The sequence below is a fragment of the Anser cygnoides genome, chromosome 2 (genome assembly GCF_040182565.1).
Source record: "Anser cygnoides isolate HZ-2024a breed goose chromosome 2, Taihu_goose_T2T_genome, whole genome shotgun sequence".
Classification (NCBI taxonomy): domain Eukaryota; kingdom Metazoa; phylum Chordata; class Aves; order Anseriformes; family Anatidae; genus Anser; species Anser cygnoides.
The window spans coordinates 50,906,792-51,050,970 of record NC_089874.1 but is presented as its reverse complement, the minus strand read 5'-3'; the positions used below and the strand labels follow the sequence as shown (position 1 = coordinate 51,050,970).

General features: G+C 39.2%; 2 long non-coding RNA genes across 2 annotated transcripts; both read right to left on the bottom strand.

Annotated features, from left to right (window-relative positions):
- Positions 1-25,471: 25,471 nt before the first annotated feature.
- LOC136790064 (uncharacterized) lies at positions 25,472-71,578 on the bottom strand. The gene is made up of 3 exons (XR_010829273.1): positions 71,342-71,578; positions 53,578-53,670; positions 25,472-25,908 (listed from the first exon to the last, which is right to left on the bottom strand). It is a non-coding gene; the product is annotated as an uncharacterized lncRNA (long non-coding RNA).
- Positions 71,579-73,881: 2,303 nt separating this feature from the next.
- On the bottom strand, positions 73,882-85,162 carry LOC125184242 (uncharacterized). Its single transcript, XR_007167927.2, has 5 exons — positions 83,077-85,162; positions 79,135-79,210; positions 77,995-78,154; positions 75,966-76,103; positions 73,882-75,281 (listed from the first exon to the last, which is right to left on the bottom strand). It is a non-coding gene; the product is annotated as an uncharacterized lncRNA (long non-coding RNA).
- Between the last annotated feature and the right edge of the window lie 59,017 nt (positions 85,163-144,179).

Genomic DNA, 144,179 nt, shown 5'->3' with positions numbered 1-144,179 from the left:
GAAGGAAGGAAGGAAGGAAGGAAGGAAGGAAGGAAGGAAGAAAAAAAATTTGCCATTTTTCAAGACATTGCAGAAGAAAACCAGCCTCTGCATTTTACTTCCACAGTGGGACAAATCTTCTATTCCCTTTTTGCTTCAGTGGGTGTTTAGTCTTTTATCATGCCTCTTGCTGCTTCTCTGTATTAAGACCAGTATTTCCAAGCATTTCATTTCACAGCATGAATGTGAGTGTGGGAGTGAGTGGGAAGAAGTACTCTCCAAAGTTGAGCTATTTCTCTATTTTGACATGAGACATGTATTTGATGACTGCATTATCTTTGTCATAATGGCCCTTATCACTCCACTGAAACATCTCTAACTTATGTCTCCTCTTTTTCTAATAAGATATAATTTAGACAATCAGTCTTTATTTAAGTTAGAGGAGATGAACAGTGCTGAGATCAAAACTGAGAAGTTTAAGTCAAAGAAATGTCATGTCTCAGACTAGAAAAGCTTGTATATCCAATAACCTAGAATTATGTTATGACGATATTAAAGAACAATTACTCATTTTCTCTTTTCATCACTTTCATGTTTGTTACTGTTTTTCCTTGCACACATTCTTAATTTGTTTTTATTTATTTAACCCAAAAGGTACTTCTTGTGTATAACATCAAGTGGGATAATGTAAGTGGCCACCAGGATTTTTCATAACTAATAAAGGCTACTAAAACAGTGTGATCTAGAATTCTTAATGAAACTCATCTTTAACCAGAGAGTCATCTAGCCAGCACTCATGTAGCACTGTGGTGTGCCCACTTGATACCAGTGTACATCATTCAAAGAGAGTGCAAAGCTGGTCTTGCTTTGGATGAGAGGCATTGAACCACCAAACCTCTGGTCCTCTTCCTAGTAGTTCTAAATGATGCTCTTAAGTGGATGACAGCTAAAAAGTATAAAGCAATGATAAAGGCTTGCCTTTTTCATGAATTCTCTTCAGGTAATTATAAAGTCAGCACAACTTAGGACTCCATGAGAGTTAAAACAAAAGAAAACATTTACTGGATGGAAAGTATTAATGTAAAGAACACAACACACATTTCGTTAAATGGTTAGTTTGCTGACGTAGTCAAGCTACTATGTCACATACTATCTGATGGAGAAAATCAAGAGGGATGGGAATTTTTCCTTCTCTACAGCTAGTTGAGTTTCCCTGCCTAACACGACTAGTTTCCTAGGAATGTGCCCCTCACTTCTAATAGCAAGGGATAGTTTAAGTGCAATGAATAGACAAGACAACTTACTGGTTGTTTTCTTTGACAACAGATAAATTGTCTTTTAAAGTCTTAATGTATATTCCCAGCAGATCAGGTTATTTTGCACCTCCTTTATTACATTTCCTGTGTATTCTGAAGTTTTGTTCTAAAACTACTTAAGGTCTGTCACAACTTAAGTGACAGTTTATAGTGTAAGAGCCACAAATACAAAATAAAACCACTAGCTAAAGAAAGGAGAGAAAGTCTTCCTCCGAAAATAAAGGGGAATAAAAGCAGTCAGTGCAACTATCACATAGACCATTTCCTACATACATTTATTTGCAATCCATTTACGAACAATTCATTTGTTATTCAAAGTCATTCATCTACACTTTCCTTTGAAATTGTTGCTGAGATTTGGACTCTTCTGACAGGTCAAAAAGGTCATAAGGTATGACTGACCCACCATAGTTAAGGATTCTTGCCAAGTAGCTCTCATCCTACAAGTATTCTGAAACACTATTTCACAGCTAGTGGTTTTATCAAACATTTCTGCTAGATTTTTTTTTTTTTCATAAATTGCAGGGGAAAAAAGTAATAAAAGCTTACAGACACTGCTAAATCCATTTTTCTTTTTTTAACACTGCATAGCTGGTTTAAAAAAAAAAAAAAAGAGAGAGAGAGGCTTGCAATATTAATCCAGCCCTACATGGGACACAAACTTCCCCAGCCTACAAAGGACAACGTTTACATCTTTTCCTGTTTCTAGAATCTGCAACTCTGAGAGAGAGAGAGAGATCCCAAGGATTTATGGCCTATTGTAGCTAGACCTACAGCAGTCATAGCATGGTATAATCAAACTGTTTTTTGGTAATGCTTCTCTGAAATGAATGTCACACAAGAGTAATGTAGTGGTCTGTTATGCAAATCAATGGAATGTGGCATATGAGAATGTGGCTGGTGTTGGCAAAGGGAACCACCATTAGAAGTAATGAAAATCAATGACTGATATGAGTATTTCATGCTCCTCTGAAATACTTATTTCATATTCCTCCATTCCCTTAAATCAAGCCCTTTGATAGGGTAATTGTAAGTGTTAAGAGCTGAGTACAGTTATTGACCTCATTTTTTTCTTTTAATTTGGCAATAATTTTCTTTTAATTTCTTACTCATAAACTTGCATGCTAAAAGCATTCTACCAAACACAGTTAAACAGGACAGTGATGCTCAGCTGCTATGTTATATGCAAGGTGAGAAAAAGAGAGCAAAAGAGATTGTGAAAGCAGGTTGCCAAGGAGATGGCTTACCTCAAAACAGCCTGGAAAGCAGCACATGTCAGAGCCTGGGACCCAGCAGCTGGGTGAAGTCAGTCTTCATAGCCCCAGGCTTTATTTATTGGTATTTACAAAAGATTTAGCGGTTGTTGCTGTACAGGTTCATGGAAAGTACAGTATACCAAGTTCATGCTTGACTCTAATGCCTAAGTTTGCTCTGTTCTCTGAATTTCAGTAGCATTTTAAACAAATCTCAGACTTGCTGCTGGATAAAAGGGAGTCATTTGGAAGCATATTGCATTTGACTGGCCCCAAGAAATCTACCACAAGATATGAGACACTGGGAGTACTTGCTATAGGATCTTGCTATGATTTATATTTAAAACAAGGAATGTTTCAGCAAGTATATATCAACTTGTTTGATTAAAGAAGTTCAAGGTTCCCTCTGACTTCAGCTTATTCCCTCTTCATTTTTGCAGTGGAATATTAATCAATGGAATTGATTCTGAACATGATTTTTTTTTTTCCCCCCCTTAGGTCCATTTGTCTCTTTTCCTCTTATTCATCTTGAAACCTATGACATCAAGGTTTTATGTTGGAAAATATCAGAACAAAACTCAGACTTCATTAAGTTTGTTAATGATAAATATTTTTCCTACATGAATTTTCAGCACAGTATCCAAAAGTAGGTAAATATTAGCAGTGTAACATAAGATCAACAATAACAGGAGTAAGTACACCAACATATATACAAGAGTATGATGCAAACTCAATATATGCAAATAGAGAAACCCAAAGGCATGGCAGTATCTTTTTTAAAAAAAAAAAAATATATGCATTTTTCAACAGTCTGGAGTGCTAAGCAATTTCAACTCTCCTGTGAATGTGGCTTTGAGAGGAGGTGGGTTGAATATAAAATTTGTTAAATGGAGTTTTGATGAAGACAGCAAATCTTACTTAAAAATGTGTCAATTCTGGGATAACAAGAGAAAGGTAACATCTATTAAGCTGTTACATTTCTCTTCGACATTTTAAGCAAAATATTTTGTGCCAAAAACACGACGTATTTGTAGAAACCTTGATTTTTCATTTTAAAATGATAATTCATTTTAAGAAATATGATTAAGCAAAAGGTTACTAAAACCTGAAAGAAACATTTTGTTTCAACCGAAGAAGCATTTAAATTGACCTAAAGTTATATTTTTCATTTCACTCAAAGCCATTCAAAAATTCCTTTTTTGTTTGACCTAAACCATTTTTTTTCTGCAACTATTACTTATCCACCTGTGTATGTAAGGATTTAGATTTATGTATTTTAACTGCATACTATATGCCTATTAGACTGATGGACTTTTCACCTATATTGTCTGGTCTAATAAATAATATTTATTATTTATCTAATATTTTATATCTTTTAATAATCCCAACTGCAATAAGATCACTACCACAAATTATCATACATGATAAGGCTTCAGAAAACTAGATGACTTGGGGTTTGAGAACTAGAGTTCTGAGGTATCTTTTTTCTAATGATTTGCATTTATATTTGCTTTGCCCTCTATATACTTATCCCCCTTGCACTGATACCCTGGGAAGCTGCATTAATAGATCAAAAATCTATTAAATCCCCCCCCCCCCCCCCTTTTTTTTTTCTTTATGTCTGGAGACTTTAGGATCCCAGGGATTTATTATTTCCTGCCCATAGCTCTTGTGGGATGGGGTTATTATTCATATGGTTATTCTCATAATATTTTTTACATGTTAAGGAAGCAATACTAATTCCATTTTACAGATGGGAAACTGAGGTCCAAAGATATCTCATGATCTGGGGTATGGGACACATCTGTGGCAGTGTAAGAAACCAAACAGAGCTGAGAACTTTCTGATTTCATCACACAGTCTTAAGTCCCCCTAAACTATTTGTAGGCTGAAGATGATTTAGCTGCTCCTTCCATCCAATTCCTTTGCATTTGTATATGATTTTTGTAGGTGTTAAATATTTTAATACATTTTGCAGAAACATTGTGAAATTCTGCAATACTGCCATCTTCAAAAGGATGGTTTATCACTCTTAAAAAAAAATCATACTATTAAGAATAACAAAATAATAATATTTTATTACAAGATGCACTGTTTGCATCTACTTGACCTTTAATTAGTTCCGCTGACATTGTCAAGTGCTTGAGATTTGGAGGATGGGTATTAATGTCTCAGCCACCAAACCTTCTAGGCTTCCATTAAATGGAGCTATTGTTCCAAGACTGGTAGGTGGAGCCTTTGGGGAGAAATCTTACTTTACTTCCATGTTAGGAAAAAAAAAAAAAAAAAAAAAAGGAGGCAGGGCATGTTTGCAAGAATTTCTCCATTGGCAGAAGACAGTTGGTGAGAATGGTTGGTGGTGTCTGGAGCCTCTGGAGAAAAAAGAAAGAAAAGGCAAGATGAAAACTATTCCATCTCTTTTACTGTGGAAGATGTTCTGGGCCACATGCAAAGGGTTATTTTAAAATAAAAAATGTCACATCACATAAACTCCAAGAGTATGTTTGTTACTTCATATGCCAGTAACACATTCTTGAGGAGAACCATTTTATCATTTAAAAACAATTGTTTTCCAAGAGGATTTCATATCCTCTTGCACTGTCATCACATGTCTATTCTACTGGGACTAATATCCTACTTCCAAAGGTAGTCACAGTATCACAGTATCACAGATTTCTAGGTTGGAAGAGACCTCAAGATCATCGAGTCCAACCTCCGACCTAACACTAAGTACTCCACTAAACCATATCGCTAAGCTCTACATCTAAACGTCTTTTAAAGACCTCCAGGGATGGTGACTCCACCACCCCCCTGGGCAGCCCGTTCCAATGCTTAATAACCCTTTCGGTAAAGAAGTACTTCCTAACATCCAACCTAAAACTCCCCTGTCGCAACTTTAGCCCATTCCCCCTCGTCCTGTCACCAGGCACGTGGGAGAACAGACCAACCCCCACCTCTCTACAGCCTCCTTTAAGGTAACTGTAGAGAGTGATAAGGTCGCCCCTGAGCCTCCTCTTCTCCAGGCTGAACAAGCCCAGCTCCCTCAGCCGCTCCTCGTAAGACTTGTTCTCCAGACCCCTCACCAGCTTGGTCGCCCTTCTCTGGACTTGCTCGAGCACGTCCATGTCCTTCCTGTAGCGAGGGGCCCAAGTCAGCAGCAGTTAGGAAACTAAAAAAAAAAAACAACAAACGAACAAACAAAAAAAAACAACCATGGAACTACCATGAAACTAATTGCAAGTGTTGAAGTAGTAGTATTCACTAATGGAGACACAAACATACCATGTTCTGCATGTCTGAGGAGACTGGGTGCCTCAAATTAGAAAACAGGTCAGACCTTTGGGTGCCAGCTAGTTCTTCATAGACAGAAGACATCACTGGCAATCATTCTGCACTAATGACAGTCCATGGGGCTACTACTCTGCCAGGCAGGAAGGCAAAGCCTGCTGTCACATCTTTACTCCTTTCTGAGCAAAAGCTCCCTCTGAGCTCCTTCCCTCAGGACCTTCGCTTCATCTTGTGTGCTCAACTCCCATAGCACATAAATATGAGGGAGAAATGTTTCATTTGATCATTCACACAAAGTGTTTGTACTTTTACAGGCTTCCATTACGAGGAGAAATGCTATAAACACCATATTGATTTTGGAGGTGATAAGTAAGAAGATGGGGGGAATATTCTTTAGTGCATTTCTTGTTGTTGTGTTTTTAAATGGTGTGGCATAGGGCCTGTTTTTGTAAAGAAAATGTACCAAATTCTACCTTTTTCTGATTGAAACATGAATCAGTTTAAAAACATTATTAAAGATTCTTTTAAATGTAGCTTATGTTCTCTTACTTTCTCTCCACAGCGGGCAAAAACGTTTTTTGCTGTCCTCTCTGCCACCATCTCTGTTTCTGGTCACATCTTTGTTCATACACAGGTAATTCCAAAACCAAGAAAAAACTCTTTGCTTGCATCAAACCTTTTATGAAACAATGTTATCAACATTACTCAGCATCCAACTGAGCTTGTGTTTTAGATGGTGCTTCCTATTGTTTCAGGTATCTTACTCCAAAAAGGGACTTAATTGCTTCTTCTATCTATTTGAACAAGAAGTAGCATCCCATCTGCATACCAGATGCAACAGGATTGAACCCAACTTTTCAACAATGTTTTAAACAATCTGCTCATTTGCTGGTAGCTGACAATCTGTAGTACCTAATTCAAACTTTAGAAAGATAAATGAAATAACTCAATTGCCTCCCAATACACCCTGCAAAAGCACACACGAAAGAGAGAATTAGCTGGATCCATCCTTAAACTGAATACATCTAATTAAGTGCAGAAGTTTCCTGGTGTGATATTTCCTTCATGTTCTTATCTTGATTCCATGCAAAACAAGATTTTTAAAGAGTCATTGCAACCATGGAGGTTTGCTTCCCCAATAAATCAATTCCAAATAATTATTCTTATGAAAGCTGCCTTTCGTTCCTTCTATATTTGAGTAGATTTCATCATTTTTCAGATTGGCCAGTAAATATTGTCTTTTGAGAGAAAATCTGGTCTGAGTAAAAAATGGCTCCCTCCTGCAACTTGATCATAAAAAGTATGTCATTTCTGTTTAAATGTATATTCAAAGTTTTTCAGCGTTTCTATCATATACACCAGAGAGATATGGCTAGTCACCTTGGTGAACAAGGCTTTTCCTTGTGAAGAATTCAAGTCTGACAGACATAGCCTGGAAATAGTATATCTCTTTTAGTCTTAGCCACCTGAGCTGAAAGCTACAAAAGGACACTATTGTAGTAAGTTACTCTGATATAACAACTAAAAAAAAATATAGCCTTCCAAATAAAAATTTTAACCAAAACCAGTGGATTGCAATGAATTTCTCAACTGTGGACAGCCATTTTCTAAGGAAAATATCATAACCACTTATTCCGTTTGGGGTTTTGTGTCTCTTATTACTTAAACAACAAAAAAGTAAGTTATCTCCTATGAAACTAAGTTTACAGCATATTATCAGATATGTATTTTTTTTTCCAATGAAAGTAAATCATACTGATGTCTATAAATAAGAGCATTAGGAGAGATGACCTGTTCCTCCTAAGCAAGAAATCAAACAAACAAACAAAACAAAGCAAAACAAAACAAAAAACATGCATGAGTCCCATTTAGAATCCTATTTCAGGACATAATTACAACAAATAACATTAGTAAAGGCTTTTTTAAGCAATTTCTGTTTTAATAATCTAACCAGACCAGTGTCTTCTAAGAGGCATGGAAAAGTGTTTTGTTGTTGTCTGTTTGTTTTTAGTAGTTCAGGGCACTAAATGGAAACATACTGAGAAATCCTTTATGCTTTGTCAACAACAACAACAAAAAAAGAACTTGAAAGAAAAGGAAATACAAATAATGCATCTTAAACAGTCATGACAAATACAGTAAGACAAAATCATCTTAGTCCTGCCATGTGGTTAAGTCTACGCTGGGCCTCTGTTAGGACTAACTAGACTTTGCAGGGTTTGTACCTGCTTTCCTAAACACAACTCATGCTACTCAGGTGAAAAGAGTGCCATTAACCAAATGTAACTCTCTAATTAGAAAGTGGGAAGGGAACAAACCTTTGTAGAAGAGTTCTGTTCCAATTAGGAACAATTTACAGACATCTCTACTTTCTGTAAGATGCTACCTTATTTATGTTTCTAACATTTGTTTACAGTCCCCTTGCCAATATGACTTATTGAAACCAAGAAAGTCTGGAGTACTGTAGACAGAAGCTGTACAGAGAATAGAGTCTATTTTAATCCATGACTTCTGATTAAAATCTATTGCCTAAATATGCTGTTTAACTCCTTTAATGCTCGGTCAGTTAGCCTTAGGGATTAACACAGTATGTTTCCTCAGTTTGGCATGAAAAGCTGCTGCTGGAGATGCTTGCAATCTGAGACGGATTTCCTTTACTGGGAAATATCTGTTCATTAAAAAGGAACATTGATTGGGGTATGAAAAGAAAGAAAAGAAGGTGCCATTTACATTAAACTTTCTATTTTCTTACAGAAAGAACAAGACAGATGAAAGCATAAATGAAAATGAGTACAACTGAGTTTGGGGGCATAAATTGTTCCCAAGTTCCTAGCTCCTTTCCCCTTTATAATCACAGGAAAGTCACAGTCCTAAATTGCTTATTCCAGAAACCACCTTCCCCAAGACACAGTTACTTAAACTCATATTATATACCTGCAGTTCAAGGCTGCAAATATCCACAGCATAGTGCCTGGAGTCACAGCCAAAAAATAGACCCTGCTCTCCATGCTAAACAGTAAACACCATAACCATTTGGTACAATAATAGGAGAGGGAAAAAAAAAAAAAAAAAACACAAGAGAGAGAGAGAATGATGTGCAGAAGTTTTTCATCCTCATGAGAAGTCAATTTCCTGACTAGAATTTACTTACACCTTTGTACAATTCAGTAAGCTTTCCAGCTTCTAGGTAGATGCTTTTCAGTAAGAGATGCAATGCAGACACAAGACATTTCTGTTGCTTGACATATTAAGGACTCTGAAACTGGTTTCAGGGCCAGTATCTTTGTCATCTGTGTGTGGCAAGTATGATATCTAATAGTAAGAATATGGATTATTCTTATTGCCACAGCACATGTAAGAGTTTTGGTTTTAATTGAAACAAATTCCTTCCATTACTGTCCTGGAGGATAATAAAAGAACAAAGAAAGTAGGATATTCAGGCTAGCACTGACTTTGCGTCACCAAAGCCAGACATATGCTCACTTTAGGAAGTGCTCATAATGATGGGAAAAGGCCTTGAGAGAAGGAGCTAATCACTAATTCCAGGTGCAATGCTCTTCCTCCTCTTTCCATTCAAATGGAGACCAAGTTTAGATTTTCATTCCTCCCTTCATTTTAAAATGTGAACATTTCCATATCACCAAAGGTGAAAAGCACTTAGAAAAGGATGCAAATGGGCATTAGAATTTTTACCTTGCAAAACGAAGCAATTGGGTGATTTATTTAATTATTTATTTTTACTTTTTGCTGTCTAATAACACTAGATCCATCCATACAGGCACAGAACCTCTCTCATTGTCATGATCAGATTGCACTGCAGTTGGACCTGAGCTAGAAAGAGAGTTGGTAATTAGATTAAAGAGAACACAGAGTCAGAGTACGTGATGTGCTCATTCATCACCTGATGCATGGAAAAATGTGCTCCAAGCTGTTATAAAACATGTTGCAGAAAAGTGACTAATTCCCATGTCAGAACCTTGATGCCTGATGATGGGCTAGCAGCAATCACCTGCTGGAACTTCACATCCTTTCGTGAATCTTCCTCAGAAGACCTACTAAAAATTAATTTCTCAAATACAGCATACTTCTTATTTATTTTACAAACTGTAAATCCAGGAGCAGCAGTGTAGGTATGTGCTTTGCTCGCTTGCAGTGTTCAGCGGGGCTCTGCAAGCTTCATTAATTTTTTTGTATTGTTATATTTTGACGTATGATTGCATATTCTGAATACATAATGGATGCAAAGTAGTTTTTCACTGTAATGCTAGATTTGTCAAGATCTCAATCATCAGCCAGATTGGATGTGTTCTGCACATAAAGAAGAGAACGTGGATTCGCAATTTTATTCAAGAATTGTTAACATAGAAACTATAATAATAATAATAAAGAGCAAGGACAACAACCCCTAAACTAGAAGTAATTAGTCAGCAAGCAGATACCAGGGTCATTGAAGATATTGCATTCCCATATGACTTTATCACTTTGTAAATCTCATTTTGTAGTGCCAGGACAGAGGAAGCTTGTGGCTCGCTTCTGTACGACAGCTCCAATGCTTCCTTGTTAAGGCTCCATCATTCTGAATACAATTATAGTAGAAGAGAAACAGATCCAGCAGCACCACTAATTCTTCTCCCCCTTCTGGGTGCTCCCCCTTCTGGGTGCTTCTGGGTGCAGTACAAAATGCTGTATTTTAATAAAATATTAGTATTTTAATTGTAAGTAACTGAGGGACACAATCAAAAACAAACAAACAAAAAGGCTTATGGCTTAACCAGCAAGTCAGTTCCGAGAATAGCTCCAATCCACATTCCCATATTTGATTTACTAACAGGGCTTCCCTAAACATATATACATGCCAAAGATTAAATAAACTTCTGCATGTAGATATTTAAACTTTCAGCTTATGTCTTTACGTTTCATTTTTGCAGCCCAGAATAATTATACCAATCTGTAGAAGAACTTTAAAATCCAAATGAATAAACATATGTGTAGTGCACTGTTAGAGCATACTCCATCACATAATAGCATAATGCAGTTTTTGAAATGAATCTGTAGAAAGGATTCATTAAGATAAAGTCCCAGCATCCCACCTGAGGCCAATAAAAATTCTGTTCAAACCTCTTCAAATTAAATTTTCTTCTTGAGCATATCCTGTCTAATTATGTTTAGTATTATCCTCCTTATGGAATTCTGATTCATCAGTGCTATTAAGAGAGGGAAAAGGAAAACCAGATGCTGTGGACCGGATACCCAGCTGGTAAGAAATCAGTATAGCTCCACAGAAGCCAAAAGAGCTACAGTGATTTATATACAGTGATATATCAGCTAAGGGTTTGGTATATATATAGGAACACACATGTGGACAGATGTACAGAGAATTATATAAATATCTGAAGTTATACCAGCAGAAATGTAAGTCCATGTAGCTACACCACCTGAGAGTTTGACCCAAAAGCTCTAATAAGCTGAAGTTTATAAAAGAGCCACAGCTGTGCTGAGATTTCTTGCCTTTCACTCTCTAGAACTGAAAATAAATGTAAGAAACAGAAGTGCTCTAATTAGACATTTGGCTTTGAAAATCAGGAAGATAGCCAGCTAATGTCTAAGCACTTTTTTGTTCTTGGGAATTAGACTAACAAAGATATCATAACTACATTCATACTATATGCAGATGAAGTGCACAACATATACTAATAAAACAAGTTGAGGGATTGAACTCAGTTCCAGCTAAGTTGTTTCAGTTTCAGTCTTTAATGAATACCCTTTTTTTCTTTATTGTAATCCATACAGTAAGTACAAATTTAGATTGAAATTTCCAAATGCATCCAACCAAGCTTCATGCTGAACATGAAATATCTGGGCAGGGCCCACATCCTTCTGTTCCTCTGAAATTGATACATTACCACCCATTCACATCCTCTCAGCTGCTTACAACACAGATTGAAAAGGTACCACTTGGGACACTGTAGCTCTGTGCACTTGCCCACTGTCCAATTGCCCACTTGTCCAAATGCCAGTTATCCTACACCTCCAGCTCTCCTCACACCGCTAGGAACTCAAACTCCTCTGCACTCCACCTTGCCTCTTCAGGGATTCCCTTAATGTGTCTCTTTGCACTTGGGTACCATTGCCTGAGTCCTGCTCTCTTAGATGGAGTATACCTTAAAAGAAAACCAAAGTGGATTGCTTTCCTCTTTCAGGGGAAAACCCAGGTATCATTTCCTGTCCACAGAGGGAAAGCAACCACACCTCCCACTGCTGGCAGCCACATGTGGCTTCTGTGCTGCTGAAGATGCCACACAGAGCATTTCAAGGTTCTCTAGTGCAGAGAGACACAGTGCCAGAGAAAGCACAACTGCCTTGCTTGGAGGGAGATACACGCACTTCAGTTCCTCTGCCCAGAAGCTGGTTTCCTTACAGGAATCAATCTTTGAGTGAAAGAGTTCATTAAGCCTTGGATCTTTTAGTAATCTGAGTAGGAACTCAGAAAGCCTCAAAGCTTTTGTGCACAGGAGAACATAATGGCAGGGGCAAAAAGTCCCTCCATTTCAGTGAACTGTTGGTCCCAATAATTAGGCCATTTCTTATGCGAGACAGATTTGAACCCCTGTTCTGTCAGTACCAACTCTCCAGATTCTACATCCTGGACACATGCACTGATCTACCAGATAGAGATGGCAGCAATACCAATTTCTCCAGATCAGTGTTTGAAAACAAGACCAACACCATCTTGGCATCTTACATCTTATCTGCTGCAATAACAAGCATATGGAAAATGCCGTTACACTGAGCTCCTCACACCAAACAGCCCATTTTATGTACTCCTGCAGGCCTCAGCCCTGAGTAATGTTTATGCCCATCAAGAGCAACCAACTTCAAAGGTTAATCAGAAGATGAATTTAATGTTCCTCAAACCTTTGTTGACACAATCTGCCTCCTGATTTAGGTAATTAGGGATTCTGCTGGCAGCTGAGAAACTTTGAGGCTTCACCTTCAGGTGCTTAACCCCTGATGGACTCCAGCTACTTTCTGATTTTTGCTTACATCCTGTTATTTTGGAGATAGAAAATAGAAATTTCAAACAAACAAAAAAAATAAACAAAACAGTATATTCAGATCCGAATTTTCAAGACCTTTCAAGAGCTCCTAACTGCTCTGAAGAAAGCTTTTAATCTCTAATGTTCTTAAAATTACTATTATTATTAAAGTACAACTAACTTGAAAAGAAGGGCCCAGAGTAAATGGTACCGGTTTTGTACAAGGCATAACTTTACTTGGAGGTAGGAATTAGAATGATAAAAAATAATTCATTTCCAGTAGAGATAAAAGATAATTCTTTTCCTTGGCTCTGGGGATAATCCTGTAGGTACTACTAAAGCTTTATTTACAAGTCACAGTAGACATCCCTATATGTCTTACAGAAGTTATTCTTGAAGGATAATTTAGGTTCCCTCTCTCACTGGGAAAGCATTTTATGTCACGGTCAGATATGTTATAAAGTGTTTGAGTTCTCTATGCAAATATTCAAGAAATATGCATGTCCAAATACAGATTTAATAATATTCCAGTAATGCCTACAGGGGAGGTACATTAACAATTTGTTCCATGCCATACCACCGATTCTATTGATCAGCTACATTTCACACAGAATCACAGAATCACAGAATATTGGGGATTGGAAGGGACCTTGAAAGATCATCTAGTCCAATCCCCCTGCCGGAGCAGGAACACATAGATCGTGTCACACAGGAAGGAGTCCAGGCAGGTTTTGAAAGTCTCTGGAGAAGGAGACTGCACAACCACCCTGGGCAGCCTGTTCCGGTGCTCTGTCACCCTCACCATAAAAATAAGATAAAATTGTCCCATATTTAAGCAGAACCTCCTATGTTCCAGCTTGCACTCATTGCCCCTTGTCCTATCATTAGATGTCACTGAGAAGAGCCTGGCTCCGTCCTCCTGACACTCACCATTTACATACTTATAAATATTAATAAGGTCACCCCTCAGTCTCCTCTTCTCTAAGCCGAGAATGCTTCTCTAAGCCGAGAATCCTCTTCTCTAAGCCGAGAAATGCTCTCTCCTCTTGCCGAGGCGACCGGCTCCGGGGCAGACGCGTGCTGCAGCGGAGCGCGGGATCGGGACAGGCAGGGCTATTTTTCGGGCATCGAGCCTACGTGAGGGAGCCGCCAGGCACCGGCAGCCCTCGTGAGGGAGGCTGACGAGGCGTAGGCGGGGCCAGCAGCGTCAGCGTCAGCTCCTCCCCCCGGCCGTTCAAAGGCAGCCCTTAGGGAGCGCGGCGAACAGGGCCGGCAAACAGGGAGTGACGCGGTGGGAGTGACGCGGCAGTTAGCGAGGCAGTTGGCGAGGCAGTTGGCGCGGGCAGGGTGGGCAGGCAGGGCGGAGCGCTCACACCCGCCCATAGGGACAACTCCTCTAACGACACTCTCCCGTCAGCTGGGCTGCGATGGTCTCCACCAGGCACGGTGCTTTCTCTAGGAAGTCAGTGCACACCCAGACCGACTGCCCGTCCAAACATGCGGCAGTTCAGGTCTCCGGATGCGGGGAGTGTCTGAGCCTCTTGCTGCCATCGGCGGGAGGCAGGGAGACTGCTTGCGTGAGGTGCGAGCAGGTGGACGACCTGGTCCGCATGGTGGCAGAGCTCAAGGAGGAGGTGCAGAGGCTGAGGGATATCAGGGAGTGCGAGCGGGAGATAGACTGGTGGAGCGACTCCCTGCAGGACCGGAGGGAGAGGGACCAGGGTGAGACGCCCCAAAAGGGGGTGGACCCCCTGCCCTGTTGCCATCGGGCAGAGGGAGGGGACCTGCGAGTTGAGGAGGAATGGAGGCAGGTCCCTGCTCGACCTCGCAGGAGATGCCCTCCCCTTCCGGCGCCGCCTTCCCAGGTGCCCTTGAACAATAGGTTTGAGGCCCTGGAGCTGGAGAGACCGGTGGGTGAGGATGAGGTAGGAAGCCTACCCGGGAGGATGCCTGAGGTGAGGAAGTTGACTCCACGCCTCAGGACTGCCTCCACCAAGAAAGAAAGAAGGGTGATTGTTGTGGGCGACTCCCTCCTCAGGGGAACGGAGGGCCCTATTTGTCGGCCTGACCCCACACATAGGGAAGTCTGCTGCCTCCCTGGGGCCAGGGTCAGAGACGTTACCAGGAAGCTTCCAAACCTGGTTCGCCCCTCTGACTATTACCCGCTTTTGATAGTCCAGGCTGGCAGCGATGATGTTGAAAAGAGAAGCCTCAGGGCCATCAAACAGGACTATAGGGGGCTGGGACGATTGGTGGAGGGAGCGGGAGTGCAGGTGGTGTTCTCGTCCATCCCTACGGGGGAAGGGAGAGGCACGGAGAGGACATGGAAAGCTCATGTGGTTAATAGGTGGCTCAGAGGCTGGTGCCAGCATAGAAATTTTGGGTTTTTTCACCATGGGGAGCTTTACTCGGCACCCGGCCTGATGGCCCCAGATGGGTCTCTATCTCCAAGGGGAAAACGGATCCTAGGCCAGGAGCTGGCGGGGCTCATAGAGAGAGCTTTAAACTAGGTAAGAAGGGGGACGGGGCTCAAACAAGGCTTGTCGGAGCTGTGCCGGGGGAAACAATGGCTAGGCCGGGGAAGAAGGCGATGGCCCAGCTGAAGTGCATCTACACTAATGCACGCAGCATGGGTAACAAACAGGAGGAGCTGGAAGCCATTGTGCAGCAGGCAGGCTACGACTTGGTTGCCATCACAGAGACGTGGTGGGACCGCTCCCACGACTGGAGTGCTGCAATGCCTGGCTATCGGCTCTTCAGGAGGGACAGGCAGCACAGAAGGGGAGGTGGCGTGGCTCTCTACATTAGAGAATCTTTCGATGTTGTAGAACTCCAGGCTGGGAATGATAAGGTTGAATCCCTGTGGGTTAGGATCCGCGGGAAGGCCGGCAAGGCTAGCATCCTGGTGGGGGTCTGTTATAGACCGCCGAACCAGGATGAGGAGACGGATGAGGAGTTTTATAGGCAACTGACAGAAGTTGCAAAATCGTCGGCGCTTGTCCTCGTGGGGGACTTCAACTTCCCGGACATATCCTGGAAACACAACACGGCACAGAGAAAGCAGTCTAGGAGGTTTCTGGAGAGCGTGGGAGATAGCTTCCTGACGCAGCTGGTCAGTGAACCTACCAGGGGTGGTGCCCCGCTAGACCTTCTCTTCACAAACAGAGAAGGACTGGTGGGAGATGTGGTGGTCGGAAGCTGTCTGGGGCAGAGTGACCACGAAATGGTAGAGTTCTCTATTCTTGGCGAGGCCAGGAAGGGGACCAGTAAAACTGCTGTCTTGGACTTCCGGAGGGCTGACTTTGAGCTGCTCAGGACGCTGGTTGGCCGAGTCCCTTGGGAGGCGGTTCTGAAGGGCAGAGGAGTCCAGGAAGGCTGGGCGCTCCTCAAGAAGGAAATCGTGATGGCACAGGAGCGGTCCGTCCCCACGTGCCCAAAGATGAGCCGGCGTGGAAGAAGACCGACCTGGCTCAACAGAGAGTTGCGGCTGGAGCTTAGCAGAAAAAAGAGGGTTTATAATCTTTGGAAAAAAGGGCGGGCCACTGAGGAGGACTACAAGGATGTAGCGAGGCTGTGCAGGGAGAAAATTAGAAAGGCCAAAGCTCATCTGGAGCTCAATCTGGCTACTGCCGTTAAAGACAACAAAAAATCCTTTTACAAATACATCAACGCGAAACGGAGGACTAGGGAGAATCTCCATCCTTTACTGGATGCGAGGGGAAACCTAGTTACTAAGGATGAGGAAAAGGCTGAGGTGCTTAATGCCGCCTTTGCCTCAGTCTTTAGCGGCAATACCGGTTGTTCTCCGGACACCCAGTGCCCTGAGCTGGTGGAAGGGGATGGGGAGCTGGATGTGGCCTTCGCTATCCATGAGGAAATGGTTGGCGACCTGCTACGGAGCTTGGATGTGCGCAAGTCGATGGGGCCGGATGGGATCCACCCGAGGGTACTGAGAGAACTGGCGGAGGAGCTGGCCGAGCCGCTTTCCATCATTTATCGGCAGTCCTGGCTATCGGGGGAGGTCCCGGTTGACTGGCGGCTAGCCAATGTGACGCCTATCTATAAGAAGGGCCGCAGGGCAGACCCGGGGAACTATAGGCCTGTCAGTTTGACCTCAGTGCCGGGGAAGCTCATGGAGCAGATTATCTTGAGGGTCATCACGCGGCACTTGCAGGGCAAGCAGGCGATCAGGCCCAGTCAGCATGGGTTTATGAAAGGCAGGTCCTGCTTGACGAACCTGATCTCCTTCTATGACCAAGTGACGCGCTTGGTGGATGAGGGAAAGGCTGTGGACGTGGTCTACCTTGACCTCAGTAAGGCTTTTGACACCGTTCCCCACAACATTCTCCTCGAGAAACTGGCTGCTCGGGGCTTGGACTGGCGTACGCTTCGCTGGGTTAGAAACTGGCTGGATGGCCGGGCCCAGAGAGTTGTGGTGAATGGAGTCAAATCTGGCTGGAGGCCGGTCACTAGTGGAGTCCCCCAGGGCTCGGTACTGGGGCCGGTCCTCTTTAATATCTTTATTGATGATCTGGATGAGGGCGTCCAGTGCACCCTCAGTAAGTTTGCAGACGACACCAAGCTAAGTGCGTGTGTCGATCTGCTCGAGGGCAGGAAGGCTCTGCAGGAGGATCTGCATAGGCTGGAGCGATGGGCTGAGGTCAACTGCATGAAGTTCAACAAGGCCAAGTGCCGGGTCCTGCACCTGGGCTGCAACAACCCCAAGCAGAGCTACAGGCTGGGAGATGAGTGGCTGGAAAGCTGCCTGGCCGAGAAGGACCTGGGAGTATTGGTGGATAGTCGGCTGAATATGAGCCAGCAGTGTGCCCAGGTGGCCAGGAAGGCCAACGGCATCCTGGCCTGTATAAGAAGCAGTGTGGCCAGCAGGTCGAGGGAAGTGATTGTGCCCCTGTACTCGGCTCTGGTGAGGCCGCACCTCGAGTACTGTGTTCAGTTCTGGGCCCCTCGCTACAGGAAGGACATGGACGTGCTCGAGCGAGTCCAGAGAAGGGCGACCAAGCTGGTGAGGGGTCTGGAGAACAAGCCTTACGAGGAGCGGCTGAGGGAGCTGGGCTTGTTCAGCCTGGAGAAGAGGAGGCTCAGGGGCGACCTCATCGCTCTCTACAGTTACCTGAAAGGAGGCTGTAGAGAGGTGGGGGTTGGTCTATTCTCCCACGTGCCTGGTGACAGGACGAGGGGGAATGGGCTAAAGTTGCGACAGGGGAGTTTTAGGTTGGATGTTAGGAAGTACTTCTTTACCGAAAGGGTTATTAAGCATTGGAACGGGCTGCCCAGGGAGGTGGTGGAGTCACCATCCCTGGAGGTCTTTAAAAGACGTTTAGATGTAGAGCTTGGGGATATGGTTTAGTGGAGTACTTAGTGTTAGGTCGGAGGTTGGACTCGATGATCTTGAGGTCTCTTCCAACCTAGAAAAATCTGTGAATCTGTGAATCTGTGTGTAAGCGAAAGGGACCCAGCTCCTTCAGCCTTTCCTCGAAAGGGAGATGCCCCACTTCCTTATCATCCTCGTGGCTCTGCACTGGACTCTCTCAAGAAGTTCCCTGTCCTTCTTGAACTGAGGGGCCCAGAACTGGATGCAATATTCCAGATGTGGTCTCACCAGGGCAGAGTAGAGGGGGAGGAGAACCTCTCTCGACCTACGAACCATTCCCCTCCTGTTACACCCCAGGATGACATTGGCCTTCTTGGCCACAAGGCACAGTGCTGGCTCATGGTCATCTGGCTGTCCAACAGGACCCCCAGGTCCCTCTCCCCTTCACTGCTCTCCAGCTGGCCAATCCCCAACTTATACTGGTGTCTGGGGTTATTCTTGCCCAGATGCAGGACTCTACACTCTCCATCATTATATTTCATTACGTTTCTCGCCGCTGAACTCTCCAGACTGTCTAGGTTCCACTGGATGGCAGCATAGCCTTCTGGCATGTTAGTCACTCCTCCCAGTTTAGTGTCATCAGCAAACTTGCTGACAGTGCACTCTATCCCCTCATCCAAGTCATCAAAGAAAATACTGAACAACACTGGTCCCAGGACCGACACTTGAGGGACCCCACTAGATACAGGACTCCAACTCGACTCCATCCTATTAACCACAATCCTCTGGGTTCTTCCCTTCAGCCAGTTCACAGTCCATCTCACTACCCAATCATCCAGACCACACTTCCTCAGTTTAGCTGCAAGCATGCTGTGGGAGATGGTGTCAAAGGCTTTACTGAAATCAAGATACACCACATCCACTGCCTTTCCATCATCTATCCACCTGATTATACCCTCATAAAAGTCTATCAGGTTGGTCAAGCATGACTTCCCCTTGGTGAAGCCATGTTGACTGCCCTTAATGACCCTTTTATCCTTAATATGCCTAGACACAATGCCAAGGACAAGTTGTTCCATCACCTTACCAGGGATGGAGGTGAGGCTGACCGGTCTATAGTTACCCGGGTCCTCCTTCTTGCCCTTTTTGAAGACTGGAGTGACATTTGTTGAGGTATTTACTGATGTGAACAAAAAAATTAGATCTCTTTCAGTTGCTCAGTCATCCTTAGAAAAGACACCTAGCTATAACCATGCCCTGAGATCATGCTGATAACACAGCATATCTCCAAAAGACAATAGCAGCCGTCTTAATGGACTTTAAAGTGGAGTTTTTTCTAGGGCATTTTGGAAGATGATATTGCTACGCCTTCAAAGGGAAGGCATATTGTGGCAACTTTGCATAATCAGATGCAAATATTTGATCAAAAAAAATGATCCTATTTCTTAGTTTTCCTTCAGCCTTAAATGTTTTCTCACCAGACTAGTAAACTGTCTCCAAGTGGAGCAGCTCTCTTCTCCTACAACACTTTGCAGGGACTGACTTTGAGCAATTAAAGGCTTTTGGACCAGATGTTTCCCCTGCCTCCCTCGTCCACTGCCCCCATAGCCATGGGGCTCCTGAAACAGGACACCCACAGCAGCACCCATGCAATAGTTGCCTCACATCCCCCTGACAGAGAAGATTTCATTTCAGATTTTTCTCCAGAACAGCTTGTACAACAAATAGCTTTTAGCATATACAATTTGCAAAGTTGCCAGTTTATCATGAATAGAGCTATTTGTAGTCTAGTCATATCATAAAATCTTGTTAAAAAAAAAAAAAAAAAAACAAAAACACAAAGAGACTGCTCACTTTTCAGTTATGGTGCTTTTGAATTAATTTGAATCCAGACTGCCTCATGAGTATTGTTTGTTCCAATATGAAACAGTTCATGGTGATAAACTGCAGCAGCATCACTTGAGAGCTCCCTGGTACAGTATACCGCATCAGAAGTTGAGTCAGCTTTCACACAGAGTATATACTGTAGCTAAAGCGCACCCAGATTCTGTGGTTTGGAAGGCAGTTACTGAGAAAGTCAAAGAAACCAGGGTATTTTATGGTATGTGCAGGTGTTGGGTAATGCCAAGGTGGAACTAACCAAAGCAAGTAATGTGAAAATCTCATAATCTGCATCCTGACTGAGCTCTCCTGTTATCCTCAGCCAGGTATTTACTTCTCTACAGAAACTGACACAGGGTCACTCTATCCATACTTTCAGTCCTGAACAATTTAAGGTGTATAAATTCTTTGTCTAGCTCTAAATTTACTGTTACAGCAGATGTTAGAGTCAAATCTCATTAGTGCAATTTCATTAATCTACAGAATAATGACAAAACATTTTGGCACCCTCTCAGTCATAACTGTAATTAAGGCTAAGCAGAGTATGTTGCATGACATATTACCCCATGCACATACACTCTTCTGTGAATAGTAAAGGGCCTGATTCAGAGAGGGAGAGCAAGCATTTGTCATTCCCACTGAAATCATCAGGAGTTTAAGTCCTGATCCCTTTGTTGGACTGGGTCCTTACCACGGTACGGTTCAGCAGTTTTCAAGAGTTTCTGTAGTCACTGAGTGGGAATGGTAGTGATTTTCTTTAACTCAGCCAACATACTGGTGTGTACAGCCTTATGATATGTATTTAAGGACTTACCCTGTGCTTCTAGACCTTGCTTTAGGGCAAAAGGGTCACAGCTGGAACCTCACACTTAAAGTTCTTTTGCATTTAATGAAATTAATGAATTTGATGAGGCACTAGGCCAGATTAATCTCTAGTGCCCTTCCATCTAATGAAACTGAGTTAAGCAAAGATTGAGGCCCATGCAATTACCTCTTAATTAACTCTGAAGGGTTGGTATTAACCCTGTTGCTCAGGGTTAAAGATGAGCATGTTTGTCATGGGAACTCCCATACCATCGACACCAAAGTTAATGCTGACCAAAATGTCTGTGCCAAAACACATGTGAGCAAGTGAAGCAGATTGCTCTTGCCCCTCCTTGACCCCAGAATTTTTCAGGGTTCTGTGGGTTGCTTTTATTAGGAGAAATCAGCGGTGCAATCAGGAATGCCTTTCCTGCTGTCTCATCTGTTAACGTAAAGCCCTGAATACATGCAGAACAGGAAAGCAGACAGCAGGAAATAGCCCATTTGCTTCCACTTCCAATCATCTTTCCAGCCACTACCCCACCCAAAATCTTGCTGTGTGCTTTTTTAAAAGTTGTGGTATTATTTGTGGCAAGGTTGTGTTTTATTTCTGTACTTGGTTTCCTAGATACATTCACTGTTTTTACAGTGTACATTGTAGTCCAGGGTATTGAGGAGAGATGCTTGAATTCGCAAGGATAACAGCTGCACTTCAGCTTCAACAACAGCATTCAGCAGACTCTTTCCTACATCTCTACCTGCCAGCAGCAATTACTACTTGCTAAGATCAAAACTGATGTAACTGCTGCCATGCAACTTAGTCTTAGGCATTGACAGACACACTCTCTCCCCTCCCTTCACCCTCCCCTTATTGCTCCTCTCACACATGCTGACTGCTCCTTTCTCCTCCCACGTACAAAGGGATAATGAAATCATTCTTTCTTCCACTTGGTTTGTATTCAGGGCCTCAAGAAACAGCCTTCAGCCTTAAAAGGCTGATCTTCGGGTAGCATTTGTCTTTCTCTCAGGCCACTGATAATGAAACTGGAAGGCATTCAATTGCCCATCTTTTCATCTGAATGAAAGTAGCTGTCATAGCAAAAAGTTTCTATAAAGCAGCACTGTTGGCAGTCTTCAGCGTAATCCCTTTCACAGATTGCCACAGGAAGGTGTATTTATCATTCTTATGTGCTACATATTAAATATGATTACAGAAATGGATTACAAGCAACATTTAATGAAACAAAAGTTTAAAGGAAGACTGTGTGCACTAGATAAGCATGCATTATAGCCATTCTGCGTATTGGTACTGTGAAGCTCTGAAAACAAACAAACAGAATATATATTGTCCATGTGAAGAAGAAATAATAATAATAATAAATAATAATAATAATAATAATAAAAAGCATAGCTCTCATTCTGCCCTTCTGTGGAGACCTCATTATCCAACTCATATCTCCAAACTGAAAAGTGGCCTCTGGGACTCAAGTGCATCTTTTTATAGATCCAAAACTGAAATGTCAAAAACAAAAGAGTGTTCCTGCAAGCTTATCCAGGCACTGGTTCTCTAACCAAACACTGCTCTGTTTCAAACTAGCAACACAGACTAAAACAATCTGATTTATTTGTGTGAGAACACCCAATGTGACTACTGGTGTTTCTTTACAGTGGAGTCAGAGGCACATCTGTCCCAACACAGAACTGCTGCTTTACATGTCTTTAAATTATGAAAACTTTAAATCAGAAAAACTGAGTTTGTGCTAAACCACATGAAAGCAGGCCAAGAAAAATCTTGGTAAGGATTTGACTCAATAGACAAGGGTAAGTAAACAGGAGACAAACCAATCCTTTAAGCCTGCCATCGTCCTACTCCAGCATTTAAAGTTATAGTAATATCAACGAAACATACTTCCATCTTTTCCCAGGAGGAAGACAAATAGTTACAGCCTGTCTGACTCTTAATAAATTGCATCTCTCAACACTCCGAAGCACAGCTTAGTTCAAAGGTTTGCTACAGCATTCTGCAACAGTTGGTGAAATTGCTCAATTTAGAGTTTTCACTGACCCAGATTCAGCTCTAGTTTAAGAGTAACAATTTGAACTGTAATTACCAGATATATTAACACCTATAGAAAATGAACATAACTTGACAAAACCCTTTAGAGCAGCTGAACTGTTATCAGGATGTAAAGGATACCAAGAATATATTATCATGTTGACTCTGGGTCATGCCAGAATTATTTCAGACTTCAGTGGAAATAGTTTGCATTATAGAAAGACACCACCACGATATGATTAAAATGCACTACACAACTCACCGTCTTAGATGTGTATGCGTACGTGAAGTCTGGAATATGCTAAAGAGGTTTTTCCTCAACATTTCCAATCATCCATGGTAATTACTGTTATGTGATAATTCCAAACCATACAGACAAGTGTTTTAAAAAAGTCTTCAGTTATGAATGCACATTACAGAGAAAAATTAAAAGTACATTTGCATTTACTTGCAGAAGCATCGTATAAGCCATATCCATATGGACAGTAAACAAATCTTTTTTGGCACCATGAATTTAATACCTTCCACCCACAAGTCAGTGGCAGAGTTTAGCTGACTAAACCAATGAGACTGATGCACCCCTCAACAGGAAGCAGAAAAAATTGCATTGATTTACATTGTCTTATTAATACAATGCCTTATTAGTTGTAGTGCATTATATTGCAGAAGTGTGGACACTAAACTGTTGTATTTTCTATTATGGAATTTAGAAAGTGAAAAAAAAAAAAGATCTCTCCCCTTTCAAAATGGTGCAAGGGTGGGAATGAGGGAGGCAATACACACACACAAGCTTCTCATCCTTGATTCACTGGATCCTTCATTGCAGAAAGCTATAGTTAATTTTCTGAAATTACTTTTAGGAAAGAATCAATTGATACACCTCATTGGAGGATTTAAAGATGTAGGTAAAGGCCAACAGTTCTTGTGCTCTTGAAATACTTTATTAGGTTTGTGCGTGCACCTTTAGATGTTTAAATATTAAAAAAAAAAAAAAAAAAAGGCAAAAAAAAAAAGCTAGCTCATCCTGGCCCAGCACGAATTGTACGGACCACATGTTAAACACCTTTGCACTGTTCCTAGCCCTCCTTTGCCAATAAAGTCTCAACCCATTCTAAGACCACTGGATAGGTCTATAGATCTCTGCCAATGCATTCTCCTCTTCCTGGAAAAGAAGTTAAAGAATCAGAACGACTGATTTTAGTAACCAAATAAATAAGTAAATATGACTAGATAGAGTTTCCTACAGTCAGATCAACACATTTTTTTTCCCTATAAATACTATTTTTAGGACTGTTTCACAAAGGAGCTGGAGAGGGAACTGAGCTTTAGACCTAGAACTTGACAGCTGTCTCCAATGTTGGGTGGACTCACTAGGAATCCTTCACCCAAGGAAGCAGAGAAAGCTTTGCAATAGTTCAAACAATTTACTTCCTATAAATTCTAATTTATGCTGGCAGGCAAGGAAAGATTGATCAGGGACAACTAAATACTGTTTACAATATAGAATTGCAATAATGGAAACAAAAAAAACCCAAACAAAACCCTCTAAGCAATCAAATATTGGAGCTATTGAGATGGATCAGTCCATTAGTCTATCTAGTTTGGTAACCTACCTTTCACAGGTTACATCATTAGAGAAGTGCATTCTGTCAAAGAAAACAAACAAACAAATAAAATAAACCCACCCAGAAGTACATGGTCTTTCCAAATCAGATATATCTAGATATATCAGACATATCAGATATTTAGTGGGAAAAATCCACTAAAAGCCAAAATTGAACTGACTAGAAGTCACAGAAACACTTATTTTCCTAAAATAGTTGCCTTTGTATATTGTAAGCATCTAGATAATAATAATCCATGAAGTAAATTTCTTCTACATGCATACATCAGTTTGTAATTTGTCCTTTGCCCAGTTCAGAGCATGGGTAAGAATTAAAATTATCCTATCTCTTAGGACAACAGCAGGCTATAACATTGTTTTTGTCATCCTTGGGAGAAGCACAAAGAAAAAGAGGCAAATTAAATAGCAATGCCTAGAACAAAAATGCCAACAGAGAATTTAATGTTGAGCAATGAACCACACTGCATAAGTAGATATCATGGTCATTGCAAAAATCAAACCAGAGACCACAAGACCAATAATCCCCCATTGCCCTTCACCAATCTGGTGACTATGAGAAATGTATAAACCACGCTATTACACTACCTGGCACAAGCATTAGGGGGAGACAGTCTCATGCGGAAAGCTGACATTTTGTTTCACAGGGCTCGTGCATTTGCAATTATCTTTTATTTGTATTTATTTATTTTTTTAAGTGATCTTTGCTCAAACCTTTCCTTGGCCCACCGTGTCCATGTAATTGCCAGCAGCTGAATTACCATCATGCTATGTCAGGGACACTCAGTGAGGGATGTATGCAATACTAATGGTTATAAAAAAACTGAGGAAGAAGTTCAGACTGAAAGGCAGGGAGGGTTAACAACACTGAGACAAGAAACAAATTGAATCATGTAAACCCCATATTCATTTATTAAGCTTCTCATTTGAGTCCTGTGGCAAAAACATACAGCCAGCATCACTCAAACTAAGATGTACAAATTATACAGATCTGAAATAATAACAATAATAAAGCAAGAGTTATAAAATGCCAGAAACAGAAGCTTTGGTTTACAGTTCATTTTAGCTGTTACAAAGCACAACCTGTTTGCAAAATGATTTGGGTAGTTCTCATACCCAGAAGGTTAGTAAATACATTGACCACAAGACAGTAGAGTAGCTTTAAAAAACCCTGCCTTACAGTTTCAGCATTTTATTTATTTATTTTTTCTAATGGAACTTCAATTACTTTGCATGGTCCTTGCAACAAATTTGTCCAGCTTGAGAGGCAAATGTGCTGAGGAGTCAGGAGAGCACCCAGTCGAGCATTACTGTCCTGAAATCTTCGCATCAGCTCTGCTACTAAAGAAAAAACCAAGGGTCAGTCTGTACTGCTATTGACCACAGTTTGAAAGCAAGTGGTGGCCCCAAGTACATTTGGAAGAAGGTTGGTTCTGTCACTGCATGGGCAGTGACATATCTTACCAGATATGGGGAGACAGACACACACAGAGATATGGGCAGAGAAACCACTTTTAATCTACTTCCTTATGGGGTCACAGCATGAGGACAACCACTTTGTTCTGGTCTGGAGAGATGCAACATCACGCTTCAGGGAAGCCTACATAAAGCAAATTGAAATAAAATCTGGAGTACCTACATGACATAGCAGCAGCTGACTAGGTGCTATCAGAATTGCTGTTTTGGGTGGTCATCTCAATAATGCCTACAAGTGTGTTTTTAGAGTCCTTACGTCAGATTTGATATTGATTAGCATCACACAGGGAAGTGCATTAAGCTACTGAGAATTCCTTCACTGTGCACATACACTTCTGCATTTAGGGTGGCAGCATGCTTACCTGCACCAGGCTAGGTGAACCTGTTACAGCCAGGGGATGGAAAGGAAGCCTGGCCCCTGCTCTTCCAATAAATGAATTACCACAAATTTTCCTGTGTCTTTTGTTGGCTGCTGAAAGTTGGTGCAGTCTTCCCAACTCCAGACACGTGCTATGGAGTCATGTAAATCATGCAGAACCTGATTCTTAAATAAAGGTGGATCATGCTAATTGAGTAAATGTTGGCCCTTTGATCCTCTAGCTTCTATAATGGTTGAAAATTAGGGTGTGCTGTCTGGATTTGAGTTAAACATATTAAAGAATTTGTTAAATCTTTCCATTACTGCCTAAGAATATCCTTACAAGCCTACTGGGTCTATTAAGTAAAAGTGGGAAAGATTGGCTGTACATTCATTTAATGTCTGTCTTGAGCTGCTGTGTGCTGGTGGTAACTGTGTGGTTATTCACAGAAGAGAAAGTATGGAGACAGAATGAGGACCATCTATATAGGACTACAGAGGAACACAGGGAGAGGACAAGTGCACAAGCCACAGAGCAGGGAAAGAGAAGGGAAGTTCAGCAGATGTAGCTTTGGAAGAGACAAGACACTGAGTCAAAAGCTGACAGTGATGGGGATATTAACAAGAGGCCATGAAGAGAGGCAGCCAAAAATAGGAGTTGTTAAAAGAGAATTAAATACTCTTATGAGGGAGAAACTACGCAAGAGAAATAGCATCCCACGGAATGAAGAAAATCTTAAAATATGTTGGAAATATCTTTTCATGTGTTTAAAACATGGAATGCTATATGTTCTGGCACTTCATGGAAGCAAAATCCAAACCTAACAAATACCATCCTTTGGAAAGGAAGGTGATAGCAAGGCAAACATTGCATTTCTTTGCCGAGCCGTTAGAAGGGAACAGAGCTAAAGCCAACAAAGATAGGGACTGGCTGAGATGCTATAATGTTGAAGTGGGAAGGGAGGAGTTTGGATCACTCATATTTCTTTGCTTTATAAGGGAAAAAACAGACGAGTGAAAAAGGGCAGAGGAATAAAGTAGCTCCTATTTTACCCTTACTGTTCAGTTTTACTGTATTTCAACCAGATAATAGCCTAAAAACATCAGCAACACTTCTTCACACCCAGCCCAATTGTAACTGCCTCCAGTAGCCAAGGGAGGAAAACAACCAGCTTATATCTGAAGTTCTTGAATAGACAAGCCATTTACTGTACATGCAGTTCATCAACATCAGATCACCTTTTTAATGTCTCTCACAACGAAATAGCACAGAACTACTCCTTATATCAGCAGCAGAGCCTCTTTACCTCCCTCCTCTGGGATGCTCCCTCCCTCCCTTCTTCCATTCTGGAAGGCAGATTCTGTGCAGTCATTTAATTCCAGACTTATCTATTCCCAATTACACATGGATTAAATTCAACGTAGCAGTTTTATTGTATGTGCAAATCCACTGCTGTTTAATCTTGCCAGTGCTGTATTTGGTTTTGATATATTTTGACTGGCTTGTCTCTCAGCAGCAGGCTGAAGAATATTAAACACTTTGTCACAGTTACACATACTTTCATGTGTATTATTTATTTGCATTCTGTGACTATTAAAAGCGGGCATTTCCAAATCATATAGTTAAACAGTGCAGGCAAAACCACAGCAAGAAAATGCTGCAGTAAAGGACAGCTTGAATTCCTCAGCTAACATGCTTGAGAAGTATGAGACAATTCAGGCTTGTAGTGTTGCGAGACAGCAGTCCAAGGAGATGATAGATCAATGAAAACAAAACCAACAAAAACACACTCTGTCACCTTTCAAGCTGCTCACTCAAGTGTTATTGTAACTCAGCAACTCTACCTGTTAGTACCCAAGCACTGATGCAATATATACAATAAAACAGATTGATGATTGAAGAGTTGCAGAGCTTCTTTGTAGTATTGTGTTGTGTGAAGAGGATGGCAAACCTGCACAGCAAGCTGTTGAGTGACCAACATCTTGCTAACCATCCTTTGACAGTGAGTGAACAGCCGATAAGCTGTTATTCACATCTTACACGCCTGGTAGGAATAAGGGCTAAAATTTGTGCTCAAGTGCTAGACAGGATTTACCTACATTCAACCTTCTTTAGGCTTTTGACAATAAATATCAAATTAAACCATTCATTGCTCTTCCCTTCTGCCAGAGGACAGCCTGATGTACTCTGGGAATTTCTACTAAGTTCAATAAGATTTTTTTCCTTTCAGCCTGTCTCTCCTCCGCTACAAACGAAAGGTCAACATAATTTCCTCATTTCATTAGGCTAGGTTTCAAAAGAAATTATGAAATCTGCTGGAAATTTTGACCTTTCACCTTTTTCCTCTTCATTTCCCTGCAATACAGAATCTTTCTCTTGCCAATGTTAGTCCCTGACCCTCCAAACTGATGCCACATCTGTATCCAATGATATTTGCAGAGCACTGCTGGCATTAGTAGGTTTATCTACAGGCTCTGAACATGTGTTAACATAAATGCAGGTAATAGTGGACCATGGTGGGCAAAGGTCATTGGGAAAATATTAGCAACATAAAACAAACATGCTTACTGTGTAACTTATTTTCTTTTAGGTAGCTAGAACATACTTGGAGTTTTGTTTCCTCTACTTATTTCTTATAGTACTTGCTTTATGTCTTTTTTTTTGTTGTTGTTGATTTATTTACTTTTAAACAGTTGAAGGTAGAGACCAGCTAAAAGAGCTGATCTCACTTTTCGAGGCCAATAGATATTCCCACTTTGCAGTAAAGTCTACAGAAGACTTTTGGCAGCTTCTGACAGCTGCCTATGATGCTGAGTGCTCTTGGTTCTTCAGATTCAGCAGATAGAGATGTAAAATAAATCATATTAATTATTATCTATGTTTACACTGTGCATGTTTAGGGCAAGTAATCGAGTACCTAGCAGTAGAGGAATATGGGACACGTTTGTTTGTTTTGCTTCTTGTCATTAGTAAATATAAATTACAAGGTAAATGAGAGGACAACACTGGAAAACTTGCTGAGACAATATACCTCATTCAAAACGGAAGCCACAGGAACTACTTTCACTGTAAAATTGGCAAGTGTCCTGAAACTGCAGAATCACAGAATCATCAAGATTGAAAGGGACCATTGAAGGTCATCTGGTCCAACCCCCATGCTCAAACAAGGACAGCTAAGACAGGTTGCCCAGGACCATGTACAGATAGCTTTTGAAGATCTCCAAGGAGGGAGAGTTCATAACTTCTCTGGGCAACCTGCACCTGTGTGCTGTAACTGGCACAGTGAAGAAATGCTTCCTGATGTTCAGACAGAGCCTTCTATGCTCCAGTTATGCCTCTTGTCCTGGCATTTGTGGCATTGGGAACCACTGGAAACAGCATGGCTCTGTCTTCATTGCACATTCCCTTCAGGTATTTGTAGACATAGATAAGATCACCCCTGAGCCTCCTGTTCTCTAGGCTGAACAGTCACAAGTCTCTCAGCCTCTCATAAGCAGACAGGTGCTCCAGTCCCTTCATCATCTTGGTGGCCCTACTTTGGACTTTTTGCAGTATGTCCATGTCTCTCTTTTACTGGGGGCCCCAGAACAGGACACAGCACTTCAGGTGCAGCCTCACCAATGCTGAGTAGAGGGGAAGGATCACCTGCCTCAACCTGCTGGTAATACGTTGCCTAATGCAGCCAAGAATGTCATTAGCCTTTGTTGCCCTTGCTGTTATTGCTGACTCATGTTCAACTTGGTGTCCACCAGGACTCCTAGGTCGTGTTCTGCAGAACTGCTTTCCGGCTGGGTGGCCTCCAACATGTACTGTTGCCTTAAGTTGTTCCTCCACAGGTGCAGGCCTCTGCACTTCTTCTTCTTGAACTTTATGAGATTTTTGTCAGCCCACCTCTCCAACCTGTCTAGGTCCCTTCTGACAGCTGCATGGCCCTCTGGCGAGTCAGCCACTCCCCCAGATTCATGTCATCTATGAATTTACTGAGTGTGCATCTACCCCATCATTCAGGTTGTTCATGAAGATGTTGAACAGGACCTAACCCAGTACTGACCCCAGGTGTAATCCACCTGTTACTGGCTTCCAGCTAGACTTTGTACCACTCACCACTTCCACCTGGGCCCAGCCATTCAGCCAGTTCTTGATCTACTGCACAGCCTGCTCACTCAGACCATACTTCAACAACTTCTCTATGAGGATCTTCTGGGAAACAGTGTCAAAGGCCTTACTGAAGTCTAGAAAGACAATATCTATTGCTCCCCCCTCATCCACTAGGCTGGTCATTTCATCATAGAAGCTTATCAGGTTGGTCAGGCATGACTTCCCCTTGGTGAACCCATGCTGACTGCTACTGATGATTTTATTCTCCTTCGTGTTCCTTGAAATGGTTTTCAAGATTAAATGTTCCATCACCTTCCCAGGGGAGGTGAGTCTGACTGGCCTGTAGTTCCTCAGATCCTCCTTCTTGCCCTTTTCGAAAATAGGGGCAACATTTAGTTTCTTCCAGTCTTTGGACACCTCTCCCAGCTGCCATGTTTGAACAAAGGTTCTAGAGAGTGGCCTTGCAATCTCATCTGTGCATCCATCAGGGCCCACGGACTTGTGAATATCTAGTTTGCTCACGTATTCCCTGGCCTGACCTTCTTCCACAAAAAGTGGACAGCTGTAGCAGCTTCCTTACCCTGGACATTCACCCTTGCCTTTGGGACCTTGGGATCCTGAAGGCCAGCCTTGCTGGTAAAGGCTGAGGCAAAGGCATTCAGTATATCAGACTTCTCATTGCCCCCAGGTAACCAGATCTGTTTCTTTCAGGAGAAGACCCACATCTGGGCCCTAAGATTTGCTAAGGTTTCCTTAAAACTATCATGTATAACTTCCCCATATGCTAGCTAAGTATCATTTTTAGATCCACCTATCCTTTCCAAGGAAGGATTCCTATGTCTATTAATAGTTTATTGGGATTTTTATCTTTTTTTTTTTTTCAGTATCACAAAAGATGTACTGCATACATATACATAATTTATGTATAACCCTTCAGAATCCCAAATGGGATATAGGACTGGAAAAGACCACTCAGTCAAAACACTCAACCCTTTACAACCACATAACAGACATTTATCTCATGAAAACCAACAAAGCATCCACTTCACACCTGCCCTCACATAATACAAACTAGAAAACAAACAACAAAAACAACAACAAAAAAATACAACTCTGCCACCCGGGAGCTATTGTTACATTAAAAGCCTAAAGACCACCACAAAAAAAATACCTCTCAGGATCAACCTGTTCTCCTGCAGTAGTATGGGACATACTGGAACTAGTTCAAATGCTCTGACACCCTTTCAGCTGCAGGGTTCTTACCCAGGGCCATATAGCACACAGCCCGTTAAGGAAGAGCACACAGAGCCCCTTCTACCAGCAGCAACTTTTCCCTGCCACATGCTCCACCACCACTCCTACATATTTACTGCCTACACTTCCATTTGTTCACTAGATCTCACTCAGAGAGACGAGGCCTGGCCTTCAGCCTTTTCTTTCAACCAAATTCTCATCCTTGTTCAGGAAAGTCAGCCGGTGAGTCCCTCAGCTCTGCTCCTTAGTCTCAACCAGGAGGCAAAACACTTCTAGCACTCCAGCACTCCCTAAGGCCTTCCACAGGACCACCCACTGATTTCTGCTGGTTCCACTTCCTTCATTGCTTCCAGATGCTTCCCTACCCTCTTAATTTGGATCAACTGGGAAGAGCTGAACTTTCCTCACATGGGACACCAGGGGCCACTTACACAATTCCACACGCCAAAACCCAAAATATTTTCTGCCAGGCTTGTGTTTTTACTATTCCATAGTTTCATGGTCAGCATCAGGTTGGCAAGTGAGGACTTACATTCAGATACCTGCATAACAGATCATATTATACCCATGCTGTTACAGGCCTATTCTGAAAAAGCTCATGAGGATTAAAGGGCAACGGTGGAGATTGTCCTTACAACAGTACACAATTACTTTTGTTTGCCAACTCTTTCCTGCTTTTTTTTTTTAATGCTTAAATAATTAATTGTGTTACAGTACTATTCTTTCCTCTATTGACTGCTTGTTTTTTTTTTTCCCATGTAAGACTTTCAAACCCTCTGTAAGTCAGTGGGCCAAGTACACAGCTGACATTACAGCTCCTTTCTGGAACTGTAACAGCATACATCAGCTGACAAATGAGTTACTCATCTCCTGAGGCTTTTTTTTTTTTTTTTAATAAATAATATAAACAGGTATCCTCTCTGACCTACTCAGAAACATAGCTCTTATTGTAGTAAAACTTAAACTCCCTCTTCTGAGATTTGAATTTATTAGTAATGGGGAGGGGGAGGAAAAAGAATAGGCAGAAAAGCAATAAAGATCATCTCAAATCTCTTCAGATTTTACTGCTTATAAAATTTCCTTCTTCAAGTTTACTTGATCCAAACCCTTGCTCTGAGAGAGTTGCTTCTACACACATATAATCATATGAAATAATGAGTCCCCTGCATTAAGATACCTGCAGAATATGCTCAGTACTTTCTCAAAATAATTGATATCTGCCAGCAGGATGGAAAAATATGTTAATATCTTTAAAATAGAACCCCTATTTTTGCCAGAAATGTTTCATTATGAATTGCTGAAGACAGCCTGTTTATCTGAGAATCATCTGCAGAAGTGGCTGACTGTTTTTTCATTGAGATGTTGGAAGGAGAAGAAACTGTCTCTCTGATCCATAGGGACCTTCTCTTCCATAGGGAGGTGTGAGTGAGACAATCCCAACACAACCATGAAGACAAGGTAGCCCAGCTGGGCTGTTGCAAACACACTTTTTTGTTTCAGTATAAATGTGTGCTTTGACATTGCCTAATAATACCTGATCAAAAGCTGTTTGGTTTATTTTTATTTTTATTTATTTTTATTTTTATTTTTATTTTTATTTTTATTTTTATTTTTATTTTTATTTTTATTTTTATTTTTATTTTTATTTTTATTTTTATTTTTATTTTTATTTTTATTTTTATTTTTATTTTTATTTTTATTTTTATTTTTATTTATTTATAGGAGAATCACCATTCTGGTCATAGGGTATTCTGAATGTTAACATATATAGCAGGAGACCCCTGTCTCAAATATTCAGCATTAGCGGTTTTGCAGACTTACTCACTAGGTTCCGTTGCCTGTGTATGCATAACGGGAAAAACAAAACAAACACAAAACAAACAACACAAAATAAAAATGTTGTTGCTGGAGAGAATTTGATTGTAATTTTTTTGTCGTGCTGTTACTCAGTCATACATACATTTCTTATTAAATACATCAAAAGATCTGGAGGATCTTTGAACTCATAGGGTCAACATTGAGTTCTTTGGCACAGAAGTGATTTTCACCACCAACAATTTCTCGCTAAAACTGCGTGAATTTGGTGGAAGGGACAAGTATACAGAAGATGCTCTTTGTGTATGTATGATTGCAACCCAGTTTTTAATTGCTAAAGAAAATCAAAGAGTAATCTAACACTCCAGTTACTTAACAGTATGCACAACACTACTTGATTTGGGAGACTATTCCATTAGGTGGGGAGGATGGTAATTTCTGTGCATTTCTCCTCTGCTTAATCATCAAAAAACAATGCATTCAAAAGCAGGTGTAAAGTTGATGTTATGAACCTGCAAATTGTTAAAATATGAAGAAAAATGAATATTTCTTATCCTCCAAGATCCAGTCCAACATCTTTCACTCAGTGTTATTATAATTTCTAAATACTGTCAAGAGACAAATAATATATTATTCTGAGTGTTATCATTTAAATTTTTCAGCATACTGACAAAAACAGTAACTAGTATATCAATTATTAAGATATTATTGACCTTTGGAACAAGGGCTCCTATGATTTCAGGAGTAGAAACCTCTATCTTGTCAGTTAACCCTGAGCAGGGCACAGATGTTCTGCAGCTCTCCTGAAGTGATTACCTTATGCACAAACCTTCTTTCTGTATTTACTTATGTAGCTATGTCATAAGATGGGAGCTTCTTGCATGAAGAAGTGAGTGGTTAAAAATGTAAAACAAGAAGCTATTACTTTCTGACATCATTTGTCATTGTAATGGGAGGTCAATCTTGAGATTCACAGAGAACCCAGAGGAACCAGTGCTGTTCATTTTACTCATAAGAGACCCATAAGGAAATGGGGTCAGCAAGGACATGATGCAGTAAGCTGATGGTACTAAGTTCTCCTAGGTAGTAGATATGATGATCTGTTGTGAAGGTGGAGAAGGTGGAGATAAAATGGTATGAAAAAAATAATATTGAGAGAAAGAGCTGTGCATGGAAAAATGTACAAAATTTATATATTTCACAATGGGTTCCAAGCTGATTGTTACTGCTCAGAAGTGAGGTTTTGGAATTATAATAGGCGGTTCTACAGAAACATCACCCCATGCTTAACATTGGTAAAAAATAAATAAATAAATAAATAAAATAAAAATATATTTAGCATTATTAAGATAAAGAAGAAATAGAGAAGATCCTTTCTGCCCTGCTCTTCTCAAAAGTGCGGTAAAAGAACTGGTAAACATTCAACGAAGGACCATGAATATAATCAAAAATAATTCATGGTGTCTACATGAAGAATAACCAATTCAGGACTCTTCATACTGTGGAAGACAACTTAAGTTTACAGAGATCTATGAAATCATGACTGGCAGGCAGAGTGTTTACAGGGACTAACTGTTCATCCACTCTTCCAATAGAAACAAGAGGACTTCATACAAAGCTAGGGAGAGCCAAGTTTGAAACAAATGATATAATGTGGTTGTTCACACAACACGTACCAGACCATCCGAACTCCTTGACAAAAAATACTGTGGACAGTAAATTTTCCACAGGTTCCAAGAGAGACCAAAATTTGTGACTGGTCACATTTATGCAACAAGGTTTGATATAGCTACAAATCATGTGAAGTTGCATTCACACGAATAACTATTTGTGACTACCCCTGGACAAGACACTAGACTTTAGCATGTTATTAACTGAACCCATGAATCTTTTTAAAATAGAACAATTACCCTCTACTAGAAATGATAAGAGGATAAGAGCTTTACAAACTCAGCTTCATTTCAAAGTTGAACAGACCAAGGAAATATCCAAGCAAAAGGGGAAATCTTGGCCCTAGAGAAATTCAATGAGAGCTTTGAAGTAGATTTTCCTGGAGCATTTAATTTCACCTTGAATTCCTGTAGTGTCTCTTTGGAAGTTTGCTACTAAATTGTTGCATTTCCTTCTATTGTGGATCTAAGCTGAGAGGTCTGTGCATTGTGTCCGTGCAAACAGACAAAGAAGGAACTGTTGTAGAAAAATAAATAAAGAAATAAAATAAAATAAAATAAAATAATTAAAATAAAATAAAATAAATAAAATAAAATAAAATAAAATAAAATAAAATAAATAAAATAATTAAATTAAATTAAATTAAATTAATAAAATAAAATAAACATGGCTGTTTCATTCTTAAAAGGGGAGAAAAGCTGAAGGAATGGAAAAAGATCTACATTCACAGCTCGCTAAAAGATTTTTAGATATATTAATTACTTTTGTAAATAATTTCCTTGAAAATATGTAATATGACTTAGCATGAACTATTTTTAATCAAAAGGGGCTGATTTTCATTAACATAGTCAATAATTTGAAATATTAGATATTACTAAAATATCAAGATACTAACTGAATGTTTTCAGTGATATGGAAGATCAGGTAGTACTTTATGGTGTATCAACAAAGTAGGGTGATGAAATAATAGTATGGCCTTTTTCTCAGAACGATTTCATTCAATTTTGTTCGAAATTTGTTTTGACTTGAAACAAAAACCTGAAAGTCTGGCATAATTTAAATTAATATTATTGCATTACACTGATTATGCCATATTATTTTGAAGCAAATTTTCCCTGTTCTTTAATATCTCATTTGCATATATCTTCACTCTTCCATCGTGACAATTTTTAGGTATGTATTACAGCTTAACAGAAGTAATAGCAGAAATTTCAAGGTGAAGTCCCTATAACTACTTCATTATAAAAGAACAAGAAGTTATACTAACCTTGCTTTGGCTTTCCATTTAAAATTCTAGTAACACTTGAGTAGTCTTTAGACCATGTATTTCGTATTTATGATGTTATAGCTTAGTTACCAAAGTCTGGTACCTGCTTTAATGGGCCCTTGCCTTTTGCCTTTGCACTATGATAGATTTTTACAGCTGTCACAAAGGGAGGATAGCATTTCCTGAATTCAAGAATCACCTTCCATGCCTGTGTTAGTTGGCTAGTCTCCATAGGCAACCACTGCAGCAAAATAGTTTCCTCTAGATATTAACTCAGCAGATTCTTAACTTTAAGGAACAAAAGTACCATTTAAGGACCCTTTCCCACTCACTAGTGATTCTACCATGAGCACAAAGATGATTAAATTCCTAACTAAGACATATAAATTGGATGCTTGTATCTGGCAGTTTGAATACCTCATCCTCTCCACCTCCAGCCGAAGTCACCTTACTGGCAAATATGCCAGAGATATAACTATTCTGAGGGGCTTACAACTCAAATCACAGTTAATTTTAAACCAGGTTGTTTTGTATAAGCCATATAAAAGATAGATGTTTTAATGATCATGCAAGTAGGTCAGCAGTCACTTTCAAGTGAATGTGAACATATACTAAGTAAAAAGCATTTACAGCAATAAAAAGTATGTCATTGTAACAACAGCAAATGAAACTTTAAGGGCATTTAAATTTTTTTTCACTTACAGCCACAGCAGAAGAAATAACATCATGTTAGAAATCAACGAGCTGCTGAAGGCAGGAGAAGCCACAGCTCTGCAGCGTAAAGAAATCTTGTAGGCAACGCTTAACAATGATCCAGTGGGAAGATGGCACCTTTGAACTGTCTTCAAGAGATACTAATTTTCCATTGCTGAATAGGTAAAAGGCTCTGGGTGTGGCAGACAAAGGATGTGAAAAGAGGGAAGCAGAGGCATCTGTGCAAGTTGTCCCTCCAAGGTCAGATCAACCTAGGTCTTGTAGCAAGTGCAGCATCAAGACCAGCACTGTGAAGAAACAGTGGCAAGTTAGAGTTATAGGTGGCTCCCTCCTGAAGGGAATGGAGGCTCCCATCTGCAGACCAGACCCTCTTCACAGAGTTTACTGCCTCCCTGGTTCTCAGATCAGGGATGTTTCCAGTAAGTTTTCAAGCATAATTACCAGTAAGCAGATGTGTAGCACTGTACATAAGGGAGAGATTAGACTGTACAGCCATTGCCATTAGGGATGATGCAGAAGAGAGCCTCTGGGCTCTCTGGATTAAGGAGACGAATAGTGAATCAGATGTTGCCATGGGTGTTCACTGTCAACCATCCACCCAGTACAATGGCAGAGATGAGGTATTCTCTAGGTAATTGGGGAAATCTTGGGATTGGTTGCCCTCATCCTCATGGGAGACTCATGACACTAAACTGGGAGGTGCTGTTGACTCCCCGGAGGGAAAAGAGCCTTCCAGAGGGATCTAGGTCCATTTGATCACTGGGCAATCATCAATGGCATGAAGTTCAACAAAAGTAAATGCCAGGTTCTGCACATGGGATGGAATAATGCTGGGCACAGGTACAGACTGAGAGATGAGTGGCTGGAGTGCAGCTCAACAGAAAAGGATCTGCACCTGCACCCAGAGGTGCCTGTTGACAACAGACTTGACATGAGCCAGCAGTGTGCCCTGGCAGATGAGAGAGAAAACCACATATTGGGATGCATTAAACACAGAAAAACCAGCCAGTTGAAAGAGGTGATTCTCCCACTGTATTTAGTGTTGGTGTGGCCTCATCTTGAATATTTTGTGCAGTTCTGAGCTTTACAAAATAAAAAGGACATTAAGGTCCTTGAAAGCATCTAGAGGAGGGTAACAAAGCTGGTAAAAGGTCTAGAAGGCATGTTCTATGAAGAGAGGCTGAGAAAACTTGGATTGTCTGGTCTGGAGAAAAAGAGGCTGAGAGACGACCTCATTGCTCTCTACACTTTCCTGAAGAGGGAAAATGGGGAGAAAGGTGCCAGATTCTTTTCCCTGGTAACCAATGACAGGAAAGGCACAAAGCTGCAGCAGTGGAGATTCAGACTGGACAATAGGGAAATATTTGTTATCATGAGGGTGGTCAAACACTGGAATGGGCTTCCTAGTAAGGTGGTTGATGTCCCATGCCTGTCAGAGTTCAAGAGGCATTTGGACAATTTCTTCAATAATATGTTTTAACTTTTGGTTAGTCATGAAGTGAAGTTTAGCCTAGCAGTCAGAATAGATGATCTCTGAAGGTCCCTTCCAACCAAACTATTCTATTCTATTCTATTCTATTCTATTCTATTCTATTCTATTCTATTCTATTCTATTCTATTCTATTCTATTCTATTCTATTCTATTCTATTCTATTCTATTCTATTCTATTCTATTCTATGCTATGCTATGCTATGCTATGCTATGCTATGCTATGCTATGCTATGCTATGCTATGCTATGCTATGCTATGCTATGCTATGCTATGCCATGCTACGCTACGCTACGCTACTCTATTCAACCTATCCTGTCTTATCCTCTCCTCCCCTATCCTATTCTAAAATCCTCATTCAAATCCACTACCAGCATATGCAACATCTGTAATTTAGTGGATTTTAGAGACCTTCCTTAAGCCACAGTCAAATGTGAGAGCAGAATACAACATATAAAATATTTTAAAATAATTTCCCAGACTCTTCAAATTCCCTTTTACTCTCAGTCATTTGTCTCATTCTTGTCCTAATGCCATTTTGGTGCGTACAGTGAAAAATGACCACTCTTCAAACAAATTTGTGTGAGATAGCATTTCGACCACACGTACTTATGACATCAGTGTAAAGCAAGTATCATATCACAGCCTCCTGCTTTAAGTCTAGTCTTTGCCTTTGAAATCGACTTGATGCATTGTTCTTAATCATCTGTGTCTGGGATCCTGATGGCCCTCTGATTCATGGCCTAATTTATCAGTTTCTGGCAGGATATTCTGTCTTCTGTTTCCAAACTTCCGATTCCACAATAAGTTACTGGTGACAATTTATTCAAGAAAATGTCTTCTTGTGCAAAATTGCATATTGCTGAAATGCTGAGTGGCACAGCCACCTTATCCATTTGGTCTGCAATATATGTTTTTGCACCCTTTGGACAGTGGTCAGGGTAGGCAATATTTTCCTTCATTAACATGTATATGCAGACTTTTCTGGAATAATGTAAGCAAAACACTAGTATAATGAGCATTGAGAAAGCAGGTACTTAAGAAAGAAGGCAGGCTATGTTTAAATTACACCATAAATCACCATAATTTTTTTTTTAATACAGTTTGTAGAAAAAATGCATATATACAATTTAATCAGACATTCCAGAAGCAATATAGGTGCCATTCAGTCAATTGGTAAGAAAGGACATAACTTCAGTGAAACTAATGAAATTTTTTCCAATGAAGAGGAAGAGTTGAGTCAAGCACTAATGTTCCTGTACCTAGTTCAAAGAAGAAAGCTCTAGAATTTACCCAGAACAATATTTAAAAGAACAATAAAAAAAAAAAAAAAGAGGATCCTTTTACTTAATGTGTGGTGGAAAGAGAGACAAATCCCATATCAACCTGTTTTGAATAAAAACTTAATGTCTATTCTGATCAGAATAAGCGAAGGAAAAAGTGTTTTGTCAAACCACGGACAGCTCCTCGATAAATGAATTCACACCAGGTCTGTTATTCTGAGCAAGAACTAGATCTAGTCTAATGTTACAGAGATAGCTAATTGAATTATATATACAGTCATATCAGCAATGTATGTCAATACAGTAAATGAACAATATTCAATCAGCTCCAGTAAACACCAGTTAAAATACTCCAGGAAATGAGGAACTCTTTGCCAGAATGCTATTTAACAGAAAATTATTCACAGACAATTTGCCTGGCCCTGTACAGATGAATTCTTTCACGCTTAACTTGGAATTAGAGGGAACAAATACTTGAGACTGTAAAATTCTCTACTCCTTAGCAATCTAAATCAGAAATTATATTCCAGTCACAAGAAGAACGACATGCTATCTGAAGTCAAAAAATGTTGGAAGACATTTATACTAACAACAAACACATGTATGTAATTGAAAATTGCTTATTATTTTGCATATCCTCACAGTCCCCTTCATCCTGACAATTTGCATGCAAATAAGGAGCCTTTAAGTGTATTTTAATTGCTACTTTACCTTCAAAAACATAGACAGAATTTTAAGGATATATTTATTGTTGTGTAGGGAAAGAAATGCTAATGTGAACCAAATAATTACTCTATTTGCATAGTGGGGCAGTGCATTCCCTCTGGCATCCCCTGACCTGACCATTCACCAGTAACCTTCCTTGGGTGATAACCATCAGTGGCGACCATGATGAATGTGTCTGGGCATGGTAGCTGAACCAGGTTCAAGGTGGATTTAGCAGAAATAGATCCAAGGGCTAACAGAGCGTGCAACAACCAAATATGGATGGTATGCAAATATGACTAGTAGTCAATTATTTTACTCCATAAATAGGTATCAGCCCAGAGCCCATTAGCTCTCCTGCACTGCAGTAGACTGCGTGCCAGAATCTTCCCCTTGAGCAGGAACATCTCTGATAGCTACTCATTAAGGTCAAGAGATTTCTTACCTGCAACAGATATGCAGTAAGTGACTAACATCTAGATTGTTGAAAATTTGCAAGTAATTTGCTAAGCAGGATGAAATCTTGTAATCTGAGCTAAGTGATATAAAGGACTGATTATGCATTATAGTCCTTTAGGCATAAACCGTGAAGTTTGGGATTGAGATAGCATCCAGTCCTATCTACACTCTTTGGAGCCTGGACAACAAAAGGGACTCCGTTCTGAACCACATGACTCATTGTGAGGGTCTCCCTGACACTTTTAGTCTGACCCTGTCCTCTACGCCTTAAATGATCAAGTGATCACCAAATACTAGAGAGCTTGACAAGCAGAATAACAGCAAATAGCATCAAGAAAAGGTACATTCATAGGTGAAAGGCTTTTCAATATATCTTTACTACTAATGGCAGAGTAACAGGTCAAGGCTTTGAAATATTCAGTATATGCCATGTTTATTAAGCAGAAAGAAAATGTGGATGAGAAAAAAAAAAAAGTCAAAAATATCTGAACTTCTTGTTCTCCAGAGGTTTTTCTTGTGATTACATTTAAAAAAAAAGAAAAAAGCTGTTGAATCAATGTTTTAATTTAGCAAAGATAAATACCATTTCCTGTGTATGACCTTGAATGTTCAGTCTCAGCCCCAAGGGAATATTTACAACCTGTAAACAGACTATAATAATGGAAATTCTGACAAATCTCACCATTATAATGCTACTTGCCCTTATCTTTGAATTTTTTTTTCTCTTCTCCCCCACCTCTTCAGGAAACAAATATCCACTACTGATTACAATTCTTGTCTTGAGTGTTTATTAGAAAACCTCAGACATCCGTAGCATAAAAAAAGCACTGGTCTACTTCTCACTTACTTTGACTTGACTTTACCTTAGTATGTATAAAGTCAGCTTGTATTACATTTGTAATTCTTTTGGGGACCATTTGCTAAGTAGCACATATATGCAAAAATTAAGCACAAGACTGACTACTTTTGCATGAGTGTGGACACCTCTGTATTTCCTGGAGCAAGGTGCCTGCCCATGCCTGCTTCACAAGTCCTTGGGGACCTCCAAAGCACGTGCTATACGCAACGTCAGTCCCCGTCATGATGAAAACTGTTCCCACAAAGACTGCATCAATCAAAAAGAACTCTTCTGCTTGCTTTGGCTGGCTTTTCTCTCACACTGCAATGGTAAAAAGGGAGGTTTCTCTTTCATCGTGCTTCAGAGCCCATACCTCTCCCCTTAAATGCAATATTATCAGTATGGACAAGATACTGGACAATGGACAAGATACACCCACGATGGTGTATCTAGTTCTCTGAATTAATATCATGAATGTCCACTTGTGAAGCTGTTTTCAGGGTGTTTTTAGACTACACAGATTATTGTTCTTGAGGCCTCCTGAGCACACTGCCCAGGCTGACAATTCTGGACAAAGCAGGTGGTGATCCTATGGGAAATGTCAAATTCCTGGGTACCTCCCTGGGCACAAAGTGATTCCTTGACAGTGATTGTCAGCAACATTTCTTTTCCGTTACTCAGGCTACCTCACTTTTTTACAATGGGCTGGTATATACGTCCAAAGACAGACAACCTTTTTACCATGTCTCCACAGGCTCCTTGCACACAGCCCCTGTCATCCTCAGATTTAGAATTAGGTCTGCAATACTTTATTATCCAACCTAGACTCACATTTATATCATTTAATCTTGTTGTATTCAAATATTTTTGAGAGGTCAACTCATCAAATGGGAGCTTCCCCCCCCTCCCTTTTTTTTCCTTCACCTCTGATACAGGCTTCTACCTTTACTTGCCATTTGATTTAATTTTTCTCATTTACCCCAAATATCTTTTCTATGGACTTTGGTAAAATGAAGTCAGAGCCTTGGCTGAGTACCAGATAAAATATGCATATCTATAGAACTATTCCCATTGTCATTAAAATAATACAAAGTAGGTGTGTATCTCTCTAATCAGGATACATAACAAAGCTGGAGAACAATTAGCTGGTAAGGACACAGCCTTTACATTGCCTCAGTCCTTCTGCATGTCTCACAATATGAAGTGCTTCTTCATAAATGTGCAGGAATTGATCCATTTATTTATGTTCTCCTCTGTATTCTGCTGTATCTCTACAATTGGCTAGGGTGGATTATGCTTTCGGTTAAAATTAGATTATCATAAAAATTTCCTGTTTCCAAAGTGGAATAAAAATTTTCACATTGTCTTTGGTCAATATTGAGCATTGTAAACCAAGGCATACAAACAATTGTTTTTTAGAATTTATTTTAACTGATCGTCATAATTCTTGTGATGGAGATCATCACGAACCTGTGTTTGTTCTCATCCATGATGAGCTTCATCCATCAGCTTCAGCATGGATACTGCTTATCTTGAGAGAAAAGGATATCCATAACTTGAGTTCTTGTTACTTTCTGATTGGCAGTAGAATATATTAGTATGCTATTATTTTAGTATGCCAGTAGGCTACATACATTGAAGTATTATGTTAATTCTATAACATATTTTTATAATGGGAAATTGTGAGAAGCCTTGGTGTCAGCTGGCTTGTTGACTTGAATCTGTACAACTGTGTAGTGAATGTCTTTAGAGAACTCCTCTCCTGTGTAGCTTCACGAACTGATGAAACCTTTCAATATTTCAGTAATTTCAATATTTCAGTTCATCTGTTAGAGACTAATTTGGAGAAACCTAAATATACATAGAATCACTTCAGTTCAAAAAGACCTCCAAAATCATCAAGTCCAACTGTTAACCTATAAAGAGCAAGTAAACTGACCAAAGTGAATGCCCCTTTGCATCAGTCAGAGCTAAGGAAAGGACAAATCTTCCAGCAAGTGAAACAGCCTATAGTATGGTTTTCAAGATCAGGAGGAAAGATTTGTCCCCTGTTCAACAAGAAAAGACTAAAATGCCCTCAAAACAAGCCAAAACCTCCAACACAAGAAATATTTTATCTTTTGGTCTATATCTCTCCATCAGTATGTCATTGTATGATAACACACTACGGAATTACATTATAAAATTGCATCCTGTACCCCCTTCTCCACAATATTTTTCTCCCTGTAGCAGTTATTCTGTTAGAAACATTCATACTGAAACTATTTTTTAAGCTCCGGACTCCTACTGAAAAAGTCAAGTTCAGTGTAGCTATTTGTGTAGATACGTTTAGTAACTGTGATGGAAAAAAAAATATCGCTCCAATACAGAAACCAGCTGTATCCAAGCATATATAGCAGCATGTATAATTTTCCATAGCCTTGGGCAAGAAATCTATGCATAGAAAAATTTGTAAGGTGTCAGAGTAACCAGAAATGCATTAGCAAGTAGATAATTAGGGACTGATTACGAAGACTTACCAGATGGATATGAAATTAAAGTTCGGAATTATTTTTTTTATATTTCCCAAGTAACCTTTATTTAGCTGGAGTCAGCAATTTTACTCTCCCTCTTACCCAGCACAGCCAACAAGTTACTTAACAGTTGGTGCTGGAATTTCAGTCACACTTTCTTCCTAATTTGATTCAAAATATTTCATCTGTTCCCCAGTTCAAATCCTTTATTCTCTAAGCAGTCAAAAGGTTAAAAAGAAATCTTTGAATAGGCAGGAGTGTTTTTCATTTAGATACAGTTTTGTGCCTCTTCAGTAGTGTTCACATTGCAAATAACCAGTTTCCTTTCAAGAAGTACTGTTTTGAGGGGGAGAAACGTCAAGAAATTGACTCTCCAACCTCCCTAGCTGTTTTGGCATCATTTACACATACTGTAAACTTCTTTCACAGCTGTATACAGCAATACCTATATTTGCACTACATGTGCAAGATATACTTAGTACCTGACACCTGAGTAGAGAAGTTCGGACTACATTGGTTAGGTTAGCAAAGGAGGAGGAAAATGACAAAGTTACTATCAACTTGAAAAAACGAGAAAATCTCAGTTTCATCACAAGACAGATCTGTCATTTAAAAAAAAAAATAAATAAGGCATGAAAGTATAAAGTTTTCTATCAACAAAGCAAGGGTTTGTGTAATGCAAAAAAGAAGCAGTTCAAGTTTTCCAAAATGTCCTTTTGCTATGTTGTAAACCAGTAGTGGCAGGGCAATTTCTGATGATATCTCTACAGTTCATCGCCTCCACACTAAGATTACGAGTGTGACAACAGAAGCTTCAAACAATGTGAATATCTTACCACTAAATAATGAGTACATTTAACATAATTCTCTGTGCAGCTGTCAAATGATAACAGCTCTTGGTCATTACTACTGTAGCTGCTCTGGGTCGAAAATCTCCAGTTTTGAATTATTGATTCCCTAGCCTCTGCAATTCTTCCCAATGTCCATTCACATAGTGGTTGTAGGTGCTCTTGGTTTATAAGAGAGCTGTGACAAACGTGCAATTTGAAAAAAATATTTCCCATTAAAAATAAATAATAATCTTTCTATGATAGACTGTACATGAGAACACCCCTGAACAGGGGAGGGGTCAGAGAAGTGCTCTGAATATTATCTCAGTGATAACTTCTATGCCACCAGTTTTTTATGATTCAGAAATACTGAGATCCTCAATAGCTCTGCTTAGTCCTTGCTCTGTATCCCCAAAACAAAGATACAGATAAAAGAGGATTTGGTATGTGAACAAAGAGAAAGAGGGAGAATTTTTTTGGTGCTCTCACTAAATAAGTTGTCTGACAAGGAATGAATGGAGATGTAATGTGAATATGTACTACTGTGGGAAAACCTATTTGGGTATACTACAATAAAGAAACAGACGAAGAACAGTCCATCTGTGCACAAATATGACCCCTACGATGCTGCCAGCATCAGAATGATCTGCCAAATGATACCATCTGCACAAATGGAAATTCTTCTATGGGCAGATTGAGCTCACGTGCAGATTTAGTAAAACTCTTAAAGGAGTACTGTATCCAGAGGGACTGTCTGATTTGGAGTCAGAGGAAACTTGCTATCTGCAAGTTCTTGTTCTGCTGCATGGCCCAATGAGGCTTTGAAGGACATGGCCCTGCAGATTAGGGAGAAAAGGGAGGGTGGTTGTGAACTTCTCCATCTATTAGGATCTCAAGACGAATGTGTCTTGCCTGTCTCTTCCAGACAGAGAGGACTAGATCCTTCCCCTCTACCACCCTTAGAGGATTCCTCCGTGTCACCTCAATTAAGGCAACTGGAAGACCCTGGCTCAGGGCTGCACTCTCACTAAATCACAAGGTCAATGGTCTGGGATTCCTGATTTTGAGTGGAAAAGTTCATATCACAGACTTTTTGAACTATGGAGAAGGAACTTGACCCCTTAGCACAATGCCACACAAGTGACTTCTGACTCTGATCCCATTTGTCCAGTCATCCCAAATCATAGCATAGTTGGTTGAATCCATAGGAGTTTTAACCACTTCCTTGAGAATGACACCTTTATCAGGAGGACTGTGGGAACTGTATCCTGGAGCACAGGGAATTTGTCTTAGTTCACTGATACCTTTGCAGCTCACATTATCTGAAGGAGATTGAGGGGAATTTTCACAGAATAAATTAAAAAAAAATCACAGAATCATCTAGGTTGGAAGAGACCTCAAAGATCATCTAGTCCAACCTATGACCTAACACTAACAAGTCCTCCACTAAACCATATCACTAAGGGCTACATCTAAACGTCTCTTAAAGACCTCCAGGGATGGTGACTCAACCACTTCCCTGGGCAGCCCATTCCAAAACCTAACAACCCATTCGGTAAAGAAGTTCTTCCTAATATCCAACCTAAACCTCCCCTGGCATAACTTTAGCCCCTTCCCCCTCATCCTGTCACCAGGCACATGGGAGAATAGACCAACCCCCACCTCGCTACAGCCTCCTTTAAGGTACCTGTAGAGTGCGATAAGGTCGCCCCTGAGACTCCTCTTTTCCAGACTAGTGCCAAGAAAGCCACTAGAATCACGTGGCCCAGCAGAGAGGCTGTCAGTCCCTGGAAATAGATTGTGCCCAGCAGTTAATAGCACCTCTATTTGGTGTCATGAAAATATTCCTACATAGGTACAATCTTCTTTTAAAGGAGCTGCATGGGAAATGAAGACAGAGTCTTCAGGGACATCACAGAGAGCTGCCTTGGGCTAGGACCTGCCCACAGACATCATGAAGTTGAAAACCGGCCTATTCTATAACAAAGAGTTAAAAGTAGCTATGGAAGTCACTTTTCTTGCTGCTGAGTCCCCTTGCCAATTTCTCTGGGTTTACAATCACATTTTAAAATACCCCTCTGTCCCCAACTGCTTTGTAAAAGACCAGCACAAAAAAGGAGAGAGTAATTGACTTCACAGGGAAATAGAATCTGACTATACACAAAACTCTGCCAGGAAAGCAAATTAAAAAAGATAAACACATTTATTCCCTTTAATCCTCTTTCTGCAAGGCATTTTGTGTGATGCTTACAAAAACAAGCAATAAGAAAATCAGAAATAAATTTTGCTGATGGTATCCCTTGAAAGATATGCCAAATATGCACTTTGCTCATGATAGACCTGTAAGCACTTTCATTCAATACAATTTTCATAGAAAATATATGGATATTTTAGCAAGAAGGATGGTGTGTTTATTCATTTTTCTTCTTGCCATCTTTCTAACATAGGAAAATATCTTCGTTTTTCTTATCCAGAAGCAAAAAAACTTGTAGCCTGTACTTGCAAGTCCTATCTGAGATCAGGTTTTTTGTATTCATAAGTATTGACTGATTAAAGACCAGTTGCAAAACAGGGTTTAGTCTGCAATGACAGGCAGCGAATTGATCAGCTTGAAGGATCAAAGTCCAGGACCATAAATTGTAAAGCTGAGACAGGTACTTAGGGATCTCCCCTTGGGCATTATAGAAGTAGGTATCCAGTGCAACAGGAGTGATGTGAACAAGTACATGTCTTCAACCCCATGATTTTCCAGGCCCCACCTGCCCTACATAGTGCAAAAGAAGATAAACTCCTCTCTCTGAAGACAGATCTTCAGCCCTTCCCTTCCAAAAATGAAACAGCTTGCTTTTTCCCCCTTTGAAAGCACAGCTACCATAGGACAGGGCTTGACCTTTTTTACATAAATAGATCAGATTCCAGAAACGCAGAAGTGCCACATTCACTGTATTCCTCAGCCTAAAGGGATTCTGAGCTACATATCTCCCAAGAGCATGTTAAAGCTATGAACTCTTCTTGAAAAAATGTTCTCCACCCTCACACCCAGCAAGAAAGGTTACAGTAAAATGGCCTCGTTTTGAGGACAAGTAGATATCAGGTGGATAGATTAACCATAAAAGATTGTTTCATACAAAATACAAACAGCCTATGGAGCACAGACTGGAATTTCTCCCTGCCATGAAGCACCCTGATTTTAAGTTTATGACCTACAACACTCATAATTAAAAAATAAATAAATAAAAATTCAGTCAGTTATTATGCTTGATGAGAGCTGCCACTCTCCAAAATGTTCTTGACAAATTTAGTTTGTTTTTGCCTTTTCAGGGAAAGCATGACACTATTCAAATTTTTTTTTTTTTTAAAAAAAGGAAGGCAGCTATATAGTTGTGAGACGACTGATTGATACATGCTGTCAATGGACCAGTTTCCAAGGTGATGGTGACAGCTCTTCCAATAAGCCACTTTAAAATTGGGTTTTGAGGGTGCAGGGAAATATGTATAAATATAGGTATAACAGAATGCCTTCTGTTCAAAATGATCTTTTTTACTTCCAAGAAATGTTTTAAATGTTGACAACCAAGCTGTATCAGAAAACTAATCAGCACATCGACACCTCAGAGTCAAAATGAAATGCAAACTCCACTTAACTTGAATGGCAGTTTTATAGTGACACTTATCTTCTGTGAAAATTATGGAACAGAACCAAGACTTGAAACATTTGGGTTCTTTGTTTTGCCAGTCTTCCAGTGAGATACTAAGCAAGATACCAGTTTTGGCAGTGGAGATATATATATATATATTAATTTTTCTGTGTGTTATGCATTAACTTCTCAGTTATGTGAGGAGTTTAGTTCAGGAAAGTGATTTGATTTGAATTTGTTAGATGAAGACCATCAGCAAATTGTCTACATTTTGCAACCATGCTAATCACTCTGGGACACAACTGTGTTTAAGTACTGAAGAAATTGCAGCATACATTCAAGGAAGATCCAGTTCTTCCTTCTTCATCAGTAAAAGATCTTCTGAAAAGAATATTCTACAAGAAATATCTGTTCACATATTTTCAATATGGAGTTCTTTGCTTCCAGTCTGCTACATCATTTTGTGACTTAACTTCTGCCTTCACTAAGGTGTCTGTATTTTCCTCTTGAAGAATTCAACAAAATGAATATATAATAATTTAGTAATATATTACTGTAAGAATACTAGACACATGTAAACCACTAAGTCATATGACTTCAATTCTTCTGTTATGCCCATAGTATATCTTACTCCATCTATCTTCACTCACTCTACAGCAAGTACTTATGAAACTGGAGGTCAGGAGGAATATGTTGTTCTCATAAAAATATGCTGCACTGGAACAGAGCAAGGTGTGTCAGAGAAAATAATCAAAATGAGACTATTATTAATGAGAGTTAATTAGTGAGCCAATTTTAGAATTTCCTGCTGATAACACAGCTTTTGGTGCATTTCTTATGCAATGCATAAAACATATACACTAAAGTGGTATTTTTTGCCTTATGTAAGAAAATTTATCTAAATATTTTTACTTTTTTTCCTGCTTAAAAGCCTTTTTAATTAAAGATGCATAGGTTGTGTTATCAGCAAGATATTGCTTTTCTCTAAGCAGTTTGCATGCTGGGGGATATTCCAAGGACAATTCTTATTCTTTTTTTATCGAGATAGTTTATAAAGTGTCAGGTGGCCACTTATTCCACCTAGCTGAAGGTCTTTCTTGAAAGATAATTGATTAGGTCCATCTGATCAAGATGGAGATGCAACATTACCAGGAGGATGGGCATTTTTATTGCCAAGTTAAATGTTCAGAGGTGCACGTAAAAACATAGCTTTCTTTCCTGTTTCATATCCAGATTGCACATAATGTTCCTTCCCTAGTAAGATATAGATCTAACTGTGAGTTCCATACTGCACCAATCTCTGTCAGTCTGACAGTGTTGTTTATTTATGCCATCCCACAAGATTAAGTTTTTCAGCTTCATGAACCAAAACCCCAGTTCTAAAATTTTGCTATTTAACCAAATTTAAAATCACTGCTGGTAAAAACATTTAAAACATACTAGTCTCAAAATGTGAGGAGAAAATTACTGTCAGCTGACTTCACACCTCAAGCAGTTTAGGCTTCAGAGAATCACATCATATACATTTTAGATCATTTTATCTTTTTGTTTTATATAAAAAGAAAAGCTTGTGCAGATATTATGAAAAGTACTTTACTAGGGTAGTGAGCCTACAACATTTAAAAGATTAATCGATCTACAGGAAAGAGATGGATGACCACTGATTACTATGCACACATGTTCAAGATGATAGATGAGTGTTGTCAGACCATTGATCTTTGCAAATTAGCCTGACTTTGGTCAGTTATCCTATGTCTTTCGGACTTCTACCATTAGTACCTATCCTACAAAGAATAAATAAATAAATAAATAAATAAATAAATAAATCCTACACAGCTCACTGCATTCCTAGTCATCACTTTGGGCATAGTCTTGCTGATAAAGCCATAGCTCTTCCCCATCTTAGAGCCATTCTGCAAATAGATGAGACTGTTTCATTTTTTCCCATGCTGCAAAAGGCCCAGAAGGTTTTCGCATTTTTCTCTCAAGATCTATTTTCTCTTTCCTTCATGCCATAACATAGTTTTTCTCATTAAAGTTTATATGTTCATTTCAAGAGCAGGTTAAAATGTAAAAAAACAAACAACAACAACAAAAAAAACACCATTCTACAAAGAAAGAAACATTTATCAAAGTCTTCCTCTAGCTCTAATTCTTATTTTATGCTTTTCTTTTACACTTGAACCACATTAGAATAGTTTCAAACACTTGCTTCTGATATTAACAGTGGAAGCAAGATCCAGAGTGGCCTACTGAAAACAGGTGTGGATTTTCTGCTGACCTTTAATGTTCCTTAGAAGATCAGAGCAGAGTAACTGAATACTTTGTTTATAACACCTATGGAAAGATAGAGAACAATCTGTATTCTACCACTACAGGAGACAAAAGAGATGAAAATCCTAAGCCCTTTGAATAATGTTCCTATTCCATATTTATTTTCTGAGATCCATTCTGAAGATCAGCTGTTACTTCTACATGCAGCATGAAATCTAAGATCCAATCTGTTAATAAGTGCACATTGTTCCTTAAAACTCAATGGATACAAGGAAATTAAAAGTGCTTATTTTAACATCAGCTGTGTGGTCCCTTTTTTCTTTTTTTTTTTTTTTTTTTTTTTTTTCCCCAAACATAGCTATTGATCACGTTGAGGCTTGCCATTATTCACAGCAAGACCCTCTGATTAACTTTCCAGAGTTCACTGACTTTACATACCAACTCTCCAGTATCAGATGACTTTAAAATTTGACATGGATTTCTCAGAAAGACTGTCTCTAAATGCTGTTATATACGTAAAGGAACCTTAACTGTGCCTGGGAATACACTACCTCATAGAAATTGCTGGCCAGGTGTCTAAGGAAATGTATTCCACTTAATAAAGGAAATGTTTCAAAATATGCTCTGCCCTGAGATTTTAATGCTAATAATGAAAAGAGCAAAGCCTGATAGGTAGGAACATGCTTATCAAAATCAGATCATTTCATGTTTCCTCCCCTGTCCTGAAAGCAGGACTGGTCTGCCTGCAAGGAAAAGAATGACTTTAGGGTAGGGACTGAAACCAAGAACAATAAATAGAAACTCATTTTTTTTTATTGGGCTCCAAATAGGTACCTAAATGCATTTGCCTTAACAGGAGGTAAAGCAGACACAGACCTGTTGGTAGGCTTATTGGAGGATCTCACGACACAAGCAATTACTGGTAAGTCAATGGAATGCTTCTGTACAAAAAGTAAATCATCACACTTTTGGTAACTGGAAGAAGATCCCGTTCCACACAGCAGATTATCATCTAGGACAACAACCTGTCAACTGGGAGCTCGAGGATCTAATCACTGCTGTATACTGTGCTTCTTCTAATGTTGTATAAATCAAAGTCTACTATAAAAATAAATAAATAAAATAAATAAATAAACGCTGATCTTAATACACAATGGTGCTTCACAGCTCTTACTAAGCAAGGTCTAATATGCTTATCTGGAGGAAAGAAAGCAAATGGAACTTGTCTTAGACAAGATCATAGTAGGTCAAGCTAAGATTAGAGAAATTTATCCATTTCACCATGCTCAAGAAACAAGTGATAAATTACAAATATCTCATAGGAAGTTATGTAAGTCATTAAAACCAATTCAGTGTCTAAACTGATTATAGAATAAAGATGACAAAAATTAGCTTTCATCCCATGGATAATTCAAACATTTCAATGTTTGTTTATATGCAGAATTAAGATGAAAAATCCACTTTCCAGTGATTCATGAAGGCTTCAGTTTCATAGAAATGCCTCAGAAATGTCAAAATTTAGGTTGACATTGCCAACTGAGTCACAATATTTTGACATTGGCAGACTTTTCCCATTTCACTTAACAGCATAAGAACTTTTGGAAAGGATGGGTGTACGTTCAGCACAGATTTGTGTTCTCCATCAGTGCTGCAAAACTCAAGGAACTCCAGTCTTTGTCTCCAGGTCCTCACTCTCCTCAGCAGTTGGGCTCTCATCCCGACAACAGGTATAACAATAACCTGTGCCCATATGGCTTCTAGGACACCCCTCAAATTTAATCTAGAGAACAAATTTTGTGCCATCTTCTCATATGACTACGGAAAATTTCCATTTTATGAAAACTGTGTCTGTTATAGCAAAACAAATAAGTTCAAAAGAGTTCCCAGATTTTAAAAAACATTAGCTAAAATTTCCTTCTTTTAGTGTTATTATAAGAACAGGGTTCAGATTCTTGGGTGATTTAGCATTTCTTGAATATTACAGAACAAAGTGACCATAAGTTCAACCCAGACACTGAGGTTGATCTCTTTACTGAAACTGAACTAAAGTATTGCATTTAATTTATTTTTTCTTCAGAGTAGCTGCTCACACTTCAGTCTACTACCAGCTGCTTATTTTCTTTAGGATTGTCATATCCTTTAACAAGTATTTTATTCTTTTTAGAAATGTTTCCATTTAATTATTCCACTTGACCAAGGTGACTTTTTCACAATATTAGTTCACTCTGACTGAATTAGTGAAATTCTAACCAATGCAAGTTCAGAAAATATATTTTTATACATACCTCTTTGGTTTTCTTGGATCTCTTGCTTAGGGAACTACTTACCTTCTTTTGGTTGTTTTTCATATACAGTGAAACACAGTTGTACTATTATTCTTCTGCATTTTCCACACCACAATCTTGCTAGTTTCTAGAGCACTGCAAAATTAAATGAGAGCCTTCTTTTACTTTTGTTTTTTTCTTTTTTTCTCCTCCCCTTCTCCCCCCCCCCAATTATTTTTTTCTTTTTTTTTTTCTGAGCAACATCCATGAACTTGCTTCCCCATAAATATCCACTTTCAGCATCGTTGTATAACTGGAGTGGGAAGGAATCCTAGAAGGTCGACAAGTCCCACACCCTTCTTAAAGCAGGGCCAGCCATGGGAGCAGACCAAGCTGCTGATGGCTCGCTCTTGAAAACCTCCGTGCGCATAGACTGCATGATACTTCTGTGCCTCTGCTTCACTATTTGGCTGCCCTCATGCGTATGAAAGATTTTCCTTACAACCAGTCTTTTTCTTACATCCATTTCAGTTTATGTCCATTGTCCCTTGTGTTCCTGAGCTGTTTAGTCAATCACAATGTCAACCACAAATGGGCATTTGTGATTTCACTCATTCCCTTTTCCTTAAGGCTTGTGACAGGTTGGCATTTGCTATGCCATATATACTATGCTATATATACCACGTAACTCCATGCAGCCCATACTCAGGCTACCTGCGTCTGCTCAGAACTGATGTTCAGATGTCTCCAGTAGCCACTGTGAGGGTTAGCGAGGATAACAACCTATTTCAGGGGTTGAAGATGTATTTAGTCCAGCACTCCTGACCAAAAGAAATTGACAAAATCCTGAAGTATTATCCCACAGGAACTGTGGCTGAGGCTACACTGCTTCCAAAAATTCTGCTTTTTAGTTGTATAACGCTACAATCCACGTAAAATACCAGTTTTAAATTTTGTTAAGACAATAACCTCACTGAGATGAAAGGTTCACTATTTCTGAAGAAACTGCAAGGTTTGTCCATTAAGATATACTATTATGAAAAAAAAAAAAAAAAAAAGGACAAAAATATGTTTCTCTCACATAAACTAGAAGTAATATAGGTAGTACCTCTGGACCATCCTGTACATTTATATACCTCACCTTCCTTACTAATTTTACCATCCAGCTCTGTTCTGAACCTGGCACCAGAAGGTGCAATCATTATAACCTGATCCACATTTCCTACTACCACAACCACCACTTTTCTTTGGACCTCTGTGGAAACAGTACAGCTCTTTATGTACCCTTCAGTAATTCTCCCAGTCATTGAAAACATACCTTTCTAACATTCAGAATATAAAAGTAAGATGTGTAACGCCATTATTTTCTTTTTGTAATTTTACATCTCTCATTGTTCTTTACAAAACTCGGTCTAAATTCAATACAGCCCCTCATGCTTTTGTCATGTCCAAATAAAATACCAACAGTTGTCCTAAACCTAGTGGTAGGTCGGGGTATATTACTCAGAGTACCTCCTCTCAGCCTTTCAGCCTAAGAATCTGTGATTCATGCGGGGAAAATAAATAAATAAATAAATAAATAAATGATTCTTAATGTTGTTACAAGTTGAACCCTACTATAATTGTCATTCCACAGCACAGTCACTGTGCTTGTCCTAGACTTCTCTTATGAATGACATGCTCTATGGTTACTTTGAAACACATTCAAAACTCTGACAGATAAAAATTAAATGCAAGGTTTATTATTTCTTCAGTTTGTATACATAATTTCTTTGACTCCATCACACTTCATGCAACAATTAATGCAGGCAGCAGTGTAGTTACACAACCTTTTATCTAACATGAAAGATGTGAACAGTTCTTAATTTATTTTCATGAATCAGAAACAAAAACAAAAAATAAAAACAAAAACAGCTTAAGCATACTGTACGTGGACAAGATTCTCACAGTACCTTATACCATGTTATATGTACCTATTCCATTCTGAGTTGTTTGCATTAGGTACTTGGCTTTGAAGTTTTGGGAATTAAATATTCTGTTAACACTCTGCTTTGCCTTTATCCTCACTTGAGTCATGTGGCCATTTCACTTGTACCTCTTCTCATTAGGAAGTAGATTTTCATCCTGTGAATTTGTTTCACATTTTCAAACTGTTCAATGCAATAACCGATATTTTCTGCACCTGTTTGCTCAGCTAATATTTTCCCCAGAGTATCATTATAAGCTCACAAAGCTTTTGTGAGAAAAGAATTTTCAGAATTTATCCTAAGCTTGTGAATAATTATGGTCATATACAGTTCCACTTTTCAGACTATTGTTATTTATGGTGAATGTTACTATTCCTCTAATTTAAACAACACCTCTAGTTTTACAAGATCTAACTTGTGTGATGTTGTGTGCCAAAATATTTCTACAAAGTAATTTTAAGAAACAGTGCCCCAGATGTCAACATGAAAGCAGTTCTTGAAACTTCTTTGACATCTCCAGATGAAAAGACCCAGGTAAGACCTAAGGGAATTCTACATATTTCTGGCAACTTATCTAATTTGATAAAGGATTTGGCTTCTGTATCTTCTGAGTTTCATCAGCAAGAACAAGCATTTCCTTTCATTCTTCTCTGTAAAATCAAAGCTGTAAAAGCCTGTGCACTTTCTTTTCTAAGACTAATTACTATGTTAATTCTTCTGAATTTTTGAAGGATATAATTTGTTGCTTTGCAGCTCCTTTTCCTTTCTGATTTATATTTAAGGAAGATATTTGTAGCACATGAGGCAGGTAGGATTCAATCACAGCTGAAAACAGGGTATGTTGACTGGAGAAACTTCCCTCCTATAGACACATTACAATTTCCAAGGAACATAATGACCCTTAAAATCACATTCTGCTTCATTTCCGTAACCAAACCCTCTTACCCTAACCCTTAAATCCAGGCTCCCTGACACTACTTCCCTCTTCTTTCTTTATTCCTGTTCCTCTCTCTATTTTTTTTCTTGTCTAAGTATATCTGGAAAATTTTCCATCAACATTATTTCCAGAAAAAAAAAAAAAAAGGTTTTCTTTAATATACCTTTCCAACTAAAACAAACAAACAAAAACAAAAAACAAACAAACAAACAAACAAAAAACCTGTCCTGAGGAGGACAGTTTGCAAAGGATGCTCTACAAAAGCTCCTGTGCTAGGCTACCTCCTCTGCTTCAGGAAAACCCACCCTTAAAATTGTCCTCTCTATGTTAAATATAAGAAATGGTAGTGACCTCTTCTTACCATCCAAACAGTGAAGCCCAAACTTTTCATTAAGCTTCAGAGCATTCACAGTCCCTCAAATTCCTCTGTATTTAGCCTGAAAAAAAAGATGTCCCACCGTTTTTTCAGGAAAAAAAAAAAAATCTTAAATGGGTGAGGGAGGTTGTTGACCACCAGAAATAACCAACACTAAAATATCTTTCAGCACCTAACTGCAAAGCAAGTTCATGAAGAAAGGTCCCACAAGCATAAACAGCACTTTCTTAGCCTGACAGGTGTGGGCTGCTCCACCCACTCTCTTGGAAGCCCACAGCAGTTGACTCCCTCCTCCTTTATGCGCATGGGGTCTCAGGAAGCCTAGTTCCCTGATCACCTCCACAACAGTATTTATTTACATTGCCACATTTCAGTATAAAACAAATTATTTCTGATTCTCCAAGAGTGTTGCAAGAGTCAGTGCTTCTTTTCTTCACAGCTCAGTCTACTACCAAAAACAAGTGCAAGGCCTGGAGTCTGCAGACGCTCTCCCCGGGGCACGGACAGACCAGAAGATTTCCATAGCTGTGGGATTTAGATCCCGAACTAGAGATGTTCTTCACACTGGAGAAGTCAGAAAACTACGAGTGACCCTGAGCTCCAAAGCCCTCTCAATGACCAATCATTTCTACAATACCAGCCTTCCCGAAGCACCATCTCATGCCCTAGATCAGCAGCCAGCTCAGGAGAATATTACTGGCTCCACTCTACCTACCTCCCGTTCTTGGTAGCAGACCTAGGGCAAGACATCCTGTCTTTTGTTTCTTGATGAAAGAAATCACAGGGGGCCCCCATATGGCTAAGATCCTCATAAATTTAGACACCTCTTGGTCCAGAAAATTAAATATGAAATTTCCATCCTGTGTGTGAACTCTGGAAAAAATAACAATACCCAGGAAAAACAAAACAGATTTCAGCACTTTTAATTATGTTTTGCTTGCCCTTCATAATCATCAGGCAAAGCAGAGCTCTTCATATGCATGATTAATGTGGTAATTTACCACCTGATTTATAACTAAGGCACAGCAAATGAAGTGGAATTTTTGGTAAGGAGACATGCACCTGCTTACCAACAAACAATGCACCCCGATCTACAGGGAAATGGCATGGTATGGACATTGCTCTGACCTGATCTTTTAAAATATTTATATGTGTCCTGTAGTCCCTTATGAACCTCCACTATAGTTAATTGGAGGCACTTAGTCCTTCTGCTGGCCTCTCACTGTGATAAATATTTAATCACAGAGGGAAGTGTGCCTTAGCAAGAGGAGACATCAGTCACTGACTCTTGAAAACAGCACAAAGGGCACTGTTACATAGAAGAAGTATTTTACTCTGTAGTCCAGAAGTCAAGAAAGGTCTATCTAATTATTTCTGTAGGGAAACAGCAGTCTCTCTCTGTGAATTTGACATTTATTCCCTATTCCTCATACAAAAATAAATTGAATACGGAAGTATAGCCTTTTCTGGCGAGTTTATCACTAGATTTTGTAGCAGATGCATGGTGCTTGACTAAGCGGCCAGTGACATTTAATTTGGTTTCTAAGACTGAAGTGCAGGCAGCCACTTCATACTTAGCAAGAATCAGCAACAGTGCAGATCCAGGGACTATCCCAAAAATCTCACACCAAGCCATGCTTATACTGCCATCTAAAGTTTTCTATTGTAGGCCAGAGCATTTAATAATTATTCAGCAAGTATGAGAGTGTGTTTGAAATAATTCAGAATAAGGCCTGACTGACTCAAACACGTAATGAGGAATGAATGACAAAAAGATGTCTACTTCTATGAGTCTAGCAAGTCTGCAGTAATACTCTGCAAGTTTGTTAGCAAAATATGGGATAGGTTCAGGGGAGGTTTAGGTTGGATATTAGGAAGAACTTCTTTACCGAATGGGTTGTTAGGTTTTGGAATGGGCTGCCCAGGGAAGTGGTTGAGTCACCATCCCTGGAGGTCTTTAAAAGACGTTTAGATGTAGAGCTTAGTGATATGGTTTAGTTAAGGACTTGTTAGTGTTAGGTCATAGGTTGGACTAGATGATCTTGGAGTTCTCTTCCAACCTAGATGATTCTGTGATTTGGTGATTTTGAAAGTGTGACTTGAAACATGGCAAACAGCGATGACATAAGGAATCATAATTCACAAAACAAAAGCACATCAAGAAATCTATTTAGAATAATTCAGTTGGAAGGAATTTTCAGAGATCATTGAGTCCAACTGCCCGACAACTTCAGGGCTAATCAACAGTTAGTTAGTTAACATCTAACTAACATAGTAAACAATATTTTCCTAATGTCCAATCTGAATCTCCAACAGTGCAACATTGTGTTGTTCCCGTGTGTTCTGTCACTGGTTAACAGGGAGAAGAGTCCGGCACCTCCTTCTCCATTTCCCCTCCTCAGGAAGGTGTAGAGAGCAGTGAGGTCACCTCTCACTGTCTTTTTTTTTTTCCAGACCAGACAATCCAAGTGCCCTCAGCCTCTCCTCATAGGATATGCTTTCAAGACATTTTACCAGCTTTGTTGCCCTCCTCTGGATGCTTTCAAGGACCTTAGATTCCTTTTGTTTTGTGGAGCCCAGAAATGTACACGATATTCAAGGTGAGGCCACACCAATGCTAAAATAAATAAATAAATACAATAAAAATGGAGAATCACTTCTTTTGATTGTCTGGATATGCTGTGCTTAATGCACCCCAAAATATGCTTTGCCCTCTTGGCTGCTAGAACACATTGCTGGTCATCTCAAGTCAGAGATCCCAGATCCCCAGATCCCTTTCTGCTGAGCTGCTCTCCAGCCACTCATCTCCCAGTCTGTATTTGCATCTGTCATTGCTCGTCCCAGATGCAGAACCTGGTGAGGGTTTGGTAGCAAGCGTGCTCCAGGGGTGGCCTCTGTGAGCAGAGCCCAGCAGCAGCCGCATGTCAGATCAGAGCCAGCTCCAGCCAGCTCCAAAAGGATATCTTGATATCTAGAATACAAAGTTAGGTAACAATGAAAGTATACTAGCAATAAATCTCTTCTCCTATTGATACCAAATCATATTACAATTCATTCAGTTAGAAACTACCTTAAGCCATATTTCTCCAGTTTAAATTTTCTGATAGTAGCTTCCATTAGAGTTGATGACATATGTTTTCTTAATTATACTGGAATAAATCAAAAGTAATAATGCCGCTTTGCAGCAATCTGTAGAATTACTCTGGGTATACAACAACTTGACTGACAATAGAATTTGAATCACAATTTTTTATTTTTTTTTTAATTTTTACTGCTTTGTATGTATTTATGTGTTTCACTACATTAATTTCACATGAGGAATAAACCGGGAATACTCACTCACCTGTAACTATTATTTTTCTTTTTTTTTATTTATTTATTTTCTGACAGGAATCTGTATTTCTTGCAATATATATCATTTAAGTGAGAAAATTAAAAAGAACTGGGAAAGTTACATGACTGATAAAGAAATTTTAAGATGATGTTACAACAAAAGTGATTTGGATGTGAATGCTTTATTTCAGCTCATAAAATACCTCTAGATCCTAAAACCTAGACTCTAGACCAAGTAAAAGACAGCATATAAAGAACTCTTAAAAAAAAAAAAAGCATTGAGCTGCACACATCAAAAGATCAATGTTGTGGCTTTTTTTCACTAGAAATGGGTTTCTAGAAAATACTCAGGAGAAGAATTTCAGGTAAACCCATGCCCTGAAGTCATTCTTCCAACAGTAAAACTGCCAATCTTTTTTCTTTTAATTTAATTCTACATTTTATAGCAGCTTTTTTTTTTTTAACATAACCTAATTAAAAAAAAAAAAAAAAAAAAACAACTCTGTGGAGGCGGAAGATGATGAAGATGAGAAAGGCCACACAAAGGCACATACAATTTCCATTTTCAGATATTGGTGAGATGTGTGGTTAAGATGCAGTTTGTGGTCTTCAGTGACAGGAACATGGAATGGATGGAATGGATTGGGGAGATTGTTATCAGACATCTGGCAAGAAATCTACAATGTAATCTGGACATGTATATTATTTTGAAGTTTCAGGTTTGCCACTTCCACTACTGAGTAGCAAAACGTATTAAATCTGACAGATACAGATCAACAGCTGGGTGGCCACATATACAGCTTCCTTCCTTAGTTCAAAGGCAGAATTTCATTTCTGCTCTTCATGACTGCCAGCCAGGAAATGAGGAAGTGCAAAATAAAAATTTTGCCATGAGATTTTTTTATTATTATTATTATTATATTTTTTTGCAAAATTGTGTATTTCCCTGGGTAAAACCATGTCAATGGAAAAATTCCAGCTCAAGACAGTCATATGGATGTATCTTTCACCATTGCCTGAGGAGTTTTTTTCACTGCTATTTTTCCCTGGGTTTTCCATCTGCCAGTAGCGAGTATGGAGAGGGGAGATTACCATAGGTTACTGCAAGGCTGAGATAGGCTGGTTAGGTTCTAAGATTTGGGACATATTAACAATGTTTATTATTATTACATTCTATAATTGAAGGTAGCAACAAAAACTGAGGCACTTTCAATTTTTTTTGTTTGTTTGTTTGTTTTTTGTGTGTGTGTGCGTGCGTGGTTTTAACTGATGTGACATAAATGTTATAAATATGTTTATAACTAAAATTTTTAAAATGAACGATTAGTGAATCCTGATTCTCCAAGGCTGAAATTGTGTTTTGACACATAGGAGCATGGAACAAGCACATACTCCTGACACATGACTTCAGACTCCTCTGGAAACAAGTTTTGTTAGGACCAGTTGCTACTTATCTTGCAAAAGGCTCCGAAGGTATGATAAAGGGACTGCGCCGAGAGTAGGTACATCACAGACCCCGTCTGCTTGTATGGTCAGCAGGAGCCAGGGAAGTACTTCCAGATATCTCTGCAGCCTCCCATGGTAGGGGGAGATTAGATGTTTTACAGGGGCTTCACTTTAGGAAGACTTTATGCACAGCAGTAGACTAGTTACTTGTGGTCTAACATTTCAAGCTGGTGTGTGTAGGATGAAAAAGACAACCCCAGTTTAACAGTCTCAGCTGGATATAGTCAATGCAAGACAACATATTAGCAGATGTTCCCATTAGTGTGGACTCATATACAGACACCAAAGTGCTGACCTCAGAGCAACTTCGAAGAGGAAGACAACACTTGAGAACTTGCCACCTAATAGCCTTCAGTGACAGTTGAGACCAAGGCATCTCAATCTATTGCAAAAAGATCACTCATTACTGCCTTTGCCCACTGTCTTAGCAAGAAAACAAACTCACTTCCAGGAGTGGGTCACAAACATGAGGCAAACTCTGAGCTCATTGTATGCCTGGATGATGGCTGGAGGCACTAATGATAAATCTCAGAAAGTTTCATATACAGATCGTTTCCCAGAAATTTCAAGTTTAACTGTTTATCTGTAGCATTCAAAATTTCTCATACAGATCATTGCCAAAGGCTTACACATTCTCATCTGTGAATTTGAAAATCTCAGATTCATAATCTCAACAATAAAAAGCACAGTAAAAGGTGAGATTAAAAGCCATAACAAAACTATAATCGCAAGGGGAAAAGCCAAGCAGTTGTTAAAATTAAATTTATTTATTTTTTAACATGACAACATAATAGCAATGGACCAGCATTTTTACTTTGAAGGGCTGTCCCTGATCAGAAGAAGAAAGTAAATATTTGAAAAAATATGGTATTAATTAAAAGATTCAGCAACACTCTGAAAGAAAGTAATTTTTTTCTCTCATAATCTCTGCATGCTCTTTGTCCAGACTCTAGATTCTTGCATTTGGAAAGTGGTGGTCAGGAGAAAAAAAGAACAAATGACAAATAATTAGCATGCTTCTGGCACTAGTGACAACACATGCTTATTCATGGTAGAGGAAAAGAGACTTTTTCAAATGTTTCAGAAATGCATACAGGGAAAGAATACCTGAAAGGGGGACAGTCTTCTTGCAGGTATATACAAGATTGAATGTCCTTGCTTGTGATGTGGCCAAAAAAAATCTTTTTTTTTTTTTTTTGACAGTTTTTCACAGGAACAAAGCAGACTCATTCAGTTTAACTCAATCATTAAGAAATGACTAGATAATAACTAGGTTCCATCTCTTTGACAATGAATCCATTTTCAGACAGGCTATTAATTGAAAATGTACTAGGCATTACTTGCTATTATCAATGCATTGTTTTAATCTAACTTTGTTAGAATTATTACAAAATATTAATATATATGTTACTTCAGTATAATAATGTATATAAAATAGAAAACAATTCCAATTAATCCTTTTTATCATTGTCTTAGTAGGAAGCCTTAGTGTCAAAGACAGATTGGACAAATTATAACTGTTTAAATTACACCGAAAGGGAAAGTAGAGAAATTTCCAAGAAGAGAAATGAAGGTGACTTCTGATAACAAACTTTTTTTTTTATTTTTTTACAAGAACTTCAGCTTGGTCTTTAATTATCAAATATTGTCTTTGTTCAAGGAAAACAACTCACGCTTACTAGCTGCTGTGTAGTCTTCAGAGCATATCCTTGCAAGCAAAGACTGAAATGGGCAGGTTTGTCACTGAGATTTTCAGCTACTAGAAGTAGGAGGACGGGAAAGAATATGACAGCTGTTAATAAGTAGTCTGCCCAACCATGATACTAGGAGTTAGAATAGAAAAAGACAAAAGGGAGAAGAAATGAGAGCAAACTGTGAAGGTAAGAGAAAAGCAGCAAAAAAATGCCATTCAAAGACTACCAGAGATAGAGACTGCAAAAAAATGTTGACAATGAAGACAGAAGATCTTACCTATAGCCAAAGAATTCACTGAAATGAAGCAGAGGTTGATGTCTATCTATGAGAGGTGGATATGGCAGGCTCAACACACAGCACCACAGACCAGGGCTGTAATGGAAGGGTGGCTGCCCATGGCAGATGTGCAATTTCCACAGTCACAACTGAACACCATGTCTTAACAGGCGTTGTGTTAAAATCGTGCAGTGCAGCATAGATAAGCTATCCTTAGCAGTTCTCCTCTGCTGAACAGAGAGTTTATCAAATCTTAGAGAAGTGATTATCATTGCTTTAATTCTTATTAGAAGGTAGGCACAGAATCAGCAAGTTCAGTTTCTTACCCAAATCCCTGAGTCAAAAATGTTTCTTAATTGCCCACCTGTCAACAAGCACATATTTAAATAAAAATAGAATCATAGAATATCCTGAGTTGGAAGGATCATTGAGTCCAAATCCTGGCTGTACGCAGGACTGCTGAAGAGTCAAATCACTTTTCTGAGAGTATTGTCCAAATGCTTCTTGAACTCTGGCAGGCTCGGTGCTGTGACCACTGCCCTGGACAGCCTGTTCCAGTGCCTGACCAACTTCTCAGTGAAGAACCTTTTCCTGATATCCAGCCTGAACCCCAATGCAGCTTCATCCCGCTCTCTTAGGTCACCAGAGAAGAAGAGATCAGCGCCTGCCCTTCTGCTCCCACTCGTGAGGGAGCTGCAGGCTGCCATGAGGCTTCCCCTCAGCCTGCTCTGCTCTGGGCTGAACAAACCAAGGTATCTCCGCTGCTCCTCTAGACTTCTGAAGTCTAGATAACTCTTCCCCTCTAGATCCTTCATCATCTTTGTAGCCTTTCTTTGGACACTATAATAGTTTTATGTCTTTCTTATATTGTGGTACATGAAATTGTATGCAGTACTCAAGGTGATGCCACCTCAGCACAGAGCAGAGAAGGGCAATCCCTTCCTTCACCCGCTAGTGACACTGTGCCTGTTAACCCCAGGATACCATTGGCCCTCCTGGCTGCCAGAGCACAATATTGACTCTCATTCAACTGGCCATCAACCAGAACCCCCAGATCCCTTTCCATGAGACTGCTCTCCAGCCTCTCATCCCCCAGGCTGTATGTATATCCAGGGTTTCTCCATCCCAGGTGCAGAATCTGTCACTTATTCTTGTTGAGTTTTATATTGTTGATGGTTGCCCAGCTGTCAAATTTGTCAAGACCTCTCTGCAAGACCTCTCCACTCTTGAGAGTCAACAGCTCCTTCTAATTTTGTATTGTCTGCAAATTTGCTTACTATACCTTAGAGTCCTGCACCAAAGTCATTTGTGAAAACATTCAGGAAAATTGGCCCTAAAACAGGCACTGGTATGGCTCTGTTGGGGTTCTATTCACTTTCCAAAGGCAATGAACTTTTTGGACCAAGAAGATCCTAGAGAGCACAGACAGGAAAAGAGACACAGTTTATATATAGGCCAAAGAGTTTTGGTTGGTCAGTGTTATTGACTATATCTTGACTATATTTGATTCAATTGTCTCTTTGATAGAATGCTGCCAAACTTTTCAGGCACAAAATGGAATTTGCCTATTTGTGTTAAAATTACAGTAATACTTTGTGCCCAGTACTCTACCCAGAGCTACGTTACCTTTAGGGATAAGTTGTTAAATACTCTCAGTTTCTTATTATCACATATTACTGCTGTTAATAAAAAGCCCACAGCCAAATAAATCAAAGTATCCAGATGGAGGAAAAAAAAATCACTGAAGAAATGGATTTCAGTTTCAGTTTCCCCAAGGAGCTTTTATAAACATTAAGGAACAAAGCGTTTATGAAAAGCATCTCGTCAGTGTCCTTTTAGAAGTGCCATGCTTATGGAGTGCATGCAAAAATATTAGAAAGGAAATTAAGTTCCTGTAGACCCTGCATGTCATTTGGGCATTCGAAAACCACCCATGCACCAGCTTCAGAGTACATGATAATACCTATAAGCCCAGAAAGTATCCATTAAAAGAAAGGTTTCTATCTGCCATGTACAGAAGAGAAGCACATTGAGTTGAATACGTTTGGTTTGGGAAATCTGTTTTCGCCTGTTAAGTGGAGCTCTCCTTACATCTTAATAGAAAGACGATCCTAATGTTCATCGCCTCATGTGGCTTTGTGTGTCCCAGGAATACTACTACTACTGTCTACAGCTACAAGGCTCCATCTGGCTGCTCAATTAGAGCCCAATGTGACAACTGATTGTTATGCAAAAGCAATTTATTAGATTTTTATGTCCCTCAACAAGCTGACTCAATTACAAAGAGCATAATTTTTCTTTTTTATTTTTTTCTCTTTTGCTTTATAGCTTACAGTTTATTTTGTTTTTTTTCTAGTTCTGGCACCAAATTCTGTGGACTATCAAACAGCCTTGCCAACAGCAAGCTACACCATTCTGGGAGCTTGATGTGTTGTGAAGGGCTTCTGAGTAGCTTGGCAACAACTTTGCCAAAGCACAGTTGATTATGCTGTGTTCAGACAGAATTGTTGAGTAATCTTGTTAAACCCCTCTCCAAAACAAGTGAAGACGAATATTAAAAAGGAATTTGAGTTACTAACTGTTTATCTGTTCACAACTTGTAAGTTGGTCCACTCTTCCATTTTTAAAGTTCTCCTCTTGAGATGCGGTGAACCCAACTCTCAGAAGTACCAGTCTCCTCAATTTTACATAGACTAGCAGCAAGGTCCAGCAGAAAGAGGTTAGCAGGATGTGTGAGTTTTGCAGACCTGTCATACCCAGTATCCAGGCTGTACCCCTGCCTGCAGTTGCTGAAAGAATTGCTTTCTAGTGAAGTTCTTCATATTTCTATTGATGCCCTGAGAGAAGAATTAGGGTCTCAGATGGATTTTTCCTGGCGTTATGCAGATTCCCAGTGAGCTGAAGGGCAAATAAATCTGCTTCTCCCCTGTGTATCCTGTATTTGGGGTTGACTTCTTTATGTTTACATTACAAGAATGGAGATGGCTATACTTATTCTCTTAGCATACGGGGTGTCCGTATAGACAAAAAGCATCAAGACTTCATATTAGCTGTTCAAGATATGAAATATATGAAAGAAATATGAATAAATATGAAAGAAAAATCACAAAGAAGAAGGAAAAGAATGTAAATACTTATGACCTGCTAGAGACATTACATTTCTCTAAGCCTGGAAAATTGGTTCAGATCCAGAATTCCTCTTGTCCTGCCTAATTCAAATGGATTTTAACTCAAATCCATTAACACTAAAAAGCAACAAAATACTGTGGGGTTCTGTCCTCCTTCACATCATACATCCATCCTCCCAAATGCAAGTTTGCCCCATCTTAAATGAATTTCTGAGTATAATTTCTTCATGCAGTGATGCAGTACTGTCATTTCCCCTCTGTGTTAGAAAGCAAATACCTCATTTTCTTGCAGCTGAATGACAGATACTATTTGAGAAATCATTAGCAAAAGGTATTTAAGTTACAGTCTTATGTTCATAAGTACACACACTCCACCAGCAAGATGAATACCTCCTAGCTTGTTGAACCAGCAATGTCACCATCTGCTGCTTCCCTCCATTGCTGTTCTGTATGAACCAAGGGCCCTGCACATCAGACATTACAACAGGAAAAAGGCAGGGAGCTATAGCTGGTTCTCCGCACTCCGCAATTCAGACCTATTGCTCCACAGGCTGCTTTTGAATTTCTGTTCTCAGGAGGTCCTAATCATCACTTCATCATATCACTAATTGTTTTTTTTTGTTTGTTTTCTTTGTTTTTGTTTTTGTTTTAAAAAAAAAAGCAGTGATGGTATGTTCTTATTCGTTTCAAAGTTATCTTTGACCATCATCAGTACTTTGCTAAGTTCTTTGCAATCAATATCACTACCACCGCCAGAGGCACTTACAAAGCCTAGAGAAGCCTAGAGGATACCTAGCTCTCACTGAGCTCTCATGAAATACAGCTACACTTGCCAAGTCCTGCAGCTCTGTGAGTGCACCTGACACAATTTTATGTCAGCATAGGGCTTTCTTTCCTAAGTGGTGCTGAAGATCACTGGCTTACTCAAACCCTTGATTCATGGACTCATAAGTAAGAGTAATTAATGCACCCGTCTGGATAAGGAACAGATCACCAAAGAATCTAGGAAAGGGGGAAGAAATTGAATTTATATTTATATTTTCTTTTTTAAAATAAATTATTTTTTCTCAATTAGCATTTAGCATTTTAATGTGAAAATGAAGCATTTATAATATGAGTCTCTCCAAGTGAAATCAATTTTAAAAGCTTTTTTTTTTTTTATTTTTTCTTTCAAGGAAAGAGAAAGGCAGAGGGTCTGAAGTCAGGTAAATGAGCTCATAGAGAACTGAGAGCCACCCATAGAGTTTCAAGAGCCCATGGGAACAAACTGGCATAGTTAATTTTGCAGGAGATTAAACCCCAGTCAACACTTGGCCCTTCACCTGTAAATGAGTGCTGTGTAACTGGGACGTTACAGAGGGAATCATCGAATGTGGAAGCTTTATATGGACAAACTGACCATAACCTTAGTTAAAAGCCTGAGCATGCTTAAAAAGTTAGCTCTCTAAATAGCTTAACTCTCAGCTGTGCTACAAAACCATAACATTGTAACAGAGTGGAACTACTATTTCATGCCTACCTTAGGCAGTAGCACAAAGATGTACCAGTATGTTCTGATTATTTTAAAGCATGGTTTCTCCTTGTAGGTGAAGCTGATTTACTAAGTCCCAATATCTCTTCCACCCAGCCAGCATTATTAGAGTTGTTCCACTGGGAGGGAGTTCCAAACGTTTCAGCGTAACTGGAGTTTGTTCAAGCTGCACTTCTTTTTTTTTTTTTTTTTTTTTCTTTGCAAGTGATACTGTCATTCTGTCACACCATCAGGCCGTAATAACAAACTCAGTCTTGCTATTTTTTTATTCCCATAGCCCCACAGCACCTCCCTGCTAGGGGGCCACAAGATGGTTCTCCTTCTTCTGAGGTCTCCAGAGTATTAAAGCAAATCCATTCAAACTTGTTCAGAGAAATAAACAAACAAACAAACAAATAAAACAAAACAAACAAAATAAATAAATAACAGTATCTGAGAAGCCAATGAAACACATAGCATGAAGAAGACAGGCAAAATAGATTTTTTTCCTGAAGAAGCCAAAAAAGCTGGAAAAAAAAGTATTCCCAGTTACTAAAATCAAGCACCCAGACAGCCTTTAGTACACAACAGCTAAGCCTTCTCCTCTCTGAAGGTTATGTGGCTGATGTTTGCAATGTCAGGATTTAGTTATGAGTCAACATATGCGTTTTTTTTTTTTTTATCAGTAGCAGTGAGTGAAAAGAAGTGAATCCTTTCTTCCTCTTGTGAGAGTCTGTGTATATTTTGGAACACAGACACAGTGGAGTCCTTGTTCCAGCAAAATCAAAGGGACTTTTGTCCTTGGCTTCCATCAATCCACAAGTGATTTCACTCACAGTGACTAATGCTAGAGGTGTGTAACTACTGTATTGCAATAAATAAATAGTCCAGCAATGAAATGGTTTCAGGACTCACCTGCTTGGGAAACCTGACATGTGGTAATTCCTATTTGGAAGTGCAAATGCATACTAAAATGTATACCACATGTTAAAGTTCTCAGCAACAATATCCTTCAGCTTTAGCTTTGCTGTCAAAGCACCAATTCCACCAAAGGTTATGGGGGCAACAGTTCCAGCATTGCAACCTTTCACAGATAGTAGCACCCTTCAATCCAGAATGTTTTTCTGCAGTATACGGTTGAAATTTAATTTCTCTACCATATGAAAAATTGAAATACTTAAGTAATAACATTCAGCAACATCATCTGCCATCTGATAGTGCACAGAAACTGGGCAATTATATTTCGCCTCGGGTGGCTAATAGGCCCATTTCAAATTTCAGGCATTATCAGATAATAACACTGCCTGCATCTGAGTATGTTATTATAATTATTAACCGTAAAGAAATAGGGGGGGGGGAGGCGGTGGGGGTAGAAGGGGGAGAGAGAAGGGAAGGATTGTTTTTAATTATTTAATTTCGAAGTGCAATGAGATAAGTTCATTGTTCCCCATGAGCTAACATTCAGAGACGGAGTGCTGGCATCACTGCAAATTTAACTCAGTTCAGACTGACTAGCTTTCAGATTCATAAAACCTTATCATCGCTATTTGGAATAAGTGGGTCTCAAGTGAACCTTGCCTAGAAACATTACATGGGAATAAAAATGGTAATGGAAACAGACACTCTGAGGAATTTTCCTATAGGAGCCAGTTTATTTCTGATATCATAGTTAAAAATGGAGTTCAGTATTCCCGTTTTAAATCCATTACTATATTTTAATTATTTAGCATTCAAACTGTTAGAATGTGGATTTTCAGATCTGGAATGAAACACAATCTGGAAGAAATCAGAAACATCCTTCACATTTATAAATGCCAAAATATAGGGCCACAAGTATATATAAGCTTAAAAAGTGGACATATGGCTTGTGGGAATAGGGGCCTTTAGTCAAAGTTGCACTGGAGGCCAGAAGTGTTCTTTTGTGGCCTTGGTGAAAGTATATAAAGGCAATATGCAGCTAATTGGACCAGTTTCACATCCTCCATTTCTGTTCCCATGGCAAAAATGACATAACACCTGGGTGTAATACACAACTACGCTTCCTAGATTTATAAGTGCTTCAGTGCATGGAAGGAATATTAAATATATTCCTTTCTACAGAAGAGAATGGAAAGTTTAATAGAAAATTTATTAAATAAAATTATGTAGTGCAGAAATCAATATCAAGCTGTATATCTAGAGGCCTTCACATCTCTCTGTTTGCTATTTCTGTGATATTGATATTTCTTAAAGCTCGAGGCTCAGAGATGGCATGTAAAGTGCTTTTAATAATTGCTTTTTTAAAACTTTAATTTTCTAGAATTCTGTAGGAAAAGCTTCAGAAACAGTGAGGTGAGTTTACACTTTTGACCCAAACGCAAGAAGACATCAAGACTAACTAATGATTTAAACTGGTTTCATTATTTTATGTGAGACTGCTCATTTTGAGTCTCAAAGGTCACTTAGTACACAAAAGTACTGTCATGCATGAGGATTGCTGTGTAAAAATGGATTTAACACAGTGCGAGAGAAAGAGAGAATCAGTGAGTCAGTTAAAAACAAGTATTTTTCTAATCACCTGGAGACAATTCTCCATTTGAATAGTTGCTGTGACTCACATCAAACCCCCAGTTTCAGGCCTGCTCCAGTGTCACCATCTCTCCCCAGCCTCCATCTGAACCATTTCACAAGCTAACTTCATGCCTCTTGCCTCTTCCACCATCTTATATCTGTCTGTGAATGTGCTACAAATAACAGCACTTGTGTGAAAAATATTGATGTGAAGAATTCAGTTTTCAATGGTGTCTATTTCTCTCTGAATACTGCATTTATCTCAAAAACAATACTGCAGTTATACAAAAACAAGAAAAACCTGCTTCCCTGTGCAGTGTTAGATGGTGGCTGTGAAGGAAGATGGTGGCACTTCAGGAGACTCATGACACCAGACAGCTGGGTGTTGCTCCTCCAGATCACTCCAAAGCAGAGCTGCTCTCCCTCCCTAAAGGCTGCTGCACTGGTTAGGACACAGGTCTTCATGTTTTTCCACTAACCAGTCTTAAGTACACATGCAAGTTTAGTTGTAAGGGATAAGGCAAATAGATTGCTAGGTCTCCTACTCACCAGCAGCTGGTCTGATGAAAAACAGGACCCCCTTCTGAACTTTCCCTTGTGAGCTTTCACAAAATAGCCTCGTGAGCACTCACGTAGCCAGTGCCAGCATTTTGCAGCTCCTCTCATCCTCTGCTCCAAGAAACTGTGCAGTCATCTCCAGCGCTTCACTCCTGAACTGCCTGGAAGATTTTGCTGTCCAGCCAGTTCAAGCTCTGCTGCCAGATCATGTGCAAAGCAAGCAACTCAGTAAAGGAGAGAATTCTCCCAGCATATGCTTTGTTTAGGCTTATAAAAACTGAGAACATTAGTAACAGGCAGCGAGGGGTCAACCAAAAGACATACTGAATTATAATCTCCGTTGTAAGGATGCAGAGACTGTAACCACCATGAGCCAAGGACAGCCTTTACCTTGGTCTGCACAGGAAGAGCTCATACAAAGAAACACTGCCTGTGACAGTCCTGAACCAAGAACCTGCCACATGCAGGTGGCTGCATGCAGTGGATGTAGGATATCCAATATGAGCCCTGCATCTACACTACCAGCCCCGTGTTTCCAGCTTGCACAGTAGCTACAGCCTTGTGCTTGTCTGGAGAGTAGAAGCAAGTTGAGCTTGTGAAAGATATACTTTTGGTTATCTGTTTACTTTAAAAAGACTTTTTATAACTAGCAGGGAATTCTTGCAAAGGTATTTTTTCAGGGCCTTACAAGTAGTTTTTGAATAAGATGTATGCAGTTATTTAATGCTTCAGACTCTCAGCACCACAAAAGAGGTACATGGAAAGGCTGTTGAAATCTTCCATTGCTGCAGAGAACAGCAGGTCAGCAAACACTTTTTTTTTTTTTTTAAAGTACATTACTAATAGGGTACTTAGCAAATTCTGATTGGCAGATTACTTGCTAGCTTGCAAACACTCCATATATTTAATTTTAAGATATTCAATTTGATTTGCTTAAAATAGAAGCAAATCTACCTACATCTTAAAAAATAAAAAATAAAAAGATTAAAAAAAAAGCAGAAATAAAACTATTTGCTGTACTGAAACAAACCTCTTCAGCCATAGAAGTCTTCCTCCTTCTTGCTCCTCTCCTCCCTAACATTTTGAAATGGCACTGTCCCAAGATACAGCAATCCAGTTTGTTCAGTGACCAAACATTCCCCTATGCCTGGAGGATTAACTTGAACTGCTACACAGCCAGAATCAATTCGTGAAGCTGACATCCAAGCACCCTCTGAAGCCTGCAGTACCTGGAGTGCTTGAAATGCCATTATCTCTCCCTGTAAGTGGTGATTCTCAAGAGGTGGAATCACTTTTTCCCTGGCCTGTTTTCAAAAGCACCATGTCAGGTTTTAATTGCCTAAAAGGGTCTTAAATTTACAATGCTTTTCCCAGGTTCTTGGATAATTTAAATCCTTGACTAGTTCATTAAAAGGCCATTTGTGATGAGGCAGGCTGGCACATCTCTCACTTAGCACACTCAGACAAGCTAGGAATAGAAGTAAGTAAACAGCATCTGCTCCATGTGACACTGCAGAAACGCTTCTGAGCATGCACAGAGGTGGCAGAGGGGCAGGAGCAGGTAGGTATATTGGGAGCTCAGTTCTAGCTTGAACAAATATGTAAGGTGAAAAATCCTGGCTTTAGTGAAGCCAGTGGCAAAAATCCCATAGCTTTCAATGGGACCAGATTTTTCTGTCCTAGTAACACAGTTAATTCCAGAGGGTTCCTACAGAGTGGAGATTTTAACAGGTTAATGTAAATAGATAGCTGTTCTATAACGGTCCAATATAGCTCAATGGGAAAATATAAGTCCAGTAGAGCAACAGCATGCAGCTTTGGCTAGACACCTTCCTCAGTGTTTTGCATTTTGAGGGTGTGTTCTGTTTGTGTCTGTGTATTACTTTGAAATGATTAGATACAGTGGTAGAAACCTGACGTAACGGCGAATGCAGAAGATCAGTGAAAATCAGTTTCCTGATGAATGGAAATGGCCCTCTAATAAAAATGGAAAAGATACATTCTCAAGACATTTGGGACTGACTTTGAGAGAAAGGGGTAATTGCCTAGAAGGAACAGCCTCTTGTGCAGGTTCTGCTTTCCATAAAAAATTAATCCTAGAACCTACTATTTTAAAATTTGAAAAATATTAATATTTTCAAAAGTTTCAGATAAAGTAGTTAGGAAAATACCATTAGAAAAGCTCAGCTCACATCTAATGACTATGTATATTTATATGTGTAGGTGGTGCTCATAGACACTACTCTGTATTCATATATACATATATATGCAGCAGTAATGAGACCCATAATGCAGCCACCCAAATCGTTCTTATGTGAACACACATATGTTGTGCACACTCACTTCCTGAATGTTGCGGACCCTGATCGCAGACATTTCACCAAGCCAGGACTGCGTTCAAAATTCCAATTTTTAATATCAACCATTTTATTAGCAATTATGCTTGGCGCTTACATAGCTTATAACTGATACCTTCTGGATGCTGAGAGGGTTCCCTTTACAGAAAGGCCATACATTGTTGGTACCACAGTTTCTTGTCATGAGTTTGGCACTATAGAGTGACACAAAGTTTTGGTCTGCAGTTCAGCTTAATCTTGTGCTATTCAAATATTAGATGCTGCTGATAGCTCTAATGAATTTTTCAAGTATTTAGCTTTTGGCTCTTAGGTAAATAGAATGTGAAATCTGGGTGCTGCAAGTTGCAGCTTTCCAGATGGTTATGGTGGTGAAATGCGACTGTTCATTTCTAAAAGTCTAGGTATTTATATTTTCCCAATTTACCTCTTTCCATCACAGTTTAAATTAAGCAGTCTGTTTAGCTTCTATTCACACGTTTCCCAAGGAGACTGAAATAGGAAATGTCCTTTTAAACTCTCTTTTTTTTTTTTAAATCTGTTTCCTTCCCCCCTCCTTTTGAAAATTTTATCCACCTTGTAAAACACCTTCAAAAATATGATCTCTTTTTGATTTATTTTTCTTTAACAAGTAAAAATTTTCCTGTTTCGGTTTTCTTACTTTTACTGTCACTATGCACTACAACAAAATAGCAAGAAAATGATCCATCTCTGTACCGACTGCTTATTACTAAAATTAATATATATTTGAACTGCCGCTTCTTTTTCTTGAAGGCTCATGTTTGTCTTTAATTAAAGAGAAAGGATGTGCATGATGCGTAGCTAGTTCCATCTAATCTTTATTGATCTCATCAATTTAGAAATAAATGTTTTTTTTCTTATTCATTCAGACACTAGATCACTGCAACAAATCCAAAAGTCTACTGCATTTTTTATTTGTTTATGGGATTCGTGCTTTCTTTTCTTTAAAGAATGTGTCAAAACACAGTGATATTAAGGCAGTTATGCTTTAGGACTTTAAAAAAGGGAGCATAGCAAAGGGAGATTGGTTGCAGGCAACTCAGGTTGCTTTACAACACTGTGTAAACATTGACGTTAATAAAGGATCAAACAAAAAGAGTTAAATGCTAAATATAGGATTACTTTAAATTGCCCCACCTTCCTTCAGTGAAGAGAATACTAGTACACCCAGAGGGTTAGAAGCCTGAATGCAAGCTAAATGCATGTCCAACCAGCTCCTCATTCACACTATGCTTCATTCCGTATTCCCAATCAATTACTTTACCATTGCATTCTTTCTTCATCCATGAACTGCACTGTAACTTATGGCCTCCTTCCTCCTCCAGATAGCTACAGTCCTCTCAGAGACAATTTCTTTTCTGGTTTGGTTTAAAAATTTTCCAGTTAGATTTGTAATACAAGATGAAATTTTATTGCCATACATTTCTCCTTCTGGCTCTCCCAGCTTGTCTGTTCTGTAGCTTTACATGCTGAACTCACAGCATTTCTTTTAAGCAGCATCCTTCTGTTCTCTTCAGGTCAGCCCTGTCATGTTTGGCCCCTTGGGGTTGTTCACACTGGAACAGGGAAGAGAAGGGATATGGCAAATTGTGAACAGAAGATATTTTACATGTTTGTGTACTTCCCCTTTTTAAAAATATTTTCTTCAGATTGCTTAATGTCTTCTTCATATTGCAGTTGTCTTTTGTGTTGGAGTCATTTATGAAATCCCTGCTGAAGAATTCTATCTTGAAAATTAGCCAGCTTGGGACTAGAATAGTTAGGAAATAATATCATTACAATGCAGTAATGTGTTAATAGTGCCATTATAGCTTTGTAATTCCTACTGTTCTCATATCCCTGGCCTGCTATATTCTGATTTTTCCTTGCACTAAAGGAATTGCTATAGCAACATACCTTCAAACATGTATGATTAATATTTTATATGCCCATGACTGACTAGATATTTATTCTAGACATAGCATATTGAAAAACAAGATGGAATACCTGCCATGAATCCACAGAATAGAAACTGATTTATACTGAGAGAAAAATAAATCATAAATTGAATAAGAACAAGAGAAAATAAAATTTCATAGATTCAGAATATAGGCAAGTTGATAAAATATGCTGCAATGCTTTGATTTTAAGGTATGGCAGTCTTATTCTAAAGAACAGCAAATATCACAAGCCATTTTGGTATTATAAAAAAAAAAAAAAAAGGTATTTTTTCCACATAGGAAAATAACTGCATCACTTACCTTTCTTCAGCTGTGTACAGATTTCCCAACTCAGCAGGCAGATTCTTTGTCATACTCCAGAGAAGATATAGATGTCTCAGTCCAGAAGCCCAAGGACTGGTAACATTTTCAAATCCAACATTAAATGCATCATCGGGCCTACAATAAAGGAGGTGTGAATAATTTTGCTTCCGATCAATTTCAACTTTGCTTAATATCATGCAGAGTTTTGGATAACTAACTATAGCTGCCATTCCTGGTCAGGACAGGCAACAAGAAGCATATACTTTTCCTTTTTAGTCCCCAGAGCTAATCATACCCAATTCACCCTTAACAGGATAGGATGATAGTTATTGGAGACTGATTAAACTTCTTCTCAGAAGTCCACCAATATGTATGATGCTTCCAATGGCAGAACTCCCTCATCTCTTAAAGTAAAAAGCACCAGGCTCTCTCCCAGTGCACTTACAAATTTCATCTTTTTAAAATGCTGAAGAAGGAAGCAAAGTCATGCAGTGGCTGAGGCAACTGTCAAGACCAAAACTGCCTTATTGGTTATGAACTAAAGTATCCACAGCTCACAGACTCACTGGGAGGCCTACGTGCCACATGTGTTCAACTTAAGTCTTTGAAAAAGGGTGTTGGTTATGTGTGAGCTTTTACTATGTGAGTGTAAATTCCACCCTACAGATGGTCAGTGCAGAGACTGGAACAGCAAGGCTAAGCAGTGAAAATGCAAAGTATCTGTGGACCTCTTGACTTTCTGAAGCATTAATTTCCAGCCCATTGGAATGGACTTCAGTCCGTTCTTGATAAGCTCTGTTAACGTGTGCTTTGTGCACACACAGAACATGTTTTTTTCACAGTGCAGGCGAGAGAGGGTTTGTCATGCAAAGCATGAAAGATAAATAGGGGGCAAAGTGTGTTGGACTTTCAAAACCATCTCCCACTCAGATTGTATAAAACCCCAAGCTCTTGGGAAAAATGCAGAAATCTGATACTATAAAGCACAGGATATTGGGGACATCACTGATATTGGGGACACTGCTTTGCATTTAACATTTCTAGACCTGGAAATATTTTTCTGCTGCCAATTTCTTGATGTTGAATGTAGTACTCTTGTACAGTCCTCTGGCCCATGCTAACCTTACAGTGTGTGCTTATGACACTTTGCTGACAATCTTCAGGCCAAAGTGTCAAGGTAGGTTTGTCTGACAGAATCATATGCCTGTCCAGTTTATAGAGACCCAAGCAGACTGCATCTCTGACCAATTAAATAGGAAGGTAGCTGCATGGGTGAGTGTAACTTCATATGAACAGTTGCTTGTCCTTTCAACTGAAAAACTACTAATGTCCAAGTGCTCAGATCATTCAACAAAATCTCAGATTACTCTGTTTTAAGGTTTTGTGGGCTCACAGCCTTCTGTAGCCTTTCAGCTCTGACACACTATTAGGCAAGACTGCTGGAAAAAAAAATGTCCCTAGCTTCTGTTGTTAAGTCAAAATTTGTAAACACTTATTATGACAAGCCTAAGGTTCAGACAGCCATTTGGTATCAGACTGTCACATGACTTGTGCCTCAATTTCCTTCCTGGTAATGCTGACTGATGTTTTCCAAATAGCTGTCCATGAGCTTGCACAGCCTCTCTGTCTTTGGATGCTCCATCCCGCGCATTTACTCAAACTAACTGTTCACCAGCCGTTGATCTATAAACTCCCCAGCTCACCACAATTTCCAAAAACAGATGATGAAGGAGTAGGGGAGGAGGGGGGACAATATGGGACAGGATTCTTTATCACTTATACAAGCAAACTTCAGTTGTCTGACAACTGTTAATTTAAATGGATGTGGTTGTGTGACTCTTTGGCAGAATGGATGAAAGACCTAAACAAATGATAAACAGCAGCCATCAATGACGGGAAGCAAAGAAATAAACTGAAGTATTGAGGGAGCTTTAATAGAAAAGTCAAAGTCTTCCTGAGCCGTCACCGCAGGTTTCATTAGAAGATACAAAACTTAATCTGAGAGGTTCTCATTACTGATCTTTACCTGAGTGTTGATTGCCAGTTGTATTCTGCTTTGGGGAAGCAAAGGGAAGAATGGGATAAAACAGATGAAGAGCAGAGGAAACCTCATCATGCCCTGTGATCCACTGCCTCCTGCTGTTACACATCCTGCACCATCCATCCTTGCTGCAGAATCCCAGAGGCTGGGGAAAGGACAACTTCATCCTGTCACTTCAAGGTTATGTGCTTTTAGAACCATATTCACAACAGGTCTCTTTTTCTTTTTCCCCCCAAATCAACAAGGATCTGAGGGAAGTAGAACTACAGCGAATTGTTAATCAGAGATTCAAGACCTGAAGAATAGAGACACTTTTATTTGTTTATATTTTGTCATGATATTTTAAAATATTCTAAGCCAAGTTCTAGCTATCCTACCCGCATTTATCTGACTGCTATCTATACACTCTTACACATAGCGATCAAGGGGTTATAATTGTGCTCTATCATAGTTGCCCATGAAGATATATTCTTGAATACATCTGCCTTTTCCAGCATCCCCCGTCCCTGTGTGAATAAAATACTTATCTGCAACAGTCCGTGTTGAGACAATGGTTTAAGTGAGTTCAAATGTATTTTTCTAGGTTGTTCATATGTGGAGATCCCCTTTAAGCTTAATTCTTTGTGTTACTTTAATAAGCAAATTCAGGGTTTGCAAAAGTGCTTGGCTTAGGTTGATTACTAGAAGGACAGATTTGATGAGAAAAATCTTACTCCTGAGAAAGAAATTGGACTTAAGAGACCAGGGTCAAATCTGCTAAAACAACACATTTGCTGAATGTTCTGATTTTATAGGTGCAAGGACTGCCTCTCTCAAATCTGAACAAATTTCAGACTATGAGTATGCTTCCAAAATATTGTATCTGCAGGTTTATTCCAATGACAAGGTATGGCTAGAAATCAAAAGGAAGATATTTTTATACACTTTCTTTCACTATGCTCTATATTGAATAAGAAAGGACTGAATATTAATAATTCATACATAAGTCATACATTCCGGACCATATAAGATGACAGTCATATAAGATGTCCTGGGTCACATAAGATTATAACAGAAAAAAAAACCAGTGGTGTAATGCAATCTTACATTTTTTTCACACACTGAGACAGTCTAAGTTTTGCTTACCTAAAATGAGAGGCCAAAAACTCTGGAGAACATGAACAGACAGCTTATTTCTTATTCAAGGAAAGATACATTCCACCTGTGAATGAAAAGGAAAATCTTTTTTTAACCTTCTTTACTAAAATGATTCTTCAGATCCATAAACACTCGTGGTGTTGGAAGAGCAGTGGGCATGTATCTGCCTGAGGGAAGCACAGATGCAGATGTCGTATTACAAGTTGGAGGAAAAGTCACATATCCTGTATTGTAGTATTTTCTCATTTTGGGTCAGAAAAAAAGAGAAGCAGGCCAGAGAAGAGTACATGGAATCTAGTTTGGTCTACAAACTTTTGAAGACTGTGAGACAGAGCAATTCAGACAGATTACACAGAAATGTGTAGACATAGGATATGGCACTTACTAAATATGCTCAGCTGTTTGTTAACTGTTTCCAAAGCTTTGAAAAACTTTCCATTGTGGGAAAGCCATCTGATGGGTCATCCACAGTTTCTGTCTGAGAAATTCGTAATAAATATGGAAGTTAAGGACAGCCCTGAGCCTGACTGACGAAGAACTAAAAGATATGTCTACTGGCAGGGCCAAGTCTCAGACCTTTATCAGTTTCAGTTCAAACAGGAACTTCAGGGAGAATAGTCAGAAACCCCACAGTTTCTGACAGGCTTCTGAAAGCCAAAAAGCAGACAGGAAATGCTGCAACGGGGACAGTCTTCCTAAACTCTGAGTATAGATGACATTTGCACACACATATTGTGGTCATGTTATAAATTTTAAGGACAGTCTTGGGAATAAGATGAGAAGGGAGTGCCTTTGTGCATGCAATAAAAAGTGCTCAAAACCTTATGGTCAGATGTATAACAAAAACAGAGTGGGAGAGATTGTATGAGGAACACAAATGGAAATTCTTATAAGTTTTGTTTAAAACTTATTAAGGCTACTCAAAATACAATTTACAGTGTTTCAGTTTACAATATTTTCAGTGTACATTAAACACTTGCATTATTAAGGAACTCTGTTGTACTTTAAAAATTGTCTGGAAACTATTAACACCTGGTTTTTTGAGTTGCACCCTCAACACCTTCAGGTGTGAAGGTTTTGAGAACCCTCTGAAGAGCCAGGACTGTGAAGAGTACCTCAGCTAAGAGTTGAAAGTGTGATAGGAAGACGAGGATTTAAGAAGCTATACAAAACACTGTCTACAACATTAAATTAGCATAATTTAGTTTGGCAAATAGGAACAGATACTTAAACAGGAAATAACTGAAATCTGCTAGCCTAAGTCTCAATTGGTGTCCTTGATATTTCCTTGTGGATATGCAACATCAGTTCAGATTCAGCAGTAATGCAAAAAAACTCCTGATTTCCCCTTCAGCCTTCTTTACATCACCTTTCTTGATCACTGTAGAAATCATTACTATTGGCCTGCTGTTGAATCCTGAATTCTTGAATATCTGTAGGACATCTTTCATTTGATGCTTGTGCTGAGGCTCTGCCTTGATGCATGTTGTTAACACTTTCAGCTTAAAAGATCTTAGAGCCATTCCTTCAGAGCACAATTTCCTATTTGTCATGGTGAAGCTGTAGCTCTTTCTCCTACCTTGTTGGTTTCAACACCTCTCTTCACCTTCATCCAGCAGCTTCCTTCTCCCTATGACACCCTTGCTTTAAATTCATCTTTTAGGACCTAGTAACACCCTCATGCCAACCTTTCTATTCCCATTTCCTACATTTCTAAACGAATGTGTTTGTGCTTTTCCCATGCCCTGTGATGAGCTTCTGAACAAATGTCACCTCAGTATCCTCCTTCACATCTGTTTTCCCATTGCCTCGCCTTTACCAAAAATTCAAGACCCAGTTCTCTTCTTGGGAGTTTTGCTGCAAGCATGAACAGGAGCAAGAGAAAACCTCTGAAATGCTGGGATAGTGTTATAAACCTTAGGTGATGTTGTGGTTGCTATGTCATCAGTCTATTTGGTTGCATATTGCTTCTCTTTCTTCTAATGGAAAAAAAAAAAAAAAAAAAAGTAAATTCTGTTTCAAATGAGGGCTTTTCTGTGTGTGTGTGTTTAACTATGTGCAATACAGTTTTAGGAATAACTGGAAGCAGTTTGGTGGAAACTAGTCTGAATCATAACCTTAAATCTGAACACCTCTTATCCCTGAAATGAGAGGTTAAAGGAAAAGCTCAAGCTTTGAATCTCCTCAGGTTCTGATTTTGGATTGCATTCAAAAGCAGAAGAATCTTATTTTTCCAAATATAACTTTACGTGGTTTAGGATAGCATAAATCTCACAAGAACATCTGGGAAGAGTTTTGCTGACAGAAAGAACATGAAGTATTATTTCTCGAGAAAGCACAACATTATGAAATTAATTTTTCTAAAAGCGTTGCCAGTCTTGACATTAAAAATGTGTATCATTTGTCCAGAAGAAGAGCAGGGTAAAAATGAAACTTCTCTGCATCATAATTGTGTCTTGTTAATTCTTTTTCTAAGTACATACAAATGCCCTGCTGAGTAAAGCTAATGACGTCCAAAAGTGTCAAAAGGACAGTGCAAATAGGAAAAACTTGTGATCCAGGCCACTTTCTGTGGTCTGTTCTCACACTCCCTAAGAATCTAGAAAGTTTTTTTTAAGGCTGCTCCAGGACACATTCATGACTACTCCACTTAGGATGTTGGTATAGATCTGCTGGCCACTAATTTCTCTAATTCATTCCTGAACCTGGTTATACTGTCTGCCTCCACAACTTCAAATGGCAACAGGCTGCAAAAGTTTACAACCCTCTCTGTGTAAGGACACCCTTTCTTTCATCTGTTTTAAACCAAAATCCTAGCTTTGACTGTTCTCAAGTCCTGTTGCTGTGGAGTGTGGCAAATAGTGGTTCTGTATTTGCTTTATCCACTGGCATTTACAGTTTCACAGACTTTGATTACATCTGCCCTAACACAGCGTTTTATTCAGATGGATTAGTCCCAAAGCGGAATAGTTCCAAACTTTTTAGTGTCTCCTGGTAAAATAGCTGCTCCATCCCCTTGAACATTCCATTACCCTTCCTCCACTCCAGTTCCACTATATTGTTCTTGAGGTGTAAAGATCTTTATATGCTGCATTTAAGATGTGTGCCCACTGAGCTTTTACATAATTCTTTCAACAGTGCCCAACAGTTTTGTTGTTGCTGTTTGGCTGCTGCTGCAAGCTGAGCTGAGGATTTCATAGTCAGTGACAAATGAGATCTCTTTCCTATGCTCTAACTGCCAGTTCTATATCTAACATCATGTTGTAGGTGTGTTTAAATCATTTTATTCCCAAATGCATTCTTTCATGTTTATCTGCATTGGTATTCCTTTGCCACTTTTTTACCCACACACTTAGTTTCATGAGGTCCTTCTGAAGTTCCTTGCCATTAGCAAGATATTTAACTGTCAGAAAGCTTAGCACCAGCATTAGTGTTAGCCTGAAGATCCACTGCACACTCCCACCACCATATCATCAATGAATATGCTGAATAAAAGTTAAAAAAAAATTTAAAAAAAATATTTTAGCACTGATCCCAGTAGGACAAACTGCTGGCTCATCTCCTTCCAGAACAATCACCTTTAAGACTTGCTGTTTGCTTTCTGTCATTTTATCAGTTTTCACTCTGTAAATGACCCTCTCCTCCAAACTCAGTTTTTATAATAAAAAATTTTTTATGGCAACTTAGTTTTTATAATAATCTCTGGTTGTTCCAAATATACCAACAGCTTTTGGGAGCTCCAAATTATATTCCCAAATTGTCATCCCACTTTATCCATGTGTTTATTGACATGTTCACTGACACCCTCCAAGAGCTTTAGCAGGTTACTGAGCCAGAATGTCCCTTGAAAGAATGCACTTTCCTGAAAAACCATGTTTTCAACATTTTTACTCTTTTTTTTATAGAGTATACTATAGTGATCCAACTTACCAGTTAGTAGTTTTTCCTGAAGACTTTTGAACCAGACTGTTGCATTAAACAATGATGTTTAATCTCCATAAAGCTTGTTCTCAGCTTTTTATTCATATCAGGGAGATGATAAATCCTGCAAATTTCCTGACACTGTGGCTCACACTGAAAGTGACTTTAAAATGCTGAACAGATAAGACAAAGGGAGGTCAGCTCCAATAAGTTATCACACCTGCTTAATTTCATTGCTAGGCAAAGAAAACAAAAACAAAATAAACCTCAGGAGCATTATAGCTTTGTATTAAAAATAGAATTATCAACATAAAATGAACTCATCAATCCAATCACAATTCTAACCTGGTGTAGTCTCGTACAGCCCCCTATATATTCATAAGAGGTAGACTTTTTTTTTTTCTATTGCAACCTTAACACAGTTCTATTATTTTTCTTTCCAGCTTCATTGCTTTTCCTTCACCTGCCAATTTTTGTCTTCCATATTTTTTATCTTTACCATTTTTCACACAGAAAAGCAGTAAAAATACCAAATTATAATACTTCAATAAAATACTTCTCTGTTATTAGAAGTAATCTACCCTCTAGGTTCATTTCAAAATCAAAGTGCTGTAAAAAAATCATTAATTGCTAAAAAAAAATTATACTTTCAAAAGCACTAGGAACAAATCTAAGCATTAAGAAAAACCCTTATAGTTTTGAGCTCTTATAAATGCACCTGAGTAAGGTAAAATAAATGGGATATTCTAAAATTCCAAAGAAATAGATCTAACATTGGACAAACATTCACACACACACGTTTACATAGGTTATAGTGAAGTTATGTGAATCGATACTCTAACAGCTTGGCCTTTCTACCCTAGCTGGTGAAAATAATGATGCAGTATCCCAGTCTGTCTTTTGGGGGTTAACTTCACTGTATTTATCAGTCTTGACATTTCATCCCCACCCCCCAATGCAGTAGAAAGGTTATTAAGAGCACAGCACAAATAATCTGTATTCCCAAGAGCATACTTTAATCAGAAAGAAAAACAGTAATTGCAGACTCTAATAGAAAGGAGCTCTGTGTGATGGCAGTATCACAAAGTCACACAGAAGAGTTTTGCTCCTGCCTGATGTTGAGCAGGCTTTGTGGTGCAAAAGCAAATGGATCGCCCGTCACCAGCTGGGCCTGCCCTCTGGAGTCACACACAGAGGTACAGAGGTGCAGAGGAGACATCTCTTTCTTGCTTAGCTCCCATTACCTTCCATGGCCATGGCTCTGTATTTAAAAAAAAATAATTATTTTCAGGTATGAGGAACCAACATCTATGGTACTCTTGGGGGTTTATTCCCTTAATTTTCTCAGAAAACAGTCATGGAAATACGGAAATATGTCTTCCATTCCTGTTCCTCCTGTGACATTTTTCAAATTTCTTAGTTTAGTTCATAAGCCAAAAATGGTCACTCTCACTCCATACTAATTCACTGCCCCCAAGGAAAAATCAGCCTGTATGTGAATACCTACATCTGCTGACTCCCACCATGCTCTGTTACTACGGGAGACTTGAAGTCACATCCCACTCAGTCACTACTTGTCCCATGGTATCCCATTCCTGGCAGTTGCCTCTGGCCAGCTGTCTGCTCCCTGCCCCTGCGTGCCCAGCAACAAACCTCCCCTCCATATACCCAAAGTCAAGGCTTAGGCTGGAGCCAGAAATATGCTGAGGAGACCTACCCCTATAAACGAGCAGGAATAAAGCAAGAGTGAGAGGCATCCTCAGTGCCTATGGTTATTTTGTAATCTCCTCCTCTTGCACTAGAGGGACAGTAGCATACAGGTGTGTATTAACCTCCATGTAAATCATCACAGGAAAGAAAGGGAAAGTCATGGGGGCAGTAGCTCAGTCAAAATCTATACAAGAGACTATTTTTAAACAGTGGAGGTGGTGTGGGAATCAAAGGAGCCAGTGTGTGGTCCTGTCCTGAGCAATCCTCTAGGCCAGCCTTGTGCTGCATACTCTCCCATTGCACTAGTGCATAGACTTCAGCCTCTCACACTGGATACATCCTTCAGGCTCAGCATCAGCTCCCGGTGGCAGCCCTACTAATAAGCTCACAGCCTTGCAAGCAGCAAGGGGTAGAGAGTTCATGCCATGAAGTGTAGGCCAGCAGGCAGTAACACACAAAGCAGAAACCGTTCAAGGAATTACATCTTTTCATCCAATTTTCTGCTGTGGTTGGGGTATTGGAGGCATTATGAGTTGGCTCCTCAGCTCATAGTCTGGTCCATTGACATCAGCCACCCTTATTGACCTCTTTGCTCACATCAACTCTAGAGCTGATGACTTAAACAAGGATGGAGAAGGGGGGAACTAAGAGGTTACACCATGACTCCTAGCCTGAAGGATGGATCTCTTTCCCCCATCTTTGACATCTACTACTGGATTACCCAGTTTAGCTGACTGGAAAGAAGTTATGTGTCTCTGTAGTTCTGCCCCTCTCTTTTATTTGCTTCCAATTTTGTGACTTTTTGGTATTTTGCTGCTGAAAAAAAAATAAAAAAATCCTCATTTATTGTTGTTGAAAATCTAGCATTTCTAACTACAGCTCACCATCAGCCTCAAGACTAGGGCTCTCTAATTGTGATTCAGTTTATATTATCCTATAAGCAGATAGACTTTTCCCACTGCTGAAATTCACAGGACATCTCTCTGATGCGGCTTCTGCTGTAGTCTCACAGCTCTGGATGCTGTGAGGTATACACCAATAGAGCTGACAGCTTAAAAAAAAAAAAAAAAAAAAGCCATGTGTTACCTTAGCAGCAATACAAAACCTGTAAAAAAAGTGCTTATGAAGTAGGCACTCCCACTGCTTGACTGGAGAGTATGATGAGACTACTTTAGCCTAAGCCCTATCAGTGTCCAGTAAAAAAAAACAAAACAACAGTGCTGTAATAAATTAGCTTAAACTCCAATCCCCAGGTATTCGGTGACATTTTGATGAATTTCACCATTCATATGCAATCTGCTTCTCTCTTTGCCGAAGTTTCTCCACCGTATTTTCAGGCCCAAAATCATGGTCATCAATAGTTGATTAATTTAACTGGTGATACTTCAAATAACCTGGGGATATAATTTAGCTGTAGAGCCCCAGACTTTAAAAATGAAGCTCTGTTGAGAGTGGCTATAAGTAATCATTACTCAGGTAGAATATTCAGCTCAGAATTAAAAGGTTTGCTACCTTTTCCAGGTATAGTTTCATATCAACCCTAAAATAAGCCCTGTGACTAGCGGCATTCCCCAGGGGTCAGTGCTGGGTCCGGTCTTGTTCAACATCTTCATCGACGACCTTGATGAGGGAATAGTGTCTGCCCTCAGCAAGTACGCTGATGACACAAAGCTGGGAGGAGTGGTTGACATGCCAGAAGGCTGTGCTGCCATTCAGTGAGACCTGGACCGGCTGGAGAGATGGGCAGCAAGAAACCAAATGAGGTTTAATAAGAGCAAGTGTAGAGTCCTGCACCTGGGAAGGAACAACCACATGTATCAGTACAGGCTGGGGGATGACCTGCTGGAGTGGAGCTCTGAGGAGAAGGACCTGGGGGTCCTGGTGGACGACAGGTAGACCATGAGCCAGCAGTGTGCCCTCATGGCCAAGAGGGCCAATGGGATCCTGGCGTGCATTAAAAGCAGCGTGGCCAGCAGGTCAAGGGAGGTGATCCTCCCCCTCTACTCTGCCCTGGTCAGGCCTCACCTGGAGTACTGTGTCCAGTTCTGGGCTCTGCGGTACAAAAAAGACAGGGATCTCCTGGAAAGAGTCCAGCAGAGGGCCACAAAGATGATACGGGGCCTGGAGCATCTTCACTGTGGAGAAAGGCTGAGAGACCTGGGTCTCTTCAGCCTGGAGAAAAGAAGACTGAGAGGGGATCTCATCAATGTGTATAAATCCCTGAGGTGTAGGCGACAGAGGGATTTGGCCAACCTCTGGTGGGTGGGAGTTTGGTGGTTTTTGGGGATAGGACAAGGGGTAATGGCCACAAGATAGAGCACAGGAAGTTCTGCACCAACATGCGAAAGAACTTCTTCACGGTGAGGGTGACGGAGCACTGGGACAGGCTGCCCAGGGAGGTTGTGGAGTCTCCTTCTCTGGAGACGTTCAAGGCCCGTCTGGATGCCTACCTGGGCAGCCTGCTCTAAGGAACCTGCTTTGGCAGGGGGGTTGGACCCAATGATCTTTCGAGGTCCCTTCCAACCCCTTCAATTCTGTGATTCTGTGATGTAAACTACAAAAATTGCAGCATGCATTGTTTGCATTTGATTGACATATAATATTTAAGCTAGAAAAAAATGTACTTTTTAGGTCTGTCACAGTACCTTATAACAACAAAAAAAAATCCTTATCAGAACATTTTGCCTGTGTACTACATAAAAAATTTATAATATGAATGTGTAATATAAATATTTATACCACATTCACTTAACCTCGATCCATCATATATATTCAGCTTTAAATGCGTAAATTTTGTTGGAGAAGGATATCTTCCAGGGTAATTTTTCAGTAGCCCATGCCTACTACAGAATGTTTTTTGCCCTCTTCTTCCTCTGCCCCAAAGGGAAAGAACATGATGGTCAAGCATGGAATTAATTATTCCAAAGCCTAATTTATTATTGAAAGCCTAATTTGTTGATAACAACACACTAATCTTTTCTAAGTCACAGACAAACAAAACAGCATCACTAATTTCAGTACCACAAAGCATTATCCAAACTCTGTTGGAGATAATCCCAGGAGTTTTCATATCTGCAGTATCTGCAGTAGTTTTTGATCCTATCTTTGACTGCACTCTAGTTGGTCTTCTTATATATCGATTACTGCCCTCCCAAATTAGATCTCTGTCATCATACTTTTAATTATAGGGTTTTAAAATTAATTAGTTACTTTTAATCTTTTTTCTTTTTTTTTTCCTTTTTCTTTTTCTTGAGGCTTCATTAAACAAATGGATAGAGCTCATTTCCAGTTAGTGTTAGAGGACTGTACTGCCCTGCTTACCGTCCTGATTTTGGCTGAGTATATCACATCCCCTATCATGCACCAGCCTCTGGAAAAATCATATGATACAATGGACTGTTAAAAAAAGTACATGGAGAGCTGGGACATTCAAGCATTGAGCAGAAATCTAGTAAAATCATCTTGGTTAGTTAACACTAGAGGATCTGCCAGTCGAGCTGGTCCTGCCCAGTCAAAATCCTGTTGTGTTGTAGAAGAAGATAAAGCCCCCGTAGTGCATGTGAAAAACTGTCTGAAAAAGACAGTAGGGGGTTATTCCTGCTTCAGGAAAAGGCAAACCTATCCACGGGATTCCTTTTGCTCAATGACCTGTGTGTACTTGGTGGGTAATGTAGAAGGATGAGGAATTTTGCTGTGTACTTCAAGGGGATTTGATTTTGAGTGAGAACAGCCCAAGACTTGAATTGCATGATGCCAACTGTTATATGATGCTGTATGCCATCACTGCTATGGCTGTTAGATATCATGTCAATGGTATTACAGTGAGAGTCACACAAACTAATGAAGAACTAATCTTGTAAGGACCCAGGCAAGTGCAATGATGGTGGAACCAAAGCTGGCTTTAGTATACAACTTTCCGACACCACCCACAATTGCTCCTGTCCTGAAGAACTATTATGATAGATGGAGCCTGAAATCATGGACTAAAGGAACTCAGTGGACATTTTAGAGGGAAGGTAATTACAGCTGTGTGTATGTATCAAAGGACAGGAAGGGTGGTGGTGATTAAACAGGATGTATTGGAAAGAATAGGACCTGAATATGACATAAATGGTATAGAATTGGGAATGGAAACTGTCCTGGTTTTGGCCAGGATGGAGTTAATTTTCTTCATAATAGCTGGTATAGTGCTGTGTTTTGGATTTAGGATGAAAATAATACTGACAACACACTGATGTTTTAGTTGTTGCAGAGCAGTACCTGCACAGAGACAAGGACTTTCCAGTTTTTCATGCTGCCCTGCCAACAAGGAGGCTGGGGGTGCACAAGAAGCTGGGAGGGGACACAGCAAGGACAGTTGCCCAAACTGACCAAAGGGATAGTCCATACCCTATGGTGTCATGCTGAGCAATAAAAGCTAGGGGAGCTGGCTGAGAAGGTTGTCGTTGCTCAGGGACTGACAGAGCATAGGTTGGCTGATGGTGAGCAATTGCATTGTGCATCATATTTTTTTAATATTTTCCTTGCTTTTATTTTTATTTTTTCCTTTCTTATTAAACTGTTGTTATCTTAACTTGAAATTACAGTCGTTTTTACCTTTTTTGGCTCTCTCCCACATCCCATTGAGGGGAAGCAAGTGAACAGCTGTGTGGTGCCTAACTGACTGCCGGGTTAAACCACAACACTTACATTGGCTGAAATGGAGACTTTCTTACTTCTCGTTTCTCAGATTGCCCAGATTTTGCCTTACAAGTATGTGCATCTTCTTTTACTAACAAATGTCATGTACCATGTCTGCAGAATGCTAGATAAATTCTTAAGGAAAATATTAGTTTGTTGAAAAATATTTTGCACTGACCAACAAAAGAGGTTACCAAAGAGATATGAATATTTTAAGTAATACTTCATGGATCACATACAGTTACTTAATATATTAAATGTCATCTAATGCTGTAAATACTCTTAACATAAAACTCCCACATACACAATCTTTCATGTGAACAATTAGAAAATACAGCTCGGCCCCACAAAATGCCTTCAAAGGTTTTTGCTCAGTTTGACTCAAAAATATCCAAATGATACTTATCTCAAAATGTTTATTCTTTAGTCTCTTTATGAAATCCACATTTTGTTGGACAAAAGGGGAACTCAAAATAACATTCATTTGATGATATACCTATGAAAATAAATGTTTAGTTGAGTTGAATATGGAATGGATGCAAATGAACTCACAGAATAAACAATTTAATTTTTCTCCTTAGGAATGGCCTTGCAAAACCGACTTTTTGCTCCAAACAGTAATAATTGAGTCATCATTATGACTAGTTCAAAATTTAAAGTGTTTCTGACTTCCCACACAATGCAAGTCATGGAAGGTAATAGGCTCTATCTTGGTAACCAGCCAGTGAGCTCCACTGAAGGTCATCCAGTCAGGCAATGCTATTTTTGGTGGCTCAGCAACACCAAACCACAGTGATTTTCAAAGAAAGCAGACCTAATAAATTCAAGAGGTAAGGACTAGAAAGGAAAGCCAAGTCACTTGGATTGTGGGAGAGGAATGTGAACACAGAGCAGCCAGTTGGGGTTCAGAAGGAGCCTACTTTAACTGCTCAGTGACAAAAAACAACAACAACAAAACAAAAAATTATAAAAATACAATAAAACTTTGTATTGTTTTCTCTCTTTATCAGCTCTATTGAGTAACATCATTTTTCAGGGGAAGGCAGTGAGCAGGGGATCTAAAATACTATTACTTCAGCACACAGAATGAGATAACAAAGTTGTGTTTTTTTCTTCGAGTGTAAGTGCAGGATTGCTTCCTGTGGCTGAGGGACTGGGCTCTCTGCCTTATAGGCTTTCTAAATGTCTTATTTTGTACATGGCTGTCCATGACAGCCTGCCCTAGTTGCAGCCTGACAGATGTGTCTTGCAATGGAGCAACTTTCAATAAAAAATACTATCTATTTGATATATGTTATTTATGGGTTGGAGCCATTAAAACTTGGAAGAGAGCAGGCTCAAAGGACTGTTTGCATTCCCATCAGAAGCATCTGGCATTTTTACCATTATTCTTCACAACACTGGAGGACAAGAACAATAAGAGAAAAGCACTACAGTTCTGTAATGACAAGATGAAACTGTATTCAGAAGAGACAGGGAAGCTGCTGTCTGAGGCCTGAGGGTTTCAGCTAGAAAGCCAGAGTTAGGGTTACATTGATCGGGTATTTTTCAACACTGAGAAGAGGCCACTCAAGCAAGTTAGAGAAGGGAGGGAGGAGAGAGTGTATATCTGGAAAATGTGCAGAACTCATTATAATTGTATCTGTGTGTACATTTGCTAAGCCAGATGTGTATATTAGGCTAGATATGCTTTAGGGTTGTTTTGCACCAATAATTCTTTAAACATTATTCTGTTTCTACATGGCAACTCTGTCCCTTCAATGTTCTGAAGCCCACCATTTCTTTGACAAATCCATACTAAATAAATAATTCACTGCTTTGAGGCATTTGGTTTAAGGAGAGTGAAAACTATAGTCTGTCAGTGAAAGTTTCAAGGATTTCCATTTTCCAGCATTATAAATAACTTAACAGAGCCATACAGCAAGCAGTCACTTCTGAAGTCATATCTACATGCACAACTCCAGTTAGTGTGGACGATGGTGCTATATGCATGCATGAAGAATGGAAAAATATCTACTTTCTATAGTCTGACTCAATCAGTTGTGTTTTTTTTTGTTTTGTTTTGTTTTGTTTTGTTCAGGTTTAATAACCTGATGCTGCACAGTCCTGAGATGCTATTTAAAAGTCCCTGAAGTAGATCTCATATGATTATTAGACTGGCACATTACAGTTATCAGCTGTTATTCAGAATCCAACAAATAGTGTCTGCAGTCCCATAGGCTTCGTGCTAATTACTGGGATAAGCTGCTGAGAGGGAAAGAGAGAGAGAAAGAGAAACTGCAATGAAAAGTGCTCAGTCAGAGGCTGAGATAAGATTTGAATGAGAGCATGGACTCCTGATCTTCATTTTTACCTTCAGCTTTGTGCCCCTTTCATGAAACATACCACACTTAAAACACTGCTTCAAGATAATTGTTTCCACTTCGCTTGTTTGCTTTCTAAAGTTGATTGACCTCTTGGTTAGCCCATATCATATTCACTGGAAGCTCCACAGCACACTGGGCATCTCGCCACTGGGGACTCTTGTTTCCTAAGAACTGGATTTCCTGGGAAAGGGATCTGACTTTCACCTGACTTACCTTCCTTACTGAAAGGCATCACAGTAACTGATGACAAGCAAGGGATCAGAAAGCAGTAAATTTAAGCCTTTTCACATCATTAATTATTTTATTTTCTAAGTGAAGTTGTTGGAGAACCTGATCCTTCTCCTGGTCCAATGAACAAAGCCATGGCTCTGAATCCAGATTCAGAGAGAACCAAAGAAATCCATTTCCTGCCACACTTCTACAGATCATCAGTACCTAAGGAGCTTCCTGACACCACCCACTCCTCCATGATGGAGAGAGGTACCACTTTCTGAAAGACAGACAGAAGGAGTGAGATATCTGAGTAGTTGTATCTATATCTACAAAGACAGAATTTAGATACAGATGCAGAAATCCAAATATCTAGATCTTGACCTAGACATATAGCTATCTAGATTTATATAGATATCTAATACTTGTCTATAAATAGATAGATAGATAAAGATATCTAGATATAGTTAGATAGTCTAGGTATCAACATCAATCTAGATACTGATACAGATATAAACAGATATCTGGATATCTAGCCTGGTGGGAGAATATAGAGAGAACTGGATATCCATATCTATATATAGAGAGATACTTAGACTGATATAGATATTTACAGGTATATCTCTATAGCTAGATATATATCTATAGTTATATAGATCTACAGCTACATCTACATAGATATATCCAGATATCCATATTGTGGATACTGGGTATTTTAGTTCAAACATTTGCTGGTTGCTCCAATAATTCAGCCAAGTTAAGGAAAGTGACTTTCTCCCCAGACTAACAGTATGGACAAAACAAAAGCAATACTGCTAACTACCCATCATTTGATAAAACTGTGCAGCTGAATCAGCAGGAATGTGAATGGATTTCATAACAAGCCTCTTTTATTCTTCATTTATTTGAAGACATTTAATTTAGATTACTGTTAAAGGGAATTAAATTAGTATTAACCTTATCTATGAAAACGATGCTTCAGAAAGGTATTTCTTTTGGCATGCATAAAAAAAAAAAAAGATAAACTGATATGGGCAAATCTCACCAATGTGTAGCTCTACTGATAAACTTGTAGATTGTCAAAGGGGATTGTACTGGGTGAATTCAGAGAAATCAGTCTTTGGATATGCTCAGAGATGAGTCTATGATACTATTCTAGTTCTAAATTGTACCCAGGCAGAAATACAGCATGGAAGGTCACTATCATATTGGGTAGACACATATTTGAGCTAAACTGACATGGTGAAGTGTACATTATCAGATTATCTTTTCATGAACTGGCTAAACTCTATTACCAGCTGTATCTAGTTTAAATGATTAACTGAGCAGAAAGAAATTAGATAGAAGAACATTTAATAAAAAACAACAGTTCATCAGTAGCTATGAAACTGAGGTTAATTTCCTAGGTTTTTATTGCTTTTTTATCAAATGGAAGGAAAAGAAATGGCTCATATTATTTTTGTTTGCCTAATTTTGCTAATCTTACTGATGTTTAACAATTTATAAGGGCTGGAAGTTGTCTCTTTGTCCCCAGAGTACATCTATCATAGCTGGGTTTAAGACATACCCTACTGAATTATTATCTGATTTGGCTTTTTATGGGTACTGTCTGAACACCTGGCTTGCTTCTAATGTTAAAAATAATTTAAATTGTCTTTGTTTTAATGAACGTGGGGCATTATCTGCCTTCAAAATATCTGTTTGCTAAATCCAGATCTATTCCATAACTGTTTCCAAATCAATTCATTTATCTAACTATCCATCTATGGTAAAATTTCTATCATTGTAAAACCATAGGACACATGTTTAATTAAATGTGTAGTGTGTTTCACAAACAGGAAAGGGCAAGCACATATTTAGCTTATAGCTAATTTGGAACCTGTTTGAATCTATAAATGAGATGTAACTAACAGATAAATATTAGTTTACCCTGCTATACCCCATGTAGAGGGTCAGTTGTAGCCATTGAGAACCGTGACATGGTAGCTAAAATGATATTTTTCTAAAAGAATATCAGTGACTTCCCTTACATGTTCTGCCATCTCTGTAACTCTCCTTTAGGAGTATTGAAGGGTCCTTTGCAAATTTTGGTTCTCTTCAGATGTGATTGTGAGATAAACAATGGATCAAGACAAGATTGTCACACATAAATGTGATTTCTTTTTATCATGCCAGATTATGGAAAGAAATTATAAATGAACATTTCATACACTGTGTCTCAATGGTATATTGTACACCTGTATTCCTGAACACCCCCTGGGATTTCTTGAGTACAAAAGTAAAGGAAAAGTTTCAAATAAAAAATAGAAAATCCAACAAGCTTGAGTCACTCATCTCACACAAATTTATATGAGCACAACTTTTATTGTGAGACTGATCCATGTCTTTGATGCGCTATTCACTTTTCAGTACAGACCTTGCTGCTGCACTGTGTTTCCAAAGAAGAATACTCACCCTTATTTCAGAACATCATTGCTCACTGACACTTCTACTATGCCGATGGAGATAGTATCAGTCTTGTATCATATTTTTTTCTGCTATGCTTACAGTATAATATGGCATTACATACCAACCTGCTTCATTTGGGCCATAAACATGCCTGGGATTGTAAATCTGAATTTCATAAAGGAGCAATAATCATTCTGTTTTACCATAACAGGAAGAAGACATATATCAAAATATTACAGATTACAAAAACAAAAACCTGGTATTATAATTTAATTTCCCCCCGGAAGATTTTGTCTCATCACTTAGGTGCAAAAGGACAGAAGCTTCCAAATCGTGTTTTTCATCAAGCTCAGAAGAGCTGGGTTTCCTTTGCCCTCTACCCTCTGTTTTGGTCCCAGACTAGTTTTACTCTATATCTCCAATCTGGCCTTCTTGATTTAGATCGGCTCTGATATTCTCTGTCTGATTGCCAGACTAGTGAAGCCAAATGAAAGAGAATAGGAATAAAGTCCTATAGTACAAAAGAGGCATAAAGCAAACAGGGGAAGAAGACCAAAGTGGGGGAAGAAAATCTGTAATGCTCCACTTTTCTGAGTCACATCATATTGCAGCACACATCACACCTGGGGTTGCAAAGGTACAATCATTCTTCATACAAAACTTGCTTTACAAACTATTGGTATAACTCCACTGGGCATTATGCAGCTCCCTGAGAAACCAACACATAATCTTAAAAGTCACCTTGACACACCACAAAATCTCAAGACTGACTTAAAATCAGTGTTTAAAAATAAACACTTTGCATGGAAGAAACACTCTTAGAAAGATGGCACTACTGAAATCTGGGCTGATGTAAATTGTTTTTAATTCGGAGCAGAATACTAACGGGTAATATCAACACTCAGAAAGAAAATGGCTTTATCTTTTTATAGAAGTGCCAGTAGTTCATTTCTCTAGTGAAGCTGTCAGGATGAAGGATCAGTAGAGTTTGACTGACGTATGTGAACTCTCTAATCACCAGTTCAGCTATTTTCATAAGCTGTTTTCCAAAGAGTAGTCTAGATGCTAGTTAGCTAAAACACCATTAGGGAGAACAAAACAACAATGACAACAACATCTAACCTTCCTAACCTCACTTGAACAAAACCTTTTCTGTAAAGTCCATCTCATTTTTAAGCCTTGGATTTGGTCTATCAAGAACACATTTTGTCTCTGGCTAGCTGCTGAAAAAAAATATCTAAATATAGCAGGTTAATGTTATATTGTTTAATGACTACATTATTTTATCCATGTTTCACTTCATCTTTCTGGGATATGTCCATATCTTTTGTTGCCATTGGACTTTGCATTCTCCATTATTTATCAGAATAATTAGATGAAACAGCAACTAGGATTTACTGGAGTTCTTACAGCTTATTCAATGGGTTCTCAAATAGTCTTGGAAATTGAACAAGTTCATATTTTGCCTTTTCTTTTCCCAGCAAGGCATGTGTGAACCTCCTGGCAAACTAACGGTGCTGATCTGAACTGCAATTTGGCAGAAAAAAGTTTGATCACTGACCATGGTTTCCCTTTCTTTATGTTCCAGCAAGAGTGGGAGAGCTTGTGCATTGCTCAGTTTCTCCAAACAGCCAAAGGAACTGACCTTCACGATGCAGAGAGCCAAGTTTACTCTGTCTTGTCAAGAACAGCACTGTCTACAAGTGTGGTTGGGTAAGAAATTAAAGGGGGAAGTAACAAGGAAGGCATAAGGCTCAGACTAGGGTGCATGCAGGGGACCTTCTTGGAGAGAGATATAATGAAAAAGACTTAGTTTTCCAGTTGGTGATGCAAGTTCAGTTATAAATTCCTGTGTGGAAGAGATGCCATAAAGCATCAGCACAGAGAGCACAGTAACTTAATTGTGTGCAAACCTCGGTGCTTCACTGGCTCAGCACAACCAAGCCTCGCTGTATCTTGTGCTATCACGCTGTATCTAGTGATACCACTGCAAGCAACCTGACAGCACTGTGACAGGTCACCCCTATATACACGTTGTGGGCACTGTCTCCCAAAATATAGAACAGGCATCTGAGCCTAAGCTCTTTAAATATATCTCTGGGTATCTGTGCCAAGAAACACACCACTCTGCTTCTGCTATCATAATATTTCTATTCTACTCTTGCATGGTCTAACACAAACATACTCAGCCCACATTACTACTACTGGTGGAAAGCTTCCAATCTGGAAGGAAAAGAGTGACTTTTTGGAAGGGTTAAGGGAAAGTCACACTACTTTGTAGTACTCTGCACCATGTCAGAATGTAAACTTCCTGAAGGCCAACTTTTTTTTATTTTTATATTTTTAAGGTAAGTAGGTATCAGATCTGAAATACTGAGGCTGATTTGTTAGTTTGAGATTTACATAAAGCAGATCTTTGGCAAGGCTGCACATCTCTTCAGCAGGACTTCTCTTGGGAAACAGATTTTTAGAAAAATGTCTTGAAAGATGAGATACGTAAAATAAAGAAAGATTACTGTTAAATAACTAGTTCACGGAAAACATCAGCCGTATCCAGGTTGATCTGTAATGAGCTGTGTGATGATTAAAATAAAAACTAAATTTGAACTACTCAGTGCTCATGTTATCATCTGCATCTTAATATATCACCATTTAAATATGTGTGGTGACTCTGAGATGGTCAACTGCATAGGACATGGGTCTTACCTCTCCAAAACAAAGTCATAGCACTGCTTTAAGAAAACTCCAGCACACTGGAAAACAACCTGCACATCATTGTCAGTGGGGCTGTAGTTACTTGACATTCTCCTGGTAAGAAGAGCAGGGTATTTTGCCTAGATCTACTTGCTGACTTTTGCCATGTCACATTGGTTGGTGCGCTGTGCTTAGCACGTAACAACCTGTGTACAGGGTACATGAGAACAGAAGCTGGAGGCATTTCAAGATGTAAAAGTGAATCCATACCAACAAAAAACAAGAAACTAACAGCTGTTAAGTCAGCCACAAAGAGAAAAAGAAGGGAGGGAGGGAGGGAGGGAGGGAGGGAGGGAGGGAGGAAAGAAGGAAGCAAGGAAGGAAGGAAGCAAGGAAGGAAGGAAGGAAGAGATTGCAGGAGTCAGAAGAAGCAGCAGATTGTACCTTTGTGATGGCTTGGTGACACGTACAAACATTCTAATTTTTTTTTCCATTTTTCACAGGAAAGAGGATGTCAGGCCACAGAACTGCAATCGGTGTTGAACAACTAGAAAATTGCAATGGGGTAGCACTTTTTCCATTTCCTTACTCTTTTGGGGACTGGTAAATTGTGCTCCATTTCAGACACATTTCTGAAATTAATCACAGAATGTAATAGGAACAACAGGATGAGAAAGTAAAAGCAAAAGGAAATATAAGAGATGCAGGTTAGAAAATGCACTACAGGGTCAGTTAAGTATGCTATTGATCTGGGTCCAAGGAGCTTTCTGATGTTCTGTTAAGCAGAACAACTAGTAGATTTGGGTTAAGAAAAAGCCAAATCAGCCAAATGAAAGTGTCAGATCTGGCATTTGTTAAACTTGACCTAAAGCTGACCATCACTTGAGGACTGAATCTCTTCTGGTTTTCATTAAATCAATGTGTACAGAAGCACTTATCCCAAGTCCCACAATGGCAACGCAGATCCAACAGTTCCTGAAGGAAAGTGCAGAACCCAGCTTGATAAACAAGGCTTTCCCCAGAAACCTCTCACTTTCAATTTCTTCCCATTATAAGAATATATCACCTATCTCCTAAAAGAATAATGAATGAACCACTGGCCTCCGATATAAAAAGTAACACAAACTCACTTGTCCATCTCTCTACACCATATGCATTTTTCCCATAAGCAAAAACTTGAGAATTAGGACAAATTTTAATTTTTTCCTTCCCTTACTCTTTATTAATAAGTTTTCCATGTAAATCTCTTCACCCTTTCCCAAGACCCTTCAAAATAATAACTAGCATTATGCTAAACCAGCTGATACAGAATAAATTGTTCACACAATGCATTTCTCACTGGCCGCAATGGCCTCACAAGAGAATTTAGTTCTCACAAGAAAATTGGTCAAGATCCAGATGCTGGTGTTGGAAATGGGTCCTGCTTCCAGGAACATGTAGCTGCTAAAACATAAGTCAGCAGATTGTATTGCATAAAACAATAACATAAAATACATATATCAGGTCTGTTAACTTTAGCTTGCCATGGAAAGCATGAGCCTCATATGTGTCATCAGTAAGCATCCTTTTTTTATGTTCTCACTGAAGAAGCTTCATTGTGATGAGCAGCTGAACACGGCTAGATTCAGTGTGACACCAGCACCAGTGGGAACTGCTCAGCACTGCACAGAATATAGGGAAAAGAAATTCAAAAGGACAGCCCAGAAGATTATCACATCTACCCACAAGGCAGCATTCACACATCTATCCCAGGCTCCTTACACCAGTCCCAGCCACCATGAGAGGCTGCAGTATTAAGGGTGCTTCCATTGGATGAAAGGAGGAAGTAAATAAAGAAACTTGGCTTTTTGACATCATGTTTTGCACATCCATGATTTAGGACAGAGAATTATCCAGAATCTACATGGTTTGACACCATCATGAGGATAGTACAAACACTAAAGAGAGTCTGAGCAAAAATTCTTATGTAACCCACTGATGCCTTAAGTAAGCTGAGTCCATGTTATATGTTAATGTGGCTGAAATTTTGTGTCAAAACGGGTAACACTGGTTTTGACTAAAGAAATTTCTTAATAAAGAAAACTGATCAAATAAATTTGGAACATAAACAAAAAAAAAAGAAAAAAGAAAAAAAAGAGAAAAGAAAAAGCAAAAAAAAAAAAGAAAGAAAAAGAAGAAAAAAAAGAAAAAAGAAAGAAGAAAGAAAAAAGAAAGGAAAAACAAAAAAAAAAGAAAAAAGAAAAAAGAAAAAAGAAAAATCTCCTGCCACTGTACCTAAGTGCCTGGGTATTTCTAGTTTTTGTATGCATAAAAAAAAAAAACTGTACAAGAGTTTGGATGTGAAACTGTAGGAACTCCTTTTGGAAACTTAGCTGAACATTAACCTAAAATGTTAATGTATATTTTCAGATTTTTTAATATAAACATTTATTCTGTGTATTTAAGGACATCAGGAATTGTTTGCATGATTTTATATCAGTTTAGCCTTTTCAAGAACAGAATCCAAACAAAAGAAATTACTGAGCATGTTAACTCTAAGTACAAAAAGACAAAAACACAGCCAGGAAAAGAATCCCCAACCACAGGACACATTTTTTTTCACCAATCTGACCCTCTTTTTCTAAATCATTCTTTAGCAAAATGAAGTCCGTTTTTCTTTTGCTTTGCAGAGGTAGTTCTTTTTTTTTTTTTCTTCTTATGAAATATAAGATGTTAAATTACAGTCTTCTGATTCAGCAGGTCTCTCTTTTGAACTCTAGGAGCAATGCTCCCATCCAAAGACTTCTTTAATACTGATAGAGGTAATTTCTGAGAGGGAAGGCTTCCTTAGCTACAGTGCTAATATTTAGCACAGAATTCATCTGGTAGCTTCACTGTTTTAGCCTGGGTTTCCAAATAAGTAATAAAAACCCTAAGAGGCTTGGGGACCACCAGAGCCAGCACTGTAAAGAATTCATGAAGCAGGGCCTGCAAAGGCTGCTACCTTGATATTAGTTCCAGTGCCCGGAGCTTTCTATCTGCATCCGCCCAAGCCTCTTTTGTTATCCCTGACATCGATCCATCCTCGAGAGCATGGCTGTAGGCTAGTAGTTTGAACCAGAGGTTAAAACCAGAGTTGGAAATCGCTACAGCCCTCTCCAAGAAGGCTGTGTGTGTGCCTTCCACCCTTTTGACTCAGCAGAGACACCCATCACTCTTTTGTTTGGAAAGCAGAACTGCTCTCCCCACTTCAGCTCACAGCCAGCAAAAGAAGGCGGCAAAGAGACGGGAAGGTGACAGTAAAAACAAGTAATAACAAGGCTTCACAGAGCCCCGCTAATAAAAGATTAAGAGCACTCTCTGATATCGAGATGGGTTCTGCCAATATATCCAGCACAAAATGGTAAAATCTATTTCTTTCTCTATTTCCTACCTCAATTTATTTATTTATTTATTTGTTTACAGAACTTGCCAGGACCCCTTACTGTGCTTCATTTCCATTACTCTTTCCAGTCTAGTTGCTTTAGTACCAAGAAGATTCTATTTATTTATTTATTTATTTTGTAATATAGTCTAGGGTATTTTTATTCCTTCATGCTTGATAGTAATTTTCTGCAATCTCCTCTGGCCTCTGTGGCCATTTACAATGATTAGCAGTTTGCAAAAGGTAATGAGATTCTATCTTTTCCTTCTCTCTCCCTCTCTCTGTTTCCCCTCTCTGCTCCTTTTTCTGGCACAGTCTTTCAGTTATTCAAAATAAACAGACAACTGCATAATTAAGAACTGTAATGCCAACAAGAAAATATAATTGAACCTTCTAAATACTAGAGGAAAGAGAGAGAGAGCTTGATAAGTATTGCTACATTTTCTTTCAAGTCATGGGGTTGGGATTTTTTCTCCCACACATAATTTCTGTTTAGGAACAAAAGATTTTTGTGTCTGCAAGAAAGAGAAGATGAGTGATTTTAGATTTGCATTTTCCCTTCACTAAAGCCTGGCATTTTATTGAAAATAAAAAAGGTTTCCATTCTACAAATGAAAGCATCTGTTTAAATAACAAAACCACTTGAGAAAGAAATTATAGAAAAATAATTATTACTATTTTCCAAAGCAGACATATCCAGAGATCTGTAGAAAATGGCTAGCACTCATTTAAAGGTGTCCCTTTCATTTTTCTGAAACCTCCATTTAAACTGTGGATAAAAAACACATTAAACAATTTGTCCCCATTTCACATGAAATATACTGACTCTTTCAAAAATCTGCAGAAACCTTTTAAATATATCTGTTTTCATAAGGCCTATTTATCAACGTTTGTTGGTCATATATAAAATTAGGGTCATTTTCAACATTTTCTTTTACACTAATATTCAGTGTCAGTGGCCAAGGCTGGCCTCACCCACGTTGGGTGGATGACACTGAAAGAGGCTGCAGCCCAAACTGACCCAGGTGGCTAGGAGGGGAAATAGCTCTACAAAGCAGCCCAGCCTCCTGCTTCAAGGTGCTGAGTGTCATGGCACAGTCAAGGTCTGCCCACACCTCTCGGGTCCTAGGCCAGCGATCTGCCCACTGGACCAAACCAGTGGCTAGAAGGAGGCTTGGATCTGGGGGTGGTGGTCAGGACTTACACAGTTACGCCAGGTATGCACCTACACAGTAATCACTGATCATGAAGTTGAATACCCACCCTGGTGCCTGTTTAACAGCCCAGTGCCTTCTTTTCAGTTTGCTGGACTTGTGAGCTTTAGAGAGAGATCACGTGACCAGGTTGTCCTGCCGATGTCATGCTCTCCACCTCTCCTGCCTGGCTGCTGAGGAGACAAGATGCTTGGCTGTAGGCACTTGCTTCTAGGAGGAGCAGCATGTCTCACAGACAAAAGAACATCTCATACCCTGGGGAAAGGCTTCCTAAGCCAGTCAGACAGCAAGGTATCCCAGTGCACGTCAGGGCTGTGCCCTCCTGCACCCTGAGGAAGATACCATGGGGTTACGTGCTGCTATGACTGCACTGCAGAGACCTTCAGGGGCTGCAAAGAAAAATTTGCAGGGTTTGGTGCAACAGCAGTCCTGTCACGCATTATAAAATGATAAACAGAGTGACAATTTCACCTAAGGTATTCTGTGCTGGCAATTTGCTGTATTCATGGCCATGATGAACCTTGGGAATACCTCCAATATACCTGCAGGACACATTTAGGTGTCTTTATTTTCCTCAAGTTATTGGAAAAAAAAAAAACACAACAACAATAACAACAACAAAAAACCACATTGTTTTTCAGGTGTTAGGAACAATTCTTTTTGGAGGACAGAATATAACAAGGAAAAATAAATAAAATAAAAATTGGGAGATTGATTGTTCTCCTGAATTTGATGTGAATAAAAGAACTAGGAGCCTTAGCCTTGGAGAGAAATTTTGAGTAGCTGCTCTCAGACATCTCCTCAGCCTTGGCAGTACCTAAAAGCAATCGATTTCTCTGCTTTGACCACAGAGCTCCTTCAGCAGCTGAGCAGAGACTCACAAATGCCACTTCAGAGCCCAGGATGTCTTGATTTGGATTTCTCATTAATTCACTCAGACTTTTCAATCCTACTGCCCCTCATGATGAGTATACTTCTGCTGCTCTCCACCTTTGTGAAATAATTTCATAAGTACAGCATTCATGCAGAGATCTGGAAACTGTTTTGAGGCTCCCCTTAGCCTGAGGAAACAATGTCATTTCTCCCACATCCCAAGAGGCAGACAAGGCTGAGCTAAGATCAGACTGTTTCCATTTCTCATTGAAGCTTCATCTTTATGGGGAAGTGAGAGACCAAGGCTAAGAAAGGCACAGCCTGACTTTGTAAACTAGCTATCAATACAGACTCCAGTTTAAGGATTTCTGGTCCCAGATGAGGAATTTACTTATGCATTTTGTATCATAGAATCACTGAAGAAAAAAAAAAAAAAGGAACAAACAACTGAGGAGTTCATAACAAGGGTCAGAGTCTAACTCAGTATACTTCCCCCTGGGTACAAAGACCCAAGAAAAATTAGCCTTTTTTTGTTTTGTTTTGTTTGTGAGTGTTTGTTTGTTTTGCAGGGGGATGACAACCAGCACTTTTTCCTCAATAACCTAATATTTCCTCAAAAATCATTTTCAGTAAGCTGTAGTGGTGACTTCATATTGTCTCCCGTACTGCAGTCTTTTGCAGTCTTTCCATTCTTCTTGTTGAGAGAATAGTATTTGAAAAGACCCAATGATCCTTTTGGAAAAGAATACATAAGTGCTTTGTTGAAGTTCTGTACAGGAGATGCTGGTTTGGCTTCAGTGCATACCAGGCAATACACATTCAAATAAAATGGTCAGCATGGTCCAAGATTACCTAAAGCTTCTCCCTCTGGCCAGGTGGCAGAAGATGGGAGCTACAGCTCCAGAAGCAAGGGACCATGCCAGAACCACAAGCCCTTATGTGCTGTTGTCCATACTACAAAACTGGCAGCATGGGCACAGTCAAGACCAGTCATCCAGACCCATGCTTGGTGGTGGCTCAGGGCTTCAGGATCAGTCCCAACAGGTGCCCCTGAGTCAGCCAGCCTATTTTAGTAAAAAATGTTTAGCTCCCTGGGTTTAAGTCATGCTCTGCTCTGGCCTCAGGGCCAGGGAACAATCCCTAATCTGGTTTCACAAAATCACAGAATTACAGAATGGTTGAGATAGGGCAGGACCTCTGGAGGCCATCTGGCTCAACTCCCCTGCTCGAGCACAGACACCTAGAACAGGTTGCCCAGGACCATGTCTAGATGGCTTTTGAAGATCTCCACAACCTCTCTGGGCAGTTTACTGGCTAGTAGAAATACAGACACAAAGAAGGTTGTCCTAAGAATACGTAGTCAACCTCAGCACGCTTTATAATTAATTATCATTATTATTACCTTTCATTTACCATTCATTACCTTTCATTTACATCCTTAATGGGATATGTTTTTTTTTTTTTTGCTATAACAAAGTGCATGGAATTTGACCTAATATGAATATTTACATGGGAGTTCCCACACAAGCTGCTTTTGTTTCACAGAGCACACACTCAGTGCAGCTTCACCCATTGTTTATTTCTCTCTAAGTTCAATCTTGTCCTTTACATTTTCCAGTTGTCATATTGAAGCATTTTGGCACAATTCTCATGCCTATCAAGGACTGGCCTGGCTCATGTAACTTCACCACACTTACACGCCTGTATACACTTTAGCGTTACAAAAACAGAAACTTAACACACTGTAAATAAACCCTATTGTTTTTACCAATGTGCAAGCCTATTATCATTAGCCTTTACTTCACAGAGGGGGAACATATTCTAACTTATACAGCATGATTTTTCCATTCTCCTGCTGATTTCTCTCAATATTTGATTTTAAACAATTGGAGCTGAATATAGGCCAAGCTTGGACACTTCAGCTGCTTACACAGAAATAATCTCGTCGGTCCCAACTGTGAGCCCAGTCAGTCAAACTGCACAAGAACAGGAAAATGAAAGTGGTCATTCAATTTTCCATGAGAGCCTCAGATGGAAAGGAGTCCAATTTTACCTGGCTATGCTGCTGCTCATGGTGCACAATCTCTTATGTAGGAAACCTGCTTGGCTCTGCCTGGGTCTGGGTGGAGAGGTACAGTCTGGCCCAGCTGGCACCAAAAGATGGATTCAAGGACTGTGTTCATAGAAAGGGGCCACTTGGGTGGCCTGATCCTTTCTCCTTCCTTTAGTTTAACTGCTTAACTGCCACAGTCCTGTGGTGGTGTTTTTTGTAGTTGTTGTTTTTTATTGCATTGTATTGTTTTGTTTTATGGTATCATACCTTTGCTTTAGCTTTGTACCACACTATACTTCATTAATTATGGACCTTTCTTTCTGAAGAATCTTCCCATTCTGGTCTTTCGGAGTACCAGTATCTTCTTCCCATTCTGGTCTTTTCTTAGTTGTTGCTTCTTCTCTTTTCCTGTACGAAGGTAATAGGTTAGATTTTCTTAGGTATACCATGGGGAAATAGGTGATCTAGATGTTCAACTCTTCCTACATTTTTTTTACTGGATGAATATAGAATGGGATTAAAAATGCCATTCTAGATCTCACTAGAATGAGTTAGAGAACTAGCTTTAACTTTATGGTATTCCCTGCTTTGGTTTCTAAGGCTCAAACTGGCTCTCATAGATCCAAACACATACAGGAACATAGTCAATTGGCTCTTTTTTGAGCCCTGCTCAGAAGCATTGCTTTCAGAGATAATACTTTGTTTCAAAATTGATAATTCATTAACAATTCTAGCTGTGATTGTATACATATACTTTCTGAAGTGAATCCGAACAGTGATACACTAAAATTTTCATAATGCCTAGTTTTGTGTTACCACCAAGACATTAAAAAGCGGTTGTTTTTGCAAAGTGGTAAGTGCTCCAATATCTTTCTACATGAATATCAGGAAAAGCAGAATAAATAATACTGTAATTTAAATAATTTCCAGTTAAAAATTCAGCACATTGAAAGTATGAAGTGGTTATGGGTTTTTTTTTGGGGGGAAGGAGAGGGGCAGGAGGATAGAGGGCGGGTTGAGTCTTTCCTGCCAAGCAGGTCTGCCTTCAGACTCTGGCTCATGGATTTTCATTAAAACAAATAAACAATGAAATGGTAAAGAAAGCATTACACAGCTTAAAGCCTGTTCTAGTATCAGATGAATAATAAATAATACATCAGTGTTGGCTGAGCAATGGTGAAATACATTTCTACAAACCACCAGATAATGAGCTCACACAAGGAGCCTTGTGTATGCAAAGGGATTTCTGAAGAAATACAGTGCAGTATAATTGAGAATTTGTTATTGCTAATCCTAAGGCTTTGATTTTCCATCCACCAGCTTTCTTCTTCCTCCGATTTGCCCCAGCTTACTATGTATTGCAGTAAATATATATGTCAACTCAATACAGTCAAAAGCAGAGAAATACAGAAAACAGAGTGCCTGGAGACGGGTGCTAGAGCCAGCTAAAACAATTGCCCAGTTGCTCTGCTAGGAGTAGTGAGAAAATCTAGTAACAATGATTCATTTTTTTATTTTTTTAAGGCCTTATTAAAGCTAAACCACAGCCAACATATTTTAAACCTTACGGATGCCAAGTGACAAAATGTCTTCAGTCTTTTCGCACACACTCTTAATAATCATAACAACATTTTTGTATTATTATAGGCAGCATTGGCAGTGTGTTCAATTGTGCATGAAATAAACAGCCCACATTAGCAGTTTGCCTTAAAATTCATGTGATGGTAGCAGCCAGCTTAATTAAGCGCATCTCTCTGGGAAATCAGTAATAATAGTAATGACTAAACCTGCTGCTGACCTGCAGCAGAGAGAAGCCGTTCACATTTCTGAGTTTGAAACTACAGAACACCTACAGCTGCCTGGATCACAATTACTCTGTAACACTGCCTTTGGGAAAAGCAACCAATACCACTCAAATTCATCTTAGTTTGATATTTGTCCCTTTCTTCCTGACCTGACACTATACATAAAACTTGCTTTTCTTTATCTGAAGAAGGAAGCCTTGGCCAATTTATATCTCCCAGGATCTTCCACTGTTCTGTGACTTTCAACACAGCATTTCAACCAAGTGAGGGGCTACTGGCTGGCTGGGGGGAAGAGCGAAGCAAATACCTTCCCCAAGAGAACTGACTCCAATTTTACAAAAATCATTTTTTCAATTAAAAAAAAAAAAAAAAGCTTTTTATTCAAAAATTCCCAATCAGCTCTAATACTGACAGACTGCAACTTCTGAGAAAAAAAAAAAGAAAAAAGCCTAAAAAAAAAAAAAAAAAAAAAAAAAAACAATTACCCCAATATAAAATGAAATAAGGCCTGGAAAACTTGCTTTGCAAAGACAAAATTGAAAAAGCTGAGGACAAACATTTGACAAAGCTAGAAGGACAAATAGATATTTAGACATCTTTGAATTGCATAAACATAAAGCACAGAGTGAATTTCTATAGTCAGATACATGCTGTCCTAAAATGGATTAAGGAAAAAATCATGGGGTGTCTTCATAAGAGAAAAAGTCAAAGAGGTGCAGTAGGTTTTTATTGGTGGTTTGTATTTTACTAACAGTAGTAGACCAATGAAAAAGGTTGAAAGGTGCACTACCTTAGTGTTTGGGACTTAGAGGAAGGGATACAGAAAAACTAAAGAAATGGAAATACTAAACAATATAGTCGATACCACAGAGAAAATATAGGAAACACTATAGAATATCCTATATCCACATTGACAAGGAAATGTGCAGAACAACCTCAAAGGACATTTTCAGATTCTTCATTTCTATAATTGCCCAAGGACCATAGTATAAAGAAACTCAATTCAGGGCATAGGACAGCATATACAGAGAGAAGTAAAAAGAGTTGTTGGCAGTCAGTCAGTTAACATTGGAGATACTTAAATTAAAACCATTGCATCCGTCAAAGAAAATCCTAGGAAAAGACATAGGCAATTGCTAAAACTGGCAACAGTAAACAAGAAACAGTGCTTTGTGGCACGGCCAGTCTCTTTCAACAGCTTGAACTGTTCAAAAATGCTCAGTGAGAAAGAAAATGTACAGCAAAGAGAAGAGACATGGAGAGAAACCTTTCTTTTCCCTGCTTTTTCTCCTTATCAGTTAGTAAGATTGTTGCATATCACTTAAGCCAAGCAAAGCAAGAATCAAGAGACCGAAAAAAAAAAAAAAAAGTGTCTTGTACCCAAAGCAAAGTCTATGGCTATTTATGGAAGACATCATCAGTAATAACTGGTAATCAATAATAACTTGCATTTCCAAGGGGAAATTTCCCACATTTTCCAAATGGGGGAAACAAACAAACAATTGAGCAAACAAAAACTACAACAATAACAAAAATAATTAGAAAGTATTAAGGAAAAAATTAAGAATCCTAACCATCAGAAGTAATGTTTCAGAGGAGGAGCTCAGTGTTCTACTTTCTTGAGTTAAAATACTTTATTTCTTCATCACAGGGTCAAAAGTTTAGCAAGGCTGACTGTGCAAAGCTTGCCTGAAAACTTAAATGGAAAATTTCTAGAAACCATAAATAATAATGAACCATAAAGTACAGGATTGATACCACTATGTGCTTTTGCCCCATGTGGCCAGTGGCCAAACTGACTGTGTTAAAACAAAGTCACTGGCAAAATAAACTTCTTTGAAATGTACATGAAGCCATAAAGGATCCAAAAGGTAACAGTCTCAATATCAGGAATGAGAAGTTAGAATATCTCCAGTAGTCCAGAGAGAACATTTCTGAGATTTTCTTCAAGATGTTTGGTGCCTATAGCCCAGCAAGCAAGCAAGGAATTCAGAAAGAGGTAAGGGAGCAGATGGATTAAAAGATGTTGAGGTTGAGCTGAGTCTTCTGTAGGGTTGCTGAGCTACATTGCGTGCTTCACTGCTGACCCAATACAGAAGCAAAGTTGCCCCATAACTGTGCCATGGAGCTAAAACAGAAAAATAAATATTTCCATGCACTTATCATGTTATCTTTGCTTCAGATTAGGTCTCAGAGTGTTATTGTTACAGGGTCAGACCACAATACCCACACAATCTATACATAATCTGGCTGCCCAAAGTTAAGAAAAAACAGAGTTGAACTTCATTTTTGTCAGTTTTTAGAGACCTTCAAAAGTTTAAAAAGCAAAATAAAACTAACTAAATCTTCTTCACCTCCATATCCATCCCAAGGACCTGTGGAAAGTGGGGGAATTCCTGGGGAATTACTCTGATAATCTGCTCTGCTCTGTTTCAGGAGCCAAGCCCTGAGGCCAGCAGCACAAACAGTGCCTTGTTCTTAGCAGCAGTGGCTGAATCCTCCTGCCATGTGGTGACATTGGTTGAGGGGGAAAGAAAGGGGAGGGGGAAGGGGAGAAGCCTTGCAGTTTCCATCAGTCAGACAGACAGAAAATTGAGGAAGGAGCAGAAGTTGTTTAGGACTGTCTAGCAAGTGACAACTGTTTGATTGGCAGAAAGCCACGATGAGCATGCTGTGCCTTTAAAATAGGTGTCTATCTGCAGCCTGGAATATATTCAAATCAGGTTGCATAAAAAGCTGTTCCAGCTACTTACAAGATACTTAAAGTAATTAAAAGCAGAGAGCTGCCTTTGTCTCTCAGAACCTGTACGGAATTTTAAAGAGAGGGAAAGAAAAAGCAGAACAAAACAAAATAAAAAGAATCATTTCCCAAGGTCAGTTCTAAGGTATTATCATCATTTTCTGCATATAAAATTTACGTTTACATACACAGGGTGGTACAAAGTCACTTCTCTGCTATGCCTGATAAGATACACTGCAGGAGGTGAGGATCCTTCCAAATATAGGAGTACTTAGTCTAAGTAATTTGGATTGTAAAATACACACAGGGACAGATTAACCGAGCTGTCAGCAGGCAGGGTCAGGAGTGGGCAGGCAAACTACTATGCTCCAGCCTCCTGCTCATCTTTCCTTTTGCCTCAGATTCAGTTGCATTAGCCAAAAACGTTATACACCCAAAGATCCAATTTCTGACTGCTCCTGGGGCATTTTAGCAGTGTGGTGCCCAAATACACAGGCGTGAGGAGCTGGCAGTAACTGGGCGCTGCAGGTCGTGCACCGTTACACTGCGGTGTGCACTGGGAACCTCTGGGCGTACCTAATATTTGGAGGCTCAGTCTGCCCCAAGGGCTGGGGCAAGTGGTGATCTAGCCACCCCCCGGCCCCCTCCCAAATGTGCCTCTGCACTCCTGTGACTGGGACAACCCCTTCACCACATAACAAAACAGTCCTGTTCTAATTGGAACATTCTTTTTTATCAGTTGAAATAAACCACAATTAAATCAAACCCCGTCATTTTAGATTTAGTAGTGATAAGACAAGGAGTAATGGCTTTAAACTACAAGACGGTAGATTTTGATCAGCTATAAGGAAGAAATTCTTTACTCTGAGTGGTAAGGCACTGGAACAGGTTGCCCAGAGAAGTTGTGGATGCCCCATCCTCGAATTGTTCAAGGCCAGGCTGACTGGGGCTTTGAGCAACCTGGTCTAGTGGGAGGTGTCCCTGGGACGGGGGTTGGAACTAATCTTCAAGGACCCTTCCAACTCAAATCATTCTGTGATTCTATGACAGGGGAAGGGGGAGGGGAAGGGAACTGATTTATCAGTTTGCAATTCCATCTATTAATAAATAGCAGAGAATTAACCTAATATCCAGGTAGGTACGCTATCAAATTTTTGCAACATTAGTTACAGTTCCTCTTAGCAAAATGCTCTTGACAGGAAAATGGACTTAATGAAAATGGAAACTTTTTGTAATTAAGCTGAAAGGGTTCTCTTACTTTCACAACCCTCCCCCCCCCCCCCCCCCCCTCCTGCCCCCTGCCCCCCCCCCCCAGTGTTCCCATGGATTGTCCAGGAAGAAGGCTTTCAACTCATGCATTTCCTAATCAGTATTCCAGAGTATTAAACAAAATAAATCGTCTACTTCCACTATTTATTCCAGGGAGTATTTTATTCTCTAACACTTCAAAAGATTTTATTCCATAAAATAAAACTATTTTATTCTGGTGGATTAAAATATATCAGTTTACCCCATTGACCACTTTTGGTGGAAAATTTGGAATAATTTATTCAATATTTTTCACCTACTGCATGATATAATTTTGAATTTTTCATACTGTATTGAAGTGTTTGAAAACACATACACTATTCCTAAATTTGCTTGTAACATATTCAAACATGCTCAAATCAATCTAAAATGTCAAGGCAATTTTTATTCTGAATACTATTTTAAGGATGTTGGAAATTTCATAATGGAAATACAATTTTTAAATGAAATTACAAAATACCCTTTCAAATGCATAGCATTTTACTAATATCCCACTAGATTGCTCATTGTATATCCACAAATAGTGTCATTTATTCTGAAAGTTTTTTAAATAGTTATAACTTGTCACCAACCAGTAAAATTACTTTAATTCAATGATAAAGGCTACTCATTTTATTAACTATGTTTCTGAGAGCATGTCTAAGCCACTGATAAAATAGGCCAACTTTTATAATACAGTATACAGTCTATGTTTGCAGTGGTCTGTGATGCTTGTCAGTATAACTCGTGTCCTGTATATGCATTTTAAATTACTTGTAAGACGTTTAATTCACTCTACAATACTGACAGCATGGTTTAAAACATGTCATTGACTCCTTATAACTTTAAAACAAAACCTTTAAGATTGGTTACAATGAAGGGAATAGAAACCAAACACTTAGTATGTCACAAGCTATATGGGAAGGAATCAGAGATTAAAAAATGCCACACAGGCTAAACAATATATTATATAATCTGAAAGACTCGGGTGGTCATTATTAATGAAAAAGAGCATCTTATTGTCTATGTTCATTAAGCCTATGTGGTTGCCTCATGAGGGTTGTACTATAAGGTATACATATCATGAGGTTATACAAATCTCATTTTACTCTCACAAAAGGAGAAGCACTGCATATATCACTGCAAGAATAGTAAGCAATAATTCAGAGCCCCTGGAGAAATTAAAAAATTCACCCTGGAAAATGGTCAGCTAAACTCTTAGGAGAGAAATATTCCCAAGTATAGAAACACAGAGTAGAAGCATGAAAAAGAGCAAAGGGAGCATGAATTTACAATACCCCAAACTCTGAGGAGGGGCCAGTACAGTTTAGCTCTCCAGATACAGGACATCACATCATGATCTTGATGAAGATCAGTCTGCTGCAATATGCTTAGTGTGAAACATTTCTCTAACAGAAATATATCAAGTAACATATTGGAAAAAAATCTGACAAAAGCAGGAAAAAAAATGCAAGTAATTTTATCCACCAATCCAAACTTATCTCGTCTCTCTATCATGATGACCCATAAGCCTCTTTGCTCCAGACTTGTCTCCTCCTTTACAGGCAAAAATCTGGACCTGTCTCTCTGACATCTCCTCATGGGTGTTTAGCTGTCAGCTGAAGTTCACGGTGGTTAAAACAGAGCTGTGATGCCTCCTCCCCCACTTGGTTTCTCAATCTCTGTAGACAACACCATTATTCTGCTTGTCACTCAGGCTGGTAGCATGGGTATCACCTTCAGAGATCAGTCCAAGCTAGCAGTTTGTCATTTTAACCCAGCTGAAGCAGGAACTGCCACCAAAAAATGCAACTCAGTTTTCCTGGATGAGGTCAGAACTGGGTCAGCACCCCAACCCAGCACTGCTCTATGAAAACTAATGGAAGCGGGAGGCACATGCAGTGGGGGTGTCACTTTTGATTACAGCGTGTTCAGCCTTGAAACAATCATGCAGTCTAAGCACCAGTGCTTACATCTGGATTTTTTTCTACACTTAGTAAGATAAGGATCCTCCCATGCAAGTGCAGAGGTGAAACTCCACACATCTAGCTCCCTCACGGTCCTTGAAAAACGTAATCTTGCATAGCTGAGATCTGTCCAGAATGCTACAGTCTCTGAAGTTGCTTTGACCATAGGTATCCATGCTATACACTCTTCATTACTGCCCTTCCTTTGTCACATGCAACATTGACCACTTACTTTCACTTTGAGAAACTCCTGATTTTACAACTGTCCTGCCAGTCATGTTGGCCATTGTTCAAACATCCACTCTTTAGCTGGCTTAAACTTATTTTTTAGCGTCATAATTAAAGCACAAAGCTTCAGCTGCTTTTAACTGGAGTATAGTCCCTGGCCTCTGGACTGATCTCATCATTCTCCACCTGCCTTACAATTCATATGTGAGATCTGCCCAGAAGTAGGGGACAAGCCCTTCATCTTGTCCTGAGTTTGTATTGCAGCTGGCATGTCTTCATTCAGGACCCCCAAGATTTATAAGAACTATAAGAGCAACATGGTTAATGGGAAAAGTGTCGACAGTTTTAAAAATAAATGTAGTGGGTAGAATGTGAGTAGTGAGTAGAGCATATTTTATGGGTTGATTGGCCATTAGCTGTTCTGCCACAACCATAGGAAATATATTTCCACTCTGCTATTATAGGAAATCCACTCTCAAATGATCTCTTTCCTGTTACAGCAAATATACATGATAAAATGTCCAAGAATGATCACAAAGAGAGGAAAAGATCTTGAGACAAATACAATAAAAAAGTTAAGTAAAATAAACTTCAAGCAAAATCATTTATTAGGAAAAAATATGCATTGACAATACAATGGATCAGCCCACAGAATAATCTCTGGAGGGCATAGATGGAAATATCATCATTCAATGTATTTGCATATAGACAGGACAAAGCACACCAGATTGTATGGTACAGCAAGAATAAATCTGCCTTAGCATGGGAATGAGTCATGTGCTTTAATTATAGGTGGTCTGGTGATGCAATATTAAAAACTAGACACAAAAAAAAAAAAAAAAAAGCTGTTTTCTGATTCAACATTCAGCCTAGACTTAACAGCACTTTCTTTTTCTAACTTTTATGATTTTCATTTCTCTGAAGTATGTTGGTGTGGCAAGAGTATTTGAAGTACTATGAAACAAACATGGTGGAAGGGAGATAGATTAAAAAAAAAATAATAAACTTTCAAAGCCTAGTTCCTGCTAGAACTTTGTCTTCAGTTAATGCACACAATGGTGCTGCAAATTGTTAACTTTGCCCTCCCTGCCCTATTTCAGTGGCTCTGAGCTACACCCCCGAGCACAAAGGAGTTAGCCCAGCTAGAGAACACCTCACCTTGCACATGCATAGCTCCTAGTAACATAAAATCTTCAATTTAGTCTCTGTCACAAGAGTTTCTGCTTACCCTCAATAACCAAGGGGAAGAAAGAGTAGCCAGAGAGAGTCTACACCTTGGTAACACAGCCCTCTCCAGGACATCAGCCTCCTGTGAGTCATAGGTAACAAGGCGTAAATGAGAGCTCAGAGGTTACTACAACAAGGCCAGGGACCAGCATTGTTCCCAGCTGGCCCTGGAATGAGAGAGGCATAAAAGCAGTTAAAGCTATTTTTTTCTTCCCCACAGTGACATACAGCTGAGCACAACTTCTGACAGTTAGGAAAATAAACCTTTTAGTTCCAGCTTGCATATATTCATACAAATTTCAGGGCTTAGTACAGAGAACCTGTATTTATTTGTTTATATGATTTAGTTTAAAATGATTATTAAAAAGTAATTATACACAGCAAACTGTATAAAATCAGTTAAAACTAGACAAGCTGAAAATTATCCTGATTGTTTTCCCCTTGCAATGGTTAGCTGATATACCTTTCTCTCGATGAGCAGGATCATGAAGAAGACAGCATCACCTTGCAGATAGTGAAGGAACAGTTGACACTTCTATTCAAGAAAATTAGCAAATTCTCTACACAGTCCTGACTGATCACCAGGTCTTCCAAATTACATTAAAACACTTCATACGAACATTGGAGCAAAATTAAAAGCAAGAATTAAATTGGGCAAGGTTAATTTAAACAGCAAGCAAAGGGATGTGTTCCTGCCTGGTGTTATAAACTAGCAGCTGATAATGTTCACCTATTCTTTGTCCATAAGCTTTCAAGCCTCAGACTTTTAGAATGGAAATGACTTGTCTGCATTACAGAAAGAGAAATGTAGGTATCATCCATTTAGCACATTCTTGATTTCTATGTAACGTAGGAAGGAAATACTGCAGGCACTATTCTTGGTATCAGATGATGCAATCTCCCAACACAGGTGTGTGAGGAAAGCCAGTGTTAGTCTCAGAGACCACAGGTAGAGTCAGTGCTGGCAGGAAACAGGTGATGATGTAGCTGTGAGCTGCTTGATGGTACTCATCATTACCTGTCACTTAAAATAAATTTTGCTAAACAGTTCCTGGACCTGACATTTTGCTCTTTAGCACATGACCCTGAACTCAGCAAATTACTGAAATAAACCAAGATTTTCTGTTTCATTGGTGCATTTGGCACTGCTGGCAGCTGTTTGACGTGGCAGCCCTGGAAGGCAACACCCACTGCCTGCTGCAGACAGGGGCAGCCCCAGGGACAACCCTGCTGTGGTGCCAGCCGCAGCCAACACCAGCCAGCTATTTGTTTCCTCTTGGCTATTTAAACAGCTGTCCTCTCATGATTTTAATTTGCTGCCATGTTCAGAACTGACAGAGAATGACACATCACGGGTTGTTCATTACTAGTCCCCTGACACTATTCATTCCCCCCTCAAATTTTTTCCCTTCAAATTCTTTCAAGTACATAAGCTAAAACTTTGTTTCTGAGCATGTAAAAGCTAGAAAGCACAGGGGTGACAAGTTCTGTCTGGAATGATTAAAATATCAATTTATAAAATCATAGAAGAGCCTGAGTGGGAAGAGGCTTGTTGAGTCCAACTCCTTTCTCCACGTGGGACCACCCCAAAATCAGACCATGTGTCTGAGAGCATTGTCCAAATGCCTCTTGACCTACAACAGGTTCGGTGCCATGACCACTGCCCTGGGGAGTCTGTCCCAGTGCCCGACCACCCTCTGGGTGCAGAACCTTTTCCTAACACCCAGCCTGACCCTCTCCTGTCCCAGCTCCATGACGTTCCCTCAGGTCCTGTCACTGTCCCCAGAGAGCAGAGCTCAGCGCCTGCCCCTCCGCTCCCCTCGTGAGGGAGCTGCAGGCCGCCATGAGGCCTCCCCTCAGCCCCCTCTGCTCTGGGCTGAACAAACCAAGGGACCTCAGCCGCTCCTCATATGTCTTGCCCTCTAGACCTTTCACCATCTCCATAGCCCAAATTAACCAGGTGGTTAATACTCACTCCATCCTCCTGTGTTGGGCCTGATTGCATATTGACCAGAGTGATGACCTGCAGTTAACTCCTGCTCACCCCTGCTGGATCATCACTTTGCAGTTCCACTGGGTCGGACTGGCACACATGCATGGATGAGCTGCTTCCAGATCAGCTCAGCTCTGGAGGAAGCACAGCAAATGGAGCCAGAATGGATAAATTCCCTATGAAGCCCAGTGGAACTAGCTTGATCAGTGTTTTGCTCTTGTCAGCCTAGCCCAGGTCCCCGTTGCCCTAGCAAACAGAGAACCCTCTCTCTTCTGTAGGCAGGCATGTAGTCACTAGCCATCAAAACCAATGTAAATATTGGAATAGAAGGGACAGTACACAACTGGCAAATATTGATCTCATCTGCAGCAATATAAAATCATTGATTGATGAGTGGCGCAACACACACCACTACCTTCAGACTATAGACATGGCGTTTTTTGCCTCCTAGAGCCATCAAGGAGCACCAAAGATTACTTCTAACCAACATGGGGAAATAATTCAATTAAAATAATAAAAAACTCATGTGGCATACTTTTACAAAAAACAACTGACTCTACTTCCTATTGGTGGAGTTCCTTGTTTTTTTGATGCTGTCCTAGCTTATTTTTGTAAGTGGTTTTGCCATAAAAACAGAAATCATCCTGAAAATTGGACTAGAAGTCTTCTAATCCCAAATCCTTTCAAGCATAAATGGGCTATTTCATGTTAGTTTAAATTAATTATTGTATATACATTATGTGCACAAAATTGCTTCAGAAAAGGAAGGAGAGGAAGTCTGTACTAGATTATGCCAGATTAATTTCAGTGCAACTCCCTCAATTTCAGTAAGAATAATTTACACTATTATTACTAGGAGCAAAATATGTCACAATGTCTGGCAGCTAATGGAAACCCAGTAGCTCTGGCAGATGCAGTGCCCAGACTTCAGCTTCCTTTGTATAATCTTGTATTTTTTTCCCCAGTGATTAAAGCAAGTACAGAGAGAATCCATCAATTTTCACCTCTCTCTGATTACTCTTAGGGATTATTACTTTGAATGAAGTCCTTCCAAAGTCTCTTCTCAAAGAAATACAGCAAGTGGTAATTTATTCTCAAGATTTTTTTTTCTTTCTTAAAATTAGATGCTGAGTGTATAATGCAGTCCAGTCATTCAGAAATTAACAATACCCTTGTGCTTTAAGCCTCTTCTTAAAAGAAGTCACCTTTTTTGCTCTTATTTTCTCTATGAAAATCATTATTTGTATTAACAAAAGCTGATGGATTGTTTGGAATAGGAAAGTGAGTTATCCAATGCAAGATGAACATAAAACTTGGTTAGTTTACTGCTACAGAAAATGTTATGGTAAGAGAAATATATAAAAGGAATGATCAATAAAAATGGAATTTTATAAATTATTGATCAAGCCTTCCATCAGCAGTTTACTATCTGTTTTGGACTGTAAGCTGATGTACTACCCAAACACTAAGAATAGATCGTTGAAGAAACAGGAGTAGGTTAGAAAGAAGTCAGAACCTCCAAGCAAGAAGACTGAGGAAAGCTTCTGCATGGTCAGGAGATCTTGTCAGACAAAAGCATTTTGAGGAAAAAATCTCACAGCACACATTATTTAGCAATCCAAGATACATCTCATAAGAATGCAATCTAGCTAAGGAGATCAAATGGCTTTTCTACCCATCTGCCCCTGAGAAGAAGTTATTTTAAATAGTAGTAAAACAAATAAATAAATAGCAATTAAAAAAAAAAAGCGCACAGGCGCACAGATCATGACAATCAATAGGGAGAAAAGATTAGACAGAGGAGAGGAAACCTTTAAAACCAATCTGAGAAATCAGTGTGCTGCAAATCATGGACACAGTTTATGTTTTCTTTAGTCACAGCTTACATTTTGTTACTGTTCATCCCAGCACACTGAAAGTGTTCAGCTTTGGGGCTTCAAAATATTAGAAAATATGACTGTCAGGGAACTAGAAAAGAGGAAAACCGGGGTCTGGTTAACTTAATAAATAAATAAAAATGCCTAGGGCACATTGTTGTATTCATTAGATGTATTTACTTGGCTGATTTCCAAAAAGATGCAGGGAAAAGGCAGGGCAGTTACACCAAGCCTGGAACTGACCACGATTAATGAGTTGTAACCGAGACAGACAAGAGCAGTTTCACAGCAAACAGATTTCCATTGTTCATTAGAAGTTAGAAAATGCTTCTGTTTAGAAAAATACAAGCTGTATCCAAGAAACTGTCAGCTGCTGTTATCAATATTGCCTCTCAAAACTTGACCCATTGCCCAGAAGTCCACTGAGTGACCTTGCTCTCAGTGACTTGTGGTGGTAAAGCAATATCTATAAATAATGCATTAAAAGTGTCCTTCCATGTTGGCAGGTTCACATTTGTCAGGTATTTCCATACTATTCCAGGCCACTTTTTATGGTGCTCTCTTAATATGCTATGCATTTTTTCTACAACTGCTTTCATATGAATGTATCCCTTACTTAAATATATATTTTAATAATGACATGTGTCTTCATCAAATTCAATCTGAAAAACAACAGTTGGTGAGTGCAATGGGAAAAAAAATCAGGGATATCAGAAAAAACATTGGCAACTTTACTACTTTTTTTTTTTTAATGCTGTTTATTATGAAGGAGCAACTTGCATGCTAATGGCATTTTTCATGTAATCTGATGATTCAAGTGCTTTACAAAGCAGTTAGCTACATACATAGGAATATGGAATACTATTATAGGCAATTAGGCATAAGCAGGGATGTGACTCACCCACTAAACTCAATAACCATCCCTTTATCATTAGATCATTAAAAATAGGCATAGGAGGTACTAAAAGTGGGAAACCTCTGCCTCTGCAGGATTACTAGCCCCCTAATGCATCTTTGCACTGCACTCAGCTCTCCCAGCAATGAACACTCCACGGTCCTTGGCACTGTTACCTCTTTATTTAACAATCTCCAGTATTAAATAATTTTCCCAACATCTAACATAAATCAAACTCCTGAACTTATTGAAGTCTGCTTTCTTGAAATTGATTTTCTTTAACCATGAACTGTATCCTTTCCTAATTGTTGCCTTTCTCCTTCACATTTTCTGCAAGACTTTGTAGCTCTCCCCATTAATTCCTTTGTTCTCCATCCATACAAAAAATTTTATCCCAACATGGTCCAATAACATTTTAGACAATTCCTATTGTCCAGCTGCAGCCCATCCCCAACAGGTAGTTAAAAATCTCTGTTGACAGTTGGATATTGAATAGTTTTGCAAGGTTAAATCCTTATCTATCTGATCCTTCCAGTGTGATGGAAATTCCCTTACTTTATTACAGATATACAGGAGACATCTACCATGAAAATATCCGTGTTCTTTCCTCCTTTTTCCATGACCTAAAGACTATCAAATTTATCCTTACTAGTTGGACTATTTTGTTGTAGATATCTTTTATTCACACCTCATTTCACTCTCTTCTGGCATTCAGTTCTTTCTGAATGAATGTTGCCCTTCTGTTTTAATGCTTGATTTTGATTGTTTATATTTAAGTGCGATGGTGTACTGGGACTTTGGGGTCTTACTTTTTTTTTTTTTGTTGGTTGGTTGGTTGGGTTTGTTGTTTGTTTGTTTTGGTTTGGTTTGGTGTTTGTTTGTTTTTTTCTTTCAAACTGTCTATGGCTTCCTGTGAGCTTGTAACACCAAGTTCATCTCTGAGTCTAATCTTTGCAAGGTTAGCAGGCATTGGGCCAAAGCCGTTCCTCTCCTACCCTGAGAAATGAACACCATTCCTGCACTTAAAACTACCTGATGGCTCCAGGCAGGGACTAGGGAAGAGCATTTTCCTTCAGCAGCTCAGTCTCACAAAGGACAGAACATATTATATTTTCTGAAATTGCCTTTAATTCCACTCCTATAGAATGCAAGAGAATAAAAGAGAGACATACTTGGCATATATTCAGAGCAGACTCCTTCATGGGGCTGGAGAACACAGAGAAAGAGGAAAGTAGGCCATCTTAAAGAAAATGAAGATCCAACAAGTTCTTAAAGCTGAACAACCTTATTCTAGGGGATCTTGGCTTTTAGTTTTCAAGTTAGTACCATCTGTGCATTCTGAGTGATTGCATTTGGATCAGAGTTGTTCTAACAGGCAGCCCTGTAGGGATCAGCAGTGCTGTGGTGCCCTTCTGCAGCTGAGAGATGCCCCAGAGGAGTCCTCAAGTTCAGCAGGAACAGAAGACTCACGTCAGGCAATCTATGAGACTTCTTCCTGCTCTTAATGGTTTTCTCATACCTTTGCTTCCAATTTTGTAATCAGGAACTTACTTCTTTGATGCACCTGACACACTTGTGGTTATATTTTTAAACGCTATTTCAATTTTGGAGGAAGATTTCAAGTGACACTGAAAACATAAGACACAGAAATAAACAAAATTTTAATAACTCAGTGTTACAGACAAATCCATTTGATGCCTAGGAACCAAGGCAAATTTGGAGTACTTTAGCAGCTGGGATGTTTTTCTGACCAACCTGCAAAGAAGGGTAAAAGTATCAAGGGCCAAGACATGGAAAGTCATTCCACTGAGACACTAACCAGTGCCTTCTCGCAAAGGACAAGTGACAGAGACACAGTCCAGAACTATAGGAATACCCATGTTGTTACAATATATAAACAAGAAGTTTTGGGAAAATTTCCAGGATTCTGTACCACATTCATATCACCCACACAAGTTGTCAGGGGAGAATTATCTGCTTTTTCCAGCACCTATCAACAAATAACGTGTCCCAGCCTCTTGACCATGTGAAATTGTGAGTAATCTCTCATTCTTATACCTCATAGACTGTTTTGTGTAACCATGACATGAACCACTGTCTTAGCTGCTAGAAGGCCATGTGGATTGTGTAAAGGGCAGTAGATAACCCGTAAATTTCTAGTAACTCTCAGGTCAATGCTGGCTAACCAAGAGCTACTTCTGGGTGGGGAAGAAGATGGTCCCAAGTTTAAGTGATCTGTAGTTTTTCCATTTGTGGGCATTTTTGCAAGTGTTTAACCCATCCTCAAAAGACATGGTCCCTAGATAAGAGCAAGTCTATTAATTTACTTTTCTGGCTCTGAAAAGAAGTCTTCATTTCATGATACAAGTGTATCTGTAGTAACCAGGACATTAGGTAGACACTAACCCATGAAATCATGATAAAACCTGACATAATTATCCATATAGTTCTTAAACTACTTACTGCCTTGGATAGAACCATTTTACTTTGCATCATGTGTAACAACATTGACCTTCTGGAGCACCATATTAGAGACAGGATTTTTTCCTAACCTAAACTAAGTATATATTCAAGGAACATGTTTTAAACAAATTCTCATACAACCTGTTCACACCAAAAAATTACACACATTCAATCTCACTATCAGAATAGCTCTATCATACACAGTAGAGAATCTGCAAATATATCAGACAAAGGGAAATGTTGGTCAAAGAGGAATTTTAACAGAGCAACAACTAATATTACAGTATTTTTAAACCACACATTAGCACAGACATCTCACAAACTATAACAATTTTGGAATTGATGTTTCAAAAATTAAAATCTACATTTCAGTATCTTGACCTTTTTCACCTCAGCTAAAATGCAATGACAGAAATCCAGACACTGTTTTATCTATAATATAATTGCTGTTTCACTACAAGTTACACTTACAGTAAAGACAGAACTGGACTCTCCATGGACTGAAAGCAGCATGTATAGTACATTTTATTTTATGAAACACTTTAGCTCTGGCCTCTAAATGAGCACCCATTCAAGTGAGTATCTAGTCACTTGTCATCTAGTCACTTGTCATCTAGTCATCTGAGACCACAAAACATGTTCACCTGAACAGCCTAATAGAGGAATTTGAGTTCAGACGTGTTTGCCAGAATTCCTCACACGTATTCATATAAACAAACCATATATACAATACACTCACAGTATGAAAAAGGGCTATATGATTCTCTGTGTCTGTACCCAGCCAAATAAAAGTGCAGTTTCCCTACTGTAGCTACCAGATCAAAAGACAGGCGTAGTTTGTGCTTTTTTTCCCAAAGAATTTGTCCCAGCCAAATACAAAATCATTTGTTTCGGGCCTTAAGGGATCCCAGGGAAACATGAGTGCCTGAAGCAGCTGCTGGGCGTTGCATCTAATCAGGCAGGTCACTATGGGCAGTGGCCTGAGAGCAGCGAGGGAATACCACAGCTCCTCAGTGCAGCTTCCTCAGCCTCACACAGATGAGGGACCCCTCAGCGTGAGTGTCCCATGGGACCTTTGTTCTCCAAGAGACCACACTTCAATAAAAAGCTTCCACAAATTCTCCTTTTGTTGACATCCATATGACTGCTGCATGTTGCAAACAGTATTCCTCAGGCTATTGCCCCTTGTTTCTCTCATCCTTCAAACAAGCAGGACAGACAACGTGGAGATAAGCTACATCTACGAAAAATAAGATAAAATAAAATAATAAAATAAAATAAAATAATAAAATAAAATAAAATAATTCACTGGCCTAGCCCTATAGCTCTTCTTCTTAGCTTCAAATAGCTTAAAACACAAGTACCAAATATGATCACTGAAAGTCTCTAATTTCAAATTGCCAGTGCAGATTTTTTCAAAAATTCTATTGCTCTCATCCAAACTCAGTAGACTTACAGACACACATAAGTAGTGTGCATGCAACCCCAATGGCTGAAGTTATTTTTCAAAATCCCTGTCCCAAGTTATATATTTTTTATCTATAATGCATTAGAGAGCCAATGATTCATTAAGATAAACTATTTTTCTGGCTTTCTTTCCTGCCAAGCTCACCCTTCAGCCCTTGCACTGCCCCACGAGGATGAGTCCCATTGCCAAGCAAACCCAAGGACATTTTACTTGTAAACCTCTGTGTTTCTCACCCTGCCTATCTATTGAAGGTTTAAGGCATCACCATATGCAAGTGACCACAGCAGGAATGAGGACATGTCTACCAGCTGGCAGAAAATGTGACATTCTCTCACTTTGAAGTGATGTATAATTCTGGGCTTAAAGAAATGCATGGCAGAATATTTATAAGCTACCTGAACCATCCTATGACAGCAGAAATTGCTTCTGGTTGTGGCACACTGTGAACCAGTCCGGGAAACTGGCTGGATGAGGGAGGTGTATGTGTGGGGTCTCTCTCTCTTTTTTTTTTTTTTTCTTTTAATAGGAAAGGAAAATCACCATCAAACTTTAGCATTTTCCAAATAAGCAGTTATCTCACTTTATCACACGTTCTTACCACAAAGTGCCATCACCAGAGCAGACACTGCAGCTGATCCCTGGAGGGCTGGTTCCTGGAGCGTTATGATTTGTGGGGGAGGGAGGAAAGACTTTGCCATTCCCGTTCTGCAATGCAAAACCCGGTGACTAAGGACTCTGCCCCACCTCCTGCTACCACCAGGGCTACTGCTGAGGGGGGGAGGGAGGGAGGGGGCATTGAGGGGGCCTGCCATCTGAAAGGGTGGCTTTGGCAAAATGTGGGCCAGTCCTAGCTCTCACTCTCCCTTTCTTATGACTCTGAGGGAGTCATTTTCGGGTATTAGCCGTCTGCTTCCTAACTATCAGAAAAACGTGGACATAAACATATACATATATGTATGTCTGTTAGCATCCACACGTGCATAAATACATACATGTGTATATACAGTCACTGCACACAGATATGATGAAGCTCTGCAGAATGCAGCTTATCACAGCTCTTCAGTTCAAGACACGCACAGCAGAAGGATTTTTTTTTTTTTTTAACCTCGCTGCTCTAGACATGAGCAATCTGGGGGAGGGGAAGGATGCCCAGAGGCTACTTCATAAAACTGGGGCGTTGCTGCCATCTAGCGAGGTGCCTCTGCCCCGGGACACAGACTCGCGCCTGCCAGTGCGGGGAAGGGGCTGGCTCAGCCCCGGAGCCCCTCACCTGCAGGGTTGCCGGCCCCACCATGAAACGCCAAGGATGGTCCCAGTCCTGGTCTGAGTCTGACCGCGGCGTGGGAGAAGAGTTTACCCTCATGTTTGCCTTTCCTAGCTGCCACGAGGAGCTCTGGAGCACGGTGCCAGTCGGAAAGCAGGCAGGCGGTTTTAACGCTCAGCTGTCCCACATGGTTTATTGCTTCATTCCCTTTAGGAGAACTGCAGTAGAGCCAGATTACAGCCTGTAGGAAAGCAATTTCTAGGATGGTTCAGAAAGCCTGGAATGTAACCTACTAATGCCTGAACATTATCGCTTCAGAAGAACGTCTTTACTGAAAGGGTTGTTAGGCATTGGAATAGGCTGCCCAGGGAAGTGGTTGAGTCACCATCCCTGGAGGTCTTTAAAAGATGTTTAGATGTTGAGTTTAGTGATATGGTTTAGTGAAGGACTTGTTAGTGTTAGGTCAGAGGTTGGACTAGGTGATCTTGGAGGTCTCTTCCAACCTAGATGATTCTGTGATTCTGAATGTACAATATATACGCATGTTGCTATACATGAAGCCATTGGTCCAGGTTATACTAGTGATCAAATAACGAACATAAAAATAATTTATGCACTGAGTATGAATCATCACAGCAGAATTCAGCACCTGGAAGTACAGTCTGCAGCCTGACAAAGCCTGAAATGTAGCTTCTCTCTACCAAACACTTTCATGGGAGAAAGGAAGCCTTCCCACCCACAAGGCAGCTTGCTTTCCCATCTACAGCCAGTTCCTGAAGATTTAGATCACTCTGCACGAGGCAGGAAGTAAAAGCAAACTTGAGACAGTGATATATAGAGAGGTCATAGATCTACCACCACTCCTTAGAAAAATAAATAAATAAATAAAACTATGCAATACATTTTATCCCAGCACTGGACAGAGTGACATCTCTCCCAGGACAAAGAGAGCAGTCTTTGAGGGGCTCCATGTTGTATCACACAACAAGGAGGCTGTCATCTTTTGAAGCTATGCCATTTACTCTATCTCCTCACGGCCCATCTCAATTTCTCCAAGCTACCTCCTGGACTCACATTACACTACAGGGCTAGACAGGAGGGATTTGCATGAAGTCTGAATAATATACATGAGGGAAAGGGAAGAAACAAGCAGCAGCACAGTGTGTTAAGTTAGGAAGGGCATTAGATTTAAAGCTATCAAATTAAAGATACAGAGGCAAGTGAGAGGCATAGACATCTGAAGTGCTTGCTAGGGAGTTCTGCTTCGCTCCCTCCCCTGGCACATCAAAACAGTGCCTCCACAGGGAGAAGTAGACACAGTTATCTTGTGATGCAGACGTTTGGTGTATTTTCCTACACATGTTGAAAACCTTAAGATGATACAATAAAATCTAGTTTGCTAAAAAATCTAAGAATTGATGGAAAAAGAAAGATCTTAATGTGATTTCCCAGTTATTAACCATGGCTCATTATTTTGGAGACTTAAAATGCCAACTCTTACAGGACTTTCTGTGACCTGGATCAAAGTTAAACCATTTAGCAGTCTTTACTTCAATCCTTGCTTTATGGATTCCCACAGACTGACTTGATTGCTCGTAGGTCTGAACCACACAAAAATTATTGTTTTATAGTATGATTTTTGTTTTGCAGTAGGATGATGGGCCTTCTAAGAAAATATTCTTTTTCTGTTTCATTCCTTTATTCTTAGGCTCATCAGGGCTCTGGGAATACAAGTGTTCATACACTGCCAAATTTTTTTTTAAATACACAGATTCACTCGTGCTCTGATCCTGCAACAGCTTATAAAGATTTAGTTTTATGCCCTTAGCCCAGTACACTTGAACTCGATGGCAAGATTAAACAGATGTGTAGATCTTTGCAGGACTTGAGACTGTGTTTTGTAAGTTGGGGATTGAAGGCAGTGTTGCTATGACCTTGTAGAAAAATATCTGTGAGCACTATGTTTAGCTGACTATCTTCTATCCAAGGAAAGTGTCTGCAAATCATGACATTTTCACAGACAGTTATCAGCTTTTTCTTAAGGCAATATAACAAACATGTACAGGCTATTACTCCAGCTTCCCATAAATCAGCCAATCAAGCAACAGTCCCTATTCTGTCCAACACAGGTGAGAGATCACCACTGCCCCTAAATAACAAACTACAGATGCTAAACACTTGAAGCAAATTATTTGCAAACCCTTATCAGGCCAAAAATTATATAATTATATTCTAAGTACAGATGGCACTCACCCAGAGGTGAATAAAACAACTTCTAAAACCTGGACCAAGTTGAGATTTTGTTATATACATATATATATATATATATAAAAAACAAACAAACAAAAAAAAAGAGACAGCTTTCAGAATAAAAATTTGAGGCTGTTCTGCCAGATTCCCCCCCAAAAAGTGACTCCAAATTACAGATGAAATACAAACAAGACTTGGTGCTTGTTTTCAATAAATGGGTTGAATCACCCTGCCTATCACTAGGTAAAAAGTGAACAAATGGAGTGCTTGAGTATGTAAAGGATTCTTGGTAGACAGATGAGACAGTCAGAAAGAAGTGGCCTTGCTGATCTCATTTTTCTGGTGACCACGTATAGGATCCAAAGGAATGGCATAAATCTGCACCAGGGAAGGTTCAGGCTGCCTATTAGGAAAAGGTTCTTCGCTGAGACAGTGATTGGGCACTAAAACAGGCTCCCCAGGGAAGTGGTCATGGCACCAAGCCTGCCGGAGTTCAAGAAGTGTTTGGACAATGCTCTCATTTGGGTGGTCCTGTGCAGACTCAGTGATCCTTGTGGGTCCTTTCCAGCTCAGATTCTATGATGTACATACAAGTTGTGAGGAATCAAGTCTGGCAAAGGAAAGGATCTGGTTAAGCCTTGGTGGGAAAGGAAAAGCAGATGTATTTGGCTTTCTAGGGAACCTCACTGCTCCTTCACTAAATTTCTTTCCTTCTTTCCCTTTCCCTCCAGGTTATATTCAGGCTAAAAGAGATGATAGATACACAACAAGCTAGCTGAGTCCAGTCTTACTGTATAACACCAAGTCAAGGATGCCAAGGAGATGAGGATCTGCAGTGCAAAATGTCACACAGAGAAACCACAGTGAGCAGGTGCCCAGGGTTTAAAAACACAGATTGGCAAGTCAGACCTGACCCTCATTTCCAGTGCTGCCACAGACAGGATGCATGACCACAAGCTATTCCATCCACAGTTTGTTACCTATAAAAGACACACAACTAAAACATCACACAAGAGATGCTGGGGACTTAATTTACTACTGTGAAGAAGTTACACCTGAAGCCAAAGTACAGAGATTGACTCTGAGGCTTCTCAAGATGCTCTTGCTGTTTGCTGTGCCACATGAAGCAATAGTACTGCTGTTAATCTTTGCCATGGGAGGGAAATATTAGAGTTTATAACATCATATGCAAGTTTTGCATGTTTTCTGAAAGGAAGAGAGCCTAAAGCAGCAGAGGAAAAAAGAAAGGTGGGACAGTGAAAAGAATAAACCAAAGGAAAAGAAAGAACCATGCCTCTAAGGATCTTCTTACTCTGCTACATTTGTCCTGCCCTCTAGACACCCCTATGGAGCTATTTTAGCAAGGTTGGCTATTTATTATATTTTAAGCTCTGCTGATTGATTTATTGGGCCTTGGTTGCCTCAAGGAGTGAGAAAATCTCTCTTCCTTCTCAGCTCAGTATACAAGAAAGTTTTATTACCATCTCTGTGGCACACTCAGGCCCCTTTCTTAGGGATGCTATTTCTGGTGCAGACTGATTGAAAAGTGCTGCTGTCCCCCACATGGCTGTTGGTTTGACACTTTTTGACATTTCTAAACAACTCATGCTCTTCCTGCCAACTCCCCATTGCTTTCTAAACCTTTTTAATCCTGAAGAATGCAAACTAATCTACCGAGAGAAGAGAAACAAGCCAGTCCTGGGAAGCAGAGCTTGAAATGTCAGAGTGGTAGAAATGATAAATATACCTGCTAGAAAAAGAGAGTCAATAGGGGAGGGGGCTGTTAAGAGAAGTTGTTAGCACCGTGGCCTCTTAATGTTATCTACTGTAAAGAAACATGCAGTATATTACACAGTTCTGCTTGATAATATCTTCATAAAAAAAATAATAATAATGGTTTGGAGGCGAACACAAAGCATGCTTGATCATGTGAAATAAAGCAGTGGTCCCTGGGGGAGGTTTAAACTACTTAGACCTAAGTATGGCTAATAAAAGCTTGCAATTCAAGAGAGTTTCCAAAAGCCTTTATTATTGTGGTTCTGTCATGCCTGATCTTTCGAATGGAAAGGTCAAAGAGATGATCGTGTTCTAACCCGATTGTTGTATTTTGGACAGAGAGCTGTGTGTATTTAGAGAATACCAGTGCCCCAAAATACTCCCTCTTCCCTCTTCTCACTTTCCACCCCATACAAGTACACTTCAGCAGGCCCCTGCATTCCAGAAAGAAATATACAAAGTCTGTCTTCTAACTATAACACTATAAGACTATAGACTCCATATTTTGAACTCTCTCTTTTTATATTTTCTTTCATCCACAATATAATATTTAAAAGAAATGTCCTCTGGCATAGAAATGCCCACAGTTCTTTGCAGAAACAAAGCTATGATTCAGTCAGGTAACTGGGCATATAAAGATAAGTCTTTGCAGCTGTTCATTGCAAATAGTAAAATGCAAACATGGTTTACCCATAAGCACCTAGCACTACCAGCAGGAAACCCAGTTTGAAAAAAATGTTCTGAAATACACAGTGGGGACAACAGTTTTTAGCATTTATAAATCATAACTTCCCTGGTGAAGAGTAGTCTTAATCTACTTCTCTGATATGCTGGAGGCAGTAGCATTCCCTTCAGACTCAAATGCTTTCCATTGACTATATCTTGCCTCAGCTGGCTTCCACCCCAAAAATGTCTATCCCCCACCCCAGCACAGATCCTCCCTGGTGCAACGCCAGTCTGCCCACTTCAACTTCTATGTCTGGCTGCCATTCCATGCACCTTCTGGAAATTTCACCTCATATCCCAAGCCTTATTTTTACTGGTTAGGTTTTCAGAAATTGGGAACTGAGTTTTTGAACACTTCACTCTAAAGGTGTGCAGCACATAGGATAATCTGCTCACCCCAATAATTGGGGTGATGTTAATAATGCATAAATACCACCTAAGTTTCATCACTAAGTTTCATTAAGTTTCAAGAGAGAAGAGGTGCCTGACTGGTAAAAGAACAGAAGTTCAGGGATACGAGCAGAAACTAGACTGTTCCATTCTGACCATAAAGCAGCATATTCTGAGAACAGTGTGGCACAATTGTCTGTGCTTTTCTGTTGTTGTTGCTTGATTGTTTTATTGCTGTTGTACAGTAGAGGAATGGATTATACACTGATATTTAAACAGAATTATCCTCAAAAATAACTTAGAAAACATATCACCAAGAAAATAAAAATGTTTCTTTTTAGTGTGAGAACCACCACTTCCCTAGCTTCATGGATAATACATTAGCAAAGAGCAAAACTCAGCCTTCGTCCAGTTTCTTTATTCCAACTAAAGGGCAAGACTGAAGAGAAAAATAAAGACACCAACAATGACAATCTGTAAGGTAAATATTTCAGATGAAGTCCTGAGTTGGCTTCAAAATGGAATTTGTGTGTGTTTTCTTTGACATTTGACATTGTATATTCCAGTACAACACAGAGACTCCCTGCTATGAACTATCTACCTATGAGAATAACTTCTTGAAGAAAGCGAGGAGAAAAGCATTAAGAAACAAGAACCCTAAGCTTCTCGCGTTACATGCCCATCGAAATCTTGACTTTCTCTTGCACTCCTCTCTGTGACACATGACTTCTGATGAAAAATCTAGAAATTTCCATTGAAAACTCCTGTACAAATTGAAATTGAGGTTGGACTAGATGATCTTGGAGGTCTCTTCCAACCTAGACGATTCTGTGATTCTGTGAAATAAAGTTCAAAGATCTAACTTCACTGAGCTTCCATTTAACACATCTCAAACAGAGGTATCTGACTATTCAATGTGGTGCAGTACTATATGCACAGTGGCCATCTGTCTGGGAAGGAGATTGAGGCTGGAGTCAAAGGACTAATGAACTGTGCTAGCAGTGCTACTTATTGTTGTGGATACTAGCCATTCAGCTGCATTAAGCAAGTATAGCACAAGCTGAAACTTACTGGATTCATTAGAAACTTTCAATGTACAGTACAAAACAGAACTCTGACTTCCTTGCCTGGTAAGGTTAATAAACACTACAAAGTTGCATTAAGCATGGCACATTAACTAAGGAAGAGGAGAAAGAGAAGGAAACAACTCAGAGAACAATTAAGGAACAATAGTGCATTCAAAGAATTTAGCCTGATCCACAGGATTTGCAAAACTCCCTCTTTTGCAAAGCAAAGCATCCAACATACACTCATCCTACTTCTGCAGTCAAATAGTGAGACTTGGATGGTCTCTGAGTCTAAAGTGGCCTTTCAGCATACCAGTGAATTTTACCCAGTCAAATAGGATTTGCTGAAAACTATCTTAAACCACCAAAGACCAAAAGCAACACGGAGAGGTTCACTGCATAACCGCAAGCACAGCACAGTGAATTTGTGCCCTAAAACAGGAGTCACAACACAAAGCTCAGTTAACAGGTCCGTCACTGGAATGTGATGTCAAACCAGGGAAGTCATCCCTTCTGGTTTAGGACCTCCAGTTCTTCATCAGAAGACTATCTCCTACATTGTCTAGCACTTTGTAGCTCTGATACTGTTTGAGCCCAAGGCCAATGGAGGCACATACCAGCACTCTATAAGGCAATCTCCAAACCTAATAAGGTTAGGAATACTTCTCCTCCCTCAGATAGGCCATATACTCTTAACCTGGATCCTGTTTCTGTGAAACACACATTTCTTTGGGAAAAAAGAAAACACAGCTTCAGCAAATCCAGAGACATCTAGCTGTAGTTCAAAGGAAGAAGGTATGTTACAGAATGTCTTAAAACTTTTTTCACTAGAGATTACTAGAGACATTCCGTAGGTAACCTTTTAAAAGCGAATCCTAGCCATGAAAAATCATTAGACTTTTGGAAACTCATGGGTCCAACAGCCAAACTTCCTCTGCTCATTCTTGCCAGGCAGAGAACTCAGAAATGTAAAAGAGCACTTTCATGTTAAACAGTAGGAGTAAGAGCCCTTCTGAAATGTAGCTTTGAAAATATTAATCCTTCTATGCCAGTGTAATTGCCACATTTTTTGTGTACTATGTAATGCATACACTAATTTGTTATTATATAATACCAAATTGCCCCAGCTATATATATATATATATATATATATATATATATATAAAATTTATTTTTTTCACATAAAGGTCACAGAGTATGCGGTGTGGATACAAAACTTCTGTTTCGATTTTCAGGTTATTGCTATAGAGGTCTCCTCCTGGCTCTGAATTTAGAAAACTGAAATTCTTATCTTTCTCCCCATACACCCTGTATGTTTTAAGACAGATTTCAGAATCTTTGATACTTTTTTTTCATACTACCTATTGCAGAACTGAGTTTCTCAGCTCATTTACCCTCTTTTGTCCAGATTAATACATTGATTAATACACTGTGGTTACAACCACCACATTCTCTTTCCTGACTCTAGATAGTGGCAGATTAGGTGGCCTAGAAAATCCACCCACATCCACATCACTGTGACATGAGAGATTTAGACTCAAAGAGGTGGTCTCTTACTTAGCCATGGTGAGACTGATGCTTCATGTGGGTTACACTGAATATTCTTCACCTATGAACTCTTTCAATTTATCCTTCACTTACTGAGCTTTACAAATATTTTATCTCTTATTAATTGTTATTAATTAGCCTTGAAATAAATGTTCCTTTAATTTCACCTTAATTTCCATAGTAATCCCCCTTGTAAAACAACAGCCTCTAATTTTTTCATGCTTGGTATACATGTATTGGAAAATGGGTTTATCTACAGAGTCACACTGACTATCACAATTTATAACAGTGTGCTTAATTCTCTGGAACCAAACTGAGCACTAACTGCCTTGAGCTGTTTGGTGGGAAATTAGATTTGTGCTAAAGAGCGTAATGCTCCGAGGAGTGCAAAAGAAACTAGAGGTGGCAATTTTATGATTTTCGGAACTTCAAACTGACCATATTTTTATCACTACCACCAAAATCAGATGTCATTAAGATTTTTTTCTACATATCATTGTCCCCAAATGGAATTGAATAACTAAATGGGGAATAGGGGATAACAAAATCCCTCTAATTTAAAACACTGTACACTCAAAATATGGAAGGAAAGAAAGAAAGACTATTTGGGAGCAGTTTGATTTAAATATTACTTTTTAGATATAACTACATCAGTAAATGTGATGTGCTTTAAGATGGGCAAGCTAGAAGTAAACACTAATTATTGAAAAGTTGAAAAATATTTTACCTTACTCCTTTTCAAAACTGCAGTAGAAGGATAGATCTATTAAATCCTTTATTTCTGGAATGCATGCCGCTACTCAGGTCACATAAGAGAAAGGGGCAAATAAAAAATGCTAAAATTATTTCTGCTCAATCATTTAAATGGTCATTCCAGCTGATGTCATACTAATTATGAATAACAGCCACTCTTGTATGAACAAGAGTTCCTTATATAAATTCCCAAATACTGTTATTATAATATGATAATGCAACCCAATTTTCTATTTCAGCAAGACATGATACTAGCAAATCTCTTATTGCATAATGAAGTGTCATCTCCATTATGAAATTTCATACATTTACCATGGCAAAAAATATGCATTTACAATAGAGGGACAACATAAATTTTTATTGCAATGGTGAAGCTTTTGGAGCAGTAATTATGTGGCTAAAAGGCTGTGATTGTCACAGAGCACTTCCAAGGCAGGTCTCCACAAGCAAGACTTTTATTGCAGTATTTTGTGTTAAATTCAGTGCTGTTTCTGCCCCTTAACTGATGACCTTGTCTATAACAATGTAGTGAAAAGATAAAATATACAATGAAAGAAACCGGGTTTGTGAACTAACTCAGTCAGACTGCCAGGTTATTTTAGTTCCATTATGAAAATAAAGGAGCCTATCTTAGTGCTGAAAGTAGCAGAGTTTGAATAATTCTCTGTTGCTTTAGTATGATGAACAGGATGGCAAGCTCAACCCATCTGCCCAGTTTTCATTGCCAGATATTGCCCTTCATTGGACACAAAAGAAGGAAAGAGAAAAAAAGAGAAATAAATAAAATTAAAATGCAATGGGAAGGAAAGGGAAGGGGAAGGGGAAGGGGAAGGGGAGGGGGAAGGGGAAGGGGAGGGGGAAGGGGAAGGGGAAGGGGAAGGGGAAGGGGAAGGGGAAGGGGAAGGGGAGGGGGAAGGGGAAGGGGAAGGGGAAGGGGAAGGGGAAGGGGAAGGGGAAGGGGAGGGGGAAGGGGAAGGAGAAGTGGGAAGGGGAAGGGGAAGGGGGAAGGGGAAGGGGGAAGGGGAAGGGGGAAGGGGGAAGGGGGAAGGGGAAGGGGGAAGGGGAAGGGGGAAGGGGGAAGGGGAAGGGGGAAGGGGAAGGGGGAAGGGGAAGGGGGAAGGGGGAAGGGGGAAGGGGAAAGGGGAAGGGGGAAGGGAGTGGAAGGGAGTGGAAGGGAAGGGAAGGGAAGGGAAGGGAAGGGAAGGGAAGGGAAGGGAAGGGAAGGGAAGGGAAGGGAAGGGAAGGGAAGGGAAGGGAAGGGAAGGGAAGGGAAGGGAAGGGAAGGGAAGGGAAGGGAAGGGAAGGGAAGGGAAGGGAAGGGAAGGGAAGGGAAGGGAAGGGAAGGGAAGGGAAGGGAAGGGAAGGGAAGGGAAGGGAAGGGAAGGGAAGGGAAGGGAAGGGAAGGGAAAAATGAACACGAGGGGAAAAATATTTCCAAGAACTGTGCTTGAAAAAATAACTTATTTTTTAACTTCTCCTTTGCTGGTGGAATAATCCAAAAGGCTACCTGTTTAGGTATTTTTATTTTTATTTTTTATGATATACCAACGAATAAAGCAAAAATCTCTGCAAAGGCTTCACAAATCACAAATTCCTCACAGGAATATCTACATTTTAAGGTTCTTGCCAACGAACATGTTTTCAAGTAACTAGAGCTTTTAATAGGATTATCTGTAATTGGGATTCGTGTCATAAAACAAAATGAAACTTGAGCTTTCTGTGAGAGGGAACTAGGAAGAACTGTGAGAAGGAAGACAAAAGTGAGAAAGAGATGGGACGTCTAATAGATCATGGTTAAATGAATACCTCTGGAGATACACATAAGCCTGAACATCTAAGTAACGATAAGAAAAAAAAACACGTCCTATTAGGTTTCAAAAAGTATATATACATGATGAGAATTTCAATCAATCTGTATAAACCTGGGTTTCTATGTCAGTCCTTGGAAGCAATTTGAAGAGTCAGATGCTGTCCTCGAACATGGTCACTGATTATGGAGACTAATATACTAATCCTTTAATAAGGGCTATTGGCAAGTAATTAGCTCCATTAGTATTACTGTATTCACATGATTATAAATCATCATTAAATTATGCTCTTTCCTATCAGATACATAGCTACTAGCATAGTGGTTTTCATAAAACCACTTTAAGTTTTGGGCAAGTGAGAAGAAGCCTACCGAACAGCAGACACATTTAATAAAACCAAGAATATTACCTGTTCTACATACATAGATTGAAATCATTGAAATCATCAACCCATCCAAGCAGCCTTCTGGCTGTTGTGCAGCCAGAAGTTAAAACAGATTAAACAGATTTCATTCTGCAGTGTACAATGGAATTAATTTCTCCCCTGCAACCAGTAAATCTCCAGAGGTTTTCATTAGTTTCTCTTTGCAGTTGATAAGACCTAGAAGAAGAAAACTAGTCCAGCTGATAGTAAAAACAGTTGGGCTGTCTTTCTGTACTTTTTTTTTACACTACTATCATTCTAGTCATACGGTTATTATTATACTTACTTTACACAATGTCATTCAATAAATTAGCATTACATTTCACAATATATTTATAAAATTTTATAACCATATTATTAAAACATTATTAGGAAGTGATTCAATCCTTAAAAAAAAAAAAAAAATCAAAGTGTATTGATATAGCTTGAATGTCAACATTTGGAACAGAAGGACAGACATCTGTACAGCTGCAACTGCCACCACCCGATATGAATCATTCCTGTTCAAATTCTTATGCCCTTTTTGTGATTTCAACACTTCTGTGAATTTCTCTCTGACATCAGTAAAACTTTATTGAGCAGCACATAATCCAGCAAAAAAAGATCACAGAAGACCAATATGCGCTAACAGAGGAAGAAAACAAAATAAAACAAAACAAAAACACAAAAAACACCACTGCATCAATCTTTGTATATCTCCACTTGGGCTATGTTAGCGACATTTCCAAGTTTGCAGATTTAGGGAAACAGATCCTCTCATATGTTTCCCCAGTTTGAAGCAGATAGTATTCTTCTCTAGAGGAAATATCTGGCCACATCAACAGTCATTTTCTTCCACTGTAAGACTCTACAGAGGGTTTTTTTCTTTAGATTCTTTGGTTTTTCATTTCTATTAGAATTTGAAAATAGCAGCTCATTGGCAGAGATCAATCTGTGTATTCTGATAACTCCTATTATTTTACATTGGATCCATTATTATGAGTAAAACTTTGAATAAAAGGACTTTGCCACAGGATTCTTCAAGGTGAAGAGGACCTGGATGGCCATCTTTGTGTCATATGTTTCTCTGGCACCTAGATAAGTGCAAACATATGTGGCAGTTGCCTCTAAAGAGAAGAACTGGAGAAAGCAACACTGACAAACTGTCACAAAATTCTCACTTGGATACTGCTGAGATAGGTCCAATATAACAAAAAATAAAAAATAAAAAAGATCAGGGACTGAGATTTGAACAGATATAGTTTTCTACGTACTTTCTACATATGTTTCTACGTACTTTTGTACTGTAGGGACCATCTGGTTTGAATACTATCTGTATGTGGTCATTGGAATAAGCACAGAAGTCCCACAGCCTGAATGATATGGGACTTTCAAGTCCTCTCAAAAGAAGGAACTAATGTTTAAACTAGAAAAATAGCTGAGACATAAGATCACTACCCATGGTCTAGTCCTGAAGACAGCAACAACACAAGAAACAACTACAAGAATCTGAGACATAAATAAATGCTGTGTATATATATATATATATGTATACACACATATATACATTAAAAAAAAATTTAAAAAAAAATAGTATTAAAAAAATGAGGTTATTTCTTAATGGTATCTAAAAAGACACCTGACAGGATTTAAGATCATAAAATCATAGAATGCTTTGGGTTGGAAGGGACCTTAAAGATCACAACGCTCCAACTCCCTGCCATGGGCAAGGACACCTCCCAGTAGACCAAGTTGCTCAAAACCCCATCCAACCTGGCCTTGAACACCTCCAGGGGTGGGGCATCCACAGCTTCTCTGGACAACCTGTTCCAGTGCCTCACCACCCTCTGAGTAAAGAATTTCTTCTGCATATCTAATCTAAACATACCCTTTTTTAGTTTAAAGCCAGTCCCCTTTGTCCTATCACTGCACTCCCTGTGCTACTTTTTACTCTACTCTCCTGTAGGCCCTCTTAAGGTACTGGAAGGCTGCAATAAGGTCTCCCTGGAGCCTTTTCTTCTCCAGGCTGAACAACCCCAACTCCCCGAGCCTCTCTTCAGAGGTGAGTTGTTCCAGCCCTTAATTTTAATATTAAATATTAATTTTAACAAAGATTATTACTTTCTTCTTCAATTACACTTAACAACTGATTTTGATCACCCTACACATCCCAGTGTCAAGTAAAGAAAACAATGAACCTGGGGGCTAATTGCCAAATATTTTGTCTTGAGAAAAGATGGGTTTTGAGGTAACGTACAGAGAGAATATTTTTCCTCATTTCCTTAACTAGATTTTTTTTTTTTTCAGAGAAGAGAGGGGAGAAATTTCTAACACACACAGAAGAAATTGACTGTTTTAGTAGTCAGGGCTACCCTTAAAAACATATTTGAATACCTACATATAGAAAGGAGTGCCTGAATCACCTGAGTAACTTAACTCCTGCACAGGAGCCCAGCTCAGGAGGCATTTCTGGGGACTCTCACAGAGACACAACACTCGTTTAAGTTATTGGTTACTTGGATTGTAAGTGCTGCAAACAGTCTGTTCTGGAGGAAGGAATCCCCGGGGAGAAAACACTGTTTTTATTAATTTCCCTGTTAGTCACAGCACATTGAAACTTGAGGAGTCACACAAGGGTCTCCTCTGGGAATGCGCTGCCTACTCAGCACCCCTTCTGTCCTTGGTCCCTTGGGAATGTTGGGTCTTCCAGAGAGTTTCCAGTTTGTCACTTGTGGTGCTTATGCACAGACAATACTTGACTGGATTCACTTAAACCAGTGCTTTTTGAAATGGCCTTCAGGTTTTATCTAGCAACTCAATGGTTTTGCCTACAAGCCTGTGGTAGAAAAAACTTGGCTCAATCATTTTTTCTTCTCGCCTTCATTTATCATCCAGAATCTCTGGCTCCTTATGAACAAAGGAGAATATATATAACTGTATTCAATTTATGAGATGTGTTTGAGTATTAATCATTTTATATATGTCAAAACACATTTTGGAAGCTGGCCAAAACCATATTTGCATTTCTGCACTTTTAAAGGGTAACAGCAGCAAACTACTAAACGCACTGCTACAGTAACATGTTTCTCACATATATTTTTCTCCTTCAGGATCCTGACTTAAATTCAGGTTTATCAATAAAAAACACTACCAAAACAGCTTTGATTATTATTATTTTTTTAAATAAAGGTCTCTTATAGATAAAGCTGTTGTTGCTTGCTTCTGAACACTCCCTGCTTTCATTATGCAGAGCTTTTTCTTACAGCTGCTAAATACTATTTTCACAAGGAAAAAAAAAAAAAAAAGGCAATTTTGCACCTCTAATCATCAAAGCAGCATAATTTAGGCCTTTATTTTGTCAGTCATGAATTGTCTTTCTTGTGAGCTCATAATGTCATAATATTCTTTTTGATTAATGAGGATCCTACAATTACAGGGTAGGAACTGTCATGCTGTACTGCAGAGCTTGTTTAAAGGCAAAAATTACAGTTAATGCTAATACATTACCAAAGAGTTAGGGGTAGAATTATTACTGTCACCAAATCAAAAGAGTCTGCATTCAGAAGACTGATAGCTTTTGTCGTTTCTGGAATGCAGTTCTGGGCATTTGATGAACTTTCATGTGGGACCTCTTGAATTCCCACTCCCATTTTTGCACGCTTAATGTCATTGCACACATTATCTGGAATACCTCTGCCTACCTCAGGGACTGACAGATGTGGACAGAAGCCTTCGACTGCAAAACAAAAGGAATCTAGCAAAAGCTAGCCAATGTAAATGGAAATCCATCACGTGTAATAACCATTTTCAAGTTTCACCATACAATCAGCCTCCACCGTGCAAGTTAGAAACAATGAACGGCAAGGCACATGGAGGCAGAGAACTTCATCCTGTAATAATAATGTCAAAAATCAAAACCAAAGTGAACCAATAAGTCTTCAAATTAATCCTTGTATTGTTATAGGCTATTTCTTTGTTTATTACTGCCAGTTGTTAAAAATGCATTTTTCCAAGTCTTTTCACTGAAAAAAAAGCAATTTAATAAAACAGTATATCTTGTGGTATAGTGAAGGAATTTATTTTTATCCACATGTCCAGACATTGATCCCTGCTGCAGAAACACCAGAACATTTTCTTGAAGTGTCTCTGTGACATAAATATCTTAATCCCATGAGTGAGAGAGGGACATGCAAATTTTACATGTTGCTGAAGTATTTTTTCAATTTTGCTCTCAGCAATTTTAGAAAGAGTACTCCAGTCTTTCTACTGTTTATTATTTATTTGACATAACTCAGTAGTACAAATACACTAAAGATCAAAATCTTAGGATTGAAAATCTGAAAACCAGTTTTCCCTTTAGAAAATAATTACTCAGGATGGGAATGATTAAACAATGAGCACAAATGATGTCAAAAATGAAGTGCTTTTGATACTGCACATTCAGAACATGCTATCAGCTTCCTTGAAATCTCATCTTCTGTCATAGCTTCTTATTTAACTTCACTCTAGTTGGGTGTATCATGCTTGAATAACTCAAGTGGGGAGGCTCATTCCAACCTCCAATGTGTTAATGTCATTAACTAAACATTTTTTACAGTGGAAAAGACTGGCTGATGTACCAGCTCAGTCATTATGCAGCAGACAGATATACAGCTGAAAGCCATTAACCCAGAGAAAACCAATGATTGCTCTCAGGTTGTGCCCTTCCAAGTTTATGCTGCATGTAAGGAAAAACATCCAATCCTACACTGTGGTTCCCCTTCATATGAAGACCTTTCTTTATAAGAAGTATTCCCTTAAAATTAACAGATTATTTTAAATATTCCATTTTACTTGAAAAGGCAACATAGATTCAGGGTTCTAAAAACCATGAGAAAACATAAACACATAATAGGCAACATAAGTAAAATGCCTAGAGCATGAGCAAATGCTACATAATCCATTTTCTACCACCTGAGGGGCTTCAAGCATCAGTTAGGGGGAGAAGGAACAAAAACAATTTCACCTACTACAAGCTTTTGACATTCTCCGTTAAAAGTAATGGACCATGATATGGACCAAGAGGTCAGGAGACTGCATTATTCAGTAGGATTTTACAACTTTCATTTCTATGACATTTTTAATATTACCAACAATGCCACAATATTTTAAGCACATTTAATGATCTAATAATTATCTGAATCAAATATCAAGATTGTTAAATAATTGAAAGATTCAGCTTTACAATAGGCATGACTGCTAAGTATCTTATTGCCAGCCTGTGCTCTAAATTTCACAGATTAAGAGTTCCTGAGCCAAAAGTTGTATTCAGTGAAATGGTCAGCAGCTGCTGGTGGACCAAGTCTCCCCGATTTTTTCTGTCTGCTTTTTAAATTAATTTTGAGAGAGGATTCATGCAGCAAAATCATGGGTGAACCACCAGCAAATGTTGATTATCACAACTCCATTAAATTCAGTATAGCCCTCCAGTCTGTCACCAGTCCAGCACATGGTATTTATCTTTTTTTGGTTTTAAAAATCTTTAGAGCAGAAGACACAGATGAGGCATCCCTGCCCTAACAGTTATGTATCAAGACTGTCTTTGACAGCTTCCATTGACACAGAAGTATTGACTTTGGGAAAAAGTGCTAGGGGCCATTATCTTAGGTAATACATATTTTCTTCCAGTGTAAGCTGAAATGACAACACAGACTTCTGCTTGCTCTGGTAATGTTAATCCAGTTGTCATATCCATCTAGGAGACAACAGTCCAAGTATTAGAATGAACTCAATAAAATAATCTCGAAAGATATTAGAAGCCAATTCTCAGTTAAGAAATGTTTCCTCTTTGCATTGATGTCAGTGGAAATTTCTTCCTATATGCAATAAAGCAGGCCTGAAGTGGGCATTTCTGCTTAGTGAGGAGAAGTGATCCATATCTATCCTGTTCTTGGCCTCTGCATTCGTCGTTCTCATTCCATAACACAGATGTTCATCCTTACGGACTGACATTGCTTTCCCTTAAATTGCACAAAGGACTGCATACAACATCATGATTTTTTTTTTATTTCAGCCCCCTGTTGTTGCAGACATTCATCCCAAACAATCCCATGCAGAAGTTTATCAAGCTTCATCTTCAAAAAACGTCAACGATCTTATTCCACTGTTCATCTGAAGACTGTTAAACAACCCTCTGTATTCTGATTGTTATTCCCGATGGTTAGAAAATTTCTTCAAATTATCAACCTAAATTTATTCATGGGATCCATTTGTTCTTCTGCCAGTATTGTTCTGTAGCAAAAATTTTACTCACTGCTGTGTTGGGTTGGGATCAGTAAGCCAAAACCTAAAGATAAAAGGATCATCATCTGGCATTTATGAACTATTTCCCCTATAGTTATTTTAACAGAAAAAGATGCAGTGAGGTGCTGAGAAATGTAAATGAATGTCATTGGCAGTTAAAATGATAGCTTACAAAGTTGCATGACAATTAAGAGGCTTCCTAAATTACTGTTCACGCTTTAAATGATTAATATCTAATTATCTGTACATGTATATCTCTATAAGCTAATTATCTCTAACTTGTTAACTACATAAGCATTCTACAAAAGCTTTGGCCATTAACAGAGTAATTTATCAATAATGTGCTTTGACTTAATTACATAGAAAATATATTTATTGCATATATTCACCTGATGAAATGATTTGGCTTGTTAGAAGAACCTTTTTAATTCTGATGGTGGCTTTTTAAGCCTTCTGCTGAACATATCTGCCCTTTCCAGGATCCAGACTCCCACCCCTGCTCCACACCCAACACTTGCCTGTTCTGATTTTCCACTGCAAGCAGCCATCCTTCACTCTGATATCTACCTTCCCCTTCCAGGCAATTCCCATTCACCTTCTTGACCTTCCTGGACTACAAATGGATGCACAGAAATCAACCAAACAGGGCCTACTCCTAATCTCCATAAGGGAAATCTGGGCCATATAGCGACTGCAAGTACTGCCACCCTCTCAAGAGCATATCCTAATGCAAACAAAAGTGCCAGGCTCTTCCTCAGCCCTGGAAGCAGAGGTCTGCACAGGAGGATGTCAGGAACAGGCTGTTTGGGCAGCTTAAAGTCTGTTTTCTATCACAGATAAAGCTTGCTACCTCCAGCACTGATACCCCTGCCAAGAGACAAAGGGAATCTATTTGCTTTTGTTTGATTTTGTTGCATGCTACCTTTAAGACCATTACACAGGGTCAGATAGTCATTGAATAGGGCACAGTAAGCTGGAGTTGGTCAGGAGACAAAACTTGCAGCACTCATCCCAAATGACTTTGTCAGAGAAAGATTTTTCCAGCCCACAGGGCAGAAAAACAAACAAACAAACAGTAGCAAAGAGATTAAATAGCATGTACTTCTGATTTTCTCAAGGCTGCTTAGATATTTATGTGAAGCAAAAAAAATAATGAGCAGCATTGTCCAGTCCATGGCTGGAGAATCTGCCAGGCTCCTTAATGACCAGCCATGTTTTATTTAATTTTTTTTTTCCTTATGAAACAGATTTCCACAAAACATGATTCTTTTGCCATTTTGCCAGAACTGTCTCTTTGTCCAAAGCTGTCTATAAAAGGCATGCCTGAATAGTCTGCTGCTAATACAGTTATGTGGGCGTATATACATACACAAAAGCTCTCCTTCAAGTATCGTACCTATTTCTCCACACATGAGAAGGGGAAAGAACAGGTTTGCTTCAAGCTTGAATCTATTATAGCTTAGTGGCTGGAACCATTCCTGTGAAAGAAAAATAAACTCCACTGTCAGTAATCTTTGTATTTTTGTGTTACAGGTTGTGCAAGATTTTTGCTTCCCAACAAGGTTCAGGGGAATATAGATAGATAGACTGATGGATAGATGGATGGTTGGATAGATAGATAGATGATAGATAGATAGATAGATAGATAGATAGATAGATAGATAGATAGATAGATAGATAGAAATTCTGCTACACTATTTCCCTGGGATCCTCTCCAATACCTGCTGGGGACAATAGGAAAGATTTTTGCTTTGCCTTAAGTTAAGCCAAAACCCCAAAGAAGACAGAGATGGTATGAAATAAGAAGAATATATACAAAGAATGCTTCCTTTAACTTTTGAATTGCATTTGGAGTAAGCCCGTATTTATTTTTATCATTCAAATATTCACACCTGAAAGAGGATAATATTCTTAAAGGTATCCTTGTAAATACACAGGTATCCATAATTTTGTCAGAGATAAGTAAAAAATTATATCAAGATAAGTAATAGGAGCTTCACTGAAGTTAATGGTTTGGTCATTTTTAATTCTATTTTTTAATATTTTTATGCCAAGAATGTATCACTTAATTCTAACTTCTTTAAAACCAGCATTTGAGTAGCTCTTGCACTCAAAGTGGCTGCACACAGCCACTCACAAAAAAAAAAAAAAAACAAACAAAAAAAAAAAAACAAAAAAAAAAACAACTCCCCATGTTTTAAATTTGCTCTTTCTGGAGATGGCAAAGAGAAAGTAGAGACTGCTGTGTGCCCATGAGAAGGAAGGCTGACAGATGACCTAGAGTTTTCACATTTCCACTAGAAGTAAAGAAGTGGTTTCAATGATATAGAATTTAGGAAAATGGCTCTTCCCCTACCTACCCACCCACCCACATTCAATAAAAAGATTTTGTGTGTGGTTTATTTTGTTCTTTAAAAAAATAATAATAAATTAAAAAATAATAAAAAAATAATAAAAGAAATCTGCTCTCAGTGGGCAGTCTGGATTGTAAATGTAGTATTTCAGTTGGCAGATTAGCAAGCTTTCATGGGAATTAGCAGAAAGCCCCATCACTCACAGCTGACATGGACAATAAAATCTGTTTTCTGACATTAATTTGGCACCAACAGACTGACTGGTCACCTGCAGTGAGCTGTGAAGGATGGGAAGTGGGGAACAGTAACATTTATTCACCAGATAGTACTGTGGAAAGCAAATAAAAAATAATCTGGGGAAAACTGGGCCACAAGGAAGTTCTTGTTCATTCAATACAGGGTGCAAGTTTACTAATGTGACTCCTCAGAGCTCTTCTCTTATCCGCAGTTCAGGGAAGGGAACCATTTCCTTTTTACAAGAGGAAGGAAAGAAAAACAAATATACAGAAGATTGATAAAAGTACGAGGCATAAGCACTGACAAGTCTTTGAGGAACTACTTATTCATTAATAATATTTACTTAGCAATAACAGATCTTCAAAGGTCAGCTTTTCAATGTTTCAGTACAAAATCTATTTTTAAGTAGATAGAAAAACCTCAGAGTGGCTTAGATGAGATTTCAGGATTTAGAAATATATTCCTTTGATCATATTTCAGGATTTAGAACCATATTACTCAAGGAGCTCATTTTACTCCAGGTAGACTTCTTGAGAAGGAACCTGCTAGCTGGGGAAAGGACTTCAAAACTTGGCTGTGTGAATTTTATTGTTGCCAAAGCACAAGCAGCTTTACCAGTTTGACATTTCTGGTCCTGAATGCTGTAAGTTTGC